The sequence below is a fragment of the Oncorhynchus kisutch genome, linkage group LG11 (genome assembly GCF_002021735.2).
Source record: "Oncorhynchus kisutch isolate 150728-3 linkage group LG11, Okis_V2, whole genome shotgun sequence".
Taxonomy (NCBI): Eukaryota; Metazoa; Chordata; class Actinopteri; order Salmoniformes; family Salmonidae; genus Oncorhynchus; species Oncorhynchus kisutch.
The window spans coordinates 45,085,684-45,229,862 of NC_034184.2; the positions used below are offsets into that span (position 1 = coordinate 45,085,684).

Consider the following 144,179-nt stretch of genomic DNA (forward strand, 5'->3'; position numbering starts at 1 on the left):
TTTCTATTTGGCACAAAATAGAAAAACAATGTAACTGGGAATCAAAATAGTATTCCCAAATGCCAATATTTCCCAATAATGCCTAGCGATCTGGAGGGCAGCCTTTTGCATCCCCCCAATTGTCCAAATGTGGAATCTGTACCCTTACCGATATCATGGACAGTAATGGTTTTAGAACATTCCAAGATTTGAAAGAAGCATACATATTACCAGGCAACTCCTTTTTACTATATCTACAACTTAGGCCAGCTATGCTATGTCCCTTGGGAAACCCAACTACCGAACCATCCAATGATTGAATTTAAAAATAAATGATCTGGGCTCCCAAAAGGACTGATTGCTATAATATATAAACAGCTTTTGGAAAGCTCAAATTCTGAGCTAGCCATTAAAAAAATATGATCAACAAATCTAAGTGAATCTGAACAACACTTTAACTGGAACAGAATATGGAAAAATATGACCGTAATCCATACCATCAATTTATACATTTTCAATTTGTTCACAGACTGTATTTAACACCAAGGAAATGTTTAACGATGAAATTGGCCCCGACTCCCAACTGTTCCCTGTGTTCCCTAAATAAAGGTAGTCACATTCTTTCATATGATGTGGAGGTGCCCTGCAGTTAATGCTTCTGGGACAAAGTTACTAAATTAATTTTGAAGCACAAGAATCTTTAATATTCAATGCATTGCATCTACATACCATGTTACTTAATGATGATAGGTCCTTGAATCTCTCAATCAATCAGAGATGATTGATGCTGGCAGGCAGCACTGCCGCAAAAAAAGATGTAGGCTCTTAGATGGCAATCACCCCACTCTCTCTCCCATTTCGCCAGTGGATGCAGTTACTATTAGAAGTTATGAGTTATTAAGTTATTAGAATTATTGAGAAAGAATGGTGCTACTCAAGGAACAATTGAGGCCTGGGTAAATATACTTGACTCTTTAAAGAATAATCTCAGCTAAAGCCCAACACAAACAAATAAACAAAGACCAACACACACACACACACAGTGCATTCGGAAAGTATTCAGACCCCTTGACTTTTTCCACTTTGTAACGTTACAGCCTTATTCTAAAATCGATTCAATCGTTTCCCCCCCCTAATCAATTTACACACAATACCCCATAATGACAAAGCAAAATTAGGTTTTCAGAATTTTACATTTTTTAAAAATATAAATGTAATACCATATTAACGTATATATTCTGCCCCTTTACTCAGTACTTTGTTGAAGCACCTTTGGCAGCGATTACAGCTTCGAGTCTTATTGGGTATGACGCTGCAAGCTTAGTACACCTGGATTTGGGGAGTTTCTCCCATTCTTCTCTGCAGATCGTCTTAAGCTCTGTCAGGTTGGATGGGGAGCGTCGCTGCACAGCAATTTTCCGGTCTCTCCAAAGATGTTCGATCGTGTTCAAGTCTGGGCAACTCAAGGACATTCAGAGACTTGTCCTGAAGCCACTCCTGCGTTGTCTTGGCTGTGTGCTTAGGGTCATTGTCCTGTTGGAAGGTGAACTGTCGCCAGTCTGAGGTCCCGAGTGCTCTTGAGCAGGTTTTCATCAAGGATCTCTCTGTACCTTGCTCCGTTCATCTTTTCCTCAATCCTAACTAGTCTCCCAGTCTCAGCTGCTGAAAAACATCCCCATAGCATGATGCCACCACCATGCTTCACCATAGGGATGGTGCCAGGTTTCTGGCCAAAGAGTTCAATCTTGGTTTCATCAGACCAAATAATCTTGTTTCTCATGGTCTGAGTCCTTTTGGTGCCTTTTGGCAAAGTCCAAGTGGGCTGTCATTTGTCTTTTACTGAGGAGTGACCATCGGGTTCTCGGTCACCTCCCAGGCCCTTCTCCCCCAATTGCTCAGTTTGGCCGAGCAGCCAGCTCTAGGTGGTCCCAAACTTCTTCCACTTAATAATTATGGAAGTCAATGTGTTCTGGGAACCTTCAGTGCTGCAGAAATGTTTTGGTACCCTTCCCCAGATCTGTGCCTCGATATAATCCTGTCTCGGAGCTCTACGGACAATTCCTTTGACCTCAGCTTGGTTTTTGCTCTGATATGCACTATCAACTGTGGGACCTTATATAGACAGGTGTGTGCCTTTCCAAATCAAGTCCAATCAAATGAATTTACCACAGGTGGATAGATATAAAAGTATGTGGACACCCCTTCAAATTAGTGGATTTGGCTATTTCAGCCACAGTGGTTTATGACAGGTGTATAAAATTGAGCACACAGCCACGCAATCTCAATTGACAAACATTGGCAGTAGAATGAACATTCAATTCTCTGGCAACAGCTCTGGTGGATATTCCTGCAGTCAGCATGCCAATTGCATGATCCTTAAAAACTTGAGACATCTGTGGCATTGTTTTGTGTTACAAAACTGCACATTTTAGAGTGGCCTTTTATTGTCTCCAGCACAAGGTGCACCTGTTTAATGATCATGCTGTTTAATCAGCTTATTCATATTCCACACTTGTCAGGTGGATGGATTATGTTCGCAAAGGAGAAATTTTGTGCACAACATTTTTGATAAATAAGCTTTTTGTGCGTATGGAAGATTTCCGGGATCTTTTATTTCAGCTCATGAAACATGGTACCAACACTTCATATGTTGCATTATATTTTTGTTCAATGTATATTAAATGTAGAGTAGTGTAATACTTGCCTGACCACTTTGCATTACACATTAAATATATCAAATATAGAATAATTACAGTATTGTCCCCATTCTTCAAACCAGGAAATGCCCTTGATTTGGCATGTACGTACATACTGTACTTGCAAAATACTGGACATTCAGTGATATGTTGACAATAGTCTATAGATTGAATGCAGTGCAATCATAAGCATCTTGTGTATACTGGAAACTGGGAAGAGGAAGTAAAGATTGGACCCCTGGTACACAGTTTGCCTACAGTAACAGACTTGGAGCCACTCATCTCAGGGCCTTATCTTAAACAAGGCATTTGTACGGCTCTAAATGTTGGTATGGAAGGTGCATGTTTGTATGACCACAGTTACATCAATTGAGAGTTGTCTGATAAGCTAATGAGACAGCTCTTCATTTCACTCTTACCAAACATAGTATCAAAATATATTACTCCAAACAGAGCTGTTCAGGGGTAATAATCTACAGATACCAGTTTGGGCCTGAGGTCATACAAACCATATACATATACAGTACGCTATACAGGAAGAAAATATGTTGCCTGCCCATTGAACTGATATTATCTGAACAAGGGAAAACAGGGAGAAATGAGAATGCCCATTCATCCCTCTATTGGAACCCAGCCTTTAAATCAAATCAAATGTATTTATATAGCCCTTCTTACATCAGCTGATATCTCAAAGTGCTGTACAGAAACCCAGCCTAAAACCCCAAACAGCAAGCAATGCAGGTGTAGAAGCACGGTGTCTAGGAAAAACTCCCTAGAAAGGCCAAAACCTAGGAAGAAACCTAGAGAGGAACCAGGCTATGAGGGGTGGCCAGTCCTCTTCTGGTTGTGCCGGGTGGAGATTATAACAGAACATGGCCAAGATGTTCAAATGTTTCATAAATGACCAGCATGGTCAAATAATAATAATCACAGTAGTTGTCGAGGGTGCAACGAGTCAGCACCTCAGGAGTAAATGTCAGTTGGCTTTTCATAGCCGATCATTAAGAGTATCTCTTCCGCTCCTGCTGTCTCTAGAGAGTCGAAAACAGCAGGTCTGGGACAGGTAGCACGTCCGGCAAACAGGTCAGGGTTCCATAGCCGCAGGCAGTTGAAACTGGAGCAGCAGCACGGCCAGGTGGACTGGGGACAGCAAGGAGTCATCATGCCAGGTAGTCCTGAGGCATGGTCCTAGGGCTCAGGTCCTCCGAGAGAGAGAGAAAGAAATAGAGAATTAGAGAGTATACTTAAATTCACACAGGACACCGGATACGACAGGAGAAGTACTCCAGATATAACAGACTGACCCTAGCACCCCGACACATAAACTACTGCAGCATAAATACTGGAGGCTGAGACAGGGGGGGGTCAGGAGACACTGTGGCCCCTTCCGATGATACCCCCGGACAGTGCCAAACCTGAACCTTCAACCACAATGACACACACACATACACACTCATTGCTATGACCTAGTAGGGCCTTCTATTTTGATATAAAGTAATTGAGGACAGCTTCACATCCAGAGTTCATGGACGTCTTAAAGTATAAGACCATTATCCACCCACCACAAGACAAAGATATTTGAGAGTGTCACGACTTCCACCGAAATCGGCTCCTCTCCTTGTTTGGGTGGCGTTCGACGTCACCGGCCTTCTAGCCATCGCCGCTCCATTTTTCCATTTGTTTTGTCTTGTTCCCCGCAAACCTGGTTTACATTCCTTAATCACAGTGTATATATATATATTCCTCTGTTCCCCCCATGTCCTTGTGTGGAATTGTTTTTGTTACATGTTCAGTGTGCCGCACCAGGCTGGTTATTTCCCCCTGGGTATTCTTGTGTAACCCATAGGAGGTTGGATTATTACGTTTGTTTTGTGATGCTATTTTGCGCATTTCTCTTTAGTTTTTTTGTCTGGAGGTTTGACGCTGTTGCGTCCGTTTGTTGTGCTTCTGCCCAAATAAAGATTGCGCCTGATCACAACTCTCTGCTCTCCTGCACCTGACTTCAACACCAGTCGCGCATACGTTGACAGAGAGAGCAAACATTTTTACCAATTAACAACCATTTTTCAGCAGGATAAAAGTCAGCAGGTTATAACAACAAATACTGGGAAACTGAGGATTACAAGCTTATGGTTAATATTCTGGTTGCACTGCATAACCACATGTCCCTGAATTAGAATCAATAAACCCCACACAAAAAGCCCCATTTAATTGAAACAGTGAATCATGTTCTCTCAGCCACCATGTGAACTGACAAAGCCTCTGCTTTGTTCATGTTGACAGAATGTTGATTTACCGGTAAGTACAAAATCCAATTTTTATTCAAAGATACTTGTGTGACATGCATGTTACAGAAATCAGAGAACATCGAAAAGAAAACAATTATCTTAGTTCAAACATCTCTACCAAGGGTGCTTACAGCTAAGACTAACCTTAATGTTAATTCAAAGATGGCTCGCATTCACTTTGCCTTGAGATTCAGGTTGTCATACTTAAAAATCTGCCTCAAGGCAAACATTCACTCAATAAGCATTGAAGCCTCTACAATAACAAACAACATACCTGCTTTACGAGAAGTGGATTTTCTAGAGTTTTTGGACTTGCCCATGGCTCCTCAAAATTATTTTTGGTCAGATCAGTTTTTAACTCATTGATCATTCAGTCCTTTATGTCAATCTGTGAGAGATGATAGAAAGAGACAGAAATATGGATAGAAAGGGCTGTCAAGAGTTTTACAGTGACTCTTGGATACCAGATAACAGCCAACATCCCACTTATCATCTAGAGTAGACTGTTAAGGTATATCTTGAGTTAAACACACAGCCAAAAGACAACACGGAAGCGAGCACTATAAACCACATGGTTGCTAACAAAGGTGTGATGTATCGACAGGGTGAAACATCTCAAGAGCAACACACACAACTACTTCAGTTGCATCTGCTGGAACGTCAAGTGGCACAAATGTTATTTGTGACCAGGGGCCGTATATATCAAGCGTGTCAAGAGTGCTAATTTAGGATAAGATTAGACTTTTAGATTACAATGAATAAGGTCACAGACCGCATGGGGGGGCCTGATCCTAGATCAACCCTCATACTCTGAGACGCTTTATACATACAGCCCCAGGTGTTGTCCTGTGGCCTACTGTAGATCCAGTCCTCTCACAACCAACCCATGTGGTCCAAATATTATGTACTATACATCCCTGTTTTCATAGCTTTATTACATTATTGGTTTTGATTAACAATGTAATTCCAAAGCATGGCAGAGCTCCATAGGGGAGAACGCTTGGGGAGTGGACGATAATAATTTAGACATTTCCCTCTTACCCGACCCTGTCTATCCCACCACTGGCACCAGGTGCATTAGATTAGCTTATTTCTGCTGAGGCGCAATAAAACAGATGAAACAAGTGGAGGCAAACAAGATATTTCTTTATTCACTGAAGCCAAGCAACGAATGGTGAACTGTCTCTTAGAGAAACTGAGGATTACTCTTGGCTAATGCATTTTTGGGATCTGTTTGTAATTGTACAGCCTTGGGAATAACTGTGTTATTAGATGGCATTGTGTTGATGTTTTCTTTTAATAAAACAATTTTACGAATATCCTTAAATTTGAAGGAATGTTACGAGGGACTGAAGTGGATCACGTAATAACTAAGTTAGGCAGTCCATAGATGACACAATTGAAGGCTGATGGTGAAGTGGTCAATCTTGGTTGAGCATCATGTGCATTCCCATCTCTATTTACCGAATCCTCGTGGCCTATGGTATCTGTAGAGAAAAAAGAAAGAGAGGGAGTAAGAGAGAGAGAGATGACTCAGGGAGTGAGAGTGACACAGGTAGCACAAGCAATGTGCTCCGTCTTTTAAATCCTAATAATTGACAGAGTATTCAGTTTTAGGAACATTTTAATTCTAGGAATTGTGTCATGAATGGGATAAGCAAAAAAAACAAACACATTTTGCTTGGTGGCAAGATTAATTGACATCTGAATACATGCACTTAACCCTTTACACTCGTACCCGTATACGGGTTGAAAATGGCAGATTTTGGGGACTAATAAGCACCTACATTGGAACGCAGTGGCAGTACAGTAACATGCTATACATGATGTAGAGTGCAGGTTCTCCGGTTCACAGTGTTGTATGAGTTTTAACTGAAAGCTATACTGAACTTGAGCATCATGAACTTGAGCATCATGTGACAAAAAGTTGCCAAAATCTATCCTGGTTAATTGGGCAACTTTTGTAAATGTTGTGTTATCTGACTTAGGGAAATGCTGTAAATGAAGATGACTCTGTGTATTCTGAAAGATGAGACGTTGAGGATTATAATAAATACTGCTTGGATGCCATAAAAGCAAACCAAACACCCGCGACTCCAAATGTGCATTTCACATTTCCAAACTCATGTCATATACAGTGTCAATATTCATGATCACTATGTTTGATGTACAGTTACAAGATTACATGGCGTCATACCCTGGGTTGTTCTGAACATAATGAGCCTGTTTGTTTATTGTGAAGAAAATTCACAGCGGCAGACGCACCTGAATATACCCCGGACTCATTTCTATGCGCACCAAAACTACGAACAATTTATTTTAATTGCCTTGTGAAAGCCTAACACTGTAAAATTATATTTTAGAACTTACCTAGTCATATTAGCAATAGAACAAGCTTTCAAGTCATGCTGACCTGACCCAGATTGTGAGTTATGATTGACTGTTTTTGGATTGTGTTAACAACAGTAATTGCCTGATGGCAGGGAAGCAGGGTTGTGTTCCAAATTAAACTACTACAAGTATGCTTGCTCTAGTTCCTCAACAGCAGTTACGAAAGCTTTAAAAAAGTACCTTATAGTTGAAATTGCTTAGGAACTGTGCACACTTTGGAGGTGTATGGCCACTTGGGGACACCAGTTAGTCGTCTCACTCAAACCCTTGTAATTTGTATTGCACCTACCCCACATTTTCCAGGAATATTCTAATTTTGCTACTGAATGTATTCAGAACATTTTCAGATTTCATTATCAACAAATACGTCAAAAGGTACAGTAAAAGTAAAATGCACATAAAATCAACAGTGTAAGGTTTGGATTCAGTCTTGTGTCAGGTGAACTGTTGTGCACTCACCTTTGGTCTAATCATTTTCCCATTATCTCCAAACGGTTCCCTTTCAATTGCTACCATGGTTATGCATATGCCATTCATATTTCTTCTGTAAGAAACATTTCCCTATCCATATAGGCCAATTCCCACTAGTGTAAAGGATTAAAGGCTCACTTGATGAATGGCATTATTCCCGCATAGTGCCACCAACAAAAATGTAAACAACGGAGCAAATGCATACCATGGCATTTTTGTAATGCAAAAAGCACTCAACATTCTTCCAAATGGGTATATTTAACTACATATCAATTTCAACATATTTTCTCACTGCCTTAACAGAATACTACCAGATATGATTGAATATGGCCCAGCCCCAGAGTTGTAGTGATGGCCTACCATCTGATCCTGCAGTGTTTGTGTCTTTCTCTGTGCTCTGGACTTCTCCCTTCCTCAGTGCATGGACAGTCTGGCCAGAGGTCAGGCCTACCCTCAGGAGATCTACAACACATGAAAACACACAGTACACAACACATATTACAGCTATTCTTAGACTTCATATCACACCTTAAATTAATAGCTTTCATGTCCCAGTTTAGGTTGATTTGAAACTGTTTTTAATTTACATACAGTAATGTGCATCAGTAATTATTCATCTCATATGCATACGTATATACTGTACTCTATATCATCGACTGCATCCTTATGTAATACATGTATCACTAGCCACTTTAACTATGCCACTTTGTTTACATACTCATCTCATATGTATATACTGTACTCGATACCATCTACTGTATCTTGCCTATGCTGCTCTGTACCATCACTCATTCATATATCCTTATGTACATATTCTTTATCCCCTTACACTGTGTATAAGACAGTAGTTTTGGAATTGTTAGTTAGATTACTTGTTGGTTATTACTGCATTGTCGGAACTAGAAGCACAAGCATTTCGCTACACTCGCATTAACATCTGCTAACCATGTGTATGTGACAAATAAAATTTGATTTGATTTAACAGTGTATTGAACTCACTCTCCATGACGGAGTCCATGTTATTTATGTTCCTCTGGGGGCTGCTGTGCCACTGGTTGAGCAGAACACAACGGACGCCACTCAGAGTGAGTAGCAGGGCTGTCTCCAGGGGCCTCTCCAGGGCCAGGTGCCCATCACTAAAGGAGAGGGAGAAAGCGAGAGAGATAGAGAGCGAGAAAGAGAGAGAAAAAGAGATAGAAAGAGAGAAATATAGATAAAGGGGAGTGAAAGAGGGGGAGATAGAGAATATATAGATAGAGGTAGAAAGAAGGATAGAAAGAGAGACGGAGACACATGAGGTCTATAAAGGAACTGTCCAGCGTCTTCTCATAACCATCCTGAGACGAAGCATCAAACAGCTGTGGTGTAATCAGCTGTGAAGGAGGGGATGCAACTTAATGCACTTCATTGGATAAAGTCATAAGAAGCACATGCAATGCGTTACCTCTTTTGCACATCTAGCTTGGATTGCCGTAGCATGCTGGCGCTGTTCTGGACGAGGTCTAAAAGGACAGCCATCTGGCACTCTTGAGGACAAATAACAACACATTATCATCATCTGGTCATGGGTCGTTCCACAAATAGTGACTTTTGTGTCCCTTTGATATTTTATGTAAAAATGGTGCACCAATATTGCATTTTAAAAGCCTGTTATGTTAAATGTAGTGCCCCTTACATAAACCACATGGACAATTCAATAAATTCAAGATTTTTTATATGAATAAAGACTTGCTAAAGTGCATGTTTTTCTGACTTTTAGGAAGATTTTAACCCACTTAACCCCAAAATGATTTATTATTTATTTCACATTAGTGATTCCTTTACGTTTGTCCCTCATTTGAAGTTAAACCCTGTTTCTACTGAACTCTCATTTTAATATTGTGAAACTATTCCTTTAAATTAAATTTTCAAACGATAGTGTAAATCAGTGTAAAAGCATGTCAGCTGGTTTTACTCTTTTTGACCATTTTCTGGTGTTTGGTGGTGGAAAACTGAACGGATCGAGCATAACACATCAACCCTGTTACCCATCGATAAAGATAAACATTTCTAGCCTAACTTTATATATATATTTTTTAAACTTACATTCAATTGCCACTCCCTGTTGAACACAAGCTTCCATTCCCCGTCACAAGGGGAGTTATGGTTGATTTAAGATGAAATCAGCCTTTTTACGTCAATCCTGTTACTTTAAATGGCACCTCATTCATAATTTAACTCTTTTGAGATGTGAAAACATGCTTTTTATCAAATAACATTTTATTGGCTACATATTTAGCAGATTGCGGGTGGAGCGAAATGGTTGACTATGTGCTCTTAATGACAACATTTTGAAATGAGGTGAAATAAATTGTTATTTGGGACCAAATTACACTACCCAAAACATACTCTATGGGTGGAATGATACACTACTATTCAAAAGTTTGGGGTCACTTAGAAATGTCCTTGTTTTTGAAAGAAAAGCACATTTTTGGTCCATTAAAATAACATCAAACACCAGTCTCAACGTCAACAGTGAAGAGGCAACTCCGGGATGCTGACTTCTAGTCAGAGTTGCAAAAAAAAAAGGCATATCACAGACTGGCCAATTAAAAGAAAAGATTAAGATGGGCAAAAGAACACAGACACTGGGCAAAAGAACACAGACACTGGACAGAGGAACTCGACGTTGAGACTGGTGTTTTGCGGGTACTATTTAATGAAGCTGCCAGTTGAGGACTTGTGAGGCGTCTGTTTCTCAAATTAGACACTCTAATGTACTTGTCCTCTGCTCAGTTGTGCACCGGGGCCTCCCAGTCCTCTATATATTCTGGTTAAAGCCAGTTTGCGTTGTTCTGTGAAGGGAGTAGCACACAGCGTTGTACGAGATCTTCAGTTTCTTTGCAATTTCTCGCATGGAATAGCCTTCATTTCTCAGGATAAGAATAGACTGACGAGTTTCAGAAGGAAGTTCTTTGTTTCTGGCCATTTTGAGCCTGTAATCGAACCCACACATGCTGATGCTCCAAATACTCAACTAGTCTAAAGGCCAGTTTTATTGCTTCTTTAATCAGAACAACCGTTTTCAGGTGTGCTAACATAATTGCCAAAGGGTTTTCTAATGATCAATTAGCCTTTTAAAATGATAAACTTGGATTAGCTAACGCAACGTGCCATTGGAACACAGGAGTGAAGGTTGCTGATAATGGGCCTCTGTACGCCTATGTAGATATTCCATTAAAAATAATCTACAGTTTCCAGATACAATAGTCATTTACAACATTAACAATGTCCACACTGTATTTCTGATCAATTTTATGTTATTTTAATGGACAAAAAAATTTGCTTTTCTTTAAAAATAAAAAGGACATTTCTAAGTGACCAGAAACTTTTGAACGGTAGTGTATGTATTCTTGGATTCATTTATTTATGGGATTTACTTGACAGGGACCGTGCACATTAATGAACATTTCCTTGTTTACATCAATGTAAATGCACCAGAGTTAGTAAAAGGGCTAATTCTCATCTGTAGCCCCTAGATCGGTTATGAAGGAAGGTCAATGAATTTAGGCCAGTGTGTGTAAACGAAAGGAAAAAGAGAAGAGAGCTGTTGATTCATGTTCATGACTCCAACAAGCACAGTTTGTCATGCTCAAAACTCTCTTCAGGCATTAGATTGAGTGCAGGAAGTAGAATATAACTCATTCTCCCTCCCTCTGCTCTAGATCAGTTCTGAACATCTCGGTCTGACGCAAGAAAGACATTTCCCTGTGCTTGTACTTGTGCATGACATTAAAACTTGAAACTATCTAGAACATCTGCAAACACCTTGTACCTGCTGGCTTGTTAACTGGGTGGGGTTGGCTTGTTATCGAGTTACAGCTGTTATTCAGACGAGGCTCTATTTAGTCTGAACATTCCTCACCACTTTGTTTGGTTAGAAGTGCCAAAGCCCAGCCTGTCTTTGATAGTGGATGGTATTGTGAGGCCCAGGGTGATGTGTAAGGTCATCCTGACTTCCCCTGTCAATCAGATCAAATACACCCAGTGTCATCCACACCCAAAACGTCCTTTGTTTTGAAGTAAAAAAAAAAAGAAAGTCAAGCAAGGCCAAGAGCCATGCCTGTGAAAAGGGTTTGATTGTTGTTGAAAATGGTTTGAAAGGTGTGAAAAGTCAGAAGGCTTTTTGGGGTGTGTGATCAGTTATTTAAGGAAGATCAGTGAAAAAGTATCGTAATAAAGGAATCAAGATAGCAGTCACTGAGGAAAGAGTGGAGTCTCTGTCTCCAAAATACCAAAGGCCTGTGAAATGAACATGATGAGTATCAATACCCCCCCCCAAAAAACATTTGTTACTTCTATGAAGAGTGCCTTGTTCCGCCTTTCTTTTTGATGACCAATTTACCCCTTTTACCAAAGAGCACCTTCTGTCTACCAAAATCTACTATTGTGTACCTTAGCAGCGCTTCCCTTCCTCGTTGTTTTATACAGGCTGCTTTATGCTCTATTTAGGCAGCGGTATTTCATTTCACATAATGCCAATGAGAAGAAAAAACATGGCTATTCGTTTCACAACATACTGTAAGTTCAACAAAAACATGTTATTATTTTTTGTCAATGAATGTGTTAGTCAAGTGTCTATTTCCATTTACTCTTAAAATGTACTACAGCACTACGACCTTGTACAGATTTTTGAGTGGCAATTGGTGTAATCAATGTTTATAGACAAGGCCCCTAGTCAATATCAATTGCGGAGGTGTTTGTCAATGGATCTGCCAAAATGTGACACACCCGGGTTAGGCCACAGGTGGGGCACTGTCAGCTCCAGACTCTGATCTGCTGGATTGGGAACGCCAGAGTTCCTGTCCAGGGAACAGTTCAATGTGAGATTAACATTAATTGACAGCTTGCTCTCTAGTGCCTATAATAACTACTTCAACTCCGGGCGACAGATTCAGAACACTACATTTGATGAACATCTCCAATGCACACATTAAACCTACATCAAACAATTACTAGGCCTATATCATCTTAATAAATCATATAAGCCTAGTGATTATCCCTAATCCATTCATTCTGAATCTCTGTATAATTTCTACAAGTGCTTGGTGAAACTTGGAAAATGTAACAGCAACGGGCCTATAATGAAATCTAATTGATGTTATATTGCTGTCTTTCTAAATATAACCACTCAGGGAATTAAAGATTGATGTGTTTAAAGAGATTAAGTCTACTGCTCCATTTACGTACATAAGCTACACACAGTACAATTTAAAATTTATATCTGGGTTTTTGTTTCTCCATCACTGACTTTGGAAAATCCTTCATTTGATTAAATAAATCATATCATCACATAATATCCAAAGCCACTCAGATCTTTGACATAATGTGACATTTTTATATAAGTCTTTACAAATATTCCCTGTCATAACGGAAGAGTTATGTTCTGTGTTCTGAACTTATAGCCTAATGCCTTTGAATACCAGTCTTTGGAGTTGAATGATGTTGTTTTCTACTTAGTTTCCTTAATTTTAGATGGCAAACAACAAATCTCTGACACACAGGATGCATCATAAATGTAACAGTATTCCCTAAATGTAGTGCTTTATTTTTTACAAGAGGCCCTGGTCAAAAGTAGGGCACTACATAGGGAATAGGGTGCCATTTGGGATGCCTTTTCAGACGAATGGGTCACTTCAGAAGGTATGTTGTGCTAATTCTGCAGTGGTGGCATATATACAACAGCAGCTTACTGGGAGTGTAACGGTTCTCTTGTGGTGAAGGCGAGTCGGACCAAAATGCAGCGTGTAGTTTGCGATCCATGTTTAATAAACAAACGTAAACACACTAATCAATACAAACACTACAAAACAAAGAACGTAACGAAAACCGAAACAGTCCTATCTGGTGCAAACACAGAGACAGGAACAATCACCCACAAACACACAGTGAAACCCAGGCTACCTAAATATGGTTCCCAATCAGAGACAATGACTAACACCTGCCTCTGATTGAGAACCATATCAGGCCAGACATAGAAATAGACAAACTAGACAATGAAACATAGAATGCCCACTCAGCTCACACCCTGACCAACCAAAACATAGAAATATACAAAGTAAACTATGGTCAGGGTGTGACAGGGAGGGAGGCATAGTTGGAATGTGGCAGGTTCTGGTTATTTATTTGTGTTCTGTGGTATTTGAGCTTTGGCTTTGGTTAAGGGCATGGTTGTTTTCTGATCAGAAAATTTAAATATAAAATAAAATCTACCTCAAATCATCCAACATCTTCACAAGAAGGTTATTGAAACTCAGACCAAACAAACTCAAACCACAAAAGAAAATAGGTAGGTATTGGATACAGTACCAGAAAGGTTGAGGGCAGCCAGCTTGGATGGTGGGATGTTAGCGAGAAAGCGCTCCATTCCATGGAAGATGAAAGCACTGCAGTTTGTCAGCAGCTGCTCCAGCTCTGCGAGACTGACACACACACAACAGTGTTAGTGGCTTAGAGTGCAGCATGCCATGAAAAAACATCAGCCATCAGATTGGTATGCCAGCGGACAGGAATACATGACATACATATGTGACTCTTGTGTCATTACTGCTAATGAGTGTGTTGAGTGAAAGTGACTTCTGACCTGGGAGTGCGTTCACTCCCCAAAAAGCCCTCCCACAGTGAGGTGAACTGCTGGCTGTATGCCTCCAAAGTCCTCTTCATCCTCTCTGTCAGGCTGCTGCCTTCTGAAACATAACCCCCCCCCCACACACACACACACAATGTACACACACGCACACGACACACACAGAGAATAAACAACAGTTCCAGCTACTTCATCATTTATTATCATTGGATGAGGTATATTACTGTAGGACCCAATCTATAGTAGAAGATGGACTACATAATCTAAATCTAAGCTGTACCTAAAAATTGCACTGACAAAATGTACAGTATGAAGGGAGTTTGGTGACCCGGTGGCGGAGAGGGAGGAGGACACGTCAAGGCCAGTCAATAGTCCATTGGATTTTGGCAAACAGCACATTAATCACTGCAAAATTCTCTTTGCTGAGAAGGAGTCATAGCTCTAAACAGAGGCTGTGTCCGAATACCCATACTAGCGTACTACATACTGTACTTAAACCGCATACTATGTACGCATCGTTGCATAGTATTTAGCAAGTGATGTACTGTTTATTAAAAAGTATGCAATGTGCCATGGCCGCAACACAGGCCGTGTGTGGGTGGATTTTTCCAAATTTAACAGGCATGCACCACATTAACCAGCCTGATAATAGCTCATTTTAATTGTATTAATTTCTCAAAACTCTGAATAGAATAGGAATGTAGTAATAGCACTATCACATTCGACAGATACCATAGTAGACCACATAGCCTGTTCTATTTAAAAAGGACTGAAGACAGAAATGTATAATCTGGTTCCATTTCAACATATTTACTAGTGAAACCTAAGTGCTGTAACATGCATACATTAAACCAAATAGCCTAGTACACACACCAAAACTTTTCAAATGCTCAAATCAAAAGGCTTTTGCACAGAACAATTTGGACAGTTTGGTGCATCGCAAATTCAGAACCGTTCGACAGCAACGTAATAAACTAAAGCACTGATCATTGGGAACGAGATGAAAATGACTGCTAAGGCTTGATCCATACATGTAATAATTCAATAGATAGCCTAGCCTACAAAACTATAACAATCCATATGTTCAAATCAAAAGGCCTGACTAACATGAACGTGTCCCCTGTGTCGACACGTTCAGAAATCAAAAGATGGTTTAATATTTAGTTTAAAAGCTCTGACGAAGGCCAAGAGAACAAGAAACACTTTTCAGTGAGAAAGCAGAAATCCATCTTCCTAATTAACCTCTACGGGATCGGTGGCTCCCCTCCTCAGGACATAACCATATCTGATATGGGCAGAAAGCTTAAATTCTTTTTAATCTAACTGCACTGTCCAATTTACAGTAGTTATTACAGTGAAATAATACCATGCTAATGTTCGAGGAGAGTGCACAAATATGAACTTGAAAATGTATTAATAAACCAATTAGGCATATTTGGGCAGCCTTTATACAACATTTTGAACAGATAGGCAATGGTTCATTGGATCAGTCTAAAACTTGCACATACACTGAAGCCAGCTAGTGGCCAAAATCTAAATTGCGCCTGGGCTAGAATAGTACATTATGGCCTTTCTCTTGCATTTCAAAGATGATGGTACAAAAAAAAAAGAACGCATGTTTTTTCTTCGTCTTATCTTTTACTAGATCTAATGTGTTACATTCTCCTACATTCATTTCACATTTCCACAAACTTCAAAGTGTTTGCTTTCAAATGGTATCAAGAATATGCATATCCTTGCTTCAGGTCCTGAGCTACAGGCAATTCGATTTGGGTATGTCATTTTAGGCGAAAATTGAAAAAAGGGTAGGATCCTTTTAAGTATAGTTTGGTTGTTTGGCTACATGAAGAGAAGTAGGGCCTATCAATCGCAGCCCACCTCTTCAATGCATTGTGGAAAAGTGTGCATCGAATTCTACTGGATGAAAATCAGAAATGAATATAACATCCTGGCATTTAAACCATACTCGATTAAATTTTTTTTTTACATACTATAAAACATTCTATTTTTGCATACTGAGAATGTGTCATTCACAATTGCGTTGTTTTGTGTTATTGGTTAATTTTGGAAGCACATCCCCATATCTGATTATCAGCTGTTGTAAAAGCCTAAATGAGAATGACATCCAGGCATTTAAAGCATACTCGATTTTCATTTCATATACTGTACACAGCCAGTCCAAATACCCATACTTGCATCGTAAATAGTAGGCCGTTTGAGTATCCGAAAAAATGACCTTTTATAGTTTGTGAAATGTTGAAAATAGAGAATACTTTAAATGCCCGGATGTCATACTCATTTCAGCTTTTCATCTAGTAGAATTCGCTTCACAGAACTGAATAGTTTTTTCACACTCAAGTGTGTTCGACACCAGCTGATAATCAGAATAGGGGACGTGTTCTACAAAAATGTATGAACGTCGGGGAAAAAGCGTGATTGCGCATTCAATGAGGCCATCTCAATATGGATGAGTAGTATATTGATATTTGTTGCTTACTGCATATGATTTTACTAAACAGTACGTTCTATATAGTATTTGGTATGATTAGTACACAGTATGCAGTTTAAGTAAGTAGCAGGCAAGACAGATTTCGTAAAACGGCCACTCACATACATAGGGATATCAACATAAAAGTCGGCTAAAGGTTAAAAATTCTGACCATTACAACCACGTCTATTTGGCGCTGGCAACATTTTCATGCTTATTAAAACAAAAGATCAAATCAATAAATGGGATTGGAAAACAGTGCTATCTTGAATGACTTTTTGGGGGCATATTCTACACTAGATTGGAGGCACATCTTTACGGTATTCTTGGATGTTTCGTTCAGGAGAGCCATGCCTCTAGGTGTCTACTGCAACAAAACCCATCATTGCACAGCTTACAAAGATATCAGTAGAGATCAGGGTCTATATTCATAAAGTGTCTCAGAGTAGAAGTGCTGATAGGATCAGGCACCCCCTGTCCATATAATCTTATACATTATGATTTCAAAGTCAAATCTGATCCTAGACACTTTATGAATATGGGCCCGGGCTGTCAGAACATCATAGCTTATCGTCTGGGGCCGTATCGTGATCAACGATTCTCTTGTGGAAATTATTAGCAAAATCAGAAACATAATAATGACAACTAAGATCATGCTTACTTACCATATTCCTCTTCGTTGTAAGGGTCTATGATATCTTAGATGAGGTGTATTAAGGACAATTTCCTCCACAGTATGTCACTGGTCTGGCATTACAAACAATCTTATTTCCCAAATCAAATTTCATGAAGCCATTTCTACATAAGCCGTTGTCACAAAGTGCTTTACAGATGCCGAGGGTTAAACCCCAAAGAGCAAGCAATGCATAGGTAAAAGTACTGTGGCGAGGAAAAGCTCTAGAAAGCAGGAACATAGGAAAAAACCTAGAGAGGAACCAGGCACTGAGGGGTGGCCAGTCCTCTTCTGGCTGTACTGATATTTAAGAAATACCTATCTAGGAAATATAGATTATCTCACCACTGAAAATCAGTGAAATACTTATTGGAGGTGTTAAAAGGTCATTATTAAAGTCAAACAAGTAAAATATACATTTGAAGTTGTGTGTGTCTACTGGGAGGGTGTTGGGGGGCAAGACACGATTGACCGGCACCTGGGTAACAAGAAACACAGATTAAATCCAGGTAGATTAATATTGGATAGAGACATCCAAACAAACATCTGACAGCAAGAAAGGAAAAGACACATTTTACTTGGGAGCAAGAGAGTGGAGTAGTGAGAGGGAGATAGAGAGGGCGGGTTGAGAGAACGAGAGAGGGGGGGAGAAAGAGAGGCAGAGGAAGAGAGAGAGAGAAAGAGAGCAAGAGTGAAAGGGTGACAGGGAATAAATATGATATAGAAGCAAAACACAGGATCATTACAGAAACATTATGTCATTGATTGGGAAGTCACAAGCGGGCAAGGGGACTTAAATAATTTCTTGTGCTGAAGGCAGGTAAAAAGGCAGGCCTAGATTTATTTACTGAACTCACCATTTTGATGGCTTTGCTTTGATCTACCTTCCCCTTGGCTCCCTTTCCACCTTTGGTCTCCTTTTTGTTGTCACTTTCAACTGCAGCAAACAGGATGCAGAAATAATAAAGGAAGCGGTTGTCTGGCGGTTTAAATTACACAGCATTTTGACAAATCCTAATGACTTTACTTTACTTTCAGGTTTACTGCCAAAGCCAATGACATCATTGAAGACGCTGAAAGAATACAGAAACTCTGAGTTTTCCTACGACCCATAAATACTTTCTTCTGCAGTGACCACTAGCAAACTAGTAATCTCTCGAGGACAGACTACGTCTGACCAAATTAAGCAAGATTATAGTTCCATGTTAACCGAGATAGCAAACTAGTGAACTGCAAAGCATTGAACCCTTAAACGTCAGGCCTTGTAGAATTCCTTTTCAGTAAATGTACCCTATAATTAAATCCAGAAACAACAGACAGACACCTAAACAAAATAACCATTGCTTTCCCAAAGAAAGTCTTTTGTATGCTCAAATTCATCCTGTGCATGTTTCAGGCAAACTACGGCGTAGAATAACAAATAGCGCTTTCCAAAAGGTGCTTCAGGCACTACATCTTCTTGACACAGTGGTAAACTATAGATGTCAAAATTATGGTAATGTTTGTCCTAGGTGTGGAAAGTAAATGTCACTTTTTTATATATACTCCAGCCACCCTCGTCCACATACAATCTCTGCTCAGTACGACATGTGTGTGCACCACACACACACACACACACACACACACACACACACACACACACACACACACACACACACACACACACACACACACACACACACACACACGCACACACACACACACACACACACACACACAACCAGATTCCAAATGCCCTATGTACATCTCTGCTCATTTAAGTCTAACCTTTGAGCACCCACTGGTGTTATGCAAATGATTTAACCTTTTTAAAGTTAATTAAGCTTGCCCAAACATAACATGAACTACTTTTTCTTTTGGAAATTCCAAATGTGCATATTTTCGGAAAGGTTAAGAAAACGTCATCCTTCAAAAGAACTACAATAAAACATTTAAAGACAATTTACCTACTGTAATTTTACATGTGAAGACCATTTCAGAGGTTCAAAATGTTGAATGCATGTCGGGTGTTTGTTACACTTGTTTTACATCCAGACAGGCTGCGAGATACACTGTGAATGTCCATGTATAAATAAAACACAAAAATAATACACAGCACAAGTCTTATCATGAAAAATGACGAGGCTTAAAAATACTTCTTTAACCTGTCTCCCCATTATCTATACTGATTGAAGTGGATTTAACAGGTGACATCAATAAGGGATCATAGCTTTCAACTAGATTCACAAGGTCAATCTATGTCATGGAAATGTATACTCAGTGTATGCCAAATATTCAGTCAGACAATAATATAGTTTTGTATATGGCTAATTTATGTGCTAACAGGAACTTTGCAGCTCGCTGGCGCTTCAATACCTCTCTTACAAAATAAGAGCTTCAAACATTAATTTGCAATAGATCTCGCAGAATTCATTAGCATTAATGAAGGATCGGTTGATGATCCAAGCATACTTTGGGATGCAATTCAAGGCTTTATTAGAAGCAATGCAACTTCATTCTCTTTTAATTTATACAAGGCAAATATTAATGAAGCAAAACGATTGGAGGCAAAGTTAAATGTTTTACAACAGAGTGCAATCTGACACCTCTTCAAAATATTTACACAACATAGAATTGGTTAAGAAAGAACTGAATGTTTTATACAGACGTGCGGAATTTATTATGTACAAAGCTCGTCAGAATTATTACTTCAACAGTGCACGGCCCAGCCGGTTATTGGCTATGAAACTAATGACCAATGAGGGCTTTGCAAATAATATTAGAGTCAAATCAACAGAGGGGATAGTCCATACAGACCAAAAGCTAATTAACAATACTTTTCGCTCTTTTTATTCTAAATTGTAGGTTAAACATGACGATAATGATGGCACCAGTATTCTATCGCCTCATATCATTGTTAAATTTAGATGTTAAATGATATGCAAAAATTATTGGCTCGCAGACTTGAACCTTTTTAGTTCATAATGACTTGAACAAATTTAGTTCATCATGATAAAAATTTTAAAAACTAGTTTAGGCCTCTGACAACATCTGCCGTCTGCTACACATCATTGCTGCAGCTGCAGATGTGGAACTACCTGATGCTGTTCATTTCACTTCATGCCGAAAAGGCCTTTGATCACTTTGAATGGCAGTACCTCTGGACAGTACTCAAACGTATGGGCTTTGCAAATTATTTTCTAAAGAATTCCTCATTGCCAGAAGGACAAGGGAAGGATGTGCTCTCAGCAGCATGCTCTTTGCTTTATCACTAGAACCCCTGGCTCAAGCAGTCTGTCAGTCCACACATGTTCCTATCACTACTCACATCTCTGACCACCATATGCAGATGAAATATTACTATAGGTTGGAGATGTCCCTCGTTCTCTACCTGTCCTTCTCAATATCTTTAAAAACTTTAGTTCAATCTCAGGTTACACAATTAATTGGACCAAATCCACCAAATCCGCTTAATGAAGAGATACCTACATGTCCCCTGACATCCCAATAGTAAGCCATTTCAAATATCTAGGCACTGACATCTATCCGTCCTTACAGATCACTACCAATTTTAATAGTGTTCATAAACAAGTAGAGTCAGACCTACAAAGATGGTCTCAATGCACAAATTTCAGACATGCACGTACATCATTAAGCTGAACATACTTCCTCTGATAAACTTTTACAGCTCTATGATTCCCCTTTCATAGCCACTGGGATATTGGAAGAAACTGCACCCTTTGATTTCAAATTTATATGGAGGGGAAAGTGCCCTTGGATCAAAATGTCCACTTTATAAAGACGGAAATGTTCTGAAGGCCAAAATCTCCCCAATCTTAAATTATATATCTGGGTCTTTATTCTGTGCCCACAATATGTGTAGTTTAACGCCAAAGTACAGGGGTTCCTCCGTTAAAAATTGCGAGCTTACACCACGGGACTTAGAGGTAATTTGTGGTTTAGTACCAGCGCAAAGGGGAGTTAGAGCACTGATTATGCTTTTGGGTCCAAATGGGTCTCTGACAATGAATGGGCAACATAAACCTAAATAGAAACTGATAATTGTGCACGACTTTGTATTACTTACTAAAACTGTTGTTACACTAAGGTTTTTATTATTTTATTTTGGTCTTACTGTAGTAGTGTAGCCCACTCCCGACCGGTCACGTTATACAGCGCCTGAGTGGCGCAACAGTCCAAGACACTGCATAGCAGTGCAAGCTGTGTTGCTACAGATGCTGGTTCAATACCTCCTTGACTGGGAGACCCATGAGATGATTGTATGTTTTTGGTTTCTCTCCTTCTAAAAACAGAACTAAATCATTCTAAGTAACAAATTGGCTTTATTTACAAATTAGTAACAATATCTCACCCCATGTTCAAGAATGTCCTTTTTCCTCGCTCATTTTACGTTATTTGAAAACTAAATCTCCAAAATATGATTATTTTTTAAACAATGCAATTATTGTTATTATTAATTTAGAATTATATAAAAGCCCGTTGGATATTCTCACAGATATATTATTAACCCTGTTATTAGTAGGACAATATATATTGGTCACATTTTTTCATATGGTCTGGGAGTGCCCAGAGGTTAACTCCTTTTGGCAATCTGTGGCTTCATCAATGTCAGGCATTTTGTCTAAACCCATCCCATGTCTGGCCAATGTGCTACTGTTTAACGATGAGTCTTCACTGAACTTAACATACAGGCAGAGAAGGATTTGGCTTACCCGGCCTAACAACAGCCAAGAGAATGGTTGCCTTACAATGCCAAGCCCCACACACTCTGCCACATTAGCAATGGATTTATTTATTCATGGACCTAGCTCAATTTGAACTGTCAATCTATCAACTGCATGGTGCAATACTACAACACTTTGCATTATAAAATCATTACTTTATATACATGTACTTAAGTAAGCAGGTCCTGTGAGTGAGATGGGATGGAGGGTTGAGGGGATAAATGTGTAATGTCTGCTGGTGTGTGTGTGCTTGTGTTTTATAGTTTGTCTTGTCAACCAATAAATTATAAAACCTCATGAAAAAAAAATATATTAAAAAAGTGTAATGACATTCAACAATTGTCATTAGGCCTACACTCTTGTAGCCTGAAATAATTAATGAGTCTTGCTGACAAATGGACCTTTACTACTTGTTTTTAAAAAGTTATTTATACTTAAATAAGTATTTTCTTGTCCATTATTACATTTTTGTGGTGAGTTGTGTATGCTTCAGGCTACAGTAAACATTGTCCTTCACTCAACAATGGCTGTCATTCAGGATCTATTTGTTCAAAATGCCTATAATACATTTCTTATTCCATTGAATTGGATTATACTCAAATCAATGACATTAGAACGAAGCAGCCCTATTGATAAAATTCCTCTGCAACGACAATGGTGTTATTGCCAGAGATGCCAGAGACTTTGAGCCCAGGAGCTACAAAGAGATGAGTGACTCAAGATCTTGATGATCAGAATCTGCTTGCTGTCTAACAAACTGCTTGTCTGAAAATGTGTCCTGGACTGACAACACATGAAATTAAATTCAATATTTCACATCCAAAACTGTAAACATTCAGTATGCAGTATTACGAATTTGTGACTAACCTTGAACATCCTAATCTCCCTACTGTCACATCTAAGGCAATCTAAAACAAATTTCAATGTAATTTCATGGATGGAATAACATGTATTCTTTTGGGAGAAATAAATGTAAAAGCAAACTTTCATGCCCTTCCAATAACCCTATAGCACTATTTGGTAAAAGTCCAAGTCCATATTATGGTAAAAACAGCTCAAATAAGCTAAGAGAAATGACAGTCAGTCAATCTGGAAAACACATGAAGGTCAGTCAATCTGGAAAATGTCAAGAACTTTTAAAGTTTCTTCAAGTGCAGTCGCAAAAACCATCAAGCACTACGGTGAAACTGGCTCTCATGAGGGCTGCCACAGGAAACGAAGACCTATAGTTACCTCTGCTGCAGAGGATAAGTTCATTAGAGTTATCAGGCTCAGAAATTGCAGCCCAAATAAGTGCTTCACAGAGTTCAAGTAACAGACACATTTCAACAACTGTTCAGAGGAGACTACGTGAATCAGGCCTTCATGGTTGAATTCCTGAAAAGAAACCATACTTAAAGGTCAACAATAATAAGAAGAGACTTGCTTGGGCCAAGAAACACGAGCAATGGACATTAGACCGGTGGAAATCTGTCCTTGGGTCTAATGAGTCCAAATTTTAGATTTTTGGTTCCAACCGCCGTGTCTTTGTGAGACGCAGAGTAGCTGAACGGATGATCTCCACATGTGTGGTTCCCACCGTGAAGCATGGAGGAGGAGGTGTGATGGTGTGTTGCTGGTGACACTGTCTGTGTTTATTTAGAATTTAAAAGCACACTTAACCAGCATGGCTACCACAGCATTCTGCAGCGATACGCCAACCCATCTGGTTTAAAGGCTATTTGACCAAGAAGGAAAGTGATTGAGTGCTGCATCAGATGACCTGGCTTCCACAATAACCTAACCTCAACCCAATTGAGATGGTTTGGGATGAGTTGGACCACAGAGTGAACGAAAAGCAGTCAAGAAGTGCTCAGCATATGTGGGATCTCCTTCAAGACTGTTGGAAAATAATTACTCATGAAGCTGGTTGAGAGAATCTGAAGAGTCTGCAAAGCTGTCATCAAGGAAAATATATAATATATTTGGATTTGTTTAATTCTTCTTTCGTTACAACATAGTTTTGATGTCTTCACTATTATTCTACAATGTAGAAAATAGTAAAAATAAAGAAAACCCTTGAATGTCTGTCCAATCTTTTGACTGGTACTCTATGTAAGAGCATCATGATCTATGTGCAGTACATAACTTATTGGATAGACACTGCAGCTTGCTAATAAAATATATTGATTGAACACTATCTGACACTTATTTCATTGCATCCTCAAGAATGTGAGGCTCACATTCCTCTGCGTCATTATCAGAATTACCTTCCCAGATATAAATGTAAGTTCAAGTGTCATGTGAATTTTACAACCAAATTACAAATTAATTTGGATATGCAGACCATTAAAAAAAAGAATAGAGCAGAGGTACTCAAATACTTTTTGAGAAGGTCCGGTCACACAATTTTCCTTGGCGACAAAGGTCCGGATGGATATTGTAATTTATCGGCATCGTAACAATGACTACCGCCCTGTAGCACTCACATCTGTAATGTAATGCTTTGAAAGGCTGGTCATGGCATACATAATCCTGGACACCCTGGACCCACTCCAACTTGCATACCACCCCAACAGATCCACAGACGATGCAATCTCAACGGCACTCCACTCTGCCGTCTCCCACCAACAAAAGTGAGAGTGAGAAAGTTACAGACGCACACATATATTATACCCCTCCCCCCAAAATGCTAACCTCCCCTGTTATTGTAATGTTGAAAGGTTAGCATATCTTTGGGTATGATATTTGGTGCTTCTAACTCATCATTATTCACGATTCAGTCAGAACTAAACATAAACATGGTAGGTAGTATCCACATTAATGTAGAAGTGTTTAAAACTATATAATATTCCTATTTACAATAACAGTGACTTCAAAATGCCACAGTATGTTATTTACCATTAATTTCTATTGAGCACAAAATAATCTGAAATACAACCAAAACAAACAGCAAATGCATCCAACAAGTTTGTAGAGTCACAAGCTTGATGTAATTATTGCGCGCTAGGAATATGGGACCAAATACTAAAGTTTGTACTACTTTAATACACATGCAGTGCATTCGGAAAGTATACAAACCCCTAGACTTTTTCCACGTTTTGTTACGTTACAGCCTTATGTGTTTTTAAAAAAATACATATGTTTTTTAAATGTTTAAAAAATAACGTATTTACATAATATTCAGACCCTTTGCGATGAGAATCGAAATTAAGCTCAGGTGCATCCTGTTTCCATTGATCATCCTTGAGATGTTACTACAACTTGATTGGAGTCCACCTGTTGTAAATTCATTTTATTGGACATGATTTGGAAAGGCACACAGCTATCTAAATAAGGTCCCACAGTTGACAGTGCATGTCAGATCAAAAACCAAGCTGTGAGGTCGAAGGAATTGTCCTTGGAGCTCTGGGTAAGGGTACCAAAACATGAAGGTCCCCAAGAACACTGTGGCCTCCATCATTCTTATATGGAATAAGTTTGGAACCACCAAGACTCTTCCAAGAGCAGGCCACCCGGCCAAACTGAGTAATCGGGGGAGAAGGACCTTGAGAGGTGACAAAGAACCCGAAAGTCACTCTGACAGAGCTCCAGAGCTCCTCTGTGGAGATGGGACAACCATCTCTGTAGCACTCCACCGTTCAGGCCTTTATGCTAGAGTGGGCAGACAGAAGCCACTCCTCAGTAAAAGGCACATGACAGCCCGTTTAGAGTTAGCAAAAAGCAACTAAAGGACTCTCAGACCATGAGAAACAAGATTCTCGGGTCTGATAAAACCAAGTTTGAACTCTTTATGCCTCAATGCCAAGCGTCACGACTAGCGGAAAACTGGCACCATCCCTACGGTGAATACAGGTGTGCCAAGCTTGTAGCGTTATATCCAAGAAGACTCAAGGCTGTAATCGCTGCCAAAGATGCTTCAACAAAGTACTGAGTAAAGGGTCTGAATACTTATGTAAATGTAATATTTTATTTACTAAAATGTCCCACCCTTAAGTTGCTGCCATACTGTTGATTATTATTGATCCTGCTACCCGCCACTTTCGCTTAATATTTATTTTTATTTGTATTAGTTATACTATTTTGACATTGATTACTGCACTTTGGGTAAAGCTTGCAAGGCATGTCACTGTACTTGTGCATGCGATAAAACTTCCACTTGACATACTGTTCACAACCCTCTTTTTGGCGGAGAGAACATTTTGCCGCTTTAAAGATTATTTCCTGCAATTCTACACATTTTGCCATGTCTTATGTGTGTTCATATGATATCTGAGTGACTCCAACATTACAACCAAATCAAATAGGGGCCTCAGCATAGAATCTGGCTATGATAACTACAAGGTTTAGATAGCTGGTTAGCTTAACTTACCTAGCTAAAAAAATGGGCTTGTTGATTTCAATAATTGCTTCGATTGCATTCTTTTATTACAGTAAGTTTCACTCAACAGTAAGTTTAAAGCCCAACTGTGTTTATTAACACATTGTAGGTCTGGATCAGGACTATTATAGTCTGCCTATTGAGTATGGCTGGAATGGAGGGTTGTAGCCATGCAAACACTGTCAAAGTCATTCCAACTGAGGTTTAAAGAGATTATAGTGTGGGAGAGGGTGTTAATCCTGCCCGAACAAATTATGTCATGAAAACATCATTAGTATTCCAAAAAGCTTAATGAAGCTTTGCCAATTGGATAGAGGGGTAAGAATAGATTAAATGCTTGTAGAGTACAAAACCCTCTGGGTGGACTTAGATGCTAATTTGCACTTGCAAAGTTTGCAAGTTGACAAATTTATGCATGTGTGATGAACTACCTTAAATAATGTTTTTGTTAAAGGTAGACTCAGCTAAATGACGTTGCCACGAGCAGCGCTGGAGATATTGAAATGAGCAAGAGGCAACACTTCGCTCGCACACCGTCACACACAGTATCTGCACATGTTCACAGATTTGTGTCACTCTGTTAACAGTGTGGAAGCCAGGGCACCAAAACTGCGGACAAGTTGAACCTCGCGCTTCAATGCTCTCAGTTGTTTCAGAAACTGACTGACTATGCTGTTTACTTTCTGCATCTACGTCATATTGCTGAGTCTTCCTTTAATACTACTAGTGTGGGCATGCTAATGAAAATTTGCTGTGTTTTGAAATGAAATAGAATGAAAACTGTACTTGCAACTAAGCACTCCATTTGTGTGTGTGTGTGTATGTGTGTGTGTGTGTGTAACCCCTCACCTGGTTCCTCTCTCTGCAGGCGAGTGTGGAGGAGTTGCAGTGAGAAGTCACGAGATACAGAGCTCAGCCCCTCTTCTTGCAGGATTGCCAACGCTTCCAGAGGTAGTTCCATGAGCATCCAGTCAGCCAGGAGCACGACATACTCCCCAAGCTCTGCAGGAGACCCCACTGTTCACACAAACAGACAGATTAAGGTGAGCACACACACCCGCACACAGAGTGTATAAACGTCAAAATAATATGCTCAGCTTGCTGTGAAAATGTTTATATTAGTGTATATATAGTCATTTTGTTGCTTTTGATCACAAAAGCCATACAACATACTTTATTACAGAGTACAAAACATTAGAAACACCTACTCTTTTCATGACATAGACTGACCAACTATGTGAAAGCCATGATCCCTTATTGATGTCACTTGTTAAGTCCACTTCAAATCAGTGTAGATGAAGGGGAGGAGACGGGTTAAAGAAGGATTTTTAAGCCCTGAGACATTTGATTGTGTATGTGTGCTATTCAGCTGGTGAATGGGCAAGACAAAAAATGCAAGTGCCTTTGGACAGGTTATGGTAGTAGGTGCCAGGCGCATGGGTTTGAGTGTGTCAAGAACTGTAACGCTGCTGGGCTTTTCACACTCAACAGTTTCCCGTGTGTATCAAGAATGGTCAACACCAAAAGACATCCAGACAACTTGGCACAACTGTGGGAAGCACTGGCGCCAACATGGGCCAGCATCCCTGTGGAATGCTTTCAACACCTTGTAGACGAATTGAGGCTGTTCTGAGGGCATAAGGGGGTGCAACAAGGGCTGCTACGGTGACCGTATTACCTCCACACCGGCAGTCACGAGCCATGAAGGAAGTCAAATTCCATGTGACCGTTTTTTCACTGTAATTAGGCTTCTCCAAGCACTGATGCTGCTGATGGTCATTAGTAGCCTACCAAACTTGCTAACTCACTTGTGAATGATATAATTTATCACTTGTGTATCATGCCCAGGTTGTGTGCAGTAAGTCAAGAAACAGAGCATGCCTTTTTTTGCGAATTTTTCCAATTATAGTCACACACCTCATGTAGCCTAGCCCAAGGTTTATATCACAACAAAAGTGGCCAAATAAATTCTTCTTAAATTTAAGCACATTAATCCACTTTACAATGGGTAAACTGGCATATATAAGCAGCGCATGAGTTTCAAGTTTGGGGAAGATAATTTTCACCATAAAAATGCACCTTTTTAATAAAAGCATTACATGCATAATTACATTTGCGGTCACTTTTGAGAATGGCGTTTTTCCCGCTAATTGATTGCATTTTGGAACATTCGTGCTTATAGCCTACTGCCGTGTGCACATTCCTGCGCTTATAATGTGAAGAAAAAGCCTAAGAGTTTATCAACATTGCAGCCTTAGAATGTATTAAAAATACAAACGTTGGGCTATATGTTTTGATCACAACTAAAGTTGCATAAATAACTCTAAATGAAGCATATAGGAGGACCTGTTTCTTTGTTAACAGCTCAACACAGAATAGCCACGTGCGCACTCCCTCAGAAATCTATTTCATTCAGCTATGTTAAATTGCATTCTTCATACTATAAAATAATGCCATGGAATTCTAAACAAATCTTGTCTGCTAAATAAACTAGTGTAGCCCACAGCCATATGACATAGCCAGATCAGGATCTAACATAAGGGCAAGGAGTATGCTATTCTGTTCTTCTGAAATATACAACATTTTCTTCAAATCAGGTTTCTTTAGACCTGTCTAAAATACATAATGGATTTATTGTGATTGTGTAGGGTATGGATTTATTAGACTTTTTAAAATGTAGCTGTTCCAAAAGGTCTGCATCAGTGGCGTGTAGTCTATACGTGGAAGCCATTTATGTTAATTACCAGTCAATTACCGTGAGACCGGCAGTTATCTGCTTGACAATCACCGGCTGACAAAATGTCATGACCGCCACAGCCCTAGGTGCAACTCAATATTAGAAAGGCAATCCCAATGTTTTGTACACCCAGCGCATACTTATACATGTAATGGTGCGAGGGAAAATCCAAAGTACAAATCACCATCTGAAATGGGTCTCTTAAGCCCTGGTCCAGTTAGCTATTTGGTAAGTTATATTTTCCATTACATCCACTATAGCTGTACTGTATCTCGCACTAGAGTAAATATTTGAACATATATATTTCAGGTAGTATTGTGTTTAGGGAATTAAATACCAATTGCCTTTTGTGTAAAAACATGCTGATGTGGCTCCACTGTACATCATTTGGTCAATAAACAAACTGGTATAACTAAAATCAAAAGAAATGGGAGATGGAGGGGGAATTAGTCAACTTAAACTAATCTAAGTAAATCCAGCTGTGGGGCTAATCACAAGCAATGAGCAGGTACAGTACAGTACATTACACATCAAGCACTCTCCGGATTCTGAACATCAGTTCCCTGATCCTTACACTGTATATATCCGTTTCTGGGACAAGCAATACACACCCGCTAGACCTTTATCTAGGCCTGCTTTCTCCTCCTTGTCTTTGGGCCGGATGCACTCCGGGATGGATATTGATGGCGTCTGGTGCCTGAATGAAATAGATAAGGACAGGGAGGATCAGCAGGGATACAGTGGAGACCAGGTCCAGACATGAGAAAATGAAGGTACAAGGCCCAGAGAAGCACGAGGAGGCAGAGAACACAGAGGACAGTCACAGCTGACACCTAACTCGACAAATAGACAGACTGATGCATGCGGACACATACAGTTGAAGTCGGAAGTTTACATACACTTAGGTTGGAGTCATAAAAACTTGTTTTCAACCACTCCACAAATGTCTTGTTAACAAACTATAGTTTTGGCAAATCGGTTAGGACATCTACTTTGTGCATGACACAAGTCATTTTTCCAACAAATGTTTACAGACAGATTATTTCACTGTATCACAATTCCAGTGGGTCAGACGTTTACATACACTAAGTTGACTGTGCCTTTAAACAGCTTGGAAAATTCCATAAAATGATGTCATGGCTTTAGAAGCTTCTGATAGGCTAATTGACATAATTTGAGTCAAATTGTGTTGTACCTGTGGATGTATTTCAAGGTCTACCTTCAAACTCAGTGCCTCTTTCCTTGAATTCATGGGAAAATCAAATCAGCCAAGACCTCAGGAAAAAAATTGTAGATCCCCACAACTCTGGTTCATCCTTGGGAGCAATTTCCAAACACCTGAAGGTACCACATTCATCTGTATAAACAATAGTACGCAAGTATAAACACCATAGGACCACGCAGCCGTCATACCGCTCAGGAGGGACTGGTGCACTTTACAAAATAGATGAAAATTATGTGAATATATTGAAGCAACATCTCAAGACATCAGTCGGGAAGTTAAAGCTTGGTTGCAAATGGGTCTTCCAGATGGACAATGACCCCAAGCATACTTCCAAAGTTGTGGAAAAATGGCTTAAGGACAACAAAGTCAAGGTATTGGAGTGCCATCACAAAGCTTGTGGAAGGCTACCCGAAGATCAACAAGTTCAACAATTGAAAGGCAATGCTACCAAATATTAATAGAGTGTATGTAAACTTCTGACCCAATGGGAATGTGATGAAAGAAATCAAATCTGAAATAAATCATTCTCTCTACTATTATATTTCACATTCTTAAAATAAAGTGGTGATCCTAACTGACCTAAAACGTGATTTTTACTAGGATTAAATGTCAGGAATTGTGAAAAACTGAGTTTAAATATATTTGGCTAAGGTGTATGTAAACTACCGCCTTCAACTGTACATGCACAAAGAAACCATACTCCCACACAAACATACACACCAGTGGAGGCTGGTAGGAGGAGCTCCCCCGGGTTAGGGTTCGGCCAGGGAAGGTCGTCATTGTAAATAAGAATTTGTTCTTAACTGACTTGCTTAGTTAAATAAAAATAAAATAAATACCTCGAGTGCGCCGCACAAGAGACTCGCCAATAGAAATAGAACACTATGGACTCACCAGCTCCTGCTTTCTCTCGTTGTGCTATTTACAAACAAACACGTGACTGCCTCAACTGTTCTGGGGAACTATGGTAAGCTTCATAATGTAAAATCATGTGACAGGTGAAATTAAGAATGCAATCTGCTTTATCCTCAAACGCATTGCACAAGTTGACTGCAGGTATTAACTTAAAGTAGCTATAAATATAAAAATGTATTGAAAAACTTAAAATACATTGTTTTGATGGTATTGAAAAACCATCCCGTGGCTTTTTCCAAGTACCCCGGTATACGGTATACAGTTAAGCAATAAGACCCTGGGGGGGGTTGGGGGTGTGGTATATGGACAATATACCATAGCTAAGGGCTGTTCTTAAGCACAACGCAACGCAGAGTGCCTGGATACAGCCCTTAGCCGTGGTATATTGGCCATATACCACAAACCCTGAGGTGCCTTATTGCTATTATAAACTGGTTACCAACGTAATTAGAGCAGTAAAAATAAATGCTTTGTCATACCCGTGGCATACGGTCTGATATACCATGGCTGTCAGCCTATCAGCATTCAGGGTTCGAACCACCCAGTTTATAATATACGATATACCGCCCCAGTCTAACCATTAACCTAACCCTATCCTTAACCCCTAAACCAAATGTTTTTAAATTATATTTTTGCACTTTTTCTCCACAATTTCGTGATAACGATCTTGGCTCATCGCTGCAACTCCCCAATGGGCTCGGGAGATGCGAAGGTCGAGTCAAGCGTCCTCCGAAACAATACTCGCCAAGAAGCGCTTCTTAACACCCGCTCGCTTAAACCGGAAGCCAGCTGCACCAATGTGTCGAATGAAACACAGAATGTCCCTTGTTTTACTATCCTTGTGAGGATTTCTGGTCGCCGCAAGGATAGTAAAACCAAACAAACACAGAGAGAGAGAGAAAAAGATCACAGGCCACACTGACACAAAGTCTCGCAATGTGAATGTCTAGCTGATACAACACATGAATAAGTCAGACATGATGAACTAGACCTGGGAAGGTAAACAGAAAATAATCAACACTGACCATACCGATCATAGCCTATACTAGAGAAGTTTGAAATGAAATAAGTTTGCTAACATGGGTGATGTTAATGGGAGAATTGATGGCTACAACCATCAAATTGCTAGTAGTAGTTTAAAGGATACATAAAAAAAAAAAAGTGTTGCACTTTAATGTTGTAGTCTTATCGTTAATGCATTAATTCAGGCAATTTATTGCAATATGGCTTTTTGCCCATATCGCCCAGCTCTATGATGAACTGTAGACCAAATCAACTGCATTGGAGTTTTCCTTATCCAATCTTTCCTTATTCAAGCTCTATCTCAAGGGCAGAAACAATGTGATTAGTTGAGTGGTTTAGCCAAGAAAAGAGGCTGGTCATGTTTAGGTACAGTAAGTTCCAATTGGTTAAGTTTAGGGTAAGGGGTTGGGTTTAGTTTAAATTCTGCAATAAATAGAACTCAGCAGCAGAATGTTTTTGACCTCCCAGTACAGCTAAGAAAACGGTATAAAATTGTTTTACACTAAAATGACCATTGTACAATACAGGACAATATCCGGACCTGTACTGACTTACCCGAAGCATGAGAAGTCAAACTGAGAGAGGATTGGACACAAATAGTCCTCCATTTCTTGTACAATGGCTTTGAAATGAGATTCCAATTTCTCTTCTGAGTTCGATTTCTATACAGGGACAAAAAGAAAAAGCCTAGCTGACATGTAAAATCAACACGTCTCGAGCACTGACAACGATTACACAGACCTACATAACTTGAACAATGTTTGGACATTCAAATCCGATATCGTCAGAAAGAGAGGGAAGAGAGAAATTCAGCTCCGGGATATTGTTGTAGACTGGTTTATTTATGAGGCCAGTCGATCATTTTAATAGAGAAAAAGGGGTTGTAGAGGGTTTGTGGAGGGGTAATAGAGCAGGGCCACTAACATTTTCAGTTGATGGCACCAGGTCATGATTTGGTCGCACCATAATGTTGTTGAGGTGTCTTGCAATTAATATTTTTTGGCAATCTCATAAAGTAATTCAGTGCTACCTAGATGGTATGTTTCAAGAAATAAGTTGAATTTAACATGTCCAGGAATGCATGATCAAGATATTTTTGTGTGCAATCTGAAAAAGTGATTGTCATGAATTTTAGGTTGACAATTAGGCTATTGTTGCTATATTTTAATCTCAAAATAGGGCTCCAGAATCACAGATTCCTTTTGTTCAATAGATTCATTTGGTTAATCATTTTTGTGTACCAATATCATAATTCATTTGGGGCTAATTCACCATTGTGTAATTAATAAAACTAACAGTACATGTAATGTATTAAAAAAAGCAACAAAAAAAGCTAAAGTTTTCAAAGAAAAGAGAAACCCGCAAACTTCTCTTGCTCGTGTCACTGATTAAAGCTCAAAGCTCCGACGAAGGCCAAGAGGCCGACACAAAAGCTTTAATAAATTGTATGATGCGGGTTTCTCTTTTCATTGAAGTAATCATACTATTCCCACGCACCTGTTTCTAGATACAGTAACTCAGCTTTTTTAAATTAAGCATACTAGTCAATGAAATCACTGAAAATGGCAGATGCACACTTCCCGCGCTCCATATTTCTCAAACACATATAGACGGTTAAAAGAGGTGCTAATACAGTCAATATTGAGAGATGAGAAATAAACGTAATACCTACAGGAAGCTGAGACCCTCCTCTCTCTTACAGTCACAACAGTATGTGTGTTCAAACATTTTATTCCCTGCGATTGCATTTTGAATGTTGTTACAAAATCCAAAAGCACATCTGAGTTATCTTGTTAGAGCTACTGTTCGACCCAATCATGGTTTTAGCCGCCCCCCAAATATGTTTTGACTGAAGTGACCAGCAAGAACTTGCAGGTCGCATTGATGCGACCAATTAAAAATGTTACTTGCACAGCCAAGTCAAAGGGTCACAAAGGGTCGTAGTGGGTTCATAAAGGGGTTGTAGAGGGTTCGTGACCTACTAGGTGAACGTGACGCTCGCTCCCCGCCCTGCCCTCATTGCCAAGCCAATGCGCCTCTTTCAAGAAGTGGTGTTTGGTCTCGCGTTTGAAGGCTTGTGTTCTGTCCCGGAGATCAAGCAGAGCCCTGGGCTGGACAGCAACCTTGGCGACCCTGGTACAGACCAGCATACCTGCAACAAAAGAACAGCACAGCTGCTGTAACTGGTTCCCCTGAGCCCACATCCTCCTTCTCTACTCAGTACCTTCCATCTCTCTTTCCTTCTCCCTTCCATGCCTCTCCTTCCCTCTCTCTCTCTCTCTCTCTCCACACACAGATTTTGAAAGATCGAACTCCATGACTTTTCAATGTGTTCTCCATGACTTTTAACCAAATTTCCATGACCAACAATTGGCAGCGTCTCAATGTACATATAAAAAAGTAGGCATAATGTGGTATCGATACAATGGGTGGTACCATCTTCTGTCATTGAGCAAGGCACTTAACCCCCCATAAAGTAGAATACCTGTTAGGCAACTGTATAAAACATGTGTTCAACCCTCAGTCTGGAGAGCTACTGGTTGTGCAAGCTTTTGATCAAGCCCTGATCAAACACATCAGAGCTAGTTTATCAAGGTCCGGTTGACCAGCTCATTTTTAAAATGTAGTTTGTTAGAAGGGGACTGGAATGAAAGCCTGCACACCCATTAGCTCTCCTGGAGGATGGTTGACCACCCTTGATGTAAAACATTGCAACAATACAATCAAATATGTTTAATGCCTTTTTAAATAATGTGCTCATTCAATATATCAAAGATCAAATGGCTATGGTAAGCTACAAATCATTTTATTCTGATAAAGCAGGCACACAGATTATCTTCAGGAAATAAACCTTTTATAGTTTAGTCATATTTATCTTAGCCTATAGCCTGATGAAGACATATTGGCTGTCAAAACATTGTTATTACATTTTTTGCACCTGAGCTCCTCGCCTTTTCTTTTTCAAATATTTATCTTAGCTACTTTAGAAGTACTTACTTTGCAGGCTGACTAGCATCTATTGAGTTGCAATGTCCAATACATTGGATGCCAAATAAACCAGATAATCCAAAAGAAAGGCTAGAATATAATATTTTTACCTAAAATTAATGTTCACGATTCCCATTTTATTATTTTGATTCACATGTTTCGATTCGCCACAATTGAACTGAAACCCAACTAATACAATGGTGAAGTGAATCATTTGTTTCATCAAAAATAATAATTTAAAATAATCATATGATTCTTTTAAAAAATGTAATACATTTTGTATGGGCTTATTCGCAAATGTCGGTGGAAAGTTTTTTGGGACATGATGAAAACATTAATACATGCTATAAATCGCTAAACAGTTAACTAGAGGGTACAAGTTTTGTTTTGAATTGCTGCCTAGCTAGTCTGTTCTCTATCATATTTTATAGGCTAGGCCTACCTGCTGCTGCATGTCCGACTGTCTCTCTCTCCTTGAGCAATGACCCACTCGTCTCACACACACGCAGGTGATGCTCGAAAAACAGTGTCGTTCCGATCCTGGATGATATGTTGATTTTTATTTGATCAATAAAATATTTAAAAACTGTGCCTAAATAAATTGAATTAAATGAAATTATGAAATTAATGTCCATTACTTTTCCAGGCTTGGAAAACGCCATTTTAAAATTCCATGACTTTTCCTGGATTTTCAAGACCGTACCAACCCTGTCTCTCCATCCCTTCCCCTCTCTTCTTTGTGATGAACGTATTTCATCTCATTCTCCCGAAACAAGCCCAGATGCTAGCCTGTGCCTTTTTCGAACAGCAGAGTCTACAGAAAGGTCATTTGAGGAGGTAATATGCAAACATTACTTTACATTACTTGTTTTTTGGAATTAGAACATCAACTATTCCCATGCTTGGCTAGCAGCTGCAGACAAAAGGTGAAAGGGTCCGTGTCCAGGTATCTTACTATTCAGTGTTCATCTTTGCATGTGTCTAAATTAGCTCTCAACTTTTCATTGGCACTGTTGTTAGGGAGAGACCCGGTGTACTAAATGTTACGCTGGAATGATCTCTTTCTTTATAGTTTAATTCTGAATGCTGATAACACTTAAGTGCATTGCTGCAGTATATCAATGGAATACTTGCCTAGTCTTAAAAAAACGAATTGCATATCATAGCAATGAAAATCCCACCCACCCACACACAAAAATAAATAATAAACCTTTAAAGGTTGGCATCCATCTTCTTATTCCATAAATGCAAGCGTGCTACTGGATACCACCTACTGAACATGTACTACATGAAAATATCCCAAAGGTTGAGAAGCCTCACCAGAAACCTGCATGGCCTTCCCTCTCTGACTCTCTGTAAGTTTGCTCCTCTCATAGAAAGCTCCATAGAGAGTTGACCTGAAAAATAACACAAATTTCACCTATTTGCCATGCAAACTGTGTCACCACAGAACTTTATATGTATTTTTGGCATTTACAGTAAAGTATGTTTGGCATTTACAGTAAAGTATGTTTGGCATTTACAGTAAAGTATGTTTGGCATTTACAGTAAAGTATGTTTGGCATTTACAGTAAAGTATGTTAAATGGTATAGCAGGAGCCCGACTGTGCTGATTCTACAGAGGACATAGGATGAGACTATCCCTCGTGTGGTGTCATCAAATATTGCACCCAGCTCTAGAAAATGTGTGTTAACTAACCCAATGTGAAATGTGACCACGCGGTCATAAAATGACAGACTGTGAGCCAGTGTAACAGATGGGGCCAGAGGAGACTCGTGGGCTTCTGTGTGTCTGACATACGGTAGACAGACTAAATGCCCACGTTGACATGTACCTGTCTTGTGTGTGCTGAAGCAGCAGGATCTTCAGGTTAGAGGGCAGCTCTCCCAGAAGACTCAGGTGACTTGGGTTGATGGTCAGGTGGCTGTAGGTCTGGGCACAGATTTGCGACATGTTAATACATTTTTTACCCATTTATACTGAGCACATTATTTATGTTGATACATAATTGAAATGGCAACTGCAAATAAATACTCTTTATGAAAAGCACTCTCTAAAGGGCAATTAGCCAGCTAAGAAAGATAGATGCACCACAGAGAGACCACATGGCGTTCAATGTGTGAAACAAAACAAGGCATATTTAATCTATTTCAATACATTCATGGGGAACCAGTAATGGGAGCTCAAGTGAATCTCTATGATGCCTAGAAAACATCTGTTGTATTGAGGGTGTTTTGTGGGACATTACCTTGGAGAGGCCATTGAGTGAGTCCTCCACTCCCTTCAGCAGACCAGTGGGGGTCTCCACCTGTGAAGGGAGCAGGTTGCTGTGTAGGTTGAGTAGCGCAGAGAGCTGGGACACACGAGTGTCAGTGCAAGCAGATCTTAGAATGTCAGCCATCATAGCTGTGCAGGAGCAGCTCTGGGAATCGAGATTAACAGAGATTAGCAAAAGCACACAATATCTAATTTAAGGAGAGTAGGGACACTAACACACAAACATTTAGACTGTGACACAAAATCTTACAGTGACCAAGACAGCCTCTAACTACGCACACTTGCACAGCAGACATACACATGCATGTACACATATACACAAACACCCCTCCCTACACACATACAGTTAAGGTCGGAAGTTTACATACCCCTTAGCCAAATACATTTAAACTCAGTTTTTCACAATTCCTGACACTGTTTTAGGTCAGTTAGGATCACCACTTTATTTTAAGAATGTGAAATGTCAGAATAATAGTAGAGAATGAATTATTTCAGATGTTATTGCTTTCATCATTCCCAGTGGGTCAGAAGTTTACATACATTCAATTAGTATTTGGTAGCATTGTCTTTATATTGTTTAACTTGGGTCAAACGTTTCAGGGTAGCCTTCCACAAGCTTCCCACAATAAAGTTGGGTGAATTTTGGCCCATTCCTCCTGACAGAGCTGGTGTAACTGAGTCAGGTTTGTAGGCCTCCTTGCTCGCACACGCTTTTTCAGTTCTGCCCACAAATTTTCTATATGATTGAGGTCAGGGCTTTGTGACATCATTTTCTGGAATTTTCCAAGATGTTTAAAGACACAGTCAACTTAGTGTATGTAAACTTCTGACCCACTGGAATTGTGATACAGTGAATTATAAGTGAATAATAATGTCTGTAAACAATAGTTGGAAAAATGAATTGTGTCATGCACAAAATAGATGTATTAACCGACTTGCCAAAACTATAGTTTGTTAACAAGAAATTTGTGGAGTGGTTGAAAAACAAGTTTTAATGACTCCAACCTAAGTGTATGTAAACTTCCGACTTCAACTGTACATATTGTACCTGGAGCAAGGCCAGGTATTGACCAGTGGCACAGGGGTCAAACTGGCCGTGACACTCCAGCATGTTGAGACAGGCTTCTGAGAGGATGGAGCTTGGGAGTTTGTGTTGGAGGGAAAGGCTGATGGCCTGTGCTAAAGTCTCACTGGCCTGAGCCAGAAGCTGCCGGGCAGAACGTCTTCTTCTCTGGAATACACAGGCACACGTACACACATGCGCTCACGCGCACACAAACAGAGAGAGAAAACAAGTAGCTTCAAGTTGTGCATGCCACCATGCTATCATAATGCCACCTGCTGCTATTAATCTATTGCACCAACTTCAGAGTAACATTTCTAGATGGATTTGACCTTCTTAGGTTACTATTAATATAATCTCTCGTGGACAGATGAAACGGCGAGAATCTGTCAAAGCGCACATAGAAGTTTGTGATGGATTTGTAAGGACGAGCAACAGTAGTTCTTGGTTTGGGGTTTTCGTCATTGATTATTTGGATGAATCGGGATTGGACGCAGGTGGTGATTAAACTGGTGCAGTGATTTTCAAGCCCGTGTGCGGATGATAAACGGTTTCCACTAGATTCCACAGTCACAAAGTCAAAATTGGCTGTATCGTAAAAATTCATTAAACAAAAACATTTCCTTTTTGGCCATGATAAACACGGGTGAAATTAGTGGAAGGGAGGGGTTTGGCCAAGAGTTTCCGTTTGCGAGGGAGGAGACTTCGCTTCCTTCCTTTGCACCAGTGGTGTAAAGTACTTAAGTAAAAATACTTTAACGTACTACTTAAGTAGTTTTTTTGGGGTATCTGTACTTTACTATTTATATTACTTTTACTCCACTACATTCCTAAAGAAAATAACATACTTTTTAATCCTTACATTTTCCCTGAAACCCAAAAGTACTCTTTACACTTTGAATGCCTAGCAGGACAGGACAATTGTCTAATTCACACACTTATCAATAAAACATCCCTGGTCATTCCTACTGCCTCTCATCTGGAAGACTCACTAAACACAAATGCTCCCTTTGTAAATTATGTCTGAGTGTTGAAGTGTGCCCCTGGCTATCGTAAATTTTAAAAAAGAAAAAAGAAAATCGTGCCGTCTGGTTTGCTTAATATAAGGATTTTGAAATTATTTATACTTTTTCTTTTGATACTTAAGTATGAAAAGTAAATGTAAATCACTAAAATATACTTAAGTACATTTAGACTTTTACTCAAGTAGTATTTTACTGGGTGACTTTTACTCTAGTCATTTTCTTTGAAGGTTTCTTTACTTTGGGTACCTTTTCCATCACTTGCACAAAGATAATCACAATTGTTAATGGCATTCCCCCAAAAGTAAAACAGAAAACGACAAACTTTTACGAGAGAATATTACTTCTGGGTAACCAAGATTACTTTTTAAATAAAGACTGTCTTTTACAGTATATCAAGACTAGCCAAGAAAGTGACTTCTGTTGAAGATAAGAAAGACTAGATTTGTCTAAAAACACCAGATTAATGTGGAGGAAAGATTCCAGGTAGACTATACAGTACCTGCAACTCAGCACATTTGGCTGCGTACTGTCTGGGCTCCATTCTGCTTGACTCTAGGCCATTCCCTACGGTTAACTCCTCCTCCTCCTCCTCCTCCTCCTCAGGGCTGGCTTTAGACTCTGACCGGTCCTCCTCCTGTTCATAGAATCAAGATTAGTTTACAATCTGGTCATGAATGCTGACATTTTTTTTTGAGCTCTTAAGATTTTTGTGAAGAGGAATGACATCTCTAAAAGTCACTTTAAGCCCCCCTAAAAGTTACTTTTAGTCCATTTTTACTGTTTTTGGTATTGTCTGTCAGTGTCTGTACCAGGTTGTGTCCATCCCAGAGGGTGAAGGGGTAGAGCGGGTCTCTCTGCATGGCTAGCAGCCTCAGGCACTTCCCCATCAGGCTCAGAGAGCTGGCTCTGGTCTCCACACAGTCAAGGGACAGGAAGTTGACCGTGGCCAGCTGGCTCAAAGCCACCTGCCCCAGGGTCCTCCCTGTAGCTATCCACTCCTACAAAGGGAACAAAGGGGATGGGGTGGTTACTGGGGGACACAGAGGAAATTGAGGGATGTATAAAGGAAGAAGGGGGGGAGATGGAATACAAAATTTTGCAGCACACCTAAAATGTCCCTATTCATTTATTTAGTGGTAATGACCATCTCATCTGATCCAACACTGCAAATCATCTATTTTCTGTGACTAAAGTTTAGACATTAAATAGGGTTTATTTGAAATATTTTCATCGTTTTGATAGTTCCTTACTCATGTCAATTTGTGTGTACCCCTGTAAGAGCGTTCCGGGAATCTGCACTAAGAAGAAAATGTAGCTCTGGTAAATATAGGTCTTAGTTTTGAACAGTTTGAGCTACAGATGAGCGGTTTTAGGCATTATGAAGGCGCAATCACGGACACAATGTCATGCTCCGTTTGTTCCTATGGCAGAGGCTGTGGTAGAGCTAAGCCCAGAGCCATGTATTAACAAATAAATGACTGACTAAACCTAAATCAGATTTGCCTTTGCTAATGGTTTTCACAGATTAAGAAAAATTACCCCTCAAACGGTACAAATTTAATAACAGCCTGAGCTCACTGGACTTGAAACAACGATAGTTGTAACCATGTGCCATTTAATGTATTATCTGACCGGCACTAGTGCCCCAAGTCAAAATTCCATAGGTCACTTTTATAAGTGAATGTACACTGGTTGGGAACTACTGCACTATGTCACGCATGTTCCAGCTCTTCCCCCCTGGCACTTGAGGGCGCCAGACTCCCCAGCATTGCGCACTCCTGCCATCATTATAACGCACACCTGCCTTCCCGTCACGCGCATCAGCGATTATTGGACTGACCTGGACTCAATCACCTCTGTCCTTACCTATATCTATCTGGTTCCCAGCTCTGTTCCCGGCTTCTACATGAATGTTCATATGTCTTTGTGTACCCGTGTGCTGACGCTGTTCCTGTCCTGTTACCTGTCTGTTCCGCATTAAGTGTTCAACTCCCTGTACCTGCTTCTCAACCCCGGCGTCGGTCATTACACAATAGGTAGGCCTATTCCTTATTCCAAAACCAACTTGGACTTCCTCTAAGGGAGGAAGTTCTCCCTCCTGTGTACCAACTTCGGGAATTTCAAGACAAACACAAACTCCTCCAAATCGAAAGCACATTGGTTTAATGAATCGTCTTGGTTGCAGAAGACGGACCATTTCTCAACAACAACAACCCAAAAAATTAAAGGTTGTAGCTACAGACCAGATCTTACTCATAGTGAGATCTCGCTTAGTTTTTTTCATGGGGAGCTGATATGACGGAGAGCAGCAACAGAGAGAAACAACATGAAGCGAGTCATCAAGCAATAAGCTTAATCACTGCCAGTATTGATCAGATCAGTCACATTATAGTGGTGGAGATTTCACTTTGGGAGAAAAGCCCTTTACTATCAGACAGACATGATTGCGGTCCTCCCACAGAACTACTGAAGATCGACCAGAGGAGTGTGTGTGCTCTGCAGTCTGCATGCCTATATAATACGAGCCCATCCCTGTCTGAGCCAAATCATTAGCTTCACACATAAATATTAGATAGAACATTTGCAATTCAAAGTGCTGATTGGTGAAATCGGCAATCTCCTCTCCCGCTCTCACAAGTCGGGCATTGACTTGTAATGAGCCTCCCAGAATTTAGGAACTAGTTTTGTTTGTAACTTGTCCAATAACTGTGTAGGCCATTAGTTTTCTTTCGCTATGTCTATCCACCAGTCTCAAATTTCTCCCTATCCCTCCCCCTTGGCACTAATCCCTTGATTTTAGCATGTCTGAAGAGTATGTATAGGTGTAAGAGGTGTAGTGGTAAAGCTTCCACCATATTGCTTTCACCTTACAGATCTGCAAACATTGAAGGGGTAATAAGGGCCAAGGGAAGGGGTACCGATCACATTGGAACTGGCTTAATCCCCGTTACCATTGGGACTTTGAAGTCAACCCAGGTTGGGCTGGCCTTGGTGGACTAACACAAATTGTGTTACCACTGCCTCCAGAAATTATGTCATGTTGCAATGTATAACTGCAGCTAGCTTTGCTAATGTTGCTAGCTAGCAAGATGTTGAAGAATTTAATTCACACTCACCATGCTGTAACTAACGTTACCCCATACTCCTGCCAGTGCCAGCCAGACTCAGAGCTATATATTTAGCTTGCTGACGTTAGTTAGCTAAACAGTAAGCATCGTCGCTAGCATAACAGGCTAGCTAGCTTAGATCCTACCTTGCTTGTCATGGCATTGACTATTAGCTAGCTAGCTAACCAGGCAAACCAAATAGGTTTGAAAATCGAGCGTGTTCGCTGCTATTCGTAAAATTTTTTTAGAGGACATCCCCTATTCTGATTATCAACTGTTGTCAAACACAAGTGAGTATGAAAATATGATTATCTTCCTCAACAATGTGCAGCGAATTCTACTTGATGAAAAGCGAAATGAGTTTGACATCCTGGTATTTAAAGCATAAAACATTTCAGAAATGTCACATACTATAAAACGTTCAATATGTTCGCATACCCCAAAAGCCTACTATTTAGAACGCAAGTGTGTATATTTGGACACGACCTCTGTCTATGCCCTTACCTGCTCTACAGAGCCGGGGTCTGGTGTAATGCGTACAAACTCCTCCACGGTCCTCTCCACAGAGGCTTTCCTGTCCTGGGCCAGGGCTAGTCTGTTCTCCTCAGCACACACCTGTTCCAGCATGGTTAAGGACAGCTCAGCCAGAGCCAGTCTGACCCGCAACAGCCTCCTCGTGGCTGGGAGAGACAAGGGCTGACACTGTGGAAGGTACAGAGAGCAGAAAGAGAGAGCGAGAAAAAGACAAAGATTATGACAGACACATTACAACAACAAGAACGCACGCACAGACACCACTGTAAATGCAAATGCAAGAAGTTAAAATGTCTTATTGTGCCCAGCTCATTTTTCAACCCAGTGCAAGATAGCTTTAAAAGCCTTAGATCTGAATTTGATTTCCTTTGAAATGGAAAAGTTCATGAAGAAGATAAACGTGTATATCGATGTACATCTTCAGACTGAACAAAAGTGACACCTTCATTTACAAATTAATGAAAGGGAAGTAACCAAGAAACAAATGGAGATTGGGTCAAATAAACTCCAATCTTGCGTGACAGACTTTATATGCAATTTTCAGACACTCGTCTGGTTCCACGAGAGTAAGTGAATTCATATACACTCCTGTTTTCATATTTGGTATGCCATTTCAATGTAACTTATTGGGGCAGCAGTACCATCTGCTGAAAGCACAGGGCTATAGACTGTTAATCCTAAATGCAGAATTGGACCGTCAAAGTAGATTGTATCTAGCTAACTGGATTCTTCCGGATTTCAGCAGGTGGTTTAATAATGAAGCAAGATGCAATTTCAATGTCCTTTCATGATTAGATCAAGATGCACTTCAAAATGGCAGTGTGCAAGTCATGTCTGCTCCATCTTTGACATTGACTTTTGGAATGCTTTTTCTACATAAGGCAGTTTGGATGTTGGCCTGTTTGAAAGTTGGCTCTTAACCATCAGGTGTTACTGAAAAAAACAACTCAAACGGGTGTGTGTCTGTCTGTCTGTCTGTCTGTTTACTCTGTAGGCTATATCAGATATGAATTGAGGTCTGGAGCAAATAGGTGGATCCACCAGAGTCCACACACATTCAGTAATGATTTGGCTGAGATACCATGTTCCCGCAAAAAAAAAAAACGGAGTATTAACAGGCAGATCAGGTTTATCTTGTTTATAGGTATATTTATCTGCTTTATAATGAATGGTTCTGTCCTTTTCAGGAATTCCTTGTTCCATAATTAAATCATCCATTTGGAAAATGTAACAATGTAGATCCCTAGTGAAACAAAGGGCAAAATGAATTCAATAAATAATTTAGCAGCACTGGCTTGGACTTGGCAGCCCTGGGTCGACAGGAGTCCAAGCAGCGAATCAGGCTTTCTGACAAGCCATATATGGACTTTTCACAAGCAAATCTAATATCTCAACCCTGTCAACATGTTCAGTTACTCTCTAAATAGAGTGTAATATGTTTGCAAATGCTTTCAGTTCCAGGACAGATAGCCAGAACTCTGTTTTGAGGAACTGTAACAGCTGAGCAAAATAGGATTTGCACACTTATTAAGACAAATTCCTTCACAATGAAGAACACTGCTGAGATATGGCTCCAATAAATGCGTTCTGGCCTCCCGAGTGGCGCAGCGGTCTACGGCACTGCATCGCAGTGTTGCGGCATCACTACAGCCTGGGGTTCGACCCCAGGCTGTGTCATTAGCGGCCGTGACCGGGAGTCCCATAGGGCATCGCACAATTGGTCCAGTGTCGTCTGGGTTTGGCCGGGATGGCTTTACTTGGCTCATCACGCTCTAGCGACTCCTTGTGGCAGGCCAGGCGCCTGCAGGCTGACTCTGATCTTCAGTTGAACAGTGTTTCCTCCGACACATTGGTGCAGCTGGCTTCCATGTTAAGTGAGCGGGTAATAAAAAGCGCAGTTTGGCGCTTTTTCAAAGGATGCTTGACTCGACCTTCGCCTCTCCCAAGCCCGTTGGGGAGCAATGAGACAAGATCTTAATCACGAAAAAGGGGGTAAAAATGATCAAATAAATAAATGTGTTCTGTTTTCTGTTTAGATCAGAATCTATCCGAATAACTTGACTCAACCTGGTGGTGATGATAAGTAAAATTACAACGTGTTTTAAAATAGGTCCAAATTATTACCTAAAAGTTTGAACTGTATGGTATGTTCTGACTTGAAGGCTGATATTGGGAAGGTATACAGGTATGTGCTTTACCTCTTGTGATGGGAACAGGCTTTGGGCATTCAGAACAACATGTTCCTGTACAGAGACGGCCTGCTGCATGAAGGAGTAGGCATCCAGCAGGTGGCGCAGTTTTCCCTCATCATCAGTGTGTTTAGCCAGTATCCTACAAAGTAGAACATGCTGTGGATGATTTGAAGCGGACCAACAGAGGAATTGTAGACAAAAATGAATGAATGAACGTTATTGATCCCAAATTGGATAGATCATACTATGATGTGTTGTGTTGATGTCTGACCTCAATGCCTGTGCGTGCTCCAGGAGAGCTTCAGCAGCTTGTTCTCTGTGGCCCAGTCGGAGGAACTCACTGGTGCTCTCTCTCAGGGTGTCACAGGCAGCCATGAGATTCTGTAGTGACTGGGTGGACAGAGCCTCACCTGGCTCGACAGGGCTGGCTGCATGCAGACGCTCCACCGCCCCTCTGAAAGACAGACATTACAGCGAGTCAATGACATCTAGGGGTCTGTTTTGGTCACAGCACAGGGGAGAACACTGTACACCAGGGCTTTTGATCCAACCCTGCAGTACCACACCTGATTCAAATATCAAACTAATCAAGGTGATGAGTCTTCACTCTGGACCATAAGGTGATTTACAGCGGGGCTTGATTGACAGCCTGCACAACCCAGAAGCTTTCCAGGACTGAATGTGGAGAACACAGATATCAAAGAGCCTTACCTGCTCTCCAGAGACGTGATCAGGAACCTGAGCGCGGGAGCTCGGTTATGCCTCTTTTCCAGCATCGATTTCAGGGCTCCACAGCCTTGCTTTACTATTTGATCTGTCTGTAACGGGAGAGAGTGGTCACTTTGAAAAGGACAATATTTGCTTCAGAGGAGACAATTGAGCAGAGGCTTGTAGGAGCTTCAATAGAATAAAATAGAATACTTTTCACCTTGGTGTCTATATCCTGGCCCCTCTGGGTCACCGTAGCTGTCAGCAGGGCCAGGGTGAGCTTGTACCAGAAGTCCTCATCACCTCCCATGTCTTGGGCCTTCTCCAGCAGTGCCAGGGCCTGAGAGTGGTTCTGTTCCTTATTGGCCAGGATGGCAAGAGAGAGCAGACTCCTCCCTGCTGCAGCCTGATCTCCCAGCTCCTGAGCACACAATACAAGAGACCACAAAAATAGAATAAAAGTGAATTGCTAAACTGTTATGACTTCACATACACATAAATACGAGTCACATTTCAACCAAAACAGAGAAACACTTCACAAATATGCAGTGGACTACTTAAGAGAAATATTGAAAACCAAACTTTTGACAAAATTACTCAAAATGAAATAACCTTAGCCACCAGATGGGCCTCTGCCAATAGCTGTCTGGCGGGTTGGTACAGTCCCATACCAAGGCATATCTCAGCCTTATCAAGCCAGATATCCTGACTCCACAGATCCCCACACTGCTTCCCAGACAGACAGATGTGGTCAACCTTAGACTTCTGTAAACAGAGACATGGATAAAGGCAGCAATGTCAGAATTCTGATCCCTGAATTCTATTCAATCCCCTGGCCCTGCACCTCATGGAAAATATGGAATAATGGAATGAACTCAATAGGTTAAGTCTGTACAAATTGTAAATGTAAAGGATTGTTCATGGGCTGCAAAACTCTGGGTAAGGCAATGAAAAAATACAACCATTAATAAAGCTCGTAAAAAAGAAATGAGGATCATCGTCATGCCAGATTGACATGAGCGACGGCCATTTGAAATTTAACAAGCAACTAATTAAACTCTCATGAACCTGTGATAATGATGTGTTATGGGTTTCACATTAGGAAAAGTGCAGTTTGGACTTATATCCCTGTCTGCGTTTGACTGTAATCAACCTGTGCTGCTTGCCAATCAGGCTTTAAACTAGAATAAAAGTAGAATAAAACTAAGAACTACAGTAGTACAGTTATTCATTTCAGGGGTCATTTCGCTTTCTTTCTTCTCAACTCCAGGTCTATAAACCCGTACGGTGATAATACACCTTGTGTGGTATGCTTGTTCATTTCAGCTATGACGCTTTGAAACTAACCTCATTGTCCGTTTTGCCATTATAACCCATATACAGGCGGTTTCTCTCTCTTTGTAAAGCTATAGCTTTGCGACACCTGCAGTGAAATAATGCATGTACAGGAGATCAAAACACTAGTAACAGAATCAGAGCAAACACTACAGATCTAATACAAATGAGTACTCAGTATGTACAGGAGCTGGTGGAAAAGAGTGGGGCACACATACTCCATTTGTTCCTGCTCATGGATACCAGTCAGGCTCAGGAGCTTCTCGTGGTACACTGTAGACGTCTCCATATCCAGCTGAGAACAGCTCCTCACAATTCTAAAAGGTTAGAATAAGGAAATACGATGGGGAAACTATTAGGTAATATTTCACAAGAAATCAATGATTCGGAAATGGGCAAGGAGTTGGACCACACGTGGGAAACCTTTCATATTGGAATGTTTAGCTCTACACTGTTTTTCAATAATTGACAAGCCAAAAGTGAAAGCAGTAGCCTTAACTAACATGCACTGAGTATACCAAACAATAGGACCACCTTCCTAATATTGAGTTAACATTTTTGGTCTTGCCCATTCACCCTCTTAATGGAACACATACTGTACACACTCCATGTCTCAATTGTCTCAAGGCTTATAAATCCTTCTTTAACCTGTCTCCTCCCCTTCATCTACAATGATTGAAGAGGATTTAACAAATAACATCAATAAGGGATCATCATAGCTTTCGCCTGCATTCACCTCGTCAGTCTGTCAAGGAAAGTGCATGACAGACTGTGTTCTTCATGTTTTGTATATGCACAATTACCTGGACACATTAAGTCTAGTCCTGGACTAAAAAGCAAGATAAATGGAGAATCTCCATTGAAAATGCTTTTTAGTCCAGAAATTAGCCTGGTGTTTGGTAAAACACCCCATAGACTATTTCCAGTGAAAGTAGCAGTATTGCACCTGTGCATGAACAGAAAGAATAAACTCTTGAAGCGAAATTGGCGTTATTCACCTGAGACGGTAGAGGTCAGAGAGGCTCCTTCTGTCTAGCAGGTCATGGGCAATGACTTCAGCCAGGTGCAGTATGGGAAGAGTCAGGTGGGTGAGAGAAAGAGACTGCAGCTCTTTCACCAGCAGGTCCAGGAAGAACAAGCTCTGAGTCTGCAGCCACCCAGACACAGGGAGAAAATGAAGTAAACACATGACTTAATCATTGCTATTTTGTTTCATTAACATCCTGCGTTTGTAATTAGTAATTTAATAAGTAGTTAAAGTGCAGGACAGCGATTACATTTGATGTGTAGAACGTGTAGGACAAACTTTGAGCCATGGACAATAAGACTTTATCCTCCTGTATCATGTGGTGATACAGCTTGTGGAACAGGAGGGAGAAGAAAAAAACCACTACAGTACAGCCTGAAATCACATGAAGTGTTGGACTGGTCACCGTTTAGCATATTTTTCACACTGTGTAGGACTGCACCATCTGAGCATCTTCTCATTTAATTTGTATGATTACCAAGCATAATTGTGTCACCTAATACTGTCACACTGGAGTGGCATAAGATAAATGAATTACCACACGTCTTTAATTTAAAATAAGCTTATTTTTTTCTCTCAACATTCTGATTTGCTCCCAAAACCAATCAGTAGACATCTTCTTCCAAGCAACAAATTATGACTTGTCTTGACGAGGATCAATATCGAGTCAATGTTTCCGGCTTTCAAGCCCTCGACCCTAACCCGCCACGGCCAATTGAAACAGTCCCTGTTCCGTTATTGACTAAATAATTTATATTCATTTAGGGCCAAAAGGACAAAAACAGACTGAAATAGGGAGAGACTACATGAAATTGTAAATTTTTGTTGCAAAACATTTTGCCATGGTGTGCCCTTAATGAACATGACCCCATTGGGCTCTATAACAGAGGCAGTCAGAGAGAGCTTAGTGGTGCCTGCCTGTTTGCTGAGGCTGTGTCTGTTGATGCAGTGGGGGCTGGTGTCATATCTGAAGGCCTGGCGGACATCCTCGGGACAGTCGTACTGTGCCCACTCCTCTGGGCTGGAGGGCAACACGTCATCCTGTGGCCTACGGGCTTTGGGCTTCTCCTCAGCAGGGGGTGGCTGTTTAAACACAGAAGAGCTCTGGTATTCCTTGGCCAAATATTCATTCCTAATTGCTTTCAGCTGGCAAAAGTGAACTGAAAGCAATTGAACTGTACAAATACTCTAAACTGCACTTTGGCAAGAATGTACAATGGTAAAATAACATATCGTATCATTCATTACTTGTCATTTGCAATGCTATACAATGAGAAAAGAACAAAAAATAGCCATGGACTTCTCTGAAGGTGGTCAGGCCAGGGTGGTCAGGTCTACCTCTTTAGATTTTTTGCCTTTGTCCTTCTCCTTATCTTTGTCTTTTTTGGCTGTTGCAGAGGGACATGGCCGGGACGTTGGGACTAGAGGATTCTTCATCATCTCCTTGATTACCTCACATGCAGTTGCCATGGACACCTGCAATGGGAATGCACTGCTATCACTTGTCTTTTTGTTACCCGTAAATCATTTTTTATACGGAGAAACCGTTTTGTGGCTTATACTGTATGCATCTGATGGTATAAAACATAGTGAAATTACTGGTTCGTGTTCAGTAGACATGAAACATTAAGGGACTATCTGAACCTGTTGTCCATTACAAAATGTTTTGCTATGGTGTGCCCTCATGAACACAACTTAGGTGTGGTAGTTTTAAAGGAGTCCCTACCTGCCAGATCTGCAGCACTAGGCTATAGGCCCTAAGTAGGTTATGTTGGTGCTGGGGGGATGCCCTGTCCCCCATGACAGCCAGCAGAGTGTGTGCTCTGACCAGGCTGTCCAGACGCCTCACCTCCCTGAGGTCAGAGATACAGGGCCCAGACACCACCCCCTGCACCCCGACGTGGGACTGAACCTTCACTGGTATCAGCCCTGTCCCTTCTCCCGACTCATCTGTAAGGGAGGAGGATACACACATAGGGCCCGATTCAGACTTAAGAAATGTATGCCTTCTTACGCACGCCTTTCCTACGCACTACTCAGTAGTTGGTATTCAGACTTACCTTATGCAGATGCGTAAAGGGCTTTGCAGGCATGGTTCCCTTGCACGCACTGAATAAAAGTAATTCAACTGCTGAAAACCCTTCCACTTGCTAACAGATTTTCTGGTGGAGTTTTCATTCAATAGGGTTTTCAGTACATGTATCTAAAGCAATCCCTTTAAATGTGGGTACCTTTAGTTAGAATTTTCTTGACAGACTCACTAGAATATATAGAAAACGGTTCAGAATATTAGGGATCAATTCAAGAATTGTAGGCCTAAATACACACATATTTGTCTCCTTGTCAGCATCAATTGGTAGATTTAAAAATATTCTGATCTTGTATATTACTTAGGGTTAGAAGGTATTCATGAATGATTCAAAATATATATTTGGAGAGCTTTTACACACTAAATATATTGGTTTGATTCATCCTGAAGTTGCCATGATCAATTGTTCAATAGTGGAAATATTGGAAGGTGAGTGTACAATAGGTGAGTGAACAGTAGTCATATGAATCTACCCTAATAATACTCACTCATCATGCGCTATGCTCCAGGTTTAAACTGCTACGTATGGTCTGCGTTCCATAATGACACAAATAGACGACACGACCCCTATTGTTGCACAACTTGAAATAAGTTAGCCTAATATGATCCACTATTGCTAGCAATCCTAAGGAACAACCCCACGAACGTGACAGAGGAAATAAAGGTAAACAAAACAATATAATGGAAACAAGCAAAAAATAATAATAATAAAATAACAAAAGAGACAGTAATACATGAATGTAGGGATAATTGACGGTGGCTACCGATAGTGGCTAATATTTAACACCATACCATTTTTGTTGTTGTTAGATACAGTGAAAAGTCTGGGCATAACTAAAACATTTTTAGAAATCATAAATCAGCTTGGTAGGTTTGACGCTATAGGCCTGTCATTTGCGCATGGCTACAGAAGCCTAAAGCTTTGGTCTCCAAATGTCATCCTTACATGTTATAAGGCCATCATTTCATAAACTTCACTGTGGTGATAAAAGGTGACATGTTGATATGCTTCAGTTTGCTGCCATATGACCGGTTTCACATTTGTCTACAGCGATCCTAAGATCTAAAACGATTGTAATTTATATTTACAATCCCCTTACCCAAACGGCTTACTCCATTTACCTAGCTCTTATCAATTTGTAAATTATAGTGCATGGAGAATGGTGTTATTTCAGAAAAATTAAGTAGATGTTGTTCCACTTGGGACCAACAGGTTGCTCGACCTTAATCGTCATTTCATTGTGAGTAAATGTGGTGGAATTATGAGGGAATTAAGTCAGAATGCGGCTTATCTGTAGACACACCTCTTAGATCTCAAATGGTGAATAGGATGCTATTCTCATGCTTAAGTTCAAGGTCGGAATACGCATAGAGAGAAAACTGCATAAAAGGGGAATTGCGTTCCAGTTACGCGTGCTTGAACTCGGGTCGGATTTCCCCACATACTGCCCACCTGGGTTCAAACACATTTTAAATCCTTAAAATACTTTCCCATTTGCTCTGGCCTGTCTGTAATGCTGGTGGCAGGGTTGCAGTTTTGAAAATATTCTCTTGGGTCCAGGCAAGCTCAATCGACCCCTTGCTAAAATATTTGAAAACATCTGAAATAGTATTCGAACCCAAGTCTGGTGTACATGTACAAGCACACACGCACCGCATTCAACATAAATGAGTAGACTCATCCCAAGAGAAATCAGTACCTCCTTGGGAATTTTCTCTCCTCTCCAGTTCTTTCAGTTTGCTTCCCTTGGAACCGGTCTTCTCTATTAATTAAAATGAAAATAACAAAAAAGGAAATTGTTTACGATTCTTCAGTAACTAAACAGACCTTCACACAAACACATAGCAATGACAAGAAACATACCATTGCTCTCTTCCTGGTCAGTGATCATGTGCAGGAGGATGTCAATAGCCCACTGTATCTGGTGCTGGGCATCAGAAAGGGGAAAGTTCTGACAGTACAGCCACTCCCCAAACTCCAACAGGAAATCCGCCTTCTGCCACTGACTCTTCACACTCTACACAAACACAACAAACCCATAAGGTTCACCCATACAAAGCTACAGCGTAAGCGATGCACAGAGCCTGGCTGCAATAGCAATAAGCTTCCACTAGATGCTGCTAGTGTCCCTTAGCTCAATAGGGCCACTTGGATTCAGACCTGCAAGGAACTGCGGCAATATTTCACATTTCGAAGAGCACACTGAAGAACTGTATGTATGTAAAGTAATCAAAAGTGAAAATGCAAAAGTGAATGTGTATGTGTGTGGTGTAGGTGTGTGTGTGTGTGTGTGTTTGCTCAAGAATGTGTCTGCATGTGTATATGTTTGTGCATGTGCAGTATAAAGTACTAAAGTAAAAATACTTACGTCGTTAGTTTATTAATTTATATTTTTAAAGAAAATAATGTACTTTTTACTCTATACAGTTTCCCTGACACCCAAAAGTACTCATTAGATTTTGAATACTTAGCAGGGGAGGAAAATTGTCCAATTCACACACTTGTCAAGAGAACATGCCTGGTCATCCCTACTACATGATCTGGTGGATTCACTAAACACAAATGCTCTATGCCCACGCCGATGACATGGACGTAGATTAAGGCAGCCCTCCGCACCTCTCTGATTCAGAGGGGTTGGGTTAAATGCGGAAGACACATTTCGGTTGAATGTATTCAGTTGTGCAACTGACTAGGTATCCCCTTTCCTTACCAGTAAAGAAGTAATGGCATTCTGGTAGCAGGCCAACTGCTGTAGCATCTCCCCAGAACACAGCGCCACTCGGTGCCACATGTGGGAGCAGTAGAGCTCCCCTTCATCCCGGAACTTCTGCATGTCTATCACCACACTCTCCCCCAGCCGAGCCTTCACCAGCACCCGGTGCTTGAACAGGAGCCTTGGGCACAGTCATGGGGGAAGACAAGCACAGTTTCACATTCTCATGTCCTTTTCCCACCATCGTGCCAACCCAAACCATACTGTGCTGGCTCAAGACATTTTCTTTTCACATTGTCATTTCCAGCAACTATGTGGATATGTAACCAGGCCAGCACAGTACAGCTTAACTTGGCTCAGTAGTGTGAAAAGGGTATCACATTCTCACACATGGGTAACCTCACAGAAATATGATTGTGATAATGGCCATGAAAATTCATATTAATATTGATTTGATGCTCTAAAAAGCCCTCGTAAAAGCTGAACCCCCCCCCCCCCACAAAAAAAATGAATTGTTTAAGCAAAATATTTTACAAATCAAACATATTTTATGCTTATTCACCCAATAAGGGTCAGGCTTTTTTGCTGAGGCCTCCATAATGATGGAATTGTCCATATCCAAAATAAAACACACATAACACATACTTTTTTTATAGCGTCATAATCATATTGAGGCATATTAACATGCGTACAAATAAGCACATAGAAATGTGATGACGCCGTGACAGGAGTCCAAAGTCCTGTATAACCTCCTCCCCCATTATTTTCCCCTATTCCCCGCATCAGTTCTCTCCAGCACTCACAGCCTGTGTCTGGTGCGGGGCATGTCTCTGATAGCCTGCTCCAGCAACGTCAGAGCTCCTGTCCAATCTGAGCTGTCTGCGTGGATGTGGAACAGCAGGCTGTACATGGCTGCTCTCAGGGTCAGGTCATCCTCAGGGCTCCCCATGCCTACACACGCACACACAAAATTGTATAGATAAACACACACAAGCACACATGCAAACACAAATGCACAGACACAAACAGACACAGAAAGAAAGGAATAGAGAATGAGAATAAAAAATCAATTGGATTCGCACACCAGTAGGCCATTAGATCTGTGGCATTTACATACAAGCAGTCACATAGAGTAGCGGTTTTTTCCCTGAAGTTCTCTGTAGAGAGTGAATAGGTTGGGTGACAGAACTTAACAGAACGTCAGGAAAAAGCACTACTCTATGTGACTGCTTGGATGTAAATGCCACGGATCTAATGTTCTACTGGTGTGCGTGGGAATGTGACTTCATCTATCATGTCTACTAGTGGTGTTTGAGAGTGTTACAGCACAAGACAGGCCGTTTTGGAAATAAATAAGCAAGCAGGCTTATGGAATTAAAGTCACGAACAAGATTATAGAATAAAAAGTAGTAGTTAGCTGAGAAGCAGCAGTCAAATGTTTGTGCGGTATGAACATTTTAAGTTTGTGTGGGGACTCACTTGAGGCTTCCAGCGATGAGGTCACAGACATCCCAGTCAGGGTAGCCCCTCCCTTCTCTTTCCCCTGCTTAAACCACCAGAGAAAATGAATAACACACATGAACACATCAAACCCCACTTGATTGAATAGGAGTATTTTTACAGTGACAGCACCAATGATACACATGCTGTACAGAAGCCAATGTGGAGAGGGGCTCGTACCAGAGAAACATGACAAATACGACAGGAGTTCGCTATAAAACTAGATCTGGGACCAGGCTAGTTCGAGATGGGGTTCTTACAGTTGGGTCTTTCTTGCTGGTGTGGACCAGGGCTTTCAGGATCTTCTCTAGAGGCTGTCGGAGCTGCTGTCTCTCCAGTGAGGTCTCAGTCAAGGGCAAGCAGTTGTTCCAGTAGTGGCGCGCTGTAGCCATACACAGGACAGAGTTACCTGCCTGCTCCGCATAGCTGAAGAAGAGAGAAAGCATTAGTTGCTATGGCACGAATGGATATGAAGATGGTTGAAATGGAGAGTAAAATAAAGACAGATCGAGAACGAGAGAGAGAAAGAGACAGAGAGAGATACTGTAGTCAAAGCAACAAAGTGAAATAAAGGTAGACGTAGGGGAGACAAAAAGAGAACAAAGTAATGAGCAGTCTAATTGTTTAGGAATGACAGAAAACAGAAACTAACCTGACACTGGACTGGAGCATCTGCAAGGCTTCTCTGTAACTGTGAGGATGTCCATTTGACTTGTGGACCATGCTCAATCCTCTTAGACATGCAGCATTGCTCAACATCTCCTGCACGGCCGACTGGCTGTAACTTGAAAAGGTCAAACATTTTTTTATTAAATAAGCTGACAAATATGCCATTCAGAGAATCAAGTCAGCCAGTCAGGAATTTGACAAAATGTCACTGCTACAGTAACGTAGATACTGACAGTCATCGTTTTTTAGAACGATTGACTGTCAGAATCCTACAAACAGTGGGACCTTAAAGCCTTGAAGATAACAATTAACTGAAGTCATTTGATGATAGTATATTGCACATTGTTGTAACATAAAATGATTACTGAATATATGGTCCTGAGTATATTGTAATGTTCTCTTGTGGACACTACCATGTCATTTGCACTTCAACTTGCTATGTAAAAAAAAAACACTTGATCACATCCCATATTTTGATTTAAAAGCAAATGGACCGAAATGGGTAGATATCAGGTAAAACATACAGGGAAGATCTGACCATTTCAGCCTTGGTAAAACAGATGGAATCAAAGTCACCATAGTGACCAACACCTACAGAGCATAGGCCATGACCGTCAACCTCTGAGCTGCAGCGGCCTCCAACTGCAGTGCATTGTGGCTGCAGGTCATGACCAGGTTGTGGTCCTGGGCCTGGTGAGAGAAGCAAGCCAGGTGTGTCCACACCTGCAGCTCGACAACAGGGTCACTCCACTTGCAGTCTGACACCATGCGAACCAGCTAGAGGAGAGGATGGAGAGAGGAGAGGGGAGGGGAGCGGAGAGGAAAATAGTAGGGAAGGAGGAGAAGAGGAGGGAGATGAAGGAGACAGAGGCAATGAGTGCTCTGTCCTCTGGATCCATAGAACTGGGGTTTAATGATGCAAGAATGCAGGACGGAAACGCATACAGTCCTACAGGGCTAGGAAATGAAAACAAACAAATCAAATAATTTTTTTGGACCAAATTCACAAACATAGGCATGAACAAACGCTCTGATTACCAGTACGGTCTCAAGGCATCTGTTGCCGCCTGGCCAAGAAAGCAGGACCTACCGTAGAGAGACTAGGGACAGAGAACTCTATCTGCCTGGGGTGACTGTTGCATAACAGCATTTCCACTCCTACCAGCACACGTGTCATGGCTGACACTGCCTCATTCTTACACTGGAAAAACAAAAAGAGATAAAGACACAACTGAATATTTCATCACAATGGTACCGTGGCTTACCAGTCAAAACCATAGAGATGTATTAACAATGCTATCTCTGACAGGCACAATCATACATGCACAGCATATCAATGACTGGCATTTGCAATGAATAAATGACTCCCCATCCCCTTGTGATACTGTAACTTGATTTAAAACAATGATTTACTGTATACTGTATACAGGTGATGAATCATATTTCTTCTCACATTAACACTGCACTGACTCAGAGTCTGGGGGAATAACCACATTTTGTAATTTAGTCATTTAGCAGACGCTCTTATCCAGAGCGACTTAAGAGTTATTGCATTCATCTTAAGATAGCTAGGTGAGACAACTACATCTCAGTTATAGTTCCCTCAAAGTAGCTATTAACAAAGCCAGTGCTAGTAGAGAAAAGTCAAGTGCAAGTTTTAGTTTACAAAAGGCAAGGGTGTTAGTTAGTTGTGTTTTGGGGGGGGGGGGGGTTCAGACGTTTTTAAAAGATGGGCAGGTACTCTGTCCTTCAGATTCAGATCAACCCACCAGGGGAAATTCATTTGGTCATGTGCTTTAAAAGACAGTACATAAAACATGAAACACAGAAACTACACAATAGAATTCATTCAAAGTGCTATAGCTCCACATTTAAAGTGAAAACGCAATATGCTGTATACTCGATGGACCAAAAAACTATCTTTTATACAGCCTAATGGCTGTTGGAATAAAAGAGTCCCCATACTTGAGGAAGTCTCTTTCCCCTTGTCCGGCAGCTGCTGTGACTGACTTTTGAGTGAAGGGGATGAGAGTCAGGGGGAAGCTAGTTCCTCCATTGGGGTGTCAGGGCAGAGAAAAGCTTTGACTGGGCTGAGCGGGAGCTGGCCTCCCGTAGGGGTGGGAGGGCCAAGAGGCCAGAGGTGGCAGAATGGAGTGCTTGGCTTGGGGTGTAGGGTTTGAGCATAGCCTGAAGGTAGGGAGGGACAGTTCCCCTTGCTGCTCCGTAGGCAAGCACCATCCTCTTGTAGTGTATGCAAGCTTCAACTGGAAGCCAGTGGAGTGCGCGGAGAACTGGGGTGAGATGGGAGAACTTGGGAAGGTTGAACACCAGGCGGGCTGAGGCGTTGTAGGGGCTCCACTGTGGAGTTGTCAACCGTGATGGAGAGGTCTTGGAACGGGCAGGCCTTCCACAGGAGGAAGAGCAGCTCCGTCTTGTCGAGGTTGAGTTTGAGGTGCTGGGCTGACAGCCAGGCGTATTCATAAACAGCTCATCATACTGACTAACTTGACTGAGTGAGTATGTTTTTATTAGATTTTTATCTAACTTTTATTTAACCAGGAAGTCCCATTGAGGTCAGAAAACATATTTCCCAAGGGAGACTTGGACTGTTATGTTACTGTACCTCATCATCAATGTCCAGCTTCTGTCCAATCTGCTGCTGGAGGAGCCTCTTGGTCCACACCCACGTAGAAATGACCTGTTTCCTCGCTGCGATAGGGACGCTCTCTCCCGGCACATTGCCATTAGAAAGGTGCAGTGCATAGTCACACAGCTAAAAGTCCATAAAGTGGGGGAAATAAAAGTTAGCATAGTAACCATAGCAGCATAAGGGTTACATTTACATTTTAGTCATTTAGCAGACACTCTTATCCCGAGCGACTTTGAGCAGCAATTAGGATTACGTGCCTTGCTGAAGGACACAGACAGATTTTTCACTTAGTCGGCTCGGGGATTCGAACTAGCAACCTTTCGTTTACTTACCCAACACTCTTAACAGCTAGGCTGTCTGCTTTGTAAAAGGGTTCAAACTGTTTGCATAACCATAGCAGTTCGTAACTAGCCTAACCATGTGAATCTGCACAATACTCTCTTCGAATTCACATACACTCATAACCTTGGGACTCCATAGCCGGGGCTTTGCAGCTCTGAGTTCCACATATGACAGTATCTAGGGAAAATCCATTGCGTAATCTGAGTTTGTTTAAATCAGCTATCTAAGACTTATCTGATATATAGGCCTATATGTTGAAAATAGAGAACCATTTTTATCTTCAGTTCTGAAAGAGAACACTTAGTTAATAATTCACTAATAAAGTTACTTCTATCCAGAGTATGTGCTGATGATACAGCAGACCCTTTGGAGAAAAGCAGAATAGATGGAGGAAATGTGATTCAATTGGGAACAAATGCACTTCATTCACATGAAATAGTTTATACAAAGCACATCTATCTCTGTAAAAGATGGATGAATGTCAGAATGAGTCACTTGGGTTTCACACACTAGGGGCTCTAATTCCAAATCAAATCAAAGTTTATTTGTCACGTGCGCTGAATACAACAGGTGTAGGTAGACCTTACAGTGAAATGCTTACTTACAGGCTCTAACCAATAGTGCAAAAAAGGTATTAGGTGAACAATAGGTAGGTAAAGAAATAAAACAACAGTAAAAAGACAGGCTATATACAGTAGCGAGGCTATAAAAGTAGCAAGGCTACATACAGACACCGGCTGATTGAGGTAGTGTGTACATGTAGATATAGTTAAAGTGACTATGCATATATGATGAACAGAGAGTAGCAGTAGCGTAAAAGAGGGGTTGGCGGGTGGTGGGTGGGACACAATGCAGATAGCCCGGTTAGCCAATGTGCGGGAGCACTGGTTGGTCGGCCCAATTGAGGTAGTATGTACATGAATGTATAGTTAAAGTGGCTATGCATATATGATAAACAGAAAGTAGCAGCAGCGTAAAAAGAGGGGTTGGGGGGGGCACACTGCAAATAGTCCGGGTAACCATTTGATTACCTGTTCAGGAGTCTTATGGCTTCGAGGTAAAAACTGTTGAGAAGCCTTTTTGTCCTAGACTTGGCACTCCGGTACCGCTTGCCATGCGGTAGTAGAGAGAACTGTCTACAACTGGGGTGGCTGGGGTCTTTGACAATGTTTAGGCCTTCCTCTGACACCGCCTGGTGTAGAGGTCCTGGACGGCAGGCAGCTAATTTTGGCTGCCCCTAAGGCGGCGCTATTGTCAAATGCACGGTATTTGTCAATTTAGGCTTGTAAAAACTGTCGCTCTGGCATTTGCCACCCCTTGCAACCAGGTTCGGCAATTTACCTGTCTAACATCAGCTTTCTTGCTTAATTAAAAATATGTATATGTCCATATGCCCATCATGGAACGAGAGACTCGATGATGTCGGTGACCCTCATTTTTAGAAATATTTAAGTTATTTTCCTGTCCAATTCCTTGCTTTCGATTTTATTTGATTAAAAACCAAGCCCGCGGTAGGCTAGCCTACTATAAGTCTGGTTCAACAGCAATGTGTTTTCGCATCTTTTTTGTTTATTCTGGCCATACATTAGCCAAGTAGCCTATCAATGAAATGTTATAAAATGTTCTACTCGTGAGAGTGCCTTGAAATATTTGAGGTTTTTGCCCTCATGCTTTTGCTTAATTCACCATTTTTTGGAGCTAATATTTCTTTCTTTCTGGAGTGAAAATGTGATGCGTAAAGACATGTTGAAGCCAAATAGAACAATGTAGACCGCAAATATGCCAAACATTAAACAAAGCAATGTATTTTACTGTTACTGCTATTATTTGTTGCTGTACACTATTTAATAAACAGTATCAATCCACAAAGGACTAGGAGCTGATGATATCGCAAAGACTGTCAATAGCCTAAACAACTTGAAACAACCGCATGCAGTACTAAGCCATAGAGAACATTTATTAGCCAGTGAGTGGTCAAACCCTCGCCACACCTACAACTTATTAATCAAAACCCAGCCTTTCCTTGCCACCGCCAGCTATTACGCCCATGATTCCCGCTGTGAAAATATAATAAATATTTCAAAACAACCACAACTCAACAGCGGCTGCGCTAAGATTTACCATAGCGCTAGGTTAGAAATATTGATTTGTTAAAATAGAGCCCTAGTTGTAGAAATATTGATTTGTTAAAATAGAGTCCTAGTTGTAGAAATATTGATTTGTTAAAATAGAGCCCTAGTTGTATTTAGAGTATTTCTGAAAAGCATAATGTAACAAAGTGCCTTGATTCTTTCATTCTTTGTGCCCCCCCCTTCAACAAAAAATATATAGGAGAAAGATACTGGAGATACTAAGATGTAAGACAGAAAGAGTTTCAACAGCCCTCCAGGAACTTATTTAGAGATCACTTATTCAGAGAAACTTGGGAAACCTGAAAACCAGAGGCTGCCCTTCAGGAATACACAGGCACAGCTCTCTGATCCCTCAAAGTGCCCAGCAGTAATACAGTCCAGGTCTCTATGCAGGTCCACCTCTGCCCTCTGCCTATCCCAATAAGCTCAGAGTGGGAGAGAGGGTGTTTGTTTTTGCAGTGCCCAAATTAAGACCTCTTCAGGGGAGGGAGTACCCTTGACAGCACATTGAAGGATAATAGAACCTGACTCTCTGCCAAACCTAATTAGCAAGTCACCTTTAAAATCTCCCATAGCCCCGTCTCCTGGCTAGCTCTCTACTTGACCCACACACACACCTCCAGAGCCTTCCGCATGTCCTGGAGGGCCGCATGGTCGAGGGTGAGGCTGTGGATACTGCCTGTCCTCTCGGCTCCCTTCCCGGCTACTTTCTTCCTCAGCTCCCCCCTGCTTCCGCTGTCCTCCCTTCCCTGGCCAGTTCCCGGCCCAGCAGCCGACACAAACCAGGGCTGGATCAGCCCCTGGGCCACCGCATCACACAGCATAACCAACAGCACCGGCTCCCTGGAAGCACAGAAGAGCATCATACTCTGTACATACAATCTGATGTGTGGAGACATTTCACTGCAGCTAATGTAGAAGGAAAAGCTGTGTACATTTACAAATACTGTGCCAAATCATATGTGAAGAATGCAACAAAGATGCAGAATCATCTGGCCAAGTGCATAAAGTTCCCTCAGTGCTCACAACAAGCAACCTCTGACAAAAGTTCCTCTACTTCTATTCAAGGTGAAAATGATGAATCAGACACCCTATCGATAGCAACAGCTTCTTTTGACCCAAATGGAGGAACATACTGAGAGAAATGCTGATGAATGTCTTGCCCGAGCAGTGTATGCAACTAGTTCACATCTGATGTTCAAAGGCAATGTGTATTAGAAGAGATTTCTAAATGTTCTTTGCCCAGCATACACCCCTCCAACCAGACATGCTTTATCTATTCATTTGCTGGATGCTGAGTTCAACAGAGTGCAAGTGAAGGTCAAGCAAATCATAGAGAAAGCAGACTGTATTGCAATCATCTCTGATGGGTGGTCGAATGTTCGTGGGCAAGGAATAATTAACGACATCATCTCCACCCCTCAACCAGTATTCTATAAGAGCACAGACACAAGGGACAACAGACACACTGGTCTCTACATTGCAGATGAGCTGAAGGCAGGCATCAATGACCTTGTACCACAGAAGGTATTTGCACTGGTGACAGACAATGCTGCGATCATGAAGGCTGCTTGGTCTAAAATGGAGGAGTCCTACCCTCACATCACACCTATTGGCTGCACTGCTCATGCATTGAATCTGCTCCTCAATGACATCATGGCACTGAAAACAATGGATACACTCTACAAGAGAGCCAAGGAAATGGTTAGGTATGTGAAGGGTCATCAAGCTATAGCAGCAATCTACCTCCCCAAGCAGTGAGAAGAATAAGAGCACTACATTGAAGCTGCCCAGCAACACCCGTTGGGGTGGTGTTGTCATCATGTTTGACAGTCTCCTGGAGGGGAAGGAGCCTCTCCAAGAAATGGCCATATCACAGTCTGCCAATATGGACAGCCCCATCAAGAGGATCCTCCTGGATGATGTATTTTGGGAGAGAGTGGTAAGCAGACTGAAACTCCTGAAACCTATAGCAGTAGCCATTGCACGGATTGAGGGAGACAATATCACCCTGTCGGATGTTCAGACTCTGCTTGCAGATGTAAGAGAAGAAATACATACTGCCCACTTCACTGTTGCTCCAAGCAGAGGAAACCTCAGTTCTGAAATAAATGAAAAAGCGTCAAGACTTCTCCTGAAGCCCATACACGCCGCAGTGTACATGTTGGACCACAAGTATGCTGGCAAGAGCATCCTGTTAGGTGCAGAGTTCAACAAGGCCTATGGTGCCAACATATCTCATCAGCCACTTGGTGGAAGGGACTTTGTGGATCTGAGGCTCTTACCCCTATTGCTTCCATCATCCTCCAAATCCCACCTACATCAGCCGCCTCAGAGCGCAACTGGTCCTTGTTTGGGAAAACACACACCAAACACACACCAGGCTGACCAATGCAAGGGTTGAAAAATTGGAGACCATCCGGGAAAATGTCAGTTTTTTTGAGCCTGACAATGAGCCATCCTCAACAAGGTTGGAAAGTGACAGTGAAGATGAGGCCTCAGAGTCTGATGTTCAAGAGGTGGACATTGAGGCGGTCCAGGGAGAAGACATGGAAGCTTGAGAAGAAGACAACCAAAGCTTTAGTTTCTAGACTATAATTCTACAGATGCATTTTGAAAAAGTTTTTGGGAGATGTGATGGATCATTCAATATTCCCTTTCTTTTGTTGTTCAGTGAAATCATCCCAGGTGAAGAGTCAACTAATTTAATTAAAGTTCAATTCATAACTAAATTGTTTTTTTGTATTTCTCATTTGCAATTATGTCTACTGTACTTATGATAAGGTTAAAGGTTTATGTTTCTGTCTCCATATGATATCGTAAATATACCCAATGCAAAAAACATCTACATTTAAATGGTATTAATATTAATTTGCATATATTTCCATTAATTTCCATAGATTCCCGTTAATTCCCACGGAAAGTTTCCACCTCTGAATATTACCCAAATTGTGCAACCCTTACATACAAGTTTGATATTAAGGCAGATGAAAGTTCACATGTTCGAGAAGGCATTTCTGCTAAAAAAATGTTTTATGTTGAAACAGCTCTAATGTGAAGTTGTGACTTGCGACATACGCCTAGTTTCCTGGATCGGGTCACATATGTACTATGTCACTAAAAGGCTGATGAGCATTAAGTGTGTGACAGCAACAAGCAAATGTTACAATTTGTAGTGTTTAAGTATTTCCGTCCAGTGAGATGTTCCTCTTAGACTTACCCAGCGTGTCCGGTCTGTCTCAGCAGCTCCACGGCTCTCTGGAAGGTGGGCAGGAGGCGTCGCTGCTCCCCAACTGCCACCAGGTGGCTGTTGTAGTTCCATAAGTACACGGCTGCGTTGACCACCACCCAGGCCTCGCGAATCTCTGCTCCCAGCTCGGCTCCCCGCAGGAAGTTGGAGGTGGCGTAGGCAGATAAGTCCTGGATCCAATCTCTGGGAGTGGGAAGGAGGGGAACGATAGTTATGTTGTCTGCAGTGCATAATATATGAGAAAACAAAGGAAGTCACACTATATTTGTAATATAGTGTATAACACACTACATATAACATATAACAAACTGGTGAACCAAGCTCCGTAACTACATATACACACTTGACTGGTTATATTGAGAACCACAAATAAGTTATAATAGTGTTTAAATTTAATATAAAATTATATGCTGTGCTTTGTCCGTTTATCTGCATGTTTTGTTTGTGTGTGTGTGTGCGTGCGTGCGTGTGTTGATTCTTCCAGCCTTGTGGGGACCTAAAATACCCAAAAGTCTCCACAAGGATAGGAAAACAAGGAAAATCTTTCCACATACCCATGCGGACAAAAGCAATTTTAAGCTTAGGGGTTAGGTTCAGAGTTACAATTAGGGTTATGGTTAGAATTAGGGTTATGGTTAGAATTGGGGTTAAGGTAAGGGTTTAGTGGTTAGGTTTAGGTTTTGGGTTAAAGGTTAAGCTTAGGGTAAGAAAAATAGGATTTTGAATGGAAATTCATTTTAGGACAGAAGAAAAAAAACATGAGCGTGTGCAAATCTCCACCCGGCACAGCCAGAAGAGGACTGGCTATAGCCTGGTTCCTCTCTAGGTTTCTTTCTAGGTTCTGGCCTTTCTAGAGAGTTTTCCCTAGCCACAGTGCTTCTACACCTGCATTGCTTGCTGTTTGGGGTTTTAGGCTGGGTTTCTGTACAGCACTTTATGACATCAGCTGATGTAAGAAGGGCTTTATAAATACATTTGATTTGATGATGTGTCCTCACCTGTAGACAGCCCACTGTGGATTGTCCTTAGGGAGACGGAGTCCTCTCTCCTCAGGAGGGGCGGCTGGGGTGTTGAGCTGTACCCCCTCAGAGCGGAGCTTGTGTATGGTGGCCTGTAAGGGACAACCACGAATGATATTGATGATGACTTGCCCTCCCCATAACTCTGCCTCAAAGGAGCAAATAACACCACTCAGCAAATAGCAAAGAGACAAACGGGCAGCCACACAGCCATAGTCATCGAAGGCAGCAAATACACCTGTGACTGTCTGACAACTAAGGTGAAACTCTTAAAATGTTTTGTGTACTGTTAAATGGGGCATTTATTTGACCTTTATTTAACTAGGCAAGTCAGTTAAGAACAAATTCTTACTTTCAATGATGGCCTAGGAACAGTGGGCTAACTGCCTGTTCAGGGGCAGAATGACAGATTTGTACCTTGTCTGCTCGGGGGTTTGAACTTGCAACCTTCCGGTTACTAGTCCAATACTCTAACCACTAGGCTACGCTGCCGCTCCCTTTGAAGAGTCAACCTCTCTAAGAACAAAGGGAAATAAGACAGATCTTGCTTCTGTTGTCTGTTTGAGTGTTTGGGTGATAGCCTACTGATTCCGTGAGCACCAAGCCTCACGCAACAATTTCACAAATTTGGCTGTTTTTAATCTTTGCTATGCTGTAATAAAGGCTTTACACTTTTTTTGTTGACCAACCTCTCTGTTATTATTTATTTAGTGTTGTTTACACTGTTCCAAATTGTGAGAAAAATGATATTTATAATAATAATAACACTCCTTTTTCTTTGATCTCCTTCTACAGACTCTCTGGTACACTTATCATTTATTTTGTGTAGTTTACATTGTTCCAAACTTTATATTGTAATTTAACAGCACCTGTTTGGCACACATAGGCACACAGCGCTTGCTCCATACCTTATTTTCCACAACTAGTCAAATTTATTCCACACACCCGACTTCCCCTTTACCTCATTCGCAACCAAATAAACCTTCCCCCCGTTTCGAGTTTATTTGTCACGTTCTCTGCATCCATTTTGCTGTCACATGTGTTACAGTGTTCATAGTTTGATATAACCAGTTTATTGATGTGATCATGCTATAGGTCAGGCCCTATTGCCCAAAGGTGGTCATCTGACCTCAGCATTGATGAAGCAGACTTCAGCCAGCAGACGGAGCAGGTCCTTCTCCGCACTCTGGGACAGTCGCCCTGCCGATGGACGCCGGTCACCATGGAGTCCACCCTCCACTGGGCTCTCGTCCCCCGCCTTGCGCTCACCTGGGGACCAGAGGGTATCGAGTGAGCCAGAGTGAGCATGTGCAGTTATGCGTCAGTAGTTCTGTTAACAACCCAGTCTCTCCTCCCTCCTACACTAATCTCCATTACCGCTGACACTAACCAGTGAGCCACATGCTAGTTATCAATATCATTGGTTGATGGCAAGAAGAAAGCCATTTCTTAAAGATATCCATAAACTAACTAACTAACTAATTTGATTTAATGATTTCAATGAAGCAGTTGAGCGCTGTCGATAGACTGACTTAGTGAAATCAATTAGGCGGTGAAAACATTTTTCACATGTAAATGTAAACTCAAAGAGTATTGGACACTACAATCCTCCAGAGATACCCACTACTTAGGTTTCAATCAGTTACTAGTCTAGGATTCATATAAAATTCCTCTTGATACAATTCGTTTATATATATATATATATATATATTTTTTTTTTTTGTGAAGAATCAACAAGTGGGACACAATCATGAAGTGGAACGACATTTATTGGATATTTCAAACTTTTTTAACAAATCAAAAACTGAAAAATTGGGCGTGCAAAATTATTCAGCCCCCTTAAGTTAATACTTTGTAGCGCCACCTTTTGCTGCGATTACAGCTGTAAGTCGCTTGGGGTATGTCTCTATCAGTTTTGCACATCGAGAGACTGACATTTTTTCCCATTCCTCCTTGCAAAACAGCTCGAGCTCAGTGAGGTTGGATGGAGAGCATTTGTGAACAGCAGTTTTCAGTTCTTTCCACAGATTCTCGATTGGATTCAGGTCTGGACTTTGACTTGGCCATTCTAACACCTGGATATGTTTATTTTTGAACCATTCCATTGTAGATTTTGCTTTATGTTTTGGATCATTGTCTTGTTGGAAGACAAATCTCCGTCCCAGTCTCAGGTCTTTTGCAGACTCCATCAGGTTTTCTTCCAGAATGGTCCTGTATTTGGCTCCATCCATCTTCCCATCAATTTTAACCATCTTCCCTGTCCCTGCTGAAGAAAAGCAGGCCCAAACCATGATGCTGCCACCACCATGTTTGACAGTGGGGATGGTGTGTTCAGGGTGATGAGCTGTGTTGCTTTTACGCCAAACAAAACGTTTTGCATTGTTGCCAAAAAGTTCAATTTTGGTTTCATCTGACCAGAGCACCTTCTTCCACATGTTTGGCGTGTCTCCCAGGTGGCTTGTGGCAAACTTTAAACGACACTTTTTATGGATATCTTTAAGAAATGGCTTTCTTCTTGCCACTCTTCCATAAAGGCCAGATTTGTGCAATATATGACTGATTGTTGTCCTATGGACAGAGTCTCCCACCTCAGCTGTAGATCTCTGCAGTTCATCCAGAGTGATCATGGGCCTCTTGGCTGCATCTCTGATCAGTCTTCTCCTTGTATGAGCTGAAAGTTTAGAGGGACGGCCAGGTCTTGGTAGATTTGCAGTAGTCTGTGCTCCTTGGGATGTTTAAAGCTTGGGAAATCTTTTTGTATCCAAATCCGGCTTTAAACTTCTTCACAACAGTATCTCGGACCTGCCTGGTGTGTTCCTTGTTCTTCATGATGCTCTCTGCGCTTTTAACGGACCTCTGAGACTATCACAGTGCAGGTGCATTTATACGGAGACTTGATTACACACAGGTGGATTGTATTTATCATCATTAGTCATTTAGGTCAACATTGGATCATTCAGAGATCCTCACTGAACTTCTGGAGAGAGTTTGCTGCACAGAAAGTAAAGGGGCTGAATAATTTTGCACGCCCAATTTTTCAGTTTTTGATTTGTTAAAAAAGTTTGAAATATCCAATAAATGTCGTTCCACTTCATGATTGTCCCACTTGTTGTTGATTCTTCACAAAAAAATACAGTTTTATATCTTTATGTTTGAAGCCTGAAATGTGGCAAAAGTTCGCAAAGTTCAAGGGGGCCGAATACTTTCGCAAGGCACTGTATATACACACACACACACACACACACACACACACACACACACACACACACACACACACACACACACACACACACACACACACACACACACACACACACACACACACACACACACACACACACACACACACACACACACACTGCTGTTCAAACGTTTGTCCTTGTTTTTGAAAGAAAAATGATATTTTTGTTCATTAAAATAACATCAAATTGAACAGAAATGCAGTGTAGACTTTGTCTATGTTGAAAATGACCATTGTAGCTGGAAATGGCAGATTTTGTATGGAAAATCTACATAGGCGTACAGAGGCCCATTATCAGCAACCATCACTCCTGTGTTCCAATGGCACGTTGCGTTAGCTAATCCAAGTTGATCATTTTAAACGGCTAATTGATCATTAGAAAACCCTATTGCAATTATGTTAGCACAGCTGAAAACTGTCGTCCTGATTAAAGAAGCAATAAGACTGGCCTTCTTTAGACTAGTTGAGTATCTGGAGTATCAGCATTTGTGGGTTCGATTACAAGCTCAAAATGGCTAGAAACAAAGAACTTCCTTCTGAAACTCGTCAGTCTATTCTTGTTCTGAGAAATGAAGGCTATTCCATGCGAGAAATTGCCAAGAAACTGAAGATCTCGTACAACGCTGTGTACTACTCCCGTCACAGAACAGCGCAAACTGGCTTTAACCAGAATAGAAATAGGAGTGGGAGGCCCTGGTGCACAACTGAGCAAGAGGACAAGTACATTAGAGTGTCTAGTTTGAGAAACAGATGCCTCACAAGTCCTCAACTGGCAATTTCAGTAAATAGTACCCGCAAAACACCAGTCTCAACATCAGCAGTGAAGATGTGACTAGGGGATGCTGGCCTTCTAGGCAGAGTTGCAAAAAAAAGTCATATCTCATATCCCATTTCTAAGTGAGGCCAAACTTTTGAACGGTGGTGTTTATAAACTCAGCAACAAAATAAAACGTCAATTTTTCATGACCCTGTCTTTCAAAGACAATTCGTAAAAATCCCAATAACTTCACAAATCTTTATTGTAAAGGATTTAAACACTGTTTCCCATGCCTGATCAATGAACCATAAACAATTCATGAACATGCACCTGTGGAACAGTCGTTAAGACACTAACAGCTTACAGACGGTAGGCAATTAAGGTCACAGTTATGAAAACTTAAGAGGCCTTTCTCTTGTAAAACACCAAAAGAAAAACACCAAAAGAAAGAAGCCCAGGGTCCCTGCTCATCTGCGTGAAAGTGCCTTAGGCATGCTCCAAGGAGGCACGAGGACTGCAGATGTGGCCAGGGCAATATATTGCAATGTCCATACTGTGAGATGCCTAAGACAGCACTAGAGGGAGACAGGGCGGACAGCTGATTGTCTTCGCAGTGGTAGACCACGTGTAACAACACCTGCACAGGATCGGTGCATTCGAACATCACACCTGCGGGACAGGTACAGGATGGCATCAACAACAGCCCGAGTTACACCAGGAACGCAAAATCCCTCCATCAGTGCTCAGACTGTCCGCAATAGGCTGAGAGAGGCTGGACTGAGGGCTTGTAGGCCTGTTGTAAGGCAGGTCCTCACCAGATATCACTGGCAACAACGTCGCCTATGGGCACAAACCCACCGTCGCTGGACCAGACAGGACTGGCAAAAAGTGATCTTCACTGACGAGTCGCAGTTTTGTCTCACCAGAGGTGATGGTCGGATTAGCGTTTGTCGTCGAAGGAATGAATGTTACACCGAGGCCTGTACTCTGGAGCAGGATCAATTTGGAAGAGGAGGGTCCGTCATGGTCTGGGGGGGTGTGTCACAGCATCATCGGACTGAGCTTGTTGTCATTGCAGGCAATCTCAACGCTGTGCGTTACAGGGAAGACATCCTCCTCCCTCATGTGGTACCCTTCCTGCAGGCTCATCCTGACATGACCCTCCAGCATGACAATGCCACCAGCCATACTGTTCGTTCTGTGCGTGATTTCCTGCAAGACAGGAATGTCAGTGTTCTGCCATGCCAGCGAAGAGCCAGGATCTTAAATCCCATTGAGCACGTCTGGGACCTTTTAATTTTTCATTTATTTATTTCACCTTTATTTAACCAGGTAGGCTAGTTGAGAACAAGTTCTCATTTGCAACTGCGACCTGGCCAAGATAAAGCATAGCAATTTGACCCATACAACAACACAGAGTTACACATGGAATAAACAAAATATACAGTCAATAATACAGTAGAGCAAAAGAAAAGAAAAAGTCTATATACAGTGAGTGCAAATGAGGTAAGTTAAGGCAATAAATAGGCCATGGTGGCGAAGTAATTACAATATAGCAATTAAACACTGGAATGGTAGATGTGCAGAAGATGACTGTGCAAGTAGAGATACTGGGGTGCAAAGGAGCAATATAAATAAATAAATACAGTATGGGGATGAGGTAGGTAGATAGATGGGCTGTTTACAGATGGGCTATGTACAGGTGCAGTGATCTGTGAGCTGCTCTGACAGCTGGTGCTTAAAGCTAGTGAGGGAGTCTCCGGCTTCAGAGATTTTTGCAGTTCGTTCCAGTCATTGGCAGCAGAGAACTGGAAGGAAAGACGACCAAAGGAGGAATTGGCTTTAGGGGTGACCAGTGAGATATACCTGCTGGAGCTCGTGCTACGGGTGGGTGCTGCTATGGTGACCAGCGATCTGAAATAAGGCGGGACTTTACCAACCAGCGTCTTGTAGATAACCTGTAGCCAGTGGGTTTGGCGACGAGTATGAAGTGAGGGCTAACCAATGAGAGCGTACAGGTCGAAATGGTGGGTAGTGTATGGGGCTTTTTATGACAAAACGGATGGCACTGTGATAGACTGCATCCAGTTTGTTGAGTAGAGTGTTGGAGGCTATTTTATAGATGACATCACCGAAGTCGAGGATCGGTAGGATGGTCAGTTTTACGAGGGTATGTTTGGCAGCATGAATGAAGGATGCTTGGTTGCGATATAGGAAACCAAATCTAGATTTCATTTTGGATTGGACATGCTTAATGTGAGTCTGGAAGGAGAGTTTACAGTCTAACCAGACACCCAGGTATTTGTAGTTATCCAAGTATTCTAAGTCAGAGCTGTCCAGAAGAGTGAAGCTGGACGGGCGAGCAGGTGCGGGCAGTGATCGATTGAATAGCATGCATTTAGTTTTACTTGCGTTTAAGAGCAGTTGGAGGCCACGGAAGGAGAGTTGTATGGCATTTAAGCTCATCTGGAGGTTAGTTAACACAGTGTCCAAAGAGGGGCCAGAAGTATACAGAATGGTGTCGTCTGCGTAGAGGTGGATCAGAGAATCACCAGCAGCAAGAGCAACATCATTGATGTATACAGAGAAAAGAGTCGGCCCGAGAGTGAACCAAGGATTATATATATTCCTAGTTCTACATTTTTTGAGTGGGGCATGCTTATTTAAGATGGTGAGGAAGGCACTTTTAAAGAATAGCCAGGCATCATCAACTGACGGGATGAGGTCAATGTCATTCCAGGATACCCCGGCCAGGTCGATTAGAAAGGCCTGCTAGCATAAGTGTTTTAAGGAGCGTTTGACAGTGATGAGGGATGGTCGTTTGGTCGCAGACCCATTACGGATGCAGGCAATGAGGCAGTGATCGCTAAGATCTTGATTGAAAACAGCAGAGGTGTATTTGGAGGGCGAGTTAGTTAGGATGACATCTATGAGGGTGCCCGTGTTTACAGATTTGGGGTTGTACCTTGTAGGTTCATTGATCATTTGTGTGAGATTGAGGGCATCAAGCTTTGATTGTAGGATGGCCGGGGTGTTGTTGTCCCAGTTTAGGTCACCTAGTAGCACGAGCTCAGAAGATAGATGGGGGGCAATCAATTCACATATGGTATCGATGGCACAGCTGGGAGCAGAGGAGACCTGTTGGATCGGAGGGTGAGGGCTAGGGCCATTCCCCCCAGAAATGTCTGGGAACTTGCAGGTGCCTTGGTGGAAGAGTGGGGTAACATCTCACATCAAGAACTGGCAAATCTGGTGCAGTCCATGAGGAGGAGATGCACTGCAGTACTTAATGCAGCTGGTGGCCCAAATGGCTTAAGGACAACAAAGTCAAGGTATTGGAGTGGCCATTACAAAGCCCTAACCTCAATCCCATAGTAAATGTGTGGGCAGAACTGAAAAAGTGTGTGCGAGCAAGGAGGCCTACAAACCTGACTGTTACACCAGCTCTGCCAGGAGGAATGGGCCAAAATTCACCCAACTTATTGTGGGAAGCTTGTGGAAGGCTACCCGAAATGTTTCACCCAAGTTAAACAATTTAAAGGCAAAGCTACCAAATACTAATTGAGTGTATGTACACTTCTGACCCATTGGGAAAGCTAAAATAAATCATTATCTCTACTATTATTCTGACATTTCACATTCTTAAAATAAAGTGGTGATCCTAACTGACCTAAGACAGGGAATTTTTACTAGGATTAAATGACAGGAATTGTGAAAAACTGATTTTAAATGTATTGTGACTAAGGTGTATGTAAACGTCCAACTTCAACTCTAATGGTAAGAACAGCCCAAATAAGCAAAGAGAAACGACAGTTCATCATCAAGTTTCTTCAATTGCAGTCGCAAAAACCATCAAGCGCAATGATGAAACTGACTCTCTTGAGGACTGCCACAGGAAAGGAAGAGCCAGAGTTACATCGGCTGCAGAGGATAAATTCATAATAGTTACCAGCTACAGAAATTGTAGCCCAAGTAAATGCTTCAGAGTTCAAGTAACACACATCTCAACATCAACTGTTCAGAGGAGACTGCATGAATCAGGCCTTCATGGTCGAATTGCTGCAAAGAAACCACTACTAAAAGACACCAATAAGAAGAAGTGACTTGCTTGGGCCAAGAAACACAAGCTATGGACATTATAGTAGACCGGTGGAAATCTGTCCTTTGGTCTGATGAGTCCCAATTGGAGATTTTTGGTTCCAACCCCGGTGTCTTTGTGAGATGCAGAGTAGGTGAACGGATGATCTGTGCAAGTTTGTGGTTCCTACCGTGGAGCATGGAGGAGGTGGTGTGATGGTGATTTGTTGGTGACACTGTCAGTGATTTATTTTGAATTCAAGGCACACTTAACCAACATGGCTACCACAGTATTCTGCAGTGATACGCCATCCCATCTGGTTTGCGCTTATTGGGACTACAATTTGTTTTTGAACAGGACAATGATCCAACACACCTCCAGGCTGTGTAAGGGATATTTGATCCAAGAGGAGAGTGATGGTGTGCAGCATTAGATGACTTGGCCTCCACAATCACCCGACCTCAACCCAATTGAGATGGTTTGGGATGAGTTGGACCGCAGATTGAAGGAAAAGCAGCAAACAAAACCCCTTGAATGAGTAGGTGTATCCAAACTTTTGACTGGCACTGTGTGTGTATATATTTATATATATATATATATCCCTTCTGCTGTCAACTGGAAAGTTCCTCACAGTCTGATTTAGGAGCTTTCCATCGTCCATCGTCGTAGAGCAGACAGAAACGACAGGCAGCTCGACACACATCCCAAACCTCCTGCTTCCTAGCTGTCTTCGCCAAGGCTGCCCACAATTTCACCCTGAAAAAAAAATGTATTCGATTATCCATACTTTGTTTGGGGATGGTTAAATAATAAATGTTTCCTTTGGCTGGTAGAAGGCTGGTTGTGCTGCTACACATCATCCCATATCCTCACCCTGAAAAACCTCCTACTAATGATATTCAGTACCAGTAGTATGCACAAACAAATGTATAAGCTACATAGTTCAGCTTGACTTCACAGTGTCCTAGCACATAGAAACCTATTTAAAGTTGATAGCTACCAAATGGTTCATAAAATGTTGATTACGCACTATGTGCACTCATTTGTGTTAATGCCTGTAAGATATCAAGACAAGAGCACATGTTTCTAGAAAACCTTGATATATTTTCTCTCACCCACCCACACACATATTCACTCATATTTACATGGTACACACCTCTCCCTGTCATTCTTGCCAGCTCCCTGTCTGCTCAGGTGTCCCTGTACCTTCTCAACACATGCAGAGTGGTGCTGAGCCTTAGCAGAGAGATGAGCCACACCGCCAGGTCCACTGGTGCCTGAGGGGACTAAACACATTTGAATACACATTTACATGAAGAAACCAACTGCATTGGAATAGTGATAAATAGGCCATCATATTGGCACCGTACACACAAACAAATACAAAAATACGTCATATGACAATGATGGACAATCACTTTGAAATTGGAACGAATCCAAGGAGCCTGCAATTTGCCACAGATTCTTCCCAGCCCTGACAAACAGTGTTGTGATTGGCATGAAATCCAAAAATGTAAAGCTATAGGCTTCTAAAGAGAAAATGAACTCCGAAAATCCAGGAATCAGTGATTAATCAGAAATCAAGAAATTACATCCCTGAAAAATGGATCCACACAACTGTGTCTGCAACAGCGAGAGGCACATAGTGTTCCTGCTTGAATAATGTAAAAGAGGTCTGTGCCTCCATCTGATTACAGCGTTTTAAGAGGCAGAGTGCTCCCTTGCTTCGCAGACAGCCAGACACGTCTCACTACAGCACATTGCTGATGACAGTCTGGGGACCAATGACAGCATGGTACAAACACTACATCCTATTATTCATTCGTTCATCTTCAGCACATGCTCAGCATATTTCTCCAATCTCTGGGGTCACCCGGGTTGCTTGGATGTTCAAATGGCTTCATCATCGGGTTTCTTTGTCTTATGCCTCGAAAGCCAGTTTGTGCTTGAGGTGTTAGTGTTGTAACACAGGAGGTATCGTTAGGTAAAAGTAGTCATGACCTGCACACCTGACCCGTGTCTGTATAAGCAGCTAGTCTGCTCCAGTCTCATGGCCTGGCTGTCAGATGTAGGACCCTGGCTGGGTCATTAGGCAACGGAGTGTTCATTTGATCCTGGGCATAAGGGGGCCAGGATCAGAGGGGGGAGATCAAAGAGTGCCAGCCCCTTAGCCCCAGGGCTCCATAGGCTCTATGATCCAGTGCATAGGAGCTATAGGGTTTTTGTCATGCAGACATATCGAACCAAGGAGTCAGTCAAATCCTCCAAGAAATGGTTCTAGTACTTGGATGCTGGGCTATGAAGTAAGCAAGCCTCTCTTTCCAACTAAGCCCCCCTCCGAACTCGGTCTTAGTTTTGAGGGTACCTTAATCACCAATAGTGAGCTTTACATAGCAGGATTAGGCAATCCTATACATGACTGGTGAAAGACACTACACCAAAGTCATACTAAAATGAAATGGTTATTCAAAAGGATAGTTTGTACTTTTTGCAGTGCTATCTGCGTCGAGCACCACCTGGAAAGCGTCGGGGGACAAGGTGAGGCCTGCGTTGACCAGCATGGGACGTCTTTTTCTCACCTCCTCCTGTGGCTGACCATTCTTAGCCTTCAACAATGAGAGAAAGCGAGAGTGCGAAAGAGAGTGATGAAGAGAGAGAGAGACAGACAGAAAAATACAGAGAGAAAGACAGAGACTGACACTCATGCTGTTTTCACCTACTACGATCTCTCTTCTCTGCAGGCAGACTCTGATGTAGCATTTTACCAACTGACTGACCATCTCACAGTTTGACATATCATCACAGTTGTACTTTTCATCACACAGTCGGGCAACAACAAACATGCCTATCAGGAACATCACAATCTATATTTCACAGAAATTATATTTAATGCCTGCTTCACCCTACTGCCAGGTTTCATCTTACAGTAAGTCAAGTAAGGTCAAGTCTCCCCAGTCCTGCTTTGTATTTAGTGTAAGGGGTCCGCAGACCTGTTGGATGAGCATGGCAGCCTGGTCCTCTGTGCTGCTGGGGGTCTGATATAGGGTGCCGCGAAGCTGAAGGAGGTTAAGGGCTGAGGTGAGCCGCTCGTGGTGCACCCCTCTCTCGTCCAGCAGCAGGGCCCTCTGGAGATGAAGCAGAGCGGGCTCCAGCCTCCCCTCTTCCTCCTCGATCACTGCCAGCTCACTGTGGACCTGACAGCGCATCTCCAGCTGCACACTGAGAGAGAACAAAGTTAACACTTTAGATTGGACACACATGCAGGCATGAAAGTGCACAAACACACATAATGGCCTCTGTGTGTGTGTAGTCACCTGTATGTGTCCTCCAGGACTTGGGCCACTTTGAGGAGCGCCCCCTTGACATTCCTCCTGAGGTTCTGCTGAAGGAGGGGCAGACAGGTGTTCCACTGTGAGGCACACACTGCCTGCATCACCTTGGCATCCCCCTCTCTTACTGCACTCTGCAGCACCTTGTCCAGTCTGCCTATCACCTTCAGCTGAGCCTAAGGGACCAGGCAACAACTACAGCAAGGACTGCCTAATGCATCTACAGAATCTACAAAATATGGCACAACACTGTTGCGCAGAACAATCAAATATATTGAATCGCGCCAACAGTATAATAATTAGATAATCCTTTAACATCATGATGCTACAACACACATTCCCAATGACATCCACAGTTTGGTTTGCAGTAAAAAGAACGAATGCATAAAAGGCGCTGGGCTCTTCTGAGCTCAGTTAACACTGTATTGATGTATGTTCAGGGTGGCAAACAGGCACATTAACGCTGCTAACTAATGCACAGGAGAGGGCACCTCCACATTGGCTTTGGAGTAGTCCTTCATCCCCCCCTCCTGCTTCTTCTGGAGGTCCAGGTCACACTGGACACACTCCATCATGATGCACTGGCCAACACTCTACAAATAGAGAATTTCAAAACGTGAAATCCAAAACAGGTAAGAAGCATGGCATTTCTACTGCAAAATTTTAGTGAGACCAGCCATGTGTATTCAGTGTCTCAGAGTAGAGCGCTGATTCAGGATCAGGTGTCCCCCCCCCCTCTTCTAGCTAATCAAGTCTTATGTCGAGACCTCGACTGAGAAATTAGGTCAATTTACGTGCATGTGTTCGCAAAATTGCATTACTCTATATGGAATATAGAGACAAGATAATAAAGTTATCTGTGATTGGCCGCCACTCACAGTGACTCCCGTTGTCTTCAGCTCACTCAGACAGTCCGCTGCCATCTGGTGATGTTTCAACTGCAAGGCCAAAAAGGCTAGCTCCAGGAGGAAGGCAACTCTTTAGAAACAATGTATAAGATTAACATGGTTAGTGAGACATTCATAAGACATTCACAATTACTTTGATCATATGTAAGAGTAAAAACTATTTAGCCATGTAATATTCAGACTGATGCTACTGAGATGTGAAGCCACTGTATTGGTGTTGAAGATAGACTTTCAATTCATATGAATTCAATGACAGGTGAATAGAGTCAAACGAAATATAGGCAATTACTAGGCCAATTGTAGTGATGATAGTAAGTATTGCAACAATAGAGGAGATGTAGACCTGTCAGCTGGAGGGATGGGTGAGGGGCTCTCTGCAAGACAAGGGCTGGACCCACGCGCTACAACAGGGGATTGGGCTGCAGCAGAATGCATAAGGAGCAGGAAAATCTCCTTAATCCTGGCAGCGTCCTCTTTTCTGGCCTCGCAAACGTCATCAACCTTACTGTGGAACACAGAATGAACACACACATGCACATTAGTGCACACAAGCACGAGCGCAAATGCGCGCACACACACACACACACACACACACACACACACACATTAACCTACTGTTTATAATTCTCATGATGACGGTAGGGTCTGGTGATGGTATGAGTCATGCTGCCCATGTCTATAGCTCAGTTTGTTAACCGTGAGATAGTCTGACATGTAGAGTACACGCCTGCGGAGAGGGCGCTGGTCTTCCTCTCAGTAGTACCAAAAGCCATACTAACGTGCAATAAATATCAGTGGTCTAATAACCTTGTCCCCTCTGAGATGCTCAGGGTCTAGCTGAGACAGCATATCACTAACCCAATGACCTAGGTCCAGTGGGTACAGATAACCCTGTCCCCTCTGAGATGCTCCGGGTCTACCTGAGAGACAGCATGTCACTAACCCAATGACCTAGGTCCAGTGGGTACAGAGGGTCCAAATCAACTTATGCAATGTGATCTTTAGGACCACTAATAAAGAACTGCCCACTCTCAACTCATTAAACCATGGCAAACAAATAAACAGACATACCACAGCAAACAATAACCTTTTAGTCTTTAAAAAGCACAATGTGTATGGCTGCAAAAAATGATATCAAAGCCTTTTGCTTCTTGCAAACAACTTTGGAAAAAAATAACAGTGGCGGCAGTATGATTCTTCAAATGCATTTTCAAATGAAAAGATTATCAATATGCACATCACAATCTAATCCCAAAAGCACTTTCAAAATATTTAGCTTCAACTTGTTAACGGTTATTGTGGTTATTGCTTTTCAGTCTCATAAATGAAGATACAGAATACATCCATAGTTGGAAAAGAAACACACTCTGATGCGTAATCTCCTGGGATGTCTTGCTGCAAAAAAAACATTGAGCCTACGACGACGCTCAACGGGGAATGGAAAAGTTAAGTGACAAAGAACTCTTAAGTTGATTAAATAAAATAATATCATTTTAGATAAAGGGGGGGAAACACTTACTGTTTGAGCTTCTGCATTTTGTAAATGACTGATAAAACAGGACTTGCTTCTGTTTTTTGGGGGGTTTTAGTGAAGTCAAACAGCTTGTGTCGTACCTAGGAGTAACGTAATTGTATTAGTAGATAAATAGAATGACCCAGTTTAACCCCACATATAATCATGCTCTACCCAAAGACAGTCAAAACAAGGGAGACCCTAGTTGTGTCTTTCCAGATCCTGACACCACATCCGAAAAGGAGTTAATGACTTTAGTCAGCACATAACAAAAAAAAAAGAGGCTTTACCTGTAGGGAAAATATCTTTGGATACAGGTCAGGGATATGCGACTCTATGAAGTCTGAGGTGGCCTTGGCAAAACTAGCAGCTTCTTTCGCTTTCCCAGCATCCACAAGGCATTCGACAAGGTGCCTGCTTGTAGAGACAATGGATACAACAATCACTATACTCTGCACCTCAATACAAATCGTTGTACTGAAAACGATTTAAAAAAAAATCTTGATTCATAAATGTTCAGTGTCATAATTGAGGGACATTTTGGCATTACTGATTGTTACTGTATGATGAGACAAAGTATGACAGTTAGAGCCACCTACATCATGAGCTGAGCTCTCCAACTGTAGTCTTGTTCCCCAACCTCCTCCAGTGCCTTGACCACCTGAGTGAGGGTGGGCACCAGGTGCTGGCGTGGCCCGGACCGCAGGAGCGGCCGGACCATCTGGAAGTAGAGCACTGAAGCATTGAACACCAAAAAGTGGTATCTACCCGAACGTAAAGAGTATGAGAGAAAGAAGAAAACCTGTTGTTGAGATCAATAATTTACACAGCAGAAAAACACTATCTGATTTCTTGGAAAGTTATACAGTACATTTGAATTTAGGCCAAGTGTTGACTTGGGGATGAAAATTCCTATAAATTGAAAATGTATGTACACAGTACAGTATAACAGTCTTTCAAATCAAATGTATTTGTCACATACACATGGTTAGCAGATGTTAATGCGAGTGTAGCGAAATGCTTGTGCTTCTAGTTCCGACAATGCAGTAATAACCAACGAGTAATCTAACTAACAATTCCAAAACTACTACCTTATACACACAAGTGTAAAGGGATAAAGAATATGTACATAAACAGTCTTTCAACGAGTGACTGGAGAGTTTAGCCCTATGGTAAATCTCCATTTGGAGTACAGCCATTACTGGCTTACAGGCCATGGGGGTGGAATTTATCAACTAAAAAGGGTGCAGAGATTACTGGAGTTTTTCTAACATAATTGGAACTAATTTATCCTCCTGGGATGAAGGAGTACTTTAGTCTGGGCTGTGTTAGTCATTCCCTTTGGTCTTAATTGGGATTGTTCCGGCAGCCCTTCATTGACACATATAATTACATATTAGATCTATAATTTAATAAGATCTCTGTGGGCCCTACATGATATTATGACTTAATAATGCACCTCTTACTGTCTGTAGAGACTTTTTGCATAAATCTCATAACATATCTGTGTACAGTCACAAGGCATATAAGCCAGTAGATAATTACATTTGATATTCTTATTGCTTTGCTATTTGCTTATGGCTAGCCATTTCACCCTTAGGGTGAAACAAATATGAATCTTAAGAGCAACTTCATATTTGTATCGTATGTTTACGCACCAAGAGATGAACTATATCGAAAAAAGGCCTACATTTTAACTAAGTCTCCCACTCCTGGATATTTCTGTGCCCCAGCAACAGAGTAAACCTTCATCCCCCATACTCCCCACCTAAGCCCGTCGTCCTCCTGTGAATATTTCCCCTCTATGATCTATTTTAACATAGACTGACATGATGCCACTTTGTGCTAGACAATATGAAAGATGGACAACATATCAAATAAAAAATTCAAATCTTCTGTCACAAAGAGTGGGGGTACGGCTCACTTTGGTCAACGATGAAGAAAGGAAAATGACTCATGTTAGATTGCATACCTTGGTTTGACCTTTGAAATCTCAATAGCCTTCAGAAAATAAATCACAGCCTTTTCAATCTCCTCCTAAGAGTGAAATAATGAGTATGAAAGGGGGGGGGGGGTCACAATAACAGACAGGCAGAGGAGGAATAACATTATGAACACTATAGATGTATGTTATACGAGTCATTCATCGTATTTATATCAAAGCTTGGGATCTGGGCCTGGTTGCATAACATATTTTAAGTTAATTTCCCCCTTATCTTTTCCCTTAAAGTTGCACAAAACATTTCAAGGTGCATTTCCCCCTTAAATGAAGTGAAAAAGTTAAGGGTGCCCATGAGGTCCTGTACGTGCTTCATTCATTACAGAGCTCAATGTAAACAGAATTTGTGGAGGAAAACATCCACCAGCTAAATAGATATCTAGCGAGCTACATAGCTAAACAATGGATGGTGCACAATCCATGGCTACAAAGCTAGCTGGCTAGCTAGCTACCTACTCTGTAAATTAGCTTTGCTTCCTAGAAAGTCATAGAAACAAGTTGAGGAAACGCGTTATTATTATCATCTTCTGAATCAATTAGTTTCTCCTGTCTTGAACGTAGAACTTCTATTTTGCAATCATCCAAAATAAATGTGATCTCTTTGAAGAGACTTTCAGTCAGTGAATTAGGTCGTCTCTATGGTAACCAGATACTCTTTCTGCTTTACATGCCTTCAAACTACCATAAAACTACCGTAAAACCTTTAAAATAATGCCCTTGCTTAAGGAAATGTTTGAGGGGCTTTATGCAAAACCCTTACACAGTTGCCTTAGGGTAAGGGAAAATGATTTATTAAAGGTAAACCCTTAAGAGAAACACTTTTGTGTAAGGGTGTTACATAGAGGCCCTCAAACATTTCCTTAAGGAAGGGCATAATTTAAGGTTTTTATAGCCATGTTGTATGAAACCGGGCCCTTAATTTAAGGTAGAAATTTGCCTTAAAATGTTTTGTGCAACTGACTTAAAGTTAATGAAACTTTTTAGAGAAAGATGTTTTATGATGTTGCACAATGTTCCCTTACCTAAGGCAATTGCTTAAGGGCGTTGCATAGAGCCCCTCAAATATTTCCTTAGTCAAGGGCATACTTAAGGGCATACTTATGGTAGTTTGAAGGCATGTATGTTAGAAAGAGTATCTGGTTTCCATGGAGATGGCCTGATTTCACGGACTAAACTTCTCTCAAGTAGATTGCTTTCATTTTGTTAGATAGCAAAAAATAACTTCTACCATCAAGACAGGATAACCAAATTGATTCAGACAATAATAAACCACGTTTCTTGTAGTTACTTTTTTCTCAACTTTCTAGTACCTCAAGCTAGCTTACAGAGTAGCTATAGCGAACTAGCCAGCTCCAGTAGCTTTGTAGCAATGCACCTTCCATTTTTTTTTTAGCTAAGTAGGTAGCTGGTTGATGTTTTCCTTTTGTAACCAGGGCAGATGAAAGCAACATTCACCTCAACAAATGCTGTTAACTAGTGGTGGTACCTAATTGTCATACTTGAGTAAAAGTAAAGAAACCTTAATAGAAAATTACTCAAGTAAAAGTGAAATTCACCCAGTAAAATTCTATTTGAGTAAAAGTCAAAAAGTATTTGGTTTTAAATATACTTAAGTATCAAAAGTAAATGTAATATTCAAATATACTTAAGTATCAAAAGTAAAAAATAATTTCTAATTTCTTATATTAAGCAAACCAGATGGCACAATTGTTCTTTTTTTTTTTTTACATTTGCGGATAGGCAGGGGCACACTCCAACACACATAATTTACAAAAAAAGCATTTGTGTTTAGTGAGTCCGCCAGATCAGAAGCAGTAGAGATGACCAGGCATGTTCTCTTGATAAGTGTGTGAATTGGACTATTTTCCTGTCCTGCTAAGCATTCAGAATGTAAGGGGTACTTTTGGTGTCAGGGAAACATGTATGGAGTAAAAATTACATAATTTTATTTAGGAATGTAGTGAAGTAAAAGTTAAATAAAGTAAAGTACAGATAGACTAAAAAGCTACTTAAGTATTACTTTAAAGTTTTTTTTTTCTGAAGTACTTTACACCACTGCTGTTTACATTGATATCCAAACTGAATTAAGCAGTTAAGGGACCTCATGGGTACCCTTAACTTTTTCACTTATTTTAAGGGGGAAATTCACCTTAAAATGTTTTGTGCAATGGACTTAAAGTTAGGGAAACTTTCAGGAAAAGATAAGGGGGATATTAACTTAAGGTGTTTTATGTAACCGGGCCCAGAGCCTCATATGGAAGTATGCAGAGGTCAGAGCAGAGGAACCAGTGCTAAGCTGCTGGTTCTATGGGAAAATACAGACAGTGCTGCTAGAGTCACAAAGGTTGTCTCTGTTCATCCATTATAAAATGTCAAACCAATGGTTATCAGAAAAGATACACTTAGACGATCAAACATTGCTGAACAACCACAAACTAGTAGACTTTTAGTCGTGTTTGTCCTCACCACACTCCCAAAGCTCTGTGGAGACTCCAGCTGGCCCTGACAGAGGTACGCTCGACACAGGAATTGATTGGCTGGGGGTTTCCCTTCAAAGTACATCATTAGGCAGTCACGGCTGATATCTGCACATCCCAGCTAAAAACACAAAACATACACTGAAATATGCTGTTTTCAAACAGTATTCTACTTTTAATCTGTAATTCAACAAGTTGACTGAAATCGGAGATCAATGTTGATTTATTTATAGTGCATTCAGAAAGTATTCAGACCCCTTTCCACATTTTGTTACGTTACAGCCAGATTCAAAAATGGATTAATAATGACAAAGTGGAGATTGGAAAACCTTCCAGAAGAACAACCATCTCTGCAGCACTCCATCAATAAGGTCTTTATGGTAGGGTGGCCAGAGAGAAGCCAATCCTCAGTAAAAGGCACATGACAGCCCGCTTGGACTCTCGGACTCTCAGACGACGGGAAACAAGATTCTCTGGTCTGATGAAGCCAAGATTGAACTCTTGGCATCACGTCTGGAGGAAACCTAGTCAGGGTCGAGGGAAAGATGAACGGAGCAAAGTACAGAGATCCTTGTTGAAAACCTGCTCCAGAGTGCTCAGGACCTCAGACTGTGGGGCGAAGGTTCACCTTCGAACAGGACAACAACCCTAAGCACACAGCCAAGACAATGCAGGGGTGGTTTCAGGACAAGTCTCTGAATGTCCTTGAGTGGCCCAACCAGAGACCGGACCAGAACCCGATCAAACATCTCTGGAGAGACCTGAAAATGGCTGTGCAGCAACGCTCCCCATCCAACCTGTCAGAGCTTAAGCGGATCTACAGAGAATAATGGGAGAAACTCCCCAAATACAGGTGTGCCAAGCTCATACCAAATAAGACTTGATGCTGTAATAGCTGTCAAATGTGCTTCTATAAAGTACTGAGTAAAGGGTCTGAATACTTATGTAAAAGTCATTGTTAATTTTTTATTTTATAAATTAGCAACAAAACAAAAAAAAAAAAAACATTTCGCTTTGTCATTATGGGGTATTGTTTGTAGATTGATGAGGGCAAAAAATCGGTGTAATCCATTTTAGAATAAGGCAGTAATGTAACAAAATGTGGAAAAAGTCAAGGGGTCTGAATACTTTCCGAAGGCACTGTAAATATTCAGTTTGGTGTATTCAACCATTCTTATGGCACGTGTTTCTCTGGGGTAAAGCATACAATCATGATGAGTCTTTGTTGGGATTTCCCAAAGGGTCTTCTGAAAGGGTTCATATGAATAATGCTTAATCTTGTGAAGCATGTAGGCTACATGCCTGAGAATTAAGCATTATTCAACCAGTCTTTATGGCCCATGGATCTCTGAGCAAAAGACAAATGTGATTCTTATTCACCCTGACCTCTTCTGTGCTATCCACCCTGACCCATATATAAACAACATACATCTCAGCTCATCTTAACCACAACATATTTGTCATTAGCCTGAGTCTCTAATTGCTGTAAACAAGGATGGCTCATTAGGAATTAAACAGTATTTTGATGTGTTAACTTTTGATTTACTAAACAATATAGGCTATTCCCTTCTGCATCATATAACACACTAATGGCTGTTGTTGAGATTACGTAAGAGAGGAATGGGGCTTGGTAGAAGCTAAAGGCACATTAAGATCTGCCAGGCAGGATTAGTTTACAGGCTAGGATGAAAATATACAGATTAAGACAAGAGGATTGTGATATCCCATAAACATTTGCATAAATGTGGAAGAATTAGAAACAATAGGACTAGCAATGCGAGCAAAAATGATTGGAAGTGAATGTTAGCAGTACAGAAAGTTCGCCATCGAAGTGGAAAATAAACACAATTGTAGTGAATTTCAGTCAATTACTCAGCAAACTGTGATTCTATTCATTTAAAAAAAAATCCAATTATGTACAGCCACTTCATTACTCAGTCACTTGGGAGATTCATGAAATGGGTTTCCATGGCCGAGCAGCCGCACACAAGCCTAAAATCACCATGTGCAATGCCAGTGATGACTCATGCTTCACCATCTGCGTTTGGCGGATGCCAGGAAAACGCCAACTGCCTCAATGCATAGTACCAACTATAACATTTTGGTGGAGGAATAATGGTCTGGGGCAGTTTATGGTTCGAGCTAGGCCCCTTAGTTACAGTGAAGGGAAATCTTAAAACTACAGCATACAATGAAATTCTAGACGATTCTGTGCTTCCAACTTTGTGGCAACAGTTTGGGGAAGGCCATTTTCTGTTTCAGAATGACAATGCCCTCGTGCACAAAGCGAGGTCCATACAGAAATGGTTTGTCGAGATTGGTGTGGAAGAACTTGACTGGCCTGCACAGAGCCCTGACCTCAATCCCATCTAACACCTTGGGGTGAATTGGAACGCTGACTGCGAGCCAGGCCTAATCACCCAACATCAGTGCCCGACCTCACTAATGCTTGTGGCTGAATAGAAGCAAGCCCCTGCAGCAATGTTCCAACTCACCTGAGTTACCTACTCGGTCAGTGTAAAAACACAGTGAGATCGTATAAAATCTGATGTTTTGAACACTTCAATGTCCTATTTCGGGTATACCAGGACTGTACACAGTAAGTGCAGTATTCAGAGACTTGACATCTGCGAGTCTCCCTTTGACATCAATGAATGATTCACTTGAAAGTCTGAGTTACGCTTAAAGTCAAGTCTGAATACTGCCCTAAATAATGATCTGAGAACACAGATCTTATCTGACGGAAAGATATCAGTTTGTCCCTGTGAATCTTTTGTCCGATGACAAATCAACTGTAAATTTCGGTGTTCCTCAAGGTTCCGTTTTAGGACCACTATTGTTTTCACTACATATTTTACCTCTTGGGGATGTCATTAAACATGTTAAATTATGTCGAAAACATAATGTTAACTTTCACTGCTATGCGGATGACACACAGCTGTACATTTCAATGAAACATGGTGAAGCCCCAAAATTGCCCTCGCTAGAAGCCTGTGTTTCAGACATAAGGAAGTGGATGGCTGCAAACTTTCTACTTTTAAACTCGGACAAACAGAGATGCTTGTTCTAGGTCCCAAGAAACAAAGAGATCTTCTGTGGAATCTGACAATTAATCTTAATGGTTGTACAGTCGTCTCAAATAAAACTGTGAAGGACCTCGGTGTTACTCTGGACCCTGATCTCTCTTTTGAAGAACATATCAAGACTGTTTCAAGGACAGCTTTTTTCCATCTACGTAACATTGCAAAAATCTGAAACTTTCTGTCCAAAAATGATGCAGAAAAATTAATCCATGCTTTTGTTACTTCTAGGTTAGACTACTGCAATGCTCTACTTTCCGGCTACCCGGATAAAGCACTAAATAAACTTCAGTTAGTGCTAAATACGGCTGCTAGAATCCTGACTAGAACCAAAAAATGTGATCATATTACTCCAGTGCTAGCCTCCATACACTGGCTTCCTGTCAAGGCAAGGGCTGATTTCAAGGTTTTACTGCTAACCTACAAAGCATTACATGGGCTTGCTCCTACCTATCTCTCTGATTTGGTCCTGCCGTACATACCTACACGTACAAGACGCAGGTCTCCTAATTGTCCCTAGAATTTCTAAGCAAACAGCTGGAGGCAGGGCTTTCTCCTATAGAGCTCCATTTTTATGGAATGGTCTGCCTAACCATGTGAGAGACGCAAACTCGGTCTCAACCTTTAAGTCTTTACTGAAGACTCATCTCTTCAGTGGGTCATATGATTGAGTGTGGTATGGCCCAGGAGTGTGAAGGTGAACGGAAAGGCTCTGGAGCAAAGAACCGCCCTTGCTGTCTCTGCCTGGCCAGTTCCCCTCTTTCCACTGGGATTCTCTGCCTCTAACCCTATTACAGGGGCTGAGTCACTGGCTTACTGGTGCTCTTTCATGCCGTCCCTGGGAGGGGTGCGTCACTTGAGTGGGTTGAGTCACTGACGTGATGTTCCTGTCTGGGTTGGCGCCCCCCGCCCCTGGGTTGTGCCGTGGGGGAGATCTTTGTGGGCTATACTCAGCCTTGTCTCAGGATAGTAAGTTGGTGGTTGAAGATATTCCTATAGTGGTGTGGGGTTTGTGTTTTGGCAAAGTGGGTGGGGTTATATCCTGCCTGTTTGGCCCTGTCCTGGGGTATCATCGGATGGGGCCACAGTGTCTCCTGACCCCTTCTGTCTCAGCCTCCAGTATTTATGCTGCAGTAGTTTGTCGGGGGCTAGGGTCAGTCTATTATATCTGGAGTATTTCTCCTGTCTTATCCGGTGTCCTGTGTGAATTGAAGTATTCTCTCTCTCTCTCAGGACCTGAGCCCTAGGACCATGCCTCAGGACTACCTGGCATGATGACTCCTTGCTGTCCCCAGTCCACCTGGCCGTGCTCAGCCTTGTCTCAGGATAGTAAGTTGGTGGATGAAGATATCCCTATAGTGGTGTGGGGTTTGTGCTTTGGCAAAGTGGGTGGGGTTATATCCTGCCTGTTTGGCCCTGCCCGGGGGTATCGTCGGACGAGGCCACAATGTCTCCCTACCCCTCCTATCTCAGTGTCCAGTATCCATTCTGCAATAGTTTATGTGTCGGGGGCTAGGGTCAGTCTGTTATATCTGGAGTATTTCTCCTGTTTTATCCGGTGTCCTGTGTGAATTTAAGTATTCTCTCTCTCTCTCAGGACCTGAGCCCTAGGACCATGCCTCAGGACTACCTGGCCTGATGACACCTTGCTGTCCCCAGTCCACCTGGTCGTGCTGCTGCTCCAATTTCAACTGATCTCCCTGCGGCTATGGAACCCTGACTGGACGTGCTACCTTATCCCAGACCTGCTGTTTTCAACTCTCTAGAGACACCAGGAGCGGTATAGATACTCTGAATGATCGGCTATGGAAAGCAAACTGACATTTAGTCCTGAGGTGCTAACCTGTTGCACCCTCTACAACCACTGTGATTATTATTATTTGATCCTGCTGGTCATCTATGAACATTTGAACATCTTGGCCATGTTCTGTTATAATCTCCACCCGGCACAGCCAGAAGAAGACTGGCCACCACTTATAGCCTGGTTCCTCTCTAGGTTTCTTCCTAGGTTTTGGCCTTTCTAGGGAGTTTTTCCTAGCCACCGTGCTTATACACCTTCATTGCTTGCTGTTTGGGGGTTTAGGCAGGGTTTCTGTACAGCACTTTGTGACAGCAGCTGATGTAAGAAGGGCTTTATAAATGCATTTGATTGATTGGTTGATGTACAGCAATTCAACACAAAACTGCTGCTGACATCTTTCTCAATGCTATCAGTCTCAAGCACAGACTAAATCCTCAATCAAGTGAGCATATGACAGTTCCATTATTATTATACAGAAAGAGAGCCCTTACAACATGCACTCTATTGAATTTAGATGTTGCATTTAATGTAACAGGTGTGCGGATCAATTCCATATTCTGCACAGCCAGATACGTCTTATCCCCCTTTCCAGTGGTTGACAAACTTTTATTTTTTAAGGAACTCAGTCCGGCTTTTAACTTACTCTTGAAAGTTGTAATAGTATAATGGACAAGGTGCAATTTCAAAATTGGGTAGTGCATCATCAGTTTTTGAATCATTGGGTAGTGCATCATCAGCCATTGTTTGCGTATATGTCATTGTTGAATATTCAATCTTGTTCAAAGTAAATAGCCTACTTCCTGACCTTAAATAGAAATGTTTTATAGAGAAGCCTAAACTTAACTATATCCTTTTAATACCAACAACCATGACACACATAAGCACAGAAAGAAAAGTTAGACGCATATGGAATGTGGTATTAGGGAGATGATTGTAGTGGCGACCCATCATTCAGGGCTGCTGGGGCTAAACCCCACCTCTTCTGAGACAACTGTTTAGCTAAAAAAAAATATACAGTACCAGTCAAAAGTTTGGACACACCTACTCACTCAAGGGTTTTTCTTAATTTTTTTACTATTTTCTACAATGTAGAATAATAGTGAAGACATCTAAACTATGAAATAACACATATGGGATCATGTTGTAACCCAAAAAGTGTTAAACAACTCCAAATATATTTATATTTTAGATTCTTCAAAGTAGCAACCCTTTGTCTTGATGACAGCTTTGCACACTCTTGGCATTCTCTCAAACAGCTTCACGAGGTAGTCACCTGGAATGCATTTCAATTAACAGGTGGGCCTTAAAGTTTATTTGTGGACTTTCTTTCCTTCTTAATGCGTTTGAGCCAATCAGTTGTGTTGTGACAAGGTAGGGGTGGTATACAGAAGATAGCACTATTTGGTAAAGACCAAGTTCATATTATGGAAAGAACAGCTCAAATTTTATTTATTTATTTATTTTACCTTTATTTAACCAGGTAGGCAAGTTGAGAACAAGTTCTCATTTACAATTGCGACCTGGCGTAAATAAGCAAAGAGAAATGACAGTCCATCATTACTTTAAGACATGAAGGTCAGTCAATGTGGAAAATTTCAAGAACTTTGAAAGTTTCTTCTAGTGCAGTTGCAAAAACTATCAAGCGCTGTGATGAAACTGGCTGTCATGAGGACCAGCACAAGAAAGGAAGATCCAGGGTTACCTCTGCTGCAGCGGATAAGTTCATTAGAGTTACCAGCCTCAGAAATTGCAGTCCAAATAAATGCTTCACTGAGTTCAAGTAACAGACACATCTCAACATCAACTGTCCAGAAGAGACTGCATGAATCAGGCCTTCTTGGTCGAATTGCTGCAAAGATACCACTACTAAAGGACACCAATAAGAAGAAGTGACTTGCTTGGACCAAGAAACACAAGCAATGGATATTAAACTGGTGGAAATATGTCCTTGGGTCTGGTGAGTCCAAATTGGAGATTTTTGGTTCCAACTGCCGTGTCTTTGTGTGAAGCAGAGTAGGTGAACGGATGATCTCCGCATTTGTGGTTCCCACCGGGAAGCATGGAGGAGGAGGTGTGATGGTTATTTGCTGGTGACACTGTCAGTGATTTATTTAGAATTCAAGGCACACTTAACCAGCATGGCTACCACAGCATTCTTCAGCGATACGCCATCCCATCTGGTTTGAACTTAGTGGGACTGTCACTTGTTTTTCAACAGTACAATGACCCAAAACACACCTCCAGGCTGTTTAAGGGTTATTTAACCCTAAAGGAGAATGATGGAGTGCTGCATCAGATGACCTGGCCTCCACAATAACCCGAACTCAACCCAATTGAGATGGTTTGGGACGAGTTGGACAGCAGAGTGAAGGAAAAGTAGACAACAAGTGCTCAGCATATGTGGAAACTCCTTCAAGACTGTTGAAAAAGCATTCCTCATGAAGCTGGTTGAGAGAATGCCAAGCGTGTGCAAAGCTGTCATCAAGGCAAAGGGTGGCTACTTTGAAGAATCTAAAATATTAATATATATTGATTTGTTTAACACTTTTTGGGTTACTACATGATTCCATATGTGTTATTTCATAGTTTTGATGTCTTCACTATTATTCTACAATGTAGAAAATAGTACAAATAAAGAAAAACCCTTAAATGAGTAGGTGTGTCCAAACTTTTGACTGGTACTGTATACATACACATTATATTTAGGGATATTACATTTTTGGCCGATACCGATATCCAATATTTTTCTTGCCAAAAACCCGATACCGACACCCGATGTTTAAAAATGTTAGCGGCTTTTAAGCATTCTAGTACAGTTAAATAGTTAACACACTGTGGCAGTCGACAGGGAGAGGTGTAGAGAGTGGTAATTGAGGAGGGATATTCTGCAGGTAGCTGGCTCCACCCCCAAGCCTTATATGGACTTCCTGCCCCAACGAGGAAAGGCTGTGAGTCGTTAAGCCAGGGAGTGCTTGGGGATAAAGGAGGAAGCAGCCTGCACAAAGGGGGCAGAGGAGGTGAGAGAAATGAACGCAAAATCTTTGTGACTGCCTGTTGGGACCGGGACTGTTGGACTACTTGTTTCCATCTTGTCCAGCTGTGTCTAACATTTTACGTAAACCCTGTTTCTTGTCTGCATCGAAGTAGTCCTTGTACCTAGCGTTGAGTATGGTGGGAACACAGTAAAGAGACTCAGGGAATGCCACCGAATCGCTTGTACATGTAGCCAATAGCCTGTTTCAGAGAAATGTCATAATTGATTATTGTAAGAGCTTTCATTGTGTGCTTATATGCCCCTTTATTTATCCTACGGTTTTGAAATGGTGTACAGGGAGAATACTGTAAGAATGGCCCATTGAAATTACACATTTCCACTTATCCGCTCATCATTCCCTTATGCCATAGTTTGTACATCCTAATTGTTTAAGCAAGTCAGCCATATCAACTGAACTGTTTCCAAACTGTTTTGCTGCCAGACAAGGCACCGCTGATAGCTAGGTGTAGTGGTGGTATGGATTCACTCCATGGTGCTGAAAAGAAAGCTCTGAGGTTGGGACAGCCTTATGTAGGCCCTATTACTTTGTGGGCAACGTTTGTCACCATTATAGTACAATTCATGTATTGTTTAGTGTTGTGTGGTGGCTTTATTGGCATGCATCTAAAACAAATTGGGGGGGGGGTTGCCCCAACAAAATTAAAATCACCACTGCATGATTGTAGCGAACACTAGCTAACTACCTGGCTTACAATGGTAACAATGTAACAACAATGTAACACTGTAGCTAATAGAATTTGTGCAACGTTATAGCACATCATAGGCCTACCTGTAGGGCTTGTTCTGCGCACAGAACGTACAACTCCGGGCAGAAGCATCGCGTATCTGACCCCTCTCTGATCATGTCATAGGCTGCATTCAGCGCATCAGTGTCTAAAGACAAAACCACACGATATGAAACGTGTTCAACAACACTATCAGTCAACTATTTAGCTAGCTAAGAAACTAGCTAGTAGTGTGTTACCTTTTTGTTGGCGTGCCTTGGTCAAATACTGGCGAATGTGAAGATCCATGATGCTCAGTCTTGACAGGTGGTTGCTGTGCTAGAATTAGGCGGGCCCGGCAAGTTTTAGCAAATAACTAGCTTGCTAGTTAACATAACGTTAATTAACCTGGTAAGTTATTTATATCTCACTCGTACTACTTTAATAGATACTACTAGCTAAATACTTAGCCTTACTGGCAAGTTTTTGCGTCTCCTGTCGCACCACTACTAAGCTTGTTGCTTGTTGTGGTTAGGAAATTGGGAGTGTATCTTAGCAACAAGTAAAGGCGGAAGCGACTCTAAGTGAGCCGGTTCATTTGGCTCCATTCGTTTAAAAAAGATGATCATTTGGCTCACAAATCGCTCTTCGTTCAGTAGCGCTTAAAAATTTAGGCTACCTAAAACCATGTAAAAATGGCAAATATCTAATGTAAGCCAACTAATTTTACTGCCATCATGTCAGATTGTGACATGTGAGTTCAAATAAAGTTTTACCTCAACAAATAATTAGATGGGCTGCAAAAAAATAAAAAATAAATATGAACGCACTACATAATTACGTGGGCCAGAATAAGTCTCTCCCCGAGTCGCTATTGCCTTCAGAAAGTAATCAGTCCCCTTGACTTTTTCCACATTTTCTTAGGTTACAGCCTTATTGTAAAATGAATTACATAGATGTAAAAATAATAATAATTTTAAACAACCTCAGCAACCTACACACAATACCCCATAATGACAAAGCAAAAAAAAAAAGGCTTTTTTTTTAAAATCTTTGCAAAATTACAAAGAATTCAAACACAAATTTCTTATTGACATGTATTCAGACCCTTTGCTATGAGACTCGAAATTGAGCTCAGATGCATCCTGTTTCCATTGATTATCCTTGAAATGTTTCCACAACTTGATTGGAGTCCACCTGTTGTAAAATTTATTGTTTTGGATATGATTTGGAAAGGCACATACCTGTCTATATAAGGTCCCACAGTTGATAGTGAATGTCAGAGCAAAAACTAAGCCATGAGGTCGAAGGAATTGTCCGTAGATCTCTGAGACAGGATTGTGCCGAGACACAGATCTGGTGAAGGGTACCAAAACATTTCTGCAGCATTGAAGGTCACAAAGAACACAGTGGCTTCCATCATTCTTAAATTGAAGAAGTTTTGAATCACCAAGGCTTCTCAGCCATATTGAGCAATTGGGGGAGAGGGCAGGGAGGTGACTAAAAACCTGTAGGTTCTTCAAAGTACTGAGTAAAGGGTCTGAATACTTATGTATGTTGCTAAATCTGTTTTTGCCTTGTCATTATGGGGTATTGTGTGTAGATTGAGGGGGAAAAACCAATTTAATACATTTTAGAATAGGGCTGTAACATAACAAAATCTGGAAAAAGTCAAGGGGTCTGAATACTTTCCAAAGGCATTGTATAGTTCCTGCAGTGAGGAATCACAATCTTCAGAGAATGTTATTAACATCTGCAGTAGGCCTAGTGATGTGTGGATTGACTTAAAAATAAAACAATACCTTACAGTCCAAAAAGGTTTAATTATTGTGCAATTTATATCTATAGGCTGCATTGAGGTTTTTCTTTCATTTTAGGCTATTTGGCATTAGTGTGTAGACTCGTAGGGGTGCTGGGTGTGCTGAGCTCGGGACGATTCTGGTGTCAGTTATCTGGCTCGGGGCGATTGGGGCTACTCTCTGGCAGATGATTACATGGGCTGCTTTATATAATTAACATTTCATTATTTATTTTAACATATTTTCTCATTGTTTCTGAAATAAATAAAAAATACAGTTAACATTCAAATGAAATTCTTTAAGAGTCCTGTGTAGTTTTTTAGTATTTTGATACTAAAAAACTTTGTGGATTGAGCCTCATGAGTGGTGCAGCAGTCTAAGACACTGCATCGCAGTGCAAACTGCATTGCTACAGATGCTGGTTCGAGACCCGTGCTGGCCGCGACAGGGAGACCCATGAGGTGACGCACAATTGGCCCAGTGTCCTCCGAGTTAAGGGAAGGTTTGGCCAGCCGGGATTTCCTTGTCCCATTGCGCTGTAGTAACTCCTGTGGCAGGCCAGGCACATGCACGCTGACACAGTCACCATAAAATCACATTTTAGGATTTTTTATGAATTTATTTGCAAATTATGGTGGAAAATAAGTATTTGGTCACCTACAAACAAGCAAGATTTCTGGCTCTCACAGACTTCTTCTTTATTAAGAGGCTCCTCTGTCCTCCACTCGTTACCTGTATTAATGGCACCTGTTTGAACTTGTTATCAGTATAAAAGACACCTGTCCACAACCTCAAACAGTCACACTCCAAACAAACTCCACTATGGCCAAGACCAAAGAGCTGTCAAAGGACACCAGAAACAAAATTGTAGACCTGCACCAGGCTGGGAAGACTTATTTTCCACCATAATTTGCAAATAAATTCATTAAAAATCCTACAATGTGATTTTCTGGATTTTTTTTCTCATTTTGTCTGTCATAGTGGAAGTGTACCTATGATGAAAATTACAGGCCTCTCTCATCTTTTTAAGTGGGAGAACTTGCACAATTGGTGGCTGACTAAATACTTTTTTGCCCCACTGTACATATGAGATGTGTAATGCAAGATATGTAAACATTATTAAAGTGGCATTATTAAAGTGACTAGTGATCAATTTATTAAAGTGACCAATGATTTCAAATATGTATGTAGGCAGCAGCCTCTCTGTGTTAGTGATGGCTGTTTAACAGCCTGATGGCCTTGATCAAAGCTGTTTTTTAGTCTCTCCGTCCCAGCTTTGATGCACCTGTACTGACCTCGCCTTCTGGATGGTAACGGGGTGAACAGGCAGTGGCTCGGGTGGTTGTTGTCCTTGATCTTTTTGACCTTCCTGTGACATCGGCTGGTGTAGGTGTCCAGGAGGGGAGGTAGTTTGTCCTCGGTGATACGTTGTGCAGACCGCACCATTCTCTGGAGAGCCTTGCGGTTGAGGGCGGTGCAGTAGCCGTACCAGGCGGTGATACAGCCCGACAGGATGCTCTCAATTGGGCATCTGTAAAAGTTTGAGAGAGTTTTAGGTGACAAGCCAAATTTCTTCAGCCTCCTGAGGTTGAAGAGGCACTGTTGTGCCTTCTTCACCACATTGTGGTGTGGCTTCCTATTTCGCAACAAAGCATCCTTCACTCATGCTGCCAAACATACCCTTGTAAAACTGACCATCCTACCAATCCTCGACTTTGGCGATGTCATTTACAAAATAGCCTCCAATACCCTACTCAACAAATTGGATGCAGTCTATCACAGTGCAATCCGTTTTATCACCAAAGCCCCATATACTACCCACCATTGCGACCTGTACGCTCTCGTTGGCTGGCCCTCGCTTCATACTCGTCGCCAAACCCACTGGCTCCATGTCATCTACAAGACCCTGCTAGGTAAAGTCCCCCCTTATCTCAGCTCGCTGGTCACCATAGCATCTCCCACCTGTAGCACACGCTCCAGCAGGTATATCTCTCTAGTCACCCCCAAGACCAATTCTTTCTTTGGCCGCCTCTCCTTCCAGTTCTCTGCTGCCAATGACTGGAACGAACTACAAAAATCTCTGAAACTGGAAACACTTATCTCCCTCACTAGCTTTAAGCACCAACTGTCAGAGCAGCTCACAGATTACTGCACCTGTACATAGCCCACCTATAATTTAGCCCAAACAACTACCTCTTTCCCAACTGTATTTAATTTTTATTTATTTATTTATTTTGCTCCTTTGCACCCCATTATTTTTTTATTTCTACTTTGCACATTCTTCCATTGCAAAACTACCATTCCAGTATTTTACTTGCTATATTGTATTTACTTTGCCATCATGGCCTTTTTTTGCCTTTACCTCCCTTCTCACCTCATTTGCTCACATTGTATATAGACTTGTTTATACTGCATTATTGACTGTATGTTTGTTTTTACTCCATGTGTAACTCTGTGTCGTTTTATCTGTCGAACTGCTTTGCTTTATCTTGGCCAGGTCGCAATTGTAAATGAGAACTTGTTCTCAACTTGCCTACCTGGTTAAATAAAGGTAAAATAAAATAAATAAATAAATAAAAATAAATAAATAAATTGTCTGTGTGGGTGGACCATTTCAGTCTGTCCATGATGTGTACTCTGAGGAACTTTCCACCTTCTCCACTGCTGTCCTGTCGATGTGGATAGGGGTGTACTCCCATTGCTGTTTCCTGAAGTCCACTGTCAGAGTCTAGGTGATGTGGGTAAGGCGGAGTCAGGCGCAGGACACAGAGATTAGTAACAATAGTAACTTTACTCAAAAATAATCTTCCAACAAGGAGAACGAAAATCCAGAATTACATAAACGAGACAACTGACAACAATACGCACCCACCAAACCATGATGGCTCCCGAGGGTTAAATATGGAAATAATTCAAACGTAATGGGAACCTGGTGTACAATACAGACAAAACAAATGGAAAAAGAAATGTAGATCGGTGGAGGCTAGAAAGCCGGTAACGTCGACCGCCGAACACCGCCCGAACAAGGAGAGGCACCAACTTTGGCGGAATCCACGATCATCTCCTTTGTTTTGTTGACGTTGAGTGAGTGGTTGTTTTCCTGACACCACACTCAGAGTTCTCTCACCTCCTCCCTGTAGGCTGTCTTGTCGTTGTTGGTAATCAAGCCTACTACTGTTGTGTTGTCTGCAAACTTGATGATTGAGTTGGAGGCATGCATGGCCACGTAGTCATGGGTGAACAGGGAGTACAGGAGGGGGCTGTGCACGCACCCTTGTGGGGCCCCAGTGTTGAGGTTAAGCGAAGTGGAGATGTTGCTTCCTTCACCACCTGGGGGCGGCCTGTCAGGTAATCCAGGACCCAATTGCATAGGGCGGGGTTGAGACCCAGGGCCTCAAGCTTAATGATGAGCTTGGAGGGTACTATGGTGTTGAATGCTGAGCTATAGTCAATAAACAGCATTCATACATAGATATTTTTCTTATCCAGATTGGATTTGTTGGCATGAACTCGTTTATAGAACATTATTTACAGTTTTAATACGAAATGTAAAAAAATGGAATTGACATTATAAAGTTAAAACAAGATTTAGAGTAGAATGCATTTATTTTTCACCCCAGATGTCATAGGAAATGTAGTACTGCTTAAATCGACTTTATGGCAGTAGAATGCACATCGCCCTTACAAAAAAAGATTGCCGTTTTGAAACTGCAGTAAAAGTGCCGAAACTGCAGACGACTGTTGTATTTTAGAGCAGTAATTGCAGAATAACTGCAGTTACACTGCAAAATTAAAGAAAAATTTGTAATTTTGGATGCAGTATTTGCCGCATACTGCAATTATATTGCACTCTCACTGCAGTTAAAACATTACGCCTCGATCACACCGATAGCGTCATTGCATTTTGGTACAGCAGAAGTACATTCATTTCAAATGGAAGGCTAATAGCCTTGCGTTGCAGAGGCAGTTGAGGTGAACTCAGTGTGGTGCATACATATATGTCAAACTGTATTCGTAGAAGGCTTAACAGAAATGATAGAAGGTTAATGTTGAACTTTTATTGCACACACATCCAGATGCTGCTGCTTACCATTTTGCACAATGACGCCATCGGTGTGATCAAGGCGTTAGTGTACTGCAGTTACACTGCACTCAGACTGAAATCTTTTTTCATAAGGGTGGAAACAAGGCGACGAGCTGATATGTCATACTTACGTCAGACTTATATTTTACATTTTTTCTTTAAACAGCCTAGTACCTGATTTCGTCCAAAATCAGTCAAAATTTGATCAAAACAGTTCTTGGCCAAAACATAAACATCTATAATGTGCTATACTGTAATGCACTGTATTTTAGTCTGTGCTCTTCTCTACTGTACTGTAATGCACTGTATTTTAGTCTGTGCTCTTCTCTACTGTACTGTAGTCTACTGTCAAGGGGGGGAAAATAACCCAATTGCGTAAAAATAAACGTGAGTCACCCGGTGAAATACTACTTGAGTGTAAGTATTTGGTTTTAAATATAAGTATCGAAACTAAATGCAATTGCTCAAATATACTTAAGTGTCCAAAGTAAAAGTATGAACCATTTAAAATTCCTTATATTAAGCAAACCAGATGGCATCATTTCCTTTTTTTCCCTTTTATTTACGGATAGACAGGGGCACACTAACATCATTGACAAACTTGTAACTGCGTTCTTCGTTCGTTGAAAGAGAGTCAGACCGAAATGCAGCGTGGTGGTTACTCATGTTCTTTAATGAATGAAAAGTGACGATACATGAAATAACTTAATAAATACAAAAACAACAAACGGAACGTGAAACCTAATACAGCCTATCTGGTGACACAACACAGAGACAGGAACAATCACCCACGAAAGACAAGGCGAACTCAGGCTACCTAAATACGGTTCCCAATCAGAGGCAACGAGAAGCACCTGACTGCTGATTGAGAACCGCCTCAGGCAGCCAAGCCTATACAACACCCCTAATCAGCCGCGATCCCAAATACTACAAACCCCAATACGAAACACAACACACAAACCCATGTCACACCCTGGCCTGAACAAATAATTAAAGAAAACACAAAATACTAAGACTTGACAGAACCCCCCCCCCCCAAAGGTGCGGACTCCCGGACGCACCTCAAAACCATAGGGAGGGTCCGGGTGGGCGTCTGTCCATGGTGGCGTCTCCGGCTCGGGACGTGGACCCCACTCCATAAATGTCATAGTTCCTCCCCTTCGCGTCCTGGGATAATCCACCCTCGCCGCCGACCATGGCCTAATAGTCCTCACCCAGAACCCCACAGAACTGAGGAGCAGCTCGTGACTGAGGGGCATCTCGGGACTGAGGGACAGCTCGGGACTGAGGGACAACTCGGGACTGAGGGGCAGCTCGGGACTGAGGGGCAGCCCGGAACTGAGGGGCAGCTCGGGACTGAGGGGCAACTCGGGACTGAGGGGCAGCCCGGAACTGAGGGGAAGCCCAGTACTGAGAGGAAGCCCAGTACTGAGAGGAAGCCCAGTACTGAGATGAAGCTCAGGTAGGTAGTAGGCTCCGGTAGATCCTGGCTGGCTGGCGGATCTGGAAGATTCAGGTTGACTAGCAGATCTGGAAGATTCTGGTTGACTAGCAGATCTGGAAGATTCTGGTTGACTTGCAGATCTGGAAGATTCTGGTTGACAGGCTGATCTGGAAGAATCTGGTTGACTGGCAGATCTAGAAGATCATGGCTGACTGGCGGATCTAGCTGCTCTATGCAGACTGACAGCTCTGACTGCTCCATGCAGGCTGACAGCTCCTTGCAGACTGGCAGCTCTGGCTGCTTCATGCAGACTGACAGCTCTGACTGCTCCATGCAGGCTGACAGCACCCTGCAGACTGGCAGCTCCTTGCAGACTGGCAGCTCCTTGCAGACTGACAGCTCCTTGCAGACTGACAGCTCCCTGCAGACTGACAGCTCCCTGCAGACTGACAGCTCCTTGCAGACTGGCAGCTCCTTGCAGACTGGCAGCTCCTTGCAGACTGGCAGCTCCTTGCAGACTGGCAGCTCCTTGCAGACTGGCAGCTCTGGCTGCTTCATGCAGACTGACAGCTCCCTGCAGACTTGCAGCTCCTTGCAGACTGGCAGCTCCTTGCAGACTGGCAGCTCCTTGCAGACTGGCAGCTCCTTGCAGACTGGCAGCTCTGGCTGCTTCATGCAGGCTGACAGCTCTGACTGCTCCATGCAGGCTGACAGCTCCTTGCAGACTGGCAGCTCCTTGCAGACTGACAGCTCCTTGCAGACTGACAGCTCCCTGCAGACTGACAGCACCCTGCAGACTGACAGCTCCTTGCAGACTGACAGCACCCTGCAGACTGACAGCACCCTGCAGACTGACAGCTCTGACTGCTCCATGCAGACTGGCAGCTCCTTGCAGACTGACAGCACCCTGCAGACTGACAGCTCCTTGCAGACTGACAGCTCCCTGCAGACTGGCAGCTCCTTGCAGACTGGCAGCTCTGGCTGCTTCATGCAGACTGACAGCTCCCTGCAGACTGGCAGCTCCTTGCAGACTGGCAGCTCCTTGCAGACTGGCAGCTCCTTGCAGACTGACAGCTCTGACTGCTTCATGCAGACTGACAGCTCTGACTGCTCCATGCAGGCTGACAGCACCCTGCAGACTGGCAGCTCTTTGCAGACTGGCAGCTCCCTGCAGACTGGCAGCTCCTTGCAGACTGACAGCATCCTGCAGACTGGCAGCTCAGGCTGCTTCAAACAGGCAGGAGGCTCCGGCAGCGCAGGAGAGGAGGAAGGCTCTGGCTGCGCTAAACAGGCGGGAGACTCCGACAGCGCAGGAGGGAAGGAAGGCTCTGGCTGTGCTGAACAGGCGGGAGACTCCGACAGCGCAGGAGGGAAGGAAGGCTCTGGCTGTGCTGAACAGGCGGGAGACTCCGACAGCGCAGGAGAGGCGAGGCGCACTGTAGGCCTGATGCGTGGTGCGGGCACTGGTGATACTGGAGCGAGGACACGCACAGGAAGCCTGGTGCGGGGAGCTGCTACCGGAGGACTGGTGTGTGGAGGTGGCACAGGATGTGCAAGGCTAGGGATGTGCACAGGAGGCCTGGTGCGTGAGGCTGGCACCAAGACGAGTATGGAGCGCTAACTCAGGTGCCATCAAATCCCCGACACGATCCGTCGGACGAATATGATATCTATAGCACCAAGCTAGCAACTCCCTCATTACTCTCCACTCCACTTTCCCCAGGGAAAGTCTCATCTTCGCTCACCTCTAACACCGGCTCTGGTTCTGGTCTCCTCCTTGCCTCCTCACGATAAACAAGGAGAGTTGGCTCAGGTCCATCTCCTGACTCAGCCCCCCCCCAATACATTTTTTGGGGTGACTCTCGGGTTTCGCTCTGCGCCGCCGTGTCTGTTTCTCCAACTCCATTTGCCTATAGCCTTCTTCGCACTGCTTTAGCGAATCCCATGCGGGCTCCTGCACTCTCTCTGGGTCGGCCACCCACCTGTCGATTTCTTCCCACGTCGTATACTCCATGCCATTGCTGTCCATAACGTCCTCCTTTCGCTTTTCCTGCGGTCGCTGCCTGTAACCATGCCGCTCGGTCCGTATGTGGTGGGTGATTCTGTAACGGCGTTCTTCGTTCGTTGAAAGAGAGTCGGACCGAAAAGCAGCGTGGTGGTTACTCATATTCTTTAATGAATGAAAAGTGACGATACATGAAATAACTTAATAAATACAAAAACAACAAACGGAACGTGAAACCTAATACAGCCTATCTGGTGACACAACACAGAGACAGGAACAATCACCCACAAAAGACAAGGCGAACTCTGGCTACCTAAATACGGTTCCCAATCAGAGGCAACGAGAAGCACCTGACTGCTGATTGAGAACCGCCTCAGGCAGCCAAGCCTATACAACACCCCTAATCAGCCGCGATCCCAAATACTACAAACCCCAATACGAAACACAACACACAAACCCATGTCACACCCTGGCCTGAACAAATAATTAAAGAAAACACAAAATACTAAGACCAAGGCGTGACAAAACTAAGGTTGTGTGTTTAGTGAGTCCGTCAGATCAAAGGCAGTAGGGATGACCAGGGATTTTCTCTTGATGAGTGCATGAATTGGACCATTTTCCTGTCCTGCTAAGCATTCAAAATGTAACGAGTACTTTTGGGTGTCAGGGAAAATGTATTATTTAGGAATGTAGTGAAGTTCAAAAATAAATAAATATAAATAATAAAGTACAGACTAAAAAAACGACTTATGTCGTACTTTAAAGTATTTTTACTTAAGTACTTTAAACCACTGTCTACTGTACTCTACTGTACATTGCTCTACTGTACTGTAATGTACTGTGCCCCACTCTACTGTATTGGTAATAGTGATCTCGGTTTTGAGACTACTCAAGACCTCATACATTTGGTCTTTAACTTGTCATGGTGTCAACTCACTGAGTCTGGGTCTGGATCTTGGGACCAATGTCCTGGCATAAATCTTGGTCTTGGCTTCTGGATATTACCTTGGTCTTTGGTTTACAAACCATAGGCAACCCAATTTGAAGAAGACAATGTCCTCTGATCATTGGCTGATCACTCCCAACCCATAGGAATTCCCACTCAGTTGACTACTTTTAAATGGTGGAAGCTCTCAAAGGCAATGTCTATACTAAAACTGGTTACATCCATCAATAGTCTTCCATTTATCTCTATGATTGACACTTGACCCCGCAACGCCTGTTATTTTGCCAAAATAAAGATTGGTACAGTGATCATTTAAATATCAAACAACAAAATAAATTTGATGCGTAAGAAATTAAAACAATCAAGTTTCAGGTTCATACAATCAACATTGAACATTTTACAGAAAACAATACAGATTATGTTTTGAAAATCAGATTAAAATTCATGTTTTTACTATTTTGTTAGTTTGGTATGAAAATTCAATTTCAAAAATTAATGTTTAATAGAAGGTTAATCAAAATTATCATTGCTGTGCATGGTTCTCCCTTTACTGCAACTTTTTCACTCTTTTCGGTAGTGACACATTTTGTTAGGTGGTAAGGAATTCAGGTAAATATTTAAAATATGCAAAACATACAAAGTGTGTGAGTAGTATATACACTGAGTGTACAGAACATTAGAAACACCTGCTCTTTCCGTCACTGACTGACGATGAATCCAGGTGAAAGCTATGATCCCTAATTGATGTCACCTGTTAAATCTAATTCAATCAGTGTAGATGAAAGGGAGGAGACAGGTTAAAGAAGGATTTTTAAGCCTTGAGACATGGATTGTAAAGTGTGTCCAAAGGACATCCAACCAACTTGACGCAATTGTGGGAAGCATTGGAGTCAACATGGGCCAGCATCCCGGTGGAACGCTTTCGACCTTATCCATGCCCGACAAATTGAGTCTGTTTTGAGGGCAAAAGGGGGTGCAACTTAATAGTAGGAAGGTGTTGCTAATGTTTTGTGCACTCAGTGTACAGTATGTCTACCTACATACAGTATGCGCACTGAAAGTTTGGGAAAAATAGAATACAAATAGAAGTAAAATGACCCATTTAGCATCTAGAAACAATTTGGAGATGCTATGAACAATTAAACCAACACATTTTAATGTATTTTAGAATATCTAATTAACAAAATTACATATAAATTGCCTAAGCTTAACTAGTTCTGACTAGAGGACTAATTATGCTTTGCAGAATTTTGTTTGTTGTGTTTGTTTGCACTCACATCCAGGTTTATCCTTGGTGCAGGAGATGCATATTAAGTCACCACAGGAGAGCATGTATTGCAAATTAGATAATCGTCTCAGCTCTCTATGTCAGACATTTGCCCGCCAACTGTAAAATAAAGTGGTGTTCCAAAGATACACAAATACTGTATCTACTACTGAAACCTGCACACAGCAGGGATTGTGCCTGCCTGACCCATTTACACATGATTTGGGGATTTGGTATATGGCCCAGTTTTGAATTTAGGAATTGTCAATATCGTCAATCCTCTTGTGGCACAATGAACACACAGCCTACTTTTTCTCCAAGCAGAAAGGCTGTAAGCCTGTAGTGTTGGCCTATAGAAAATAACAAAACATTTGATTCGATAGAAATGACATAGTATTAACCATTGTTGAATGGTATGTCTCAGGAAGCTCTCAGGATGAGGACAGTAAGACAAGAAGAAGCAAAAACAATGAAATTAATACACCTTGAATGATATGTTCCTTGCGAAGATACAGTTTCTTCGTTATCTATTTAACAGTGGCCAGATCAGAGCCATGTCTGGTGAATAAACCACATTGCATGTTTGTCACCCCCACTGATTTCCACCAAGGTGGCAAACAAAGATAAACAATGCAGTAAATTACATTAATCACAAACGCATTTCCAAACAATGAAGAGGGGATAACCAAAAAGCTCCTGTGTCGAGCGTCACATTTGGAGGCTTCATTATCTTTCATAAACACACACATTCAGATGAAAGCAAGGGAGTGAAGAGATTCATAAGTTTCCATTTTTTATTATGGCACTAAGAAGCTGTGATTTAACTGTTAGCTTAGAAATCTGGTAATTAGCAGGACCCTGCTAGCGAGGCTAATCCTGTTAGCAGCCTGTTCCTCAAGGGCATACTGCCTGGCAGTCAGTCTCACTCCGTTCTGAATGGAGAGATCCCACAGGACAAATTTATAAGAATGAGTGGCAAGATAAAAAATTAAAAAACTTTCTGTAAGTTAGGTTTTAAACTAGCAATAATGATCGTCTCTGGCTGATTCCGCAATCAATGACCCAATATGAGGGATGCTGCCGTGTTCATAGGAATGAGAATTGTTACAGCTTCTTGTGTGAATTACAAGAAGAGCCTTTAGGAGGAGATTTACTAAAGCCCTGAAGCTATGAGCAATATGAATTAATCATTATCTGTGTAAACACTCAAACCTAGGAAAAAGTGTCCAAATAACTTCTTAAAATGAAGCACATTAATCCGCTTTACAAGGGGTGTAGAGCCTAACTTGTGTACATATGCAGCGCATAAATTTCAAGTTTGGGGAAGTTAATTTTCACCATAAAAAAATGTACCTTTATATTTAAAAGCATGCATGACATGCATAATCGTGTTTGTGGCCACTTTTGAGAAAGGTGTTTTCCTGCTAATGGAACATTTGTGCTTATAGCCTACTGCCGTGTGTGCCTTTCTGTGCTTATGTGAAGAAATAATCGAATAGTTTATCAACATTTTAAGCTAAACGTTCTCATCTGTTGCGTCAGGCTAATTGCGTAACAGTTTTTTTTTATACTAGTGATTGTATTCATTTGGAAACTATCGCATCCCACAACTGTCCCAGCCTGTGTTTGGAATATTTATTTCTCACACAAAATAACTTTTGTACTGTGGGGAATAGTATATTTACATGGGCTAGTGCTTTTGCTGTTTGTTAGGCCTACTCATCTTCATCTTGTTGGCTGACGAAAAGTAAATGTGGACAATTCTTCCAATATCTTCATCATGCGCCTCGGAATTGGATAAGGACCCGCGCAGTTGAATCTCCGACGTGTCTGTCTGCACTTGTAGCTTGTGAGAAAGACCCGTGATCACGTGATGGAGAGCCATGCGAGTGAGAGGTGCTTCGGGGCATGTAGCCGGGAGAAGAGAATTATAATTATTTTATTCAGCCACGGGCCACAAAAGGCATGGGTTTTTTATAGAGGGCATTAAAGCCACACAAATGGGATTTCTCTGGGAACGTTCAGACATCATCAGGTGTTTGTCAAATTGTGAATGATGAAGTGTGTACAGTCTATGCAAAAGACACAGCAGAGCTTATGCCTTTCATGCAACTTTTTTCAAGTCATCATTAGAGTCACATCATGTAGCCATAGAATGTAATACAAATCAAAACATTTAGTCCAACAGGAGTACCGGTTTCTTTGTTAACCGCTATTCACAGAATAGCTGTGGCATAGCCAGATCAGGGCCCAACATAAGAACAACTCAGAGTATGCTATACTGTTCTTCATATCATGTTTCTTTAGACCTGTTGAAAATAAATTATGGATTTACTGTGATGGTGTAGGCTATATTACATGGATTTATTAGACTTTTTAAAATGTAGATGTTCCAAAGGTCTTTTTCAGTAGCTTGTAGGCTATGCGTGGAAGCCAGGAGATGCTAAATGTGTTTATTTATATTTATTTGCTTTACAATCACCGGCTGACAGAATTTCATGACCGCCACAGCCCTAGGAAAGACTTACATTTTGGGGCAAATCAATAAACGTTATCTTTTCAGTGTGAAAACTAGATTATTACTGGTGGACCCAATGGACTGTAGCCTACATGTTGGTAAGGAAGAATGCAGGTATAGACTAACCCAGTGGGGGTGAGAGATTTTGAACTGCTATATGCCCCCAGCATTCACATGCACAATTCACCTCTTATTCTATGTTGGATTAAAAGGTATTGTGGGGAGTACAATTTATGCATTCTCTCACCCTCTGCTGAGATAACTTTAAAAATCTTAGGAAGAGTCCCACAACACATTATCAGCACATCCCTGAGATGTTAAATGACCTAGATCAAATCCATTATTGATCAACTCCAACAAATTATCATCAATAATGTAGTACATTTATTGGTGCACATATACAGCACAAACACACACACACACACACACACACACATTTAGGCTAGAAGTACTGTACACGCTTAGCACCTTTTTTTCTATCTGGAACCTAAAACGGTTCTTTGGTTTTGTGTTTCATGTAAAACCCTTTTTACAGAGGGTTCTACATGGAACCAAACAGGGTTATTCTGTAGGGACAGCCAAAGAACCCTCTTGGAACCCTTTTTTCTAAGAGTGTAGACTGATAGTAGCACAACTGCTTGTAAACACAAGGCTGAGTCTGCACACACACTTTAGTCCCATCACACTGAAAACACACATGAGTGTGCAGTCTAAACTACCTAACCTATTCCCTAACATTTGGCATTGGTGTCCTGCTTTCAAAATAGTTTACCTCATGAGCCAGTGCTAACTTAGAACATAGGCATTTGAATAATACGCTGTCTTTGGGATTGCTGTATAAAGTATTGTCATCCTAGTCGCTGTCGAAGTGTTTCCTAAACAAATGGATATAGAACTTTTTGCAACGGCAAAATCTACAGCATGAGATATATCACACAAGTTATGATAACACCTATGATCATATAATCTCTTGTTACAAAACCCTTTGTCTAGAGGTTTTAGCCGTACATGGTCCGTAACCTGAATGAATGTGTGCATTTATGTGAGAAAGTATTTGAGGACTGTGTTAGATGCACATGTGCCCAGGGAGACAGCAACCTTACCTTAGGTCCAGCTCTGTCTTGACTCCTTTGGGTCGGCGAGCCCAAGCGGGTTATTATGTTTAGAGGGTGATGAAATCAAATATATATGAAAAGGAAAACTACCAACAGCCTAAACTAAAGATTGAAGACCAAAACAAAGCCCTCATGGCCACCAAACAAAGCCACGGGCTCTCCAAGCTGGCACTCTGACTGACCATCACCATAAGTGCTTATCAACCAGGCACAGCATTTAGACAAGGTTGCTGCTGCCCTCTGGGGGGGATGTGGTAGTGAGATGTGGTGTGGTTTACACGAGAGACTTGGCTGCTGATTCCATCTCATTTCATCCAATCAAGCAAAGAGCAATATAGGTTCATTAATATGATTTACACATGCAATGTGTAATGGCAGGAGATCATATCAATCTATGCCAGCTAGCGTGGCATTAATTAACTGATTGCAATTAACAGTGCCCTGGCATACCACACAACAATCAGGCCATCAATATCCCATAACACACACACACAGTATAACTAGTCCTAAGAAAAAAACATACAAACATTTGCCTTCATACATCGAAGATCACTTTTCACAGTAGTACATCAAAAATACGGAAACATACGGAATCGTGTAGTAACCAAGTGTTAAACAAATCAAAATATATTTTATATTTGAGATTCTTCAAAATAGCCACCCTTTGCCTAGATGACAGCTTTGCATTCTCTCAACCACCTTCATGAGGTAGTCACCTGGAATGCATTTCAATGAACAGGTGTGCCTTGTTAAAAGTTTATTTCTGGAATTTCTTTCCTTCTTCATGCATTTGAGCCAAAAAAAGTTGTGTTGTGACAAGGTAGGGGGTAAACAGAAGATAGCCATATTTGGTAAAAGTCCAAGTCCATATTATGGCAAGAACAGCTCAAATAAGCAGAGAAACGTCATCCATCATTACTTTAAGACATGAAGGTCAGTCAATGCGGAAAACTTTAAGAACTTTGAAAGTTTCTTCAAGTGCAGTCGCAAAAACCATCAAGTTCTATGAAATTGGTTCTCATGAGGACCGCCACAGGAAAGGAAGACCCGGAGTTACCTATGCTGCAGAGGATACGTTCATTAGAGTTACCAGCCTCAGAAATTGCAGCCCAAATAAATGCTTCACAGAGTTCAAGTAACAGACACATCTCAACATCAACTGTTCAGAGGAGACTCAGGCCTTCATGGTCAAATTGCTGCAAAGAAACCACAACTAAAGAACACCAATAAGAAGAGACTTAATTGGTCCAAGAAACACAGAGCAATGGACATTAGAGCGGTGGAAATTTGTCCTTTGGTCAGGAGTCCAAATTTGAGATGTTTTTGTTCTAACTGCCCAGTCTTTGTGAGACATAGTGTGGGTGAATGGATGATCTCCGCATGTATTTTTCCCACCGTAAATCAAATTACTTACATCTGCCCCTTTTTTTCAATTTTCGACCAAAATGACATACCCAAATCTAACTGCCTGTAGCTCAGGCCCTGAAGCAAGGATATGCATATTCTTGGTATTATTTGAAAGAAAACACTCTGTTTGTGGAAATATGAAAGGCATGTCAGAGAATATAACACATTAGATCTGGTAAAAGATAATACAAAGAAAAATCCAACCATTTTTTGTACCATTATATTTTAAATGCAAGAGAAATGCCATAATGTATTATACCAGCCCAGGTGCAATTTATATTTTGGCCACTAGATGGCAGCAGTGTATGTGCAAAGTTTTAGATTGATCCAATGAACCATTGCATTTCTGTTCAAAATGTTGTGTCAAGACTGCCCAAATGTGCCTAATGTGTTTATTAATAACTTTGTTCGAAACTGTGCACTCACTTCAAACAATAGCATGGTATTCTTTCACTGTAATAGCTACAGAGCAGTTAGATTAACAATAATTTAAGCTTTCTGTCAATATCAGATATGTCTATGTCCTGGGAAATGGTCTTGTTACTTACAACCTCAGGCTAATGCGATTAGCATATGTTAGCTCAACCGTCCCGCAGGGGACCCACCAATCCTGAAGAAGTTTAACAATGCAGTTAAGAAAAATACCCCCCCCCCCCAAAATACAAAGTAACAAAGAATTGAAGAGCAGCAGTAAAATAACAATAGTGAGGCTATGTACAGGGGTTCCGATATAAGATCAATGTGCGGGGGCACCGGTTAGTTGAGGTAATATGTACATGTAGAGTTATTAAAGTGACTATGCATAGATAATAACAGAGTAGCAGCAGCGTAAAAGAGGTGGGGGTAATGCAAATAGTCTGGGTAGCCATTTGATTAGAAAAGCATGGAAGAGGTGGTATTTTGGTGTGGGGGTGCTTTGCCGGTGACACTGTCTGTGATTTATTTAGAATTCAAGGCACACTTAACCAGCATGGCTACCACGGCATTCTGCAGCGATATGCCATCCCAACTGGTTTGCGCTTAGTGGGACTATCATTTGTTTTTCAACAGGACAATGACCCAACACACCTCCAGGCTGTGTAAGGGCTATATTACCAAGAAGGACAGTGATGGAGTGCTGCATCAGATGACCTGGCCTCCACAATCCCCCGACCTCAACCAAATTGAGATGGACTGAAGAGTGAAGGAAAAGCAGTCAACAAGTGCACAGCATGTGGTTCCACCTTCAAAACTGTTGGAAAAGCATTCCAGGTGAAGCTGGTTGAGAGAATTCCAACAGTGTGCAAATCTGTCATCAAGGCAAGGGGTTGCTATTTGAACAAATCAAAACATTTTATATAACTCTTTTTTTGGTTACTACTTGATTCCATATGTGTTATTTCTATCTTAACACAAGGCGAGACCCAGATGCAGATACAGGAGGCAGATGGTTGGAGTCTTAGATGTTTAATAATCCAAGAAAAGAGTAGGCAAGAGAATGGTCGTTGACAGGCAGAAGGTCAAAACCAGTTCAGAGTCCAGGAGGTACAGAGTGGCAGGCAGGCTCGAGGTCAAGGCAGGCAGAATGGTCAGGCAGGCTCGAGGTCAAGGCAGGCAGAATGGTCAGGCAGGCTCGAGGTCAAGGCAGGCAGAATGGTCAGGCAGGCGAGGACAGAGTCCAGAACAGGCAAGGGTCAAAACCGGGAGGTCTAAAAAAAATTTTTTTTAAAGGAGCAAAAGAAGGAGAAAGGGAAAAACCGCTGGTTGACTTGGACATACAAGACGAACTGGCACAGAGAGACAGGAAGCACAGGGGTAAATACACTGGGGAACACAAGCGACACCTGGAGGCGGTTGGAGACAATAACAAGGACCGGTGAAACAGATCAGGGTGTGACAATTTCACAGTTTTGATGTCTTCAATATTATTCTACAATGTAGGAAAAAATCCTCTACATGAATGTGGATGCTACCATGATTATGGATAATCATGAATAATGTTAGTGAGAACATTACAGAGGAACAAAGATCATACCCCCAAAAAAATGCTTACCTACCCTGTTAATTGGTAACGCTGAGAGGTTAGCATGTCTTGGGGGTATGATCATTGTGCCTCTTAACTTTTTCACTCATCATTATTCAAAATGACAATACATTATTTACGATCATTTCGATTGTGCACAACATCTGAAACAGAACTAAAACAAACTGCAAGTTATATCGTCACTGTCCAAATAAATACATAGGGGAGTGTAGGTTATGTGCCTTAAATGAATTCCTCTAACTCTATTTTTGCTCTGTGCTCAATGTCCTTCCCATTGTTTCATGAATGAATCCACAAGAGGACCATGTCTCTGGCTGCCTGCATGCCCTGGTTTTGATAGGCATGATTAGGTTGACCACACACTCTGGCTTTTTCACTTGAAAACATAACAGGATACACAGTATCTGCTCCACTCAGCTCTTTTGATTGACAAATGAGCCAGCGCCTGAGTTCCAGGCAGTTTATATGGTTCTCTCTCTCAATCTCTTCCCAGTCATTAATAATTAATAATTTCCGTTCAGTAACAACTTCAAATCATTCGGGGACTACCACCAAACATGATGTTCGCATAACATGATGCTCGCATGATCGTAAATCTGTACATTAAAACTCTATCCTAGATAATCATGTGCTGCTACCAGGGGAGGAGCAGTTAGTTGTGTGAATCCATATCCTCCCAAAGAGCACAAACTGGTTGAATCAACATTGTTTCAATGTAATTCGTCAACATATTGTGACTTGGAATCTACGTGGAAAATACATTGGATTTGAAAAAATGTGCTAAGTCATCAACAGCTATTGTTTCAACTCCACTGTGAATTCAACTAAAAATAGACAATACAACAGGCCTAGGGTTTCAAGCTCTGGTTGATTTCAAATGTCATGATATCGAATTGTGTTGTTGTCAACCCAACCAAATATCAACATTTGAAGGAGATGCATCTTCTGATTGGATAGTTCCATCTGTGCCACTGAATTAGTCTGGCTTTTATTCCAGTTTGTCTACAAATTAATAATTGATATGGTGGATTTACATCTTCATCTCAACCAAAAATGTAAGTTAAAGAATAGGACTAAATCAAACTTTATCTAAAGTGCATTTAAAGTTTGATTTGATTTAGTCCTTGGGCTAAATTTTAACAAACATAACACAATGGTAAATCTAATTAACGCTATAGGTCAGGGGGTGTTTGAGAAATATTTTTGCCATTTTCACAGCTGGTATTATGAGCCCAATAGCTGGCGGTGGCAGGACTGGGTTTTAATGAGTAAACAAGTTGTAGGTCTGACAAGGACTTGGCCACTCACTGGCCAATCAACAAGTTCCATGGCTCAATACTGTATGCGTTTGTCTCAAGTACTGTAAGTAATTGACGACTTTGCTTTTGCCATTAACTCCAATTCGGCTGGGGGCATGGATTATTCTCCCCCTGGCCTGGTCCATTGTGGATTAATACTACAGTTTATAAAATAGCATATGCTACAGTAATGAGTAATGGCAACAGTAAAACAAAAAAAATCTACTTACAGTGTTTGCTTAATAGCCTATGTTTGGAGTGTTGGCAGCCAACATTGTTGTAATTGGTTTCAACAAGTATAGCATAGCCTACATGTATACTGGGCTCCTGTAAATTGTATTGTATTATAGGACTGAATCATTTAAATAAGTTTGGAGGATCGCATCTTTGGCAAGTGAGTGAACGTTTTTTCTAATAAGGGTTACAATGAAGAAAATCTAACCTCTCGGAAATTAAAATGGATGGCCCTCCCTTCAGCAAAATGTATTTTACCTAAACCCTACCTGAGAACACTTGAAAAAAAACAAGTGACCCACCCCTGGACCACAAATAATAAAGCATAAAGTGGATAGCAAATAACATGTCTACCATTTACCATCACTTCTTGGACAGACCAGAGCCTTAAATGTGCAGTTTAAGAAACTATTATTCGTGCTGTAATGCAGGAATTTTGATAGCGCAGAGGGCCAGAAGGTTGTGGGTCGCAGACCATCGTGGAAAAGAGTAAGGGAGGAAAGATATATATTTTTTCAAGATGGCGCAGCAGTAAGACGTGTTTGTTTTCGCCCCATGTAAATATTGTCTTTTTCGGGGGGGGGGGGGGGTTGTGTACATTTCAATCTCTTTTTTTCCATTTTTGAATTAAATATACCTTCCTGCAATCCACCTCACCCAATGTGGTACGGATCTGCTATTTTTTAGACCATATAACTGGAACCTCCATCAGCAGCTAGCAAGCTAATTAGCTTCTAGCTACAGTGCCTTGCGAAAGTATTCGGCCCCCTTGAATTTTGCGACCTTTTGCCACATTTCAGGCTTCAAACATAAAGATATAAAACTGTATTTTTTTGTGAAGAATCAACAACAAGTGGGACACAATCATGAAGTGGAACGACATTTATTGGATATTTCAAACTATTTTAACAAATCAAAAACTGAAAAATTTGTGGCGCCACCTTTTGCTGCGATTACAGCTGTAAGTCGCTTGGGGTATGTCTCTATCAGTTTTGCACATCGAGAGACTGAAATTTTTTCCCATTCCTCCAGCTCGAGCTCAGTGAGGTTGGATAGAGAGCATTTGTGAACAGCAGTTTTCAGTTCTTTCCAAAGATTCTCAATTGGATTCCGGTCTGGACTTTGACTTGGCCATTCTAACACCTGGATATGTTTATTTTTGAACCATTCCATTGTAGATTTTGCTTTATGTTTTGGATCATTGTCTTGTTGGAAGACAAATCTCCGTCCCAGTCTCAGGTCTTTTGCAGACTCCATCAGATTTTCTTCCAGAATGGTCCTGTATTTGGCTCCATCCATCTTCCCATCAATTTTAACCATATTCCCTGTACCTGCTGAAGAAAAGCAGGCCCAAACCATGATGCTGCCACCACCATGTTTGACAGTGGGGATGATGTGTTCAGGGTGATGAGCTGTGTTGCTTTTACGCCAAACATAACGTTTTGCATTGTTGCCAAAATGTTCAATTTTGGTTTCATCTGACCAGAGCACCTTCTTCCACATGTTTGGTGTGTCTCCCAGGTGGCTTGTGGCAAACTTTAAACTACACTTTTTATGGATATCTTTAAGAAATGGCTTTCTTCTTGCCACTCTTCCATAAAGGCCAGATTTGTGCAATATACGACTGATTGTTGTCCTATGGACAGAGTCTCCCACCTCAGCTGTAGATCTCTGCAGTTCATCCAGAGTGATCATGGGCCTCTTGGCTGCATCTCTGATCAGTTTTCTCCTTGTATGAGCTGAAAGTTTAGAGGGACGGCCAGGTCTTGGTAGATTTGCAGTGGTCTGATACTCCTTCCATTTCAATATTATCGCTTGCACAGTGCTTCTTGGGATGTTTAAAGCTTGGGAAATCTTTTTGTATCCAAATCCGGCTTTAAACTTCTTCACAACAGTATCTCGGACCTGCCTGGTGTGTTCCTTGTTCTTCATGATGCTCTCTGCACTTTTAACGGACCTCTGATACTATCACAGTGCAGGTGCATTTATACGGAGACTTGATTACACACAGGTGGATTGTATTTATCATCATTAGTCATTTAGGTCAACATTGGATCATTCAGAGATCCTCACTGAACTTCTGGAGAGAGTTTGCTGCACTGAAAGTAAAGGGGCTGAATAATTTTGCACGCCCAATTTTTCAGTTTTTGATTTGTTAAAAAAGTTAGAAATATCCAATAAATGTCGTTCCACTTCATGATTGTGTCCCACTTGTTGTTGATTCTTTAAAAAAAATACAGTTTTATATCTTTATGTTTGAAGCCTGAAATGTGGCAAAAGGTCGCAAAGTTCAAGGGGGCCGAATACTTTCGCAAGGCACTGTATTTAGTCATTGTTAGTCACTGCTAGCGGTATTTACTTTCAGCTCGGACTCCACTCGCTTTAGCCAGGATAGCTAGCAAACGAAGTACACCACCTACCATACTTCTCTTGCCAATTGGCCTGGAGCCTCGCCGATCCATCACTGCTGGTCTGCTGATGTAATTCGCCGATGTGCTCGCAACCGGCTTCTTAGTTGTGGATGTTGTTGATGATCCATCCGCTAGCTTCCTGAACGCCGTGTCTCCCGCTCGCCTAGCGTAGTAATTGACTACCGAACAGCTCCCCGTTTCATATATTGCTGCTCATTGGACCCTATGATTACTCTGCTACACAGCCGATGCCTGCTGGACTGTTCATAAACATGGTACTTCATTCTGTTTATCTGTCGGCCCCAGCCTCGTACTCAGGCCCTATGTGTAGCTAACTGACCCTCTCTGCCCATTCATCGCAATTAACCCGTTATTGTCCTACCCATTGTTGTCTCACCCATTGTTGTCTTAGCTCTCCCAATCAACACCTGTGATTGCTTTATGCCTTTCTCTAATGTCAATATGCCTTGTATACTGTTGTTTAGGGCAGCACTCATCATTGTTTTATTTTACTGAGGAGCCCCAAGTCCTGCTTAACATGTCTCAGATAGCCCCCTTGTCCCACCCCGACTCATGCAGAGGCCGCACCTAGCTTAACTGGCACCTCCAGGATACAACCTCTCATTGTCACTAGAGGTCGACCGATTATGATTTTTCAACGCTGATACTGATAATTGGAGGACCAAAAAAAGCCGATACCGATTAATCGGTATGACAATGATGACAATTACAACAATACTGAATGAACACTTATTTTAACTTAAAATAATACATCAATAAAATTTATTTAGCCTCAAATAAATAATGAAACATGTTCAATTTGGTTTAAATATTGCAAAAACAAAGTGTTGGAGAAGAAAGTAAAAGTGCAATATGTGCTATGTAAGAAAGCTCATGTTTCAGTTCCTTGCTCAGAACGTGAGAACATATGAAAGCTGGTGGTTCCTTTTAACATGAGTCTTCAATATTCCCAGGTAAGAGGTTTTAGGTTGTAGTTATTATAGGAATTATAGGACTATTTCCCTCTATACCATTTGTATTTCATTAACCTTTGACTATTGGATGTTCTTATAGGCACTTTAGTATTGCCAGTGTAACAGTACAGCTTCCGTCCCTCTACTCGCTCCTCCCTGGGCTCGAACCAGCAACACAATGACAACAGCCACCATCAAAGCAGCATTACCCATGCAGAGCAAGGGGAACAACTACTAGAAGGCTCAGAGTGAGTGACGTTTGAAACGCTATTAGCGCGCGCTAACTAGCCAGCCATTTCACATTGGTTACACCAGCCTCATCTCGGGAGTTGATAGGCTTGAAGTCATAAACAGCGCAATGCTTGATGCACAATGAAGAGCTGCTGGCAAAACACACAAAAGTGTTGTTTGAATTAATGTTTACGCGCCTGCTTCTGCCTACCACCGCTCAGTCAGATACTTGTATGCTCAGTCAGATTATATGCAATGCAGGACACGCTAGATAATGTCTAGTAATATCATCAACCATGTGTAGTTAACTAGTGATTATGATTGATTGTTTTTTTATAATAATAAGTTTAATGCTAGCTAGCAACTTACCTTTGCCTGTTATGCGAATGCAGTAAGCCGTCTCCTTGTGGAGTGCAATGTGAGAGAGGCAGTTCGTTATTGCGTTGGACTAGTTAATTAACTGTAAGGTTGCAAGATTGGATCCCCCGAGCTGACAAGGTGAAAATATGTCATTCTGCCCTTGAACGAGGCAGTTAACCCACCGTCATTGAAAATAAGAATGTGTTCTTAACTGACTTGCCTAGTTAAGCAAAGGTATTAAAAAATATATATATATATTAAAAAAAAAAAACATTTAAAATCGGCGCCCAAAAATATCGATTTCCGATTGTTATGAAAACTTGAAATCGGCCCTAATTAAATCGGCCATTCCGATTAATCGGTCAACCTCTAATTGTCACCCAATGCCTAGGTTTACCCCCACTGTACTCACACCCTACCATACCCTTCTCTGTACACAATGCCCTGAATCTATCCTACCACGCCCAGAAATCTGCTCCTTTTATTCTCTGTTCCCAAAGCATTAGACGACCAGATCTTATAGCATTTAGCCATACCCTCATCCTACTCCTCCTCTGTTTCTCTGGTGATGTAGAGGTTAACCCAGGCCCTGTGTGCCCCCAGGCGCTATCATTTGTTGACTTCTGCAACCCTCCCGAAGTTTGCTTTATTCACTGCTTTAGCGCACTCCGCCAACCCTGATGTCATAGCCGTGTCTGAATCCTGGAAGGCCACCAAAAATACTGAAATTTCCATCCCCAATTACAACATTTTCCGTCAAGACAGAACAGCTAAAGGGGGCGGAATTGCAAAATACTGTAGAGATAGCCTGCAGAGCTCTGTCATGCTATCCAGGTCTATGCCCAAACAGTTCGAGCTTCTACTTTTAAAGATCCATATCTCCAGAAATAAGTCTCTCACTGTTGCCACTTATTATAGGACCCCCTCAGCTCCCAGCTGTGCCCTGGACACCATATGTGAATTGATTGCCCTCCATCTATTTTCAGAGTTCGTACTGCTAGGTGACCTAAATTGGAATATGCTTACCAGCTCGACTGTCCTACAATCGAAGCTAGATGCCCTCAATCTCACACAAATGATCAAGGAACCTACCAGGTACAACCCCAAATCTGTAAACATGGGCACCCTCGTAGATATCATCCTGACCAACTTGCCCTCTAAATACACCTCGGCTGTTTTCAATCAGGATCTCAGCGATCACTGCCTCATTGCCTGCGTCCATTATGGGTCCGCGGTCAAACGACCACTCCTCATCACTGTCAAACGCTCCCTAAAACACTTCTGCGAGCTGGCCTTTCTAATCGACCTGGCCCGGGAATACTGGAAGAATATTGACCTCATCCCGTCAGTAGAGTGTGTTGTTCTTTAAAAAATGCTTTCCTCACCATCTTAAACAAGCTTGCCCTTTTCAAAATTATGAACTAAGAACAGATATAGCCCTTGGCTCACTCCAGACTTGACTGCCCTTGAGCAGCACAAAAACACCCTGTGGCGTACTGCACTAGAGGGACTCGAATAGTCCCCGGGATATGCAACTTTTCAGGAAAGTCAGAAACTAATACACACTGTCAAGGCTAGCTTTTTCAAACAGAAATGTTAATCCTGCAGCACTAATTCAAAAGGTTTCGGGACAATGTAAAGTCCATGGAGAATAAGAATACCTCCTCCCAGCTGCCCACTGCACTGGCACTAGGAAACACTGTCACCACTGATAAATCCACAATAGAGAATTTCAATAAGCATTTCCCTACGGCCGGCTATGCTTTCCACCTGGCTACCACAACCCCAGCCAACAGCTCTGCACCCCCTGCAGAAACTGCCCCCTCCCCCCGCTTCTCCTTCACCCAAATCCAGACAGCTGATGTTCTGAAAGAGCTGCAAAATCTGGATCCCTCCACATCAGCTGGGCTAGACAATCTGTACCCTCTTATCCACCACCATTGTTGCAACCCCTATTACTAGTCTGTTCAATCTCTTTCGTATCATCTGAGATTCCTAAAGATTGGAAAGTGGCCGCGGTCATCCCCTCTTCAAAGGGGGAGACACACTAGTCCCAAACTGTTACAGACCTATATCCATCCTGCCCTGCATTTCTAAAGATTTCGAAAGCCAAGTGAACAAACAGATCACCGACCATTATGAATCCCAACGTACCTTTTCCGCTATGCAATCTGATTTCCGACCTAGTCACGGGTGCACCCCAGCCACGCTCAAGGTCCTAAACGATATCATAACCGCCATTGATAAAAGACAGTACTGTGCAGCCGTCTTCATCAACCTGGCAAAGGCTTTTGACTCTGTCGATCACCACATTCTTATTGGCAGACTCAACAGCTACTCTAATGACAGCTTCGACTGGTTCACCAACTACTTCTCAGATATTGTTCAGTGTGTCAAATCGGAGGGCCTGTTGTCCGGACCTCTGGCAGCCTCTATGGGCTTGCCACAGATTTAAATTCTTGGCCCGACTCTTTTCTCTATATATATCAATGATGTCGCTCTCATACACCATTCTGTATCCTTCTGGCCCTTCTTTGGAACCGTGTTAACAAACCTCCAAACGAGCTTCAACGCCATACAACTCCTTCCGTGGCCTCCAACTGCTCTTAAATGCTAGTAAAATGAAATGTATGCTCTTCAATTGATCGCTGCCCTCACCCGCCCGCCCGACTAGCATTACTACTCTGGACGGTTCTGTCTTAGAATATGTGGACAACTACAAATACCTAGGGTTCTGACTAGACTGTAAACTCTCCTTCCGGACTCATTAAGCATTAAGCATCTCCAATCCAAAGTTGAATCTACTCACCAAACTGGGTGCAGTCTATCACAGTGCCATCTGTCACCAAACTAGCAGGGTAGCCTAGTGGTTAGAGCGTTGGACTAGTAACCGCAAGTTCGAATTGACAAGGTACAAATCTGTTCTGCTCCTGAATGGACAATGACTCTTCCTAGGCCCTCAATGAAAATAAGAATTTGTTCTTAACTGACTTGCCTAAATAAATACAATTTTGGGGAAAAAAACAGATACTACCCACCACTGCAACCTGTATGCTCTCGTTGGCTGGTACTCGCTAGATATTTGTCGCCAAACCCATTGGCTCCAGGTCATCTATAAATCTTTGCTAGATAAAGCTCCGCTCCATCTCAGCTCACTGGTCACCATAGTAACACCCACCCATAGCACGCACTCCAGCTGGTATATTTCACTGGTCATCCCCAAAGCCAACACCTCTTTCGCCGCCTTTCCTTCCAGTTCTCTGCTGCCAATGACTGGAACGAATAGCAAAAATGACTGAAGTTGGAGACTTGTATCTCCCTCACTAACTTTAAGCATCAGCTGTCAGAGCAGCTTACTGATTGCTGCAGCTGTACACAGCTCATCTGTAAATAGCCCATCCAACCAACTACCTACAGTCGGAAGTTTACATACACTTAGGTTGGAGTCATTAAAACTTGTTTTGCAACCACTACACAAATGTCTTGTTAACAAACTATAGTTTTGGCAAGTCAGTTAGGACATCTACTTTGTGCATGACAAAAGTAATTATTCAAACAATTGTTCACAGACAGATTATTTCACTGTATCACAATTCCAGTGGGTCAGAAGTTTACATACACTGAGTTGACTATGCCTTTAAACAGCTTGGAAAATTCCATAACATTATGTCATGGCTTTAGAAGCTTCTGATGTGCTATTGACATCATTTGAGTCAATTGGAGGTGTACCTGTGGATGTATTTCAAGGCCTACCTTCAAACTCAGTGCCTCTTGGCTTGACATCATGGGAAAATCAAAAGAAAGACCTCAGAAAAACAATTGTAGACCTCCACAAGTCTGGTTCATCCTTGGGAGCAATTTCCAAACGCCTGAAGGTACCACATTCATCTGTACCAACAATAGTACACAAGTATAAACACCATGGGACCACGCAGTTGTCATACCGCTCAGGAAGGAGACATGTTCTGTCTCCTAGAGATGAACGTACTTTGGTGTGAAAAGTGCAAATCAATCCCAGAACAGCAAAGGAACTTGTGAAGATATCCACTGTAAAACGAGTCCCATATCGACATAACCTGAAAGGCCGCTCGGCAAGGAAGAAGCCACTGCTCCAAAACCGCCATAAAAAAGACAGACTATGGTTTGCAACTGGACATGGGGACAAAGATTGTGCTTTTTGTAGAAATGTCCTCTGGTCTGATGAAACTGTTTGGCCATAATGACCATCGTTATGTTTGGAGGAAAAGGGGGAGGCTTGCGAGCCGAAGGACACTGTCATGTTGTGGGGGTGCTTTCTCGCAGGAGGGACTGGTGCACAAAATAGATGGCGTCATGAGGGAGGAAAATGATGTGAATAAACTGAAGCAATATATCAAAACATCAGTCAGGAAGTTAAAGCTTGGTCGCAAATGGGTCTTCCAAATGGACAATGACCCGAAGCATACTTCCAAATTGTGGCAAAATGGCTTAAGGACAAAGTCAAGGTATTGAAGTGGCCATCACAAAGCCCTGACCCCCATCGTATAGAAAATGTGTGGGCAGAACTGAAAAAGCATGTGCGAGCAAGGAGGCCTACAAATCTGACTCAGTTACACTAGCTCTGTCAGGAGGAATGGGTCAAAATTTACCCAACTTTATTGTGGGAAGCTTGTGGAAGGCTACACAAAATGTTTGACCCAAGTTCAACATTTTAAAGGCAATGCTACCAAATACTAATTGAGTGTATGTAAACTTCTGACCCACTGGGAATGTGATGAAAGCAATAAAAGCTTAAATAAATCAATTCTCTTTACTATAATTCTGACATTTCACATTCTTAAAATAAAGTGGTGATCCTAACTGACCTAAGACAGGGAATTTTTACTAGGATTAAATGTCAGGAATTGTGAAACTGAGTTTAAATGTATTTGGCTAAGGTATGTAAACTTCCAACTTCAACTGTACATACTGTAGGTTGACCCAAGTAGTACAAACATCTGAGCATGACTCCTAATCTTTGGATCGAGAGATGCATAAAACCTCAGTGACATTGTTTTGAGTAGTTCTCCAATCACTGCATCAGACTAAAGATCGATAAGCTCAAGTTGCAGGTCAGTGGGAACATGATCTACATTGAAGATGAAAGGAGAGGAAACCAACAGCATGTCCTTTTCCAACACTTTGAAATCCTCAAACAATGAACTCACTGTTCAAAGCACGCAGCAGTGATGTATACTTTTCACACTGGTCATCTGATAGGGAACAGACTAGTAGTGTCAGAAGGTGGGTGTCATGGTCGTCATAATGAGGAGACCAAGGCGCAGCGTGGTAAGCGTACATAACTTATTTAATGAAAGAACGAACACTGAACAAAACAACAAAACGAACCGTGAAGCTTTACGACTAGTGCAAACAGGCAACTAAACATAGAATAACAACCAACAAAATAATCAAGGAATATGGCTACCTAAATATCGTTCCCAGACAATGATAAACAGCTGCCTCTGATTGAGAACCAATCTAGGCAACCATAGACATATAAACACCTAGACTAGAAAAACCCCTAGACCCACAACCCCCTAGACAATACAAAAACAAAACAAACCACCCTTGTCACACCCTGACCGAACGAAATAATAAAGAAAACAAAGATAAGTAAGGTCAGGGCGTGACAGTGGGTGAGATTGTTGGCTTCTACTCGGCGGGTCAGGAGGAGAAATTTTCTCTTGAAGGCTTTGATAAGGCTGTACATCTGATGTGCAAAGAGGCCCTTCCCTTGTTTGGAATTCAGTTCATTCATGAGAGCCAGGATGTCCACGGTGAAGGCAAAATCAGCCAACTATTCTTTATCTTGCAGTTGAGACAAATCCACATATTTTCCTTTCATTTGCAAAAACTCACCAATCTCCGACTTCAGGTCCCACACCCTTCTAAGCAACTTCCCAAAACTCAGCCATCTTTCGTTTGTGTGGTAGGGGTGATCTACATAACCCGACTCTGTCTCTTCCAACAGTGAGACAAACTGCCTGTGGTTTAATATTTTGATCTTATGAAGTTTACCACTATTTATTTAATTTTTGTTTCCGCCTTAATTCTCCCCAATTTCATGGTTACAGATTCGTCTCATCGCTGCAATTCCCGTACGGACTTGGGAGAGGTGAAGGCCGAGAGCCGTGCGTCATCCGAAACACAACCAAGCCAAGCCACACTGCTTCTTGACAAAATGCCCACTTAACCCGGAAGCCAGCCACACCAATGTGTCAGAGAAAGCACTGTATACCTGGCAACCGTGCACTGCGCCCAGCCCGCCACAGGAGTTGCCAGTGAGCGATGAGACAAGGACATCCCTGCCGGCCAAACCCTCCCCTAACCCGGACAACGCTGGGCCAATTGTGTGCCGCCCCATGGGTCACCCGGTCATGGCCGGCTGCGACAGAGCCTGGACACGAACCCAGAATCTCTAGTGGCACAGGTAGCACTGCGATGCAGTGCCTTAGAAGTGGAATTAAGTATGCAGATACGTGAATTGTGAATAATGAAAAAGTATGAGTGCACAAACCTCCAAAATATAGGGGGAGGTCAAACAGCAGTTACCAAGCCAAAGCCATATACTGCAGCCATCTTTACCTCTGTATTGTTTTGATAAAAAGTTTAGCTGTTCCCTGCAGCTACGTCCATACGCGCTCCATAAAAAAAAACTGCCAGTCATACAAACAACCTTCCCTCCTGCTCCCAGGGGTCAGCGTGGTCCTAAAGTCAGCCCGCTAATACTACTAAACTGCATTTGCCTTTTAATAGGAATTGGAATGATTTTAGCAGCCTATTAAATTTTTTTGATGTTGAGTTAGGGTATAGCATCTGCCAATTGATGCCCCTGGGCTGGCTAGGCTGCACTTCTGCTCTCAAAATCCATGCCGTTCTCAACTGTGTTACCGTACCAAACATACAGACAATAACAAAATAGAATAGTCTATATACAGTGTGTGCAAATGTAAGATTAGGGAGGTAAGGCAATAAATAGGCAATAGTGGCAAAATAATTACAATTTAGCAATTAAACACTGGCGTGATAGATGTGCAGAAGATGAATGTGCAAGTAGAGATACTGGGGTGCAAAGGAGCAAAAAATAAACAACAATATAGGGATGAGGTAGTTGGGTGGGTTATTTACAGATGGGCTATGTACAGGTGCAATGATCGGTAAGCTGCTCTAACAGCTGATGCTTAAAGCTAGTGAGGGAGATAAGAGTCTCCAGCTTTAATGATTTTTGCAGTTCGTTCTAGTCATTGGCAGCAGAGAACTGGAAGGAAAGGCGGCCAAAAGAGGTGTTGGCTTTGGGGGTGACCAGTGAGATATACCTGCTGGAGCGTGTGCTACGGGTGGGTGCTCTTATGGTGACCAGTGAGCTGAGATAAGGCGGGGCTTTACCTAGCAGAGACTTGTAGATGACCTGGAACCAGTAGGTTTGGCGATGAGTATGAAGCGAGGGCCAGCCAACAAGAGTGTACAGGTCGCAGTGGTGGGTAGTATATGGGGCTTTGGTGACAAAACGGATGGCACTGTAATAGACTGCATCCTATTTGTTGAGTAGAGTGTTGGAGGCTATTTTGTAAATGACATCGCCGAAGTGGAGAATCGGTAGGATGGTCAGTTTGACGAGGGTATGTTTGGCAGCGTGAGTGAAGGATGCTTTGTTGCGAAATAGGAAGCTCATTCTAGATTTAATTTTGGATTGGAGATGTTAATGTGAGGCTAGAAGGAGAGTTTACAGTCTAACCAGACACCCAGGTATTTGTAGTTGTCCACATATTCTATGTCAGAACCGTCCAGAGTAGTGATGCTGGACGGGTGGGCAGGTGCGGGCAACGATCAGTTGAAGAGCATGCATTTAGTTTTCTTGCATTTAAGAGCAGTTGGAGGCCAAGGAAGGAGAGTTGTATGGCATTGAAGCTCGTCTGGAGGTTAGTTAACACACTGTGGGGACAGTCAATCACAGTCCGTCATCTTGGGTCCCAGATCCCCAATTCCTGCCTCCCTAACTCAGTCTCCTTCAATCAGTTACAGAGAGAGAAGCAAGCTTAACGCTGTCCTGCACAATAACAGCTGGGCTCCGATATCTTTGGACATGTGGGATGGTGTGTGTGTGCACAAAGTGAGTTATGTGCCAAGCCATAAGACTGCTGAACAATTAATCAAATGGCTTAATCAAATGACTATATGTATTGACCCCCCCTATTTTTTTTTACGCTGCTGCTACTCACTGTTTATTATCTATGCATAGTCACTTTACCCCCACCTACATGTACATATTACCTCAATTACCTCAACTAACTTGTACCCACGCACGTAGTCTCGGTGCGGTTATTTTATTGCGTAACTTTTTTTCAACTTTAGTTTATGTAGTAACTATTTTCTTAACTCTGTTTTATCGTAAAACTGAATTGTTGGTTAAGCGATTGTAAGTAAGCATTTCACATTAAGATCTACCTACACCTGTTGTATTTGGTGCATGCGACAAATACAATACAATTTGATTTGATGTATATATAGTTAGTTGTTATTGTTGCATTATGTATGCTGCCTCTGTACAGCTTGTAACCTGTAAACATGTTCAGGGATTATATGCCATTTATACAGCCCTTTATTGTTGTTATTGCTGCTCTTGTGATATCATATGTACAGTATATTCATTGCCTTCCATTTTCTTCTACAGAACCACTACCATTCCACGACATCCCCATGTTCATCTTTGTCAGTGTGTGTAAATAAAGTTATCTGTGTGTGTTAACTCTTGTGGTGCCTGACTCCCCTCTAACCGGGGGGGCGGTGTCAGTGAGTCACAGGTCAGCAAACACATAGTGCCAGGTTGCTCTATTTCCCTGGCGTAAGGGCTGGAAAATGCCATGACTAAATTGAAAACTAATGTGCATTTGACACTTGTGCCTGCAGCTGAAAATAGAGCCCTTATTATTCAAGATTTATTTTTGGTTGAGATTGAGATTTAAAAACCAACATATCAAGTATTAATTTGTAGATAAACTGGAACGAAAGCCAGACTAAGTCAGTGGCACAGATGGAACTATCCATGCAGTAAATAGCCTAGCAGTAAATAGCCTATTAACTTGTCGACAAGTTAACAAATTATATGTTCGATTCACGTCTCTTACGCAACCAAAAATAAAAGCTAAAGAATGGGATTAAGACAGTGGCTCAGATGGACCACTGGCTATCCACGATACGGTACATCAAGATACAGTACATCTCCTTTGAATGTTGATATTTGGTTGAGTTGTCAACCAAACGCAATTCAATATTACTTTTGTAATACAGTAAATAGCTTTAAGTTCAGGCTGTTATACAAATTAATGAACAGTCAACCTTAAAACGAGTAACACATCCATGGCCATATTTTGAGGTTACTGCAACTATACATTTCTTCTTATCAATCAATCAATCACTCAAATGTATTTATAAAGCCCTTCTTACATCAGCTGATGTCACAAAGTGCTGTACAGAAACCCATCCTAAAACCCCAAACAGCAAGCAATGCAGGTGTAGAAGCACGGTGGCTAGGAAGGCCAGAACCTAGGAAGAGACCTAGTCTATGAGGGGTGGCCAGTCCTCTTCTGGCTGTGCTGGGTGGAGATGATAACAGAACATGGCCAAGATGTTCAAATGTTCATAGATTCTTATGTAATCATATCAACATAGCAAGCATAGGTTGTCGCAGGTCTGTGGAGATGTTATTTATCACATGCGCCGAATACAACAGGTGTAGGTAGACCTTACCGTGAAATGCTTACTTACAATCCCTCAACCAACAATGCAGCTTTAAGAAAATATTTACTAAATAAACTAAAGATAATTTAAAAAAAAGGTCACACAATAAAATAAGAATAATGAGGCTACATACAGGGGGTACCGGTACCGAGTCAATGTGCGGGGTACAGGTTAGTCGAGGTAATATGTACACTCCTGTAATGGAGGAGTGGACAGTTTGAAATTTCCCTAAAGTATGTCCTATTTGGGTATAGTTTGAGCTGGCAGGTTTTATATGGAAGATCATTTTTGGTTATAATCTGCTGGTTTATAATTGCAGTTTTAGAATTAGTGGTAGACTGAGCCAAACACTTTTATCTGTTAAAACATATGCCCAGTTACATAGCTAGCGTGGGTATATCGTTTGTGATCTTATTGTAGATGTCAGATTACATTGGTTTATTTATCCATGTACGTAACTTTGAGTGGGATTTAGTTGGTTTGGCACCCTGTCAATTCAGCACTAAAACGATATGAACTAGTGCCCAATCCTTCTCCGCTTCTTTCTGATGATTTGATTGCACCCCATAGAGATTAGTCATTTTGGAACAGCTGAAAGCCAGCAGAGAATGACATTTTTTAGCTACATTTTGATGTGTATGTATGTATGTACAGTGTATTCACCATATGAAAAGGTACATTGAATGTGTTATGCTGTGGATGTTCAGTACTGTAGTATGTTGAAGGCATGATAGCTAAATTGGAATAGCACGCCGCCCATATAACAATTCCATAGCTCATGTCTTTTTGATCAGTTCTGTTTGACCTTGGTAAACATTTGGCTTTACATCTACAAATGTCAGCTTGAATAATGTAGTTGGCTCTGTTTCAAATGCTCGTTTCGATATCTCAGTGGGTTTCGCTCGGCGAACACAAATGATGATGGTATCAATCACACCCCCCCCCTCATAAGGTGCCACTTGCCCGCCCCCTGGTCATTTTCTGCAGAGAGGAAGAGGCAAAGAGAGAGGCCCAACTCAACTGAAAAACTGTCTCCCTCAAGCAGGTGGTGTTTAAAAACAAAAATTGCCCACCAAGTAAAATGGTTTTGTATGGAGGTCAAATAGAGCGTGCCGAATTTGCTCAAGAAAAATAAGAATGGCTGGTAGCATAGCATCTCCCTCCATTGACTACAGGTGATTGACGTCAACAACCCTCAATTCATATTTTTAAAAAGCATAAAATAATTAGATGTATCCACCAATGCAACAAATGTATAGGCGGGAGCAAGAAATCCCGCTTTGTGGACAACGACTCCCATTGTTAGGGCGGAGAGACAAGGACCTTGTCAGTATATCCATAATCTTAGTTTTCGCTCATCTTCACTTCCTTGGTGCATGCTGTCCTCAGTGTCGGAACCTCTGAGGGATGATGTTGTTGGGACTAACCTGGCTTCAGAGAACATGTCTGCGATATGGGAGTTGGCCATATCCCACTGTGATATATCAAAACAAGTACTTGCCTAACGCTGGTTCTCTGATAACATGAGTGAGTATCTCACCACATTTCCCTGCTCGCAAGAGCGCAAGGAATAGAGGCATGATGGTGAATGACCAGAGGGCAGGCGAGTGGGGCCTTATAAGGAGGGAGGGGATTCCCTTATTTGCCACTCGACCTGTCTGTCTTCGACAGATGTTGTGTGATTGGTCTCTTCATCATTTGTGATTGCCCGAGTGAATCCCACAGTAAGATATCTCACTCATATTATCAGAGAACCTGGGTTACACAAGCAACCTTGAGATACTGCATGTATAAGACTCACTACTACATACAGTCTTACATTTGGCGAATCAAAAAGGAATGGCTATAAACATATAAGTAATCCTCCCACATGTGGGCAGTGACACTGATGAATTCAGATCCTACAGCAAATTTAAATCACACTAATAAAGATGAAAGTGATTAAAGAAACCTAATGGTTCCAATAAGGGTTGATTGAAGCTCCATTGAGCACTTAATCAGTTATGCGGTCAAGTGCTTGAAAGATAAATTAATCCGCTGAATGTATTTTATTCAGTTTAGATTCCCCTGAGATAAGCCTCGGGTTTGATTGATCTGCTCATTAAGTGGTTCGCCAAACCTCTGGTGCTCAGATCTCCCAGCTCCGTCGCTCTCCACACAGCCAACATATTGCCACACTTGTGTCTACCGGTTCCCAAAAGTATGAAGTGACATGCATCAGAGAGGAGTGAGATGCTGCAACATCTGCCCACGCTTTTAACGCTTCCTCTGCCTCCTCTGCCTCCTCTTCAACCTCACACTTTCTTAGATTGGCCTGTCCATAAGCCACATAATACATTATGTTCATATTTCTGTACATGTTCATGTAATAGCTAGGCTATAGTATAGCTGTGAAATGCTTTGTTTATTTAAGCCTCTTACTCAGCCCCGTTATAACTGACAAGGACTGTCAGTTTATTTCAATCACAATCATATAGCTATTTTCATCTCTCTTCATGTCATTTCACATGAAGGATCTTAGCAGTGGCAAATACCTCTACATTAACTATCAATTACCACAAAGCTGCCTCACCCACATACTGTAATGTCTCTTCTGTTCTCTTCTCCCCTCAACCTTCTGCGTTACTGTATGTACAGCATAACTGGGTTCAAATACTATTTTAACTATTGGTTCCATTGCAACAGCAATCTCAATCAAGCACAGCTAAAGAATTTTACATGATTTCAAATTGTATTTCAACCCAGGTCTGATCTGTACAGAGCAGATGAACGGTTGAAATGTGATGCTACTGAGACAATGAGTGTGAGTAAGCACATTCATCAGACATTGTTTATCTCAGGCCTGCATGCTAGTAGACCCCTCACTGTCCCAGTTCGCCTATCATTCCACTTCTGTGAGGAACATGATACAGTAACAAAGAACTCCAAATTTGGGTTCGCCCAAACAACCTGGAGGTGTTCTCAAAAATGTCAACAAGAAAACATGTAATGGACTGTGTAACTACTCTAGCACATCAAATATGCATGTGAGGAATGGTGTCTCTGCACCTGCCCTGCCCTTTCATTTAGTAAAAACAGTGACAGAAGGTAGATTCTTTCTGACACATTTCTTTTCAAGAACAGTTTGACTCAATCATAATGGAAGTGTGCCTGGACAGTGAAAACATTCGATCATAATGGAAGTGTGCCTGGACGGTGATATGTACATCTGAGAAATATCTTTCTCTTTTGGCTCTTCTTGTTATCAGGGCACACGGTACAGCACTGGTCCATGCCGGGTTGTTGAGGAGGAGCAGGATGCGTATTGGGGAGCCAGATCAAAAGCATCAGGATCCAGAGCGATCTTGAAGCCTCTGCAACACAGCTGCACTCGAGTACCATGGTAACAGACCAGAACCCTTTCCCATCCCCCCCTTCCCTCTCTCAGTCTGAATAATATTACTGTACACACTTCCCTTCATGTTCTTCCTTTAGTGTTACTGGAACAAATAGGCTATTAGAATCAGCAAGTTGTCATCGAACTGTCTCAGTTTGAGGCTTTCACACTAATTGGTGAGGGAAAAGACACAATCATGTCAACATCCAACAGGCGTCTACTGAAAGTTCACTCTCCGGTCACATTATCAAAGACATTTCTGAAAGCCTGCTCGCTTTCTTCTCCCACTCCCCTTTGATGATATGGAAAGTAACATGCTCATGGGAAAACATGAATATGTCAATACATTACCATGTTAGGATATGCTGGATATGAGATATTTGAATGCATGTGATTTGAAATGCTTCTATAACCGAATTAAAATGTGGTCCAAAAATGAATGGTTTGAAAAAATCTTAGAGACAATATTTTGCCGGTGTTTGTTATATATTGTCCTTTATTGCAGGATTTTGTTGTTGAGTTCTTTTCCCTCCAATAATATCCCTGACATAATTTGATCTATCAAAAGGCCTAGTAGCACTCAGCAAGATGGCGCCGACAGAGATGGTCACCTCGCTTCAAGTCCTTAGGAAACTATGCAGTATTTTAATTTCAATTATGTCTTACATTGTTAGCCCAGAAAACCTTAAGTGTTATTACATACAGCCGGGAAGAACTATTGGATATAAGAGCGACTTTTACTTACCAACATTATGACCAGGAATACAACTTTCCCGAAGCGGATCCTTTGTTCGTACCACCACCCAGGACATTGGATCTAATCCCAGAGGCCGACCCAAAACAAAGTGTCCGAAGAAGAGGTAGATGAAGCGGCCTCCTGGTCAGACTTTGAATGAGTGCACACCACCCACCGCTTCCGAGTATATTACTCGCCAATGTCCAGTCTCTACACGACAAGGTAGATGAAATTAGGGCAAGAGTTTCCTTCCAGAGAGAAATCAGAGGTTGTAATATTCTCTGTTTCACGGAAACATGTCTACAGCCACCGGGTTTCTTCATGCGTCGTGCCGACAGAAATAAACATTGCTCTGGGAAGAAGAAGGGTGGGGTTGTATGCTTCATGATTAACGACTCATGGTGTAATCATAGCAACATACAGGAACTCAAGTCAGTTTCTTCACCTGACCTAGAACTTCACTGGACTCTATGTAAACTGGAAACCATATATCCTAAGGCTGCATTTAAGGTAGCAGTGCATTTTAACAATACAAATTTGAAAATAAGGATACCTAAATTCTATCAGCATATAGATTGTAGCACTCGTGCGAGCAATACACTGGATCACTGCGACTCTAAATTCTGCGATGCATACAAGGCCCTCCCCCGCCCGCCCGTCGGCAAATCCGACCACGACTTAATTTTGCTCCTGCAGTCCTATCGGCAGAAACTCAAACAGGATGTATTCGCGACAAGAACCATTCAACGCTGGTCTAACCAATCGGAATCCACGCTTCAAGATTGTTTTGATCACACGGACTGGGAAATGTCCTGGGCAGCCTCAGAGAATAACATTGATTTATACGTTGATTCGGTGAGGGAGTTTATAAGGAAATGCATTGGAGATGTTGTACCCACTGTGACTATTAAAACATACCCTAATCAGAAACCGTGGCTATATGGCAGCATCTGTGCAAAAGTGAAAGCGCAAACCACCGCATTTAACCATGGAAATATGACTGGGAATATGGCTGATTATAAACAGTGTAGTTATTCACCCCGCTTACAATCCAGAAGGTGGGGTCAGTACAGGTGCATCAAAGCTGGGACCGAGAGACTGAAAAACAGCTTCTATCTCAAGGCCATCAGACTGTTAAACAGCCATCACTGACACAGAGAGGCTGCTGCCTAGATACAGACTCAAATCATTGGCCACTTTAATAAATTGATTACTTGTCACTTTAAATAATGCCACTTTAATAATGTTTACATATCTTACATTACCCATCTCATATGTATATACTGTATTTTATACCATCCTTTGCATCTTGCCTATGCCACTCGGTTATTGCTCATCCATATATTTATATGTACATATTCTTATTCCATCTCTTTATATTTGTGTGTATTAGGTAGTTGTTGTGGAATTGTTATATTACTTTTTAGATATTACTGCACTGATTGGTTAATGTGAGTGTAGCTAGAAGAGCTCAAAAAAATCCCCTTATAGTTGAAGGCTCCTTCCTTGAGTCATAAAAGTGCATTGAAGTTACTTGGGAACTGTGCACAGTTTTGGAGAGGTGTGTGGCTACTTGGAGACACCAGTTAGACCTCTCAGTCAAACCCTTGTAATATTTATTTCTTATCTTGCAGCTACTCCAAACTGTCAATGAATATTCTTATTCTGTTGCTGAATGTATCAAGAGGATTTTCAGATTTAGTTATTGATAAATGTTGTGAAAAGTAAAAATGCACACAACAGTGGATCGTTGTCCTCAACTTTTAGTCTGATTATTTCTCCATAATCTCCAAAATGTTAACTTCCAATTAAAGTCATGCTTATGCTATTTATAGTTCTACTTTTAGAAATATTTCAATTTGCCACTATCCATATACTGTGCCTTCAGGAAGTATTCATAACCCTTGACTTATTCCACATTTTGTTGTGTTACAGCCTGAATTCAAAACGGATTAAATATATTTTCTCTCACCCATCTACACAAAATACCTCAATGACAAAGTGAAAACGTGTTAATTCTTTTGGCAAATGTATTGAAATTAAATACAGAAATATCTAATTTACATAAGTTATCACAGCCCTGACTCAATATTATGTAGAGGCACCTTTGGCAGCAATTACAGCTGTGTCTTTCTGGGTAAGTTTCTAAGAGTTTTGCAGACCTGGACTATGCAGCATTCGCCCATTATTCTTTTCAGAATTGTTGACAATTGCTAGACAACCATTTTCAGGTCTTGCGATAGATTTTCAAGTAGTTTTAAGTCAAAACTGGGACTCAACCTCTCAGGAACGTTCACGTTCTTCTTGGTAAGGAATTGCTGTGTAGATGTTGCCTTTTTATGTGATTGTTCTGCCAAAAGGTGAATTAAATCTGCCAGTGTCTGGTGGAAAGCAGATTGAACAAGTTTTTCGTCTAGGATTTTGCCTGTGCTTAGCTCAATTCCATACATTTTTTTATCCTGAAAAACTCACCAGTCCTTAACTATTACAAGCATACCCATAACATAATGCAGCCACCACCATGCTTGAAATCATGGAGAGTGGTACTCAGTAATGTGTTGTATTGGACTTGCCCCAAACATAACACTCTGTATTCAGGACAAAAGGTTAATTGCTTTGCCACATTTTTTGCAGTATTGCTTTAGTGCCTTGTTGCAAACAGGATGCATGTTTTGGAATATTTGTATTCTGTGTAGGCTTCCTTCTTTTCACTCTGTCAATAAGGTTAGTATGGTTGAGTTATAATGTTGAGCCATCGTGTTTTCTTCAATCACAGCCATTAACCTCTGTAACTGTTTTAAAGTCACCATTGGCCTCATGGTGAAATCCCTGAGCAGTTACCTTCCTCACTGGCAACTGAGTTAGGAAGGACACCTGTATCTATGTAGTGACTGGGTGTTTTGATACACCATCCAAAGTGTAATAAATAACTTCACCATGCTCAAAGGGATATTTAATGTTGTTGTTTTTTACCAATAGGTGCCCTTCTTTGTGAGGCATTGGAAAACCTCCCTGGGCTTTGTGGTTTGAAATTCACTGCTTGACTGAGGGACTTTACAGATAATTGTGTGTGTTGGGTACGAAGTAGTTATTCATAAATTATGTTAAACACTATTATATACACAGTGTGAGTCCATACAGCCATTTTTACTCCTGAATTATTTAGGCTTGTCATAACAAAGGGGTTGAATTACTTGTTGACATTTCAGCTTTTCATTTAATTAATTTGTAACAAAATTAAAACACAATTAAAATTCTGCGTCTAGGCCGGTGACGAAAAAAACGAAAAAAATCTCAATTTAATACATGTTTAATTCAGTCTGTAACAACCAAATGTGAAAAAAGTCAAAGGCCTGCGAATGCTTTCTGAATACCCTGTAGGCCAAATTCCATGAGTATGTGAGTTAGACACATAATCCAAGTGTCTCACACTGACAAATGCCCAAGGACAATCACAAATAAACTTTGAGACCCACTGGCCATCATGAATTATTGAATAAGGAGCCACTAAAATTGTAATAATATAGCAAACAGTGCAAACGTGTGAATATAACTTTTGGAGCCTAGAAAGTTATGCTCTTAGGGCCTGATTCAGACATATGAAAGTATGAATGTATGTATGTATGTACAGTTGTATGTACAGTTGAAGTCGGAAGTTTACATGCACTTAGGTTGGAGTCATTAAAACTCGTTTTTCAACCACTCCACAAATTTCTTGTTAACAAACTATAGTTTTGGCAAGTTGGTCAGGACATCTACTTTGTGCTTGACACAAGTAATTTTTCCAATAATTGTTTACAGACAGATTATTTCACTTATAATTCACTGAATCACAATTCCAGTGGGTCAGAGGTTAACATACACTAAGTTCACTGTCCCTTTAAACAGCTTGAAAAATTCCAGAAAATTATGTCATGGTTTTAGAAGCTTCCGATGGGCTAATTGACATCATTTGAGTCAATTGGAGGTCTAGCTGTGGATTTATTTCAAGGCCTACCTTCAAACTCAGTGCCTCTTTGCTTGACATCATGGGAAAAATCTAAATTAATCAGCCAAGACCTCTGAAAAGAATTGTAGACCTCCACAAGTCTGGTTCATCCTTGTGAGCAATTTCCAAATGCCTGAAGGTACCACATTCATCTGTACAAACAATAGTATGCAAGTATAAACACCATGGGACCACGCAGCCGTCATACCGCTCAGGAAGGAGACGCGTTCTGTCTCCTAGAGATGAACGTACTTTGGTGCGAAAAGTGCAAATCAAGCACAGAACAACAGCAAAGGACCTTGTGAAGATGCTGGAGGAAACAGGTACAAAAGTATCTATATCCACAGTAAAACGAGGCCTATATTGACATAACCTGAAAGATCGATCAGCAAGGAAGAAGCTACTACTCCAAAACCGCCATAGAAAAGCCAGACTACGGTTTGCAACAGCACATGGGGAGAAAGATTGTACTTTTTGGAGAAATGTCCTCTGCTCTGATGAAACAAAAATAAAACTGTTGGCTATAATGATCATCGCTATGTTTGGAGGAAAAAGGGGGAGGCTTGCAAGCCGAAGAACACCATCCCAACCCGTTAAGCACGGGGGTGGCAGCATAATATTGTGGATGTGCTTTGCTGCAGGAGGGACTAGTGCACTTTACAAAATAGATGGCGTCATGAGGGAGGAAATTTATGTGGATATATTGAAGCAACATCTCAAGACATCAGTCAGGAAGATAAAGCTTGGTCGCACATGGGTCTTCCAAATCGACAATGACACCAAGCATACTTCCAAAGATGTGACAGATGGCCGCCTCGCTTCGCGTTCCTAGGAAACTATGCAGTTTTTAGTTTTTTTTACGTGTTATTTCTTACATTGGTACCCCAGGTCATCTTGGGTTTCATTACATACAGTCGAGAAGAACTACTGAACATAAGAGCAGCGTCAACTCACCATCAGTACGACCAAGAATATGACTTTCGTGAAGCAGATCCTGTGTTCTGCCTTTCACCAAGGACAACGGAAAGGATCCCAGCCGGCGACCCCAAAAAACGACTTTGAAAAAGGGGAAAACGAAGCGGTCTTCTGGTCAGACTCCGGAGACGGGCACATCGTGCACCACTCCCTAGCATTCTCCTCGCCAATGTCCAGTCTCTTGACAACAAGGTTGATGAAATCCAAGCAAGGGTAGCATTCCAGAAGGACATCAGAGACTGTAACGTTCTTTGCTTCACGGAAACATGGCTCACTGGAGAGACGCTATCGGAGACGGTGCAGCCAGCTGGTTTCTCCACGCATCGCGCCGACAGAAACAAACATCTTTCTGGTAAGAAGAGGGGCGGGGGCGTATGCTTTATGGTTAACGTGACGTGGTGTGGCCACAACAACATACAGGAACTCAAGTCCTTCTGTTCACCTGATTTAGAATTCCTCACAATCAAATGTCGACCACATTATCTACCAAGAGAATTCTCTTCGATTATAATCACAGCCGTATATATTCCCCCCCAAGCAGACACATCGATGGCTCTGAACGAACGTTATTTGACTCTTTGCAAACTGGAATCCATATATCTGGAGGCTGTATTCATTGTAGCTGGGGATTTTAACAAGGCTAATCTGAAAACAAGACTCCCTAAATTTTATCAGCATATCGATTGCGCAACCAGGGCTGGAAAAACCTTGGATCATTGCTATTCCAACTTCCGCGACGCATATAAGGCCCTGCCCCGCTCTCCTTTCGGAAAAGCTGACCACGACTCCATTTAGTTGATCCCTGCCTACAGACAGAAACCCGCGCTGAGGTCTGTTCAAAGCTGGTCCGACCAATCTGATTCCACACTCCAAGACTGCTTCCATCACGTGGACTGGGATAAGTTCCGTATTGCGTCAGACAACAACATTGACGAATACGCTGATTCGGTGTGCGACTTCATTAGAACGTGCGTTGAAGATGTTATTCCCATAGCAACGATTAAAACATTCCCAAACCAGAAACCGTGGATTGATGGCAGCATTCGCGTGAAACTGAAAGCGCGAACCACTGCTTTTAATCAGGGCAAGGTGACTGGAAACATGACCGAATACAAACAGTGTAACTATTCCCTCCGCAAGGCAATCAAACAAGCTAAGCGTCAGTATAGAGACAAAGTAGAATCTCAATTCAACGGCTCAGACACGAGGTATGTGGCAGGGTCTACAGTCAATCACAGTTTACAAAAAGAAAAACAGCCCCGTCACGGACCCGGATGTCTTGCTCCCAGGCAGACTAAATAACTTTTTTGCCCGCTTTGAGGACAATACAGTGCCACTGACACGGCCCGCAACTAAAACATGCGGACTCTCCTTCACTGCAGCCGACGTGAGGAAAACATTTAAACGTGTCAACCCTCGCAAGGCTGCAGGCCCAGACGGCATCCCCAGCCGCGCCCTCAGAGCATGCGCAGACCAGCTGGCTGGTGTGTTTACGGACATATTCAATCAATCCCTATCCCAGTCTGTTGTTCCCACATGCTTCAAGAGGGCCACCATTGTTCCTGTTCCCAAGAAAGCTAAGGTAACTGAGCTAAACGACTACCGCCCCATAGCACTCACTTCCGTCATCATGAAGTGCTTTGAGAGACTAGTCAAGGACCATATCACCTCCACCCTACCTGACACCCTAGACCCACTCCAATTTGCTTACCGCCCAAATAGGTCCACAGACGATGCAATCTCAACCACACTGCACACTGCCCTAACCCATCTGGACAAGAGGAATACCTATGTGAGAATGCTGTTCATCGACTACAGCTCGGCATTTAACACCATAGTGCCCTCCAAGCTCGTCATAAAGCTCGAGACCCTGGGTCTCGACCCCGCCCTGTGCAACTGGGTACTGGACTTCCTGACGGGCCGCCCCCAGCTGGTGAGGGTAGGCAACAACATCTCCACCCCGCTGATCCTCAACACTGGGGCCCCACAAGGGTGCGTTCTGAGCCCTCTCCTGTACTCCCTGTTCACCCACGACTGCGTGGCCACGCAGGCCTCCAACTCAATCATCAAGTTTGCGGACGACACAACAGTGGTAGGCTTGATTACCAACAATGACGAGACGGACTACAGGGAGGAGGTGAGGGCCCTCGGAGTGTGGTGTCAGGAAAATAACCTCACACTCAACGTCAACAAAAATAAGGAGATGATTGTGGACTTCAGGAAACAGCAGAGGGAACACCCCCCTATCCACATCGATGGAACAGTAGTGGAGAGGGTAGTAAGTTTTAAGTTCCTCGGCATACACATCACAGATAAACTGAATTGGGCCACCCACACAGACAGCATCGTGAAGAAGGCGCAGCAGCGCCTCTTCAACCTCAGGAGGCTGAAGAAATTCGGCTTGTCACCAAAAGCACTCACAAACTTCTACAGATGCACAATCGAGAGCATCCTGTCGGGCTGTATCACCGCCTGGTACGGCAACTGTTCCGCCCACAACCGTAAGGCTCTCCAGAGGGTAGTGAGGTCTGCACAACGCATCACCGGGGGCAAACTACCTGCCCTCCAGGACACCTACACCACCCGATGTCACAGGAAGGCCATAAAGATCATCAAGGACAACAACCACCCGAGCCACTGCCTGTTCACCCCGCTATCATCCAGAAGGCGAGGTCAGTACAGGTGCATCAAAGCTGGGACCGAGAGACTGAAAAACAGCTTCTATCTCAAGGCCATCAGACTGTTAAACAGCCACCACTAACATTGAGTGTCTGCTGCCAACACACTGACTCAACTCCATCCACTTTAATAATGGGAATTGATGGGAAATGATGTAAAATATATCACTAGCCACTTTAAACAATGCTACCTAATATAATGTTACATACCCTACATTATTCATCTCATATGTATACGTATGTACTGTACTCTATATCATCTACTGCATCCTTATGTAATACATGTATCACTAGCCACTTTAACTATGCCACTTTGTTTACATACTCATCTCATATGTATATACTGCACTCAATACCATCTACTGTATCTTGCCTATGCCGCTCTGTACCATCACTCATTCATATATCTTTATGTACATATTCTTATCCCCTTACACTTGTATCTATAAGGTAGTAGTTTTGGAATTGTTAGCTAGATTACTTGTTGGTTATTACTGCATTGTCGGAACTAGAAGCACAAGCATTTCGCTACACTCGCACTAACATCTGCTAACCATGTGTATGTGACAAATAAAATTTGATTTGATTTGATTGCTTAAGGACAACAAAGTCAAGGTATTGGAGTGGCCATCACAAAGCCCTGACCTCAATCCCATAGAATGTTTGTGGGCAGAACTGAAAAAGCATGTGCGAGCAAGGAGGCCTACAAACCTGACTCAGTTACACCAGCTCTGTCAGGAGGAATGGGCCAAAATTCATCCAACTTATTGTGGTAAGCTTGTGGAAGTCTACCCAAAATGTTTGACCCAAGTTAAACAATTTAAAGGCAATGTTACCAAATACTAATAGAGTGTATGTAAAACGTCTGACCCACTGGGAATGTGATATAAGAAATCGCTACTATTATTCTAGACATTTCACATTCTTAAAATAAAGTGGTGATCCTAACTGACCTAATGCAGGGAATTGTTACTAGGCTTAAAATGTCAGGAATTGTGAAAACCTGAGTTTAAATGTATTTGGCTAAGGTGTATGTAAACTTCCGACTTCAACTGTATGTATTTGGTATTCAGACTTACCAAACTTACCTTTGCAGGCATGGTTCCCTTGCGCATGCTGAATAAATGTTATTCAACAGCTGAAAATGTCACGTTCGTTGTATGGATGAGACCAAGGCGCAGCGTGATCTGAATACATCTTCTATTTTAATGAAACAAAGAACACTTCAACAAATTGACAAAACAAAAACGACCGTGACAGCTAAATAGAATAAGAATCACCCACGAATTACCCAAGGAATATGGCTGCCTAAATATGGTTCCCAATCAGAGACAACGATAAACAGCTGCCTCTAATAGAGAACCAATCTAGGCAACCATAGACATACAAAACACCTAGACTTAGTGAACAACCCCATAAACATACAAAAACCCTAGACAGGACAAAAACACAACAATCCACCCCTTGTCACACCCTGACCTAACCAAACTAATAAAGAAAACAAAGATAACTAAGGTCAGTGCGTGACAGTACCCCCCCCAAAGGTGCGGACTCCCGGCCGCCAACCTAAACCGATATGGGAGGGTCTGGGTGGGCATTACTCCGTGGTGGCGGTTCTGGTGAGGGACGTGGGCCCCGCTCCACTTCTGACTCGGCCCACTTACGTAATGTCTCTGGAGTGGGAACCCTCACCACCGGCCCCGGACTAGAGGACGCCACTGGACTGATGGTCGAGTCTTCAGTGAGTGGCGCCTCTGGACTAGCGGGAGACTCTGGCAGCGCTGGACAGGAGGGAGCACCTGGAGGAAGGAGACAGAGAGACAGCCTGGTGCGTGGGGCTGCCACGGGAGGCCTGGCGCGTGGAGGAGGCACCGGATAGACCGGACCGTGGAGGCGCACTGGAGGTCTTGAGCACTGAGCCTGCACAACCCTACCTGGCTGGATTCTCCGTCGCCAGGCCAGTGGGGCGAGGTGGAACAGACCGCACTGGGCTGTGCTGGCGAACCGGGGACACAGTGCGTAGGACTGGTGCCATGTACCCCGGCCCAAGGAGACGCACTGGAGACCAGATGCGCTGAGCCGGCTTCATGGCACCTGGCTCGATGTCCACTCTAGCCCTGCCGATACGAGGAGCTGCGATGTAACGCACCAGGCTATGCCTGCGCACCGGGAACACTGTGCGCCTCACGGCACCTGCCCGTTCCAACTCTCTCCACGGTGAGCACGGGAAGTTGGCTCAGATCTCCTACCTGCCTAATAGATTGTTAGGCTGCCTCTCGTCCCAGCCGCGCTGGTGTGCTGCCACCTCATACCACCGCCGCTCAGCTTTCACTGCCTCCAACTCTGCCTTGGGGCGGTGATATTCCCCAGCCTGTGCCCAGGGTCCTTCTCCGTCCAGTATTATCTCCAGATATCGCTGTTCCTCCTTATCACGCTGCTTGGTCCTTGTTTGGTGGGTGATTCTGTCACGTTTGTTGTATGGATGAGACCAAGGCGCAGCGTGATGTGAATACATCTATTATTTTAATGAAACAAAGAACACTTCAACAAATTTACAAAACGAACGTGACAGCTATACAGAATAAGTGCAGACACAAGCAACTAATACATAGACAATCACCCACGAATTACCCAAGGAATATGGCTGCCTAAATATGGTTCCCAATCAGAGACAACGATAAACAGCTGCCTCTAATTGAGAACCAATCTAGGCAACCATAGACATACAAAACACCTAGACTAGTGAACAACCCCATAAACATACAATAACCCTAGACAGGACAAAAACACAACAAACCACCCCTTGTCACACCCTGACCTAACCAAACTAATAAAGAAAACAAAGACAACTAAGGTCAGGGCGTGACAGAAAACCCCCCCACTTGCTGGCCAACAGATTTTTCTCGTAGAGTTTGCATTCAATAGGGTTTTCAGTTCATTGATCTTAAGCCATCCCTTTACATATAGTGTACCTTTAATTCGATTTTTGTTGACCGACTCACAAGATTTTGTTGACCGACTCACAAGAATAGATAGAGAGAACAGGTTCAGAATATAGGGAAGTTGCCATAGTCAAGTTCAATGCATGAAATATTGGAAGGTGGGAAAATATATTCAATAGGGGTTTAACAATAGTCCTATAAATCTATGCTAATCCTCACTAATAATGGAACTGTATGACAACTGTCCAGTCGTCGTGAACTGTGCTCCAGGCTCCAGGTATAAACTGCGTTTTGTGATCTGACTTCCATAATGATTCAAATAGGATACATGTCCCAAATGATTAGCTAATATGATCCACCATTGCTAGAAACCCTCCGGAACAACTACACGGATGTGACAGAAGAAAGAAAGTTAATCGAAATGGAATGATGCAAAACGTAGGCTACAAATTGTGACAGCTATAAATGTACGTGGCTATTACTGACGGGACACCCGATAGTGACTAATATTTAACATTGTAAAATATATCTGAGAAAAGCCTGGGTCTCCAAATGTCATCCCTGCAAATTATGAGGGCATACAATACAAATTCTGAATCACGGCACAGCTATTTATAGCCTACTTCACTGTGATCCACAATACATGTCATGTTGATATGATTTTCAGTTTGCCTCCATATGACTGGTTTCACATTCGTCTCCAGCGATCATATGGCAAAAAGAATCTAAAACAATTGCTATGTGTGTACCTAGCTCTTATCAACAGCTCTTATTCATGTATTAATTACAGTACATGGAAGATTCTATTGGGAAAAAAAGCTGATGCCTTTCCCACTTGGAACCAGGCAGGTTCACTCGACCTTGCTAATGGTTTCCTCGCGCTTAATGGTGATATAATTATTAGGGTGGTTAATTCAAGGTAAGAATGTTGTGTATCTGCAGACACACCTCCACCACACTTTCATTTCCTCAATCTAGACTCCATATTAGTAGCAGGTGAATAGCAGGATATTATCATGCTTAAGTTCAAGGTCAGAATACACATAGAGAGAACATTTCATTAAGTTCCATTGATGCCTGTCTTAACTCGGTCAGAATTGCCCCTTACTGAGCAAGAGGTTTATGGCGGGTTTATAACTGTAGATTTTATTATCGCTGTGCTGTAGCATATTCATTTGACTGACTACAGTACCATATAATTAGTCTCTCAGTGTTTTAAGATCAAATGCACTCAGAACTCTCAATCATGCATAACTGACATTATACTGCATAAAATAGGACTCTATTTGAAAGATATAAAGCCACAGTCCCTGTACACTTAACATTCTTGCTTGAACATTATAAAACAGAAAAGTCCCATGCATTTTCTCCCTCACTTCGGATAAAATAATGATGTATAGAGACCAACATATGCATAGCATGGCACTGCACGCCAAAGACAAATACAGTAGCGACGGATAGAGCTAGGATACAGTGGGAATAGAGAGAAGAAGAGAGCGACAGGGGGAACGGGGAGAGAGTGGAGGGACGTGATGCATCTCGCGCTCTGTCATCTCTCACCCTTCAGGTTAGCCCTGGCTGTTTTATGGTTCACATGGCTTTCCTTTCAGCCGACTGAGTGACACAGATTACCACGTTTTCTTGCCCCATTCCTAATCCCACTTGAGGGAAACACTTTATGTAAGGACACAGATGGGCCATAAGATCCTGAAAATTCATCCCCTGTGAGGCAAGACATCTAACTAACCCCTTTTCAGGGTCTCTCTCTCCCCATCGTTCCCTCGCTCTCTCCTTTCTACGGCTTTCTCCTGCACACATGGCTTTCTCTTGCCCTCCTCTCTGTAGCTTTTTCCCCTGTGATGCAAGGCATCTGAATGAGACTTATGAGACTCTCTCTTTCTCTGTCTCTCTCTCTCCCCCCCTTTCCCAGGCACACATGTGTTTCTCTCTTACACACAGCCTCTTTTTCTGATTTCTCTCTGGTCCCTCTGGAGCTTGCTATACTGTAGCCGCAGGGCATGAGTGTTCTGTGCTATCTAAATGTTTCTTAAAAGGGTACACACTCCTCCCCACCCTGACCCAGTGTCCTCTCTGACCCAACGCAGTGCGGCCATCCGCTGATCCCCCGACAGTGGCTCCTCATGGGGGTGAAAGTCATCCTGATTACATACGGATTTGGTTAATTGTCAGTGCACATTAGCCTCAATATGACCAGTCTGTCTTAGGTCCTGTCACTTTGGCAGACGGTCCAATCAAAAGTTAGTTGTCTCATCAGATACATCAATGCCTATGTCAAACATAAGAGCATTTGACAGCCTCACGTCTATATATGTGATGTCACAGATCACAACAAAAGACAAGTGACTGTATACTTATAGGGTATATTAGATTTAAAGCAGTAATCAGCAGTTGAAACAATAAGTGTTTTTCCCGCTTAAACTCATAGACAAAGCTATGGATGCATGATGTTAAAAGTTTAACCATATTTTTGGCTATATGGTGTTAACATTTACTTTGTTTACAAACATTGGAGTATAAGAAGCCTCTTTTTTTATGCTCTGACGGCGTATGACAGGCTAAGCTCATGAGGCATTTCTAAGTTATATTCAAGAATCAAAGGGTACATAAACTAATTTATAAGTCAAAAAATGAATGTAGCAACTGCAGATTGTACCTTTTAAAGTGGACTATATTTCCCTATATTGTGTCTCCAAATCTGTGACCCTTTAAAGTGGACTATTTCATGTCTCTCAAACTTTACTGTTGTTGGTTAGCTAGCGAGTTTTAGCCATATTAGTATAGACGTGACAAATCAAAACATGGTATTAAGAAAAAGGTAATAGCTGTCACGTTCATCATAGGAGGAGACCAAGGCGCAGAGTGATAGGAATACATTATTTTTTAATGAACGAAGAAACACTTAAACAAACATGACTCTATGCTAAACCGAGTGCTGACACAGGCAACTACACATAGACAATAACCCACCAAACCAAACTGGAAAATGACAACCTAAATAGGATCCCCAATCAGAGACAACGATAAACAGCTGCCTCTGATTGGGAACCAATTCAGGCCACCATAGATCTACAAAAGACCTAGACTAACAAACACCCCATCACATACAAAAACCCTAGACAGGGAAAACACATACCCACCCTTGTCACACCCTGACCTGACCAAAATAATACAGAAAACATAGATAACTAAGGTCAGGGCGTGACAATAGCTGAAACAAGCCAACTACGATTCCCCCACATGGCAGCTTCTTGTCATTGTTGCTAGCTATCTGACCGTTCAGAATCATAACAACACACAGCCTCTCCTCGTTTTCATGACAGTACTCATCTATGGGGCAGTGCATAGTACAGATGTAGGATCTTAACTTGATCACTCTTGTTGCTGAGCATTTTCCTGCACAGCAGGAAATCCAAACTTGTAACGTATTCA

The 144,179-nt window shown here is 41.9% G+C and overlaps 1 protein-coding gene across 3 annotated transcripts; it reads right to left on the minus strand.

The window, feature by feature from the left end:
- Positions 1–6,088: 6,088 nt before the first annotated feature.
- cfap46 (cilia and flagella associated protein 46) lies at positions 6,089–92,688 on the minus strand. Of its 3 annotated transcripts, none has more exons than XM_020495026.2 (60): positions 92,420–92,688; positions 92,225–92,328; positions 83,509–83,640; positions 81,016–81,080; positions 79,643–79,807; positions 79,334–79,457; positions 79,050–79,144; positions 77,874–78,035; positions 77,501–77,600; positions 77,114–77,215; positions 76,608–76,798; positions 76,284–76,512; positions 75,779–75,899; positions 74,450–74,579; positions 73,925–74,049; positions 66,347–66,486; positions 65,197–65,309; positions 64,169–64,381; positions 61,566–61,791; positions 58,448–58,597; positions 56,915–57,025; positions 56,420–56,601; positions 55,808–55,939; positions 55,416–55,581; positions 55,135–55,201; positions 54,459–54,606; positions 53,653–53,836; positions 52,806–52,959; positions 52,642–52,704; positions 50,579–50,802; positions 50,191–50,328; positions 49,771–49,935; positions 48,824–48,972; positions 48,044–48,142; positions 47,838–47,913; positions 47,103–47,255; positions 46,711–46,911; positions 46,494–46,600; positions 46,054–46,236; positions 45,789–45,921; positions 43,561–43,758; positions 40,759–40,947; positions 40,449–40,583; positions 38,910–39,092; positions 37,833–38,006; positions 37,419–37,516; positions 36,904–36,980; positions 34,578–34,747; positions 33,151–33,257; positions 30,044–30,129; positions 27,545–27,712; positions 18,469–18,548; positions 18,029–18,089; positions 17,604–17,636; positions 14,448–14,547; positions 14,174–14,286; positions 9,270–9,351; positions 8,825–8,961; positions 8,186–8,287; positions 6,089–6,450 (listed from the first exon to the last, which is right to left on the minus strand). In XM_020495026.2, exons 1-60 carry the CDS (start codon positions 92,466–92,468, stop codon positions 6,323–6,325), a joined length of 7,992 nt encoding a protein of 2,663 aa, XP_020350615.1. In that variant the 5' UTR covers positions 92,469–92,688; the 3' UTR covers positions 6,089–6,322. The 3 variants fall into 3 exon arrangements, 2 of the variants coding, with proteins under 2 accessions (XP_020350615.1, XP_020350613.1); XM_020495024.2 differs by having other exon boundaries at positions 14,448–14,550; XR_004211640.1 differs by lacking the exon at positions 33,151–33,257 and having other exon boundaries at positions 14,448–14,550.
- Between the last annotated feature and the right edge of the window lie 51,491 nt (positions 92,689–144,179).

Bases quoted from the DNA above. Each gene is read 5' to 3' on its own strand.
- cfap46 (XM_020495024.2), bottom strand. From the start codon at position 92,468: ATGGATCTTCACATTCGCCAGTATTTGACCAAGGCACGCCAACAAAAA. The intron at 55,582-55,807 runs GTTAGTTTCTGT...TCTCTTCTTCAG, and splicing joins ATGCTCCAGTCCAGTGTCAG to CTATGCGGAGCAGGCAGGTA. The intron at 39,093-40,448 runs GTACTGTATAGT...TGTGTATTCCAG, and splicing joins CCAAATGTGCTGAGTTGCAG to AGAAGAAGACGTTCTGCCCG.